The 103,700-nt window shown below is 34.8% G+C and overlaps 7 protein-coding genes, 4 long non-coding RNA genes and 2 pseudogenes across 15 annotated transcripts; 8 read left to right on the forward strand and 5 right to left on the reverse strand.

Moving 5' to 3' along the window:
- Window positions 1–7,271: 7,271 nt before the first annotated feature.
- LOC105960431 (auxin-responsive protein SAUR21) lies at window positions 7,272–7,837 on the reverse strand. Its single transcript, XM_012984604.2, has one exon. The coding sequence runs from the start codon at window positions 7,737–7,739 to the stop codon at window positions 7,473–7,475; it is 267 nt and encodes an 88-aa protein (XP_012840058.1). The 5' UTR covers window positions 7,740–7,837; the 3' UTR covers window positions 7,272–7,472.
- Window positions 7,838–8,233: 396 nt separating this feature from the next.
- LOC148770054 (auxin-responsive protein SAUR19 pseudogene) lies at window positions 8,234–9,054 on the forward strand (annotated as a pseudogene). The gene has a single exon (XR_016031542.1). The product of XR_016031542.1 is annotated as an auxin-responsive protein SAUR19 pseudogene (transcript).
- Window positions 9,055–13,140: 4,086 nt separating this feature from the next.
- Window positions 13,141–14,897, reverse strand: LOC148770055 (uncharacterized). The gene is made up of 2 exons (XM_088818964.1): window positions 14,772–14,897; window positions 13,141–13,752 (listed from the first exon to the last, which is right to left on the reverse strand). The coding sequence occupies exons 1-2, from the start codon at window positions 14,895–14,897 to the stop codon at window positions 13,141–13,143; spliced, it is 738 nt and encodes a 245-aa protein (XP_088675090.1).
- A 12,060-nt stretch (window positions 14,898–26,957) lies between these two features.
- LOC148770056 (uncharacterized) lies at window positions 26,958–27,574 on the forward strand. Its single transcript, XR_016031543.1, has 3 exons — window positions 26,958–27,070; window positions 27,166–27,341; window positions 27,459–27,574. It is a non-coding gene; the product is annotated as an uncharacterized LOC148770056 (long non-coding RNA).
- Window positions 27,575–28,222: 648 nt separating this feature from the next.
- Window positions 28,223–30,987, reverse strand: LOC148770057 (uncharacterized; annotated as a pseudogene).
- Window positions 30,988–34,875: 3,888 nt separating this feature from the next.
- Window positions 34,876–35,611, reverse strand: LOC148770058 (uncharacterized). The gene is made up of 2 exons (XR_016031544.1): window positions 35,548–35,611; window positions 34,876–35,464 (listed from the first exon to the last, which is right to left on the reverse strand). It is a non-coding gene; the product is annotated as an uncharacterized LOC148770058 (long non-coding RNA).
- A 19,083-nt stretch (window positions 35,612–54,694) lies between these two features.
- LOC148770059 (auxin-responsive protein SAUR21-like) lies at window positions 54,695–55,192 on the forward strand. Its single transcript, XM_088819801.1, has one exon. The coding sequence runs from the start codon at window positions 54,926–54,928 to the stop codon at window positions 55,190–55,192; it is 267 nt and encodes an 88-aa protein (XP_088675927.1). The 5' UTR covers window positions 54,695–54,925.
- Window positions 55,193–57,695: 2,503 nt separating this feature from the next.
- Window positions 57,696–58,311, forward strand: LOC105960432 (auxin-induced protein 15A). The gene has a single exon (XM_012984605.2). The coding sequence runs from the start codon at window positions 57,868–57,870 to the stop codon at window positions 58,132–58,134; it is 267 nt and encodes an 88-aa protein (XP_012840059.1). The 5' UTR covers window positions 57,696–57,867; the 3' UTR covers window positions 58,135–58,311.
- A 13,187-nt stretch (window positions 58,312–71,498) lies between these two features.
- Window positions 71,499–72,335, forward strand: LOC105960339 (17.3 kDa class I heat shock protein). The gene has a single exon (XM_012984499.2). It carries the CDS (start codon window positions 71,688–71,690, stop codon window positions 72,168–72,170), a length of 483 nt encoding a protein of 160 aa, XP_012839953.1. The 5' UTR covers window positions 71,499–71,687; the 3' UTR covers window positions 72,171–72,335.
- Window positions 72,336–74,878: 2,543 nt separating this feature from the next.
- LOC148770060 (uncharacterized) lies at window positions 74,879–75,506 on the forward strand. The gene is made up of 3 exons (XR_016031545.1): window positions 74,879–75,023; window positions 75,119–75,293; window positions 75,404–75,506. It is a non-coding gene; the product is annotated as an uncharacterized LOC148770060 (long non-coding RNA).
- A 3,282-nt stretch (window positions 75,507–78,788) lies between these two features.
- Window positions 78,789–80,579, reverse strand: LOC105960314 (uncharacterized). The gene is made up of 2 exons (XM_012984479.2): window positions 80,251–80,579; window positions 78,789–79,668 (listed from the first exon to the last, which is right to left on the reverse strand). Exons 1-2 carry the CDS (start codon window positions 80,577–80,579, stop codon window positions 78,789–78,791), a joined length of 1,209 nt encoding a protein of 402 aa, XP_012839933.2.
- Window positions 80,580–99,530: 18,951 nt separating this feature from the next.
- On the forward strand, window positions 99,531–100,475 carry LOC148770061 (uncharacterized). The gene is made up of 2 exons (XM_088819802.1): window positions 99,531–99,954; window positions 100,233–100,475. Exons 1-2 carry the CDS (start codon window positions 99,679–99,681, stop codon window positions 100,383–100,385), a joined length of 429 nt encoding a protein of 142 aa, XP_088675928.1. The 5' UTR covers window positions 99,531–99,678; the 3' UTR covers window positions 100,386–100,475.
- Window positions 100,476–100,662: 187 nt separating this feature from the next.
- On the forward strand, window positions 100,663–102,638 carry LOC105960341 (uncharacterized). Of its 4 annotated transcripts, none has more exons than XR_016031794.1 (5): window positions 100,663–100,871; window positions 101,718–101,797; window positions 101,915–102,007; window positions 102,279–102,331; window positions 102,413–102,638. It is a non-coding gene; the product is annotated as an uncharacterized LOC105960341 (long non-coding RNA). The 4 variants fall into 4 exon arrangements; XR_001173012.2 differs by having other exon boundaries at window positions 100,739–100,875; XR_001173010.2 differs by having other exon boundaries at window positions 100,739–100,875; window positions 102,427–102,638.
- The last annotated feature ends 1,062 nt before the right edge of the window (window positions 102,639–103,700 follow it).

A 103,700-nucleotide genomic window follows, 5' to 3' on the forward strand; every position in this document is an offset into this window, starting at 1 on the left:
CCGAGAGAAGGAAGACAAAGAAGTCGAACTGCCGGAACACCGTCGCCGAACCGCCGCCGCACGCGCCGCCCAAAGATTGCGCGCGAATCACACGCGCCGCAGTCCGTCACCGCTGCTTCTCCCGACTGCACGGGTTGGTTTCTGTGGAAGTTTGCATCAATTACGGATTAAAGTTCGCCTCACGCTTCAAGAGGTAACTTTCGGATCCGATTATATTAACTAGTATAAATTTAACATGATTAAAATATATGTTTATATATGCAATATGATTTTTCATGAATGATGTTATGAAATTGTTTATGCATGATTTGTGATTTACTTAGCGAATTAATTATATGCATGTTTGTCTATAATTTTTGTTGGAGGCATTAAGGTACGCAATTAATTGCTATTATCCAGTACGTGTTAAGATTAAATTTGTTTTTCATATAATATTTTTGTTTTCCGATGCGTACACATGCCTGATTCCCAACAATTTCAGAGGCGAAGTTCGAGGCATGGTACTAGGTTATCGAATTGGGGAGTGGCGGGGGAGGAGCCTCTGCGGCACCTCATCATTGTACTTGCAACGCCGTGGGATTTCGCTGATTTTACAGATATTTCATTTAGTTCTTTCCGACAGTGGAAAATAGGCGGTCTTGTCCCGACGCCTGGCAAATTAGAGTTGTTTTTTCTTTTGACGATTTCGGTGGTTTATAGTTTATTTCGATATTCTTCATAGTAGGTTTCGATAATATTGTAGTTGATTTCAATATATCGTAGTTGGTTTCGATGATTTTGTAGATGGTTTTGATGATTTTGTAGTTGGTTTTGACGATTTTGTAGTTGTTTTCGATAAATTGTAGAGGATTACTATAAATTGTAGCTTGTAGTTGGTTCCTAAAATTTGTAGTTGGATTGAGGTATTTTTATAGGCTTTTTTGTTATAAATTGTAGTCTGTATTAGAATTTTATAGTTGATTATTGTAATTTGTAGTTGACTATTGTAATTTGTAGCTGTTTACGATGTGGTAAATATCTCGGGAAAAAAAACGAATTTATTGAAAAAAAATTATTAAAAAAAAATAAATTTATTAAAAAGAAAAAATAGAAAATTGTATAAAATAAAACAATATATAGGTAGTGGGAAAGAGGGGTGGGCATTGGAATAATGTAAGAATAAAATAAGGTTATGAGAAGTTAGGGATGTATCTCAAATGCAAATAACAAAGTAGGTCTAGTTCTATTAAAAAAATAAGGGTAAATAGCATTAAACCACCTGAACTTTTTAAGTTTTTGCGGATTACCTCCTAAACAAATTTTTTTTGCACGAGTTCACCTGTACTCAATTAATTGTGTCACTTTGCCCTTTTTTGCCCGTTTCCAGGTCAAAATGACCGGTTATGAACCCATGTGCGCTGCACATGCGAAATCCAAGGCTATTTTTGCCTTTTCCATTTAAAAATCCCTAATTCCTTTAATTTTCTCTCAATTTTTCTCTTATCTCCATTATTTTTCTTCTTCAATTAGAAAGAAATGAATTCCCTCATTCGCAAAATATATTTGCATTTTCGTGCATTTCAAATTACGTTATCGAAAAAAAGAACACATGTAAAAGTCGTCCCTTTCGAGTTTCATCTTCCTTAATTCCCCTCTTTCTCTCTCTCTCTACAATCCCAAATCCGAACCCACAATGTCGTTGTTCAATGTGGAAGCTTATCAAAACGAAGATGGGGATGCATCAATTAACAGCAATGGAATCAAGATTTTTTACAGAACCTACAGCAAATGACCAGTCAAAGTTCGCTCTCGTTGCATTTCATCCACGCAAAAGCTGTCGAAAAACTCGTATAAGCATCGGTATTTTTTTAATAAATACGAGCAAAATATATTTGTATACGTGTAAGTAATTACCGGGATATACTTCGTTGTAGTCTTTGGTGAAATTGCAGTGCAGGTTCGGAAATTTGGCAACGTGAAAGAGTTTGTTGTTCTTGATAGCTTCTCTAAGTTTCTTCCACGTTTCGGCCATTAGATTGTGGCTGTATTCGAAGAAATTCTCGAGTTTGTTGTCATCACTTTTGCAGCAGCTAAGGGAAATGATTTCAAGAATGGTGGCTGCTCTGTTTTGCGCTTCTTTCGACACTCCGATTGTGCTGACTTCGATGGACTTCACCATTTTTCTAGCGACTGCTTCATCCTTAACAATCGCCCATCTTCACATAAAGAAAATAACACCATTTCTAGCTAATTGAAGAGGGAAAATAATGGAGATAAGAGAGAAATTGAGAGAAAATTAAAGGAATTATGGATTTTTAAATGGAAAAGACAAAAATAACCTTGGATTTCGCATGTGCAGCGCACATGGGTTCATAACCGGTCATTTTGACCTAGAAATGGGCAAAAGAGGGCAAAGTGGCACAATTAATTGAGTATAGGTGAACTCGTGCAAAAAAAAAAATTGTTCAGGAGGTGATCCGCAAAAACTTAAAATGTTTAGGTGGTTTAATGCTATTTACCCAAAAAATAATGAGGGGGTCTGGCTAATCGACCATATTTACATTGAGTGGATTTGGAAAAGTCGGACATGAAAATGAATTTAACCCTTGCGTTCACATTTCGATCTAGATGAAAGTGAAAGTTTCTATAATTAATTTTGCGATGCGAATGAATTGATTGAGCAATTATTTAAACGATGAATTTGATCAGGTCAAAGTTTTACTACAAATCAATCCATCCTTTAACTTTCATTTCAAATAAACCTAAAAAATATGAATTCTCGAAATAGTTCTACATATTTCTATTTGAGATAAGCCCAATCCATCCCCATCCCATTCCACCCGCCCACCGGGCCACTCCGACCCGGTTCGGTCTGGTCTGACCCGACCCGATTTTTTTCTATTAATCAATTTTTTTTGCAGCGGTGGTCTGGGTCGTCGGAACTTCGATTAGCTACGATTAGCTGACTTCAACACTAAAACAATCGGGTGTCAGCTAATGCTTAGTCAGCTAATCAAAACCCTATGTACCCGCCGCCGACAAACAGAGTTAAAAGAAAAAAAAAATGGTTGGATATCAGCTAATGCAAAGTCAGATAGTGCGAACACAACTAATGCATAGTCAGCTAATCAGAGTTCCAACGACGTCAGTTAATGTTGAAGTCAGCTAATACGGGGTCAGCTAATGCAAATCAACTAATCTGAGCTCTGACGACCCGCCACCGGAAAAAAAAGAAATTAACAAAAAAAGATAAAGTAAAAAAATTAGTATGTCAACTAATGTTGAAGTTAACTAATGTTGAGTCAAATAATCGGAGCTCCGACGACAAGTCACCAGAAAAAAAAATGATGTCAACTAATGTTTAAGTTAAACGACTAATATTGAGTCAGCTAATCGAATCTCTGACGACCCACCACTGGAAAAAAATAAAATAAAATAAAAAAATTAAATTAATTTTTTGGGTAAATTACAAACACCCCCCTGAGGTATGACCAAATTACAAAAACACCCCTCTTGTTTGGATAATTACAAATACCCCCCTCAACTCATCAAATTTAGTGGAATCTTCGAGATTATATGGAATATTATCACTTTTGTACCCGTTTTATCCCATTCAAACTCTACATTATGAAGCAAGATGACCATAATATGTGATTTTTAGCTTGTATATATCAGTTTGTGGTGCATCGAAAACTGTATTTTTGACACAAAGAGTACAAACTAGAGCTTATTTCACGGAATCTAGATGACTATGTTGAATTTGGCACCATAAAGGTAAGAAAAAATCATAGTTGAGGGGGTAGATGTAATTATCCAAACAAGAGGGGGGTTTTTGTAATTTAACCATACCTCAGGGGGGTATTTGTAATTTACCCTAATTTTTTTAATAAAATCAATAGATAAAAATAATAATAATCAAAATAAAATAAGCTAAAACAAACCCTAATTAGGGTTTGAATGGGTAAAAAGGATAAAAATGGCATAAAGTAATTATTTGGGTTTATATCAAATGCAACTTACAACAAATGAGTTTTACTCAAAAACTTAAAAATGCTTGGGCTCATGGTACATTATGTAAATCAGTGAGGGGCTATGGTAATCAAAACCATTTTTATTTAGGGGTTATATGACAAACACCCCTCATTCAATTTTCACAGAAATTCATTTTTTTAATTGATATTTGTTATAAACACAATTGTTTGGAATTATCCAAAATGCCCCTATTTAATATTACTAAAAAATACTATTTTATATTATTTTTTAAAATCCAATATTTTTTTTGGTAGATATGCAAATCTCCCTATTCCCCCCCCCCCCCCCCCCCCCCCCCAAAACCCCCCAATTATCTCCCTATCACGCTTGGTTTAAGTTTTACTATTTTTTTTTAATTTTTTAAATAGTTTTTTTTTAGGGTAAATAGCATTAAACCACCTGAACTTTTTCAGTTTTTGCACATCACCACCTGAAAAAAAAAATTTTTTGCAGTAGTTCATCTGTACTCAATTAATTATGTCACTTTGCCCATTTTTACCAGTTTGCAGGTCAAAATGACCGGTATTCGCCCCACGTGCGTTTCACATGACAAATACAAGGATATTCATGTCTTTTCCATTCCTAAAATACTCAGCTCTAATTCCCATTGACATTCACATATTCTCACACATTTCATTTCATCCACCCTTTATCAATTTTTAGGGAAAATGAAATCACAGTATTTCCAAAATCACAAAAATCACATGGTTGTTTGGTTCAGAAGAAAATGAAATCAAAGTAGTTCCAATTTCTTTAGTTCTATTTGGTTATCAGAATAAATGAGAAAATAAACTACTGTTGGATAATTTTTCATAAAATAATAAAACCAAAAAAAAAAAAGCACTTTCAGACCCATCCCCTACCAAAACCCACCCATATACCTATCCACTCAAAAACAGAAATTGAAACGGCGTCATATGCAGGGGATGGACTTGCCGTTAAATTCAAGTCATGAAGGGATGGATTTGCTGCCAAATTCAAGTGGTGAAGGGGCGGAATTGGGTGAAGCAGAGTGGGGATTGTGATTAGAGCAACGATAGGCTTATTACCTTCGTGTTTGCTTTCTCCGGTGCGACAGTGGTTGGGCTGGTGGTGGTTGTTGCAGCAGCCGCATGTTAATCCTTTTTTGGTTTCTCCTATGGAGTGAGGCTAGCGTCGTCGGGGGGCGGCGATTGGGAACTTACACCGGGGGTGGTTGGGCTGATGGTTGTTGCAGCAGCCACCGCCGTAGGCTAATCCTTTGTTGGTTCCTCCTGTGGAGTGAGGCGGCATCGACAGAGGGCGGCGATAGGTAACTATAGCACCGTCAAAGAAAAGAATAAGAAGAGAGGAAATACAATGTTCTTTGCGGAATAGAGAAATGAAGGGAATGGGAGAATGAGAGACAAATTAAAGAAATAAATGAGATAAAAAGAGAAAATTGCAGGGAAAATAATGGAGATAACAGGGAAATTGAGGGAAAATTGAAGTAATTAGGGTTTTTTACAAGGAAAAGACAACAATACCCTTGGATTTCGCATGTGCAACCCACGTGGGTTCAGAACCGGTCATTTTGACCTGAAAACCGGCAAAAAATGGCAAAGTGGTACAATTAATTGAGTACAGGTGAACTCGTGCAAAAAAAATTGTTCAGCTGGTGATCCGCAAAAACTTAAAAAGTTTAGGTGGTTTAATGCTATTTACCCTTTTTTTTTATATAAATTTAAAACAAAATTTGGTTTTTTTTTTAATTTCATTTTTTTAAATGGTTTATATTTAAAAAAAAATCGAAATCCACAACATGTATATCGAAAACCACTAAATTTATCGAAAACAACTATGAAATGAAAGTAAAAATTATTATCAAATAAGCATAATCCACATTAATATTAACGTAATCCACTCTATAATTAATGAAAACCACTCTGTAATTAATGAAAATTACTATGTAATTAACAATTTCATTAAAAAATTCACTAAAAACTTATCAATTAACAAAAACCACTTAATAATTAATGAAAATCACTCTGTAATTAACGAAAACCACTGTATAATTAATGAATTCCATTACGAAAATCCACCCTGTAATTAATGAAAACCACTTTGTAATGAAAATTTTGACTTCTTGATAAATGGGGACTCATTATCAGTAGCTTCTCAGGAGTTGCACAAAAACACGAGTTTGTTTGGCCTATCAATACATGTCGAATTTCATTCGTTTGTGAGAAGATTGGTTTATGTACTAATGGCGTTTCCCTAAATAGTCCCGCATGCTCCTGCCCCTCCGGTTTTAATCTCTGTTTTTTGACGCCACAACAATGGAGAAACTTGTGCATTTGAATTGTGTATTTGAATCTCTCTCTATTTTATTAATTGTGTATTTGAATCTCTGTTTTTTTCGACCCCACAACAATGGAGAAACTTGTGCGTGAAAATAATGGCAGTTGTGTGTGTGTGTTGTGCGTGTGTGTGTGTGGGCGCGAGAGAGAGACGTATATAATATATGGAAAATATATTATATATCTTTTAATTATAAATTAAATATATATTATTTCTTAGTTAGGGGTACAATGGTGATAATTAAGTGTTATTAATTAATAAAAGTTGTTTTGGATTTATCTTAAAAATGTAAAATAAAATTGGGCTCATTGTAATGATACTTGTGTAGTGAGGAGTTTTGTCAAATTATCTCTTTTAGTTATTATTCACAAGAAATTCAATAAGTGAAGGCAGCGGCCCCGCACATCTCATCATCGCTATTTATTTCTTTATCCTGAATGCAATGAGTTATGTTCTGCAATTTAACTAATGCAACATTTAATTCAGCTGAGTATTTTCTTGCTGGTGGTGTTATGAATAATGTGTTATGAATAATGTCCCTAACCCCACAAATGACAAATCATTCATTACATGTTGCTCAAAAATATATCTTCTGAATATTTTAGAGACAAAATCATGTGATTCTTCATGTGTTTCTGTTTCTCCGAGTTTGTCATAAACCATATGCCCATCTTCGCGAGGATTATCGCATTTACATGTTCATCTATATATACATGTTCACACAACACATTTCTAAACTCACAACCAACTTTCAATACTCAACTTCAGAGCTTAAACCGAACAGTGTTAAGGTCAAATATCTGACAACTAACATCAAGGACCACATTGAGACAAGTTTTCAAGTGCAAGGGTGAAATCAATATAATCGAGAGTAGAAAGAGGTAAAGTGATGCCAAGTCAAAGTACAAGAGGGAAAGTTGAATCTACCCGACATAAAATGCACATGTCAAAATGGCTTGGAGTAAACAAAAGATCTTTCATAAGTAATACCGTTAATCTATCTGTCCATGAGTACATCTTCTACCTGCTGACAAAGTATCTTCTTTGAGTACAAAAATAAAAAAATGAACAAAATCGTCCACAAACTAGCTAACAAACATTCTATTGCCCTAAGACCTAGTTTATGTATAACTGTATATATATCATGTTCGCCTCAAGCGAGATGTTACATCAACGAATAAATCTTCCCTGCAAGGAATAGTAAGGCCGCCCATTGGATGATGGTATCCAAATTCTTCTTCGGCTTGGCAAAGCAAATCTTGAAACGAAGGATGGTTTAAATATGACAATGGAATAACAAATCTCTTCTTTTCATTTTCTCCGATGTAAACAGCTAAATGCCCCTTTGGAACATCATTTGATCTTCTTTCGTTGGATAAAGATCGTTTCAGTATTTGGCGGATGGCCATTTTTGTATGATGTGAATCTTGGAGAAGTATTTGAAATAAGTGAGAGGTGAATAAGGAGGAGTTGCTGATGATGGTTGTAATCAAGAAATGATGTTTGTATATATAGGCTATAAACAAATGATGTATCCTGTATGAAAGTAAAAAAAAAAAAAACATAAGCATATGAAATCACATGGATTTGTCTTTAAAAAAACAAATTCATAATGCATGTTATTGGCCTAATAACAAATTCTTGTTATTAGGCCAATAAGATGAACCTATGAGATCATAAATATTGTATCCCACCAACTATGGCAACATGGCCCTAATTAAACCACCCTATAAGTTTTCTGTTGTAACTAATACATGTAAGCCTTACAAATTACATCATCTAATTAACTTATACTGCATTTAATTCGGTGGGTCTTATGAAATTTTCTTGCTGAAATGTTTTGAAGATTTTAGAGACAAAAGCATGTGATTCTTCATGTGATTTTGTTTGTCATAAATCATAACCATTTGTCCACTTCGTAACCACTCTATCCAGCTATGAGGAATATGGCATTTCAAGTTCATCTATATATATGTTTACACGACACATTTCTAAACTCACAACCAGCCTTCAAAACTCGATTTTCAAGATTTTCATCTGCTTCACTAAACTCCCATATATTTATTTGCTTTCATCTTCAGCCTCACCAAGATTTTCATCACTTCCAACAAAAATCAATGGCTATTCACAAAATTCTTAGACGGTCTTTATCGGCTGAAAAGAGATCAACTGAAGTTCCAAAGGGGCATTTGACTGTTTATGTTGGGGAGAGTGAAAAGAAGCGATTTGTCATTCCATTAACGTATTTGAATGATCCTTTGTTTCAAGAATTGCTATTCCAAACTGAAGAAGAATTCGGATTTCATCATCCGATGGGTGGCCTCACTATTCCTTGCAGTGAGGAGTCATTCATTGATCTCACGTCCCACTTGAGTAAACCGTAATATATAGACTAGGTTCTAGAGCAATAGATTTTTTGTTAGCTAGTTTCTTTACATATTTTCCTATTTGTATACACAAAAGATACTTTGTCGGATACAAAATGTATTCCAGGACAAATTAATGGTACTTACAAGTTTTATCATAAGCTCTTTTTTGAATTTCTTTTTTCAAAAAAATTATACCCTCTAACTTTTTGTTTGATGTTGGTCACACGCAGAAAAGTATGTTCAAAACGTAGATCATTTTGTACATGTAAATAAGGGAACTCGATCATTGGAATTTCATGAACCCCCAACAAATGAATCGGCTGAAGAGTTTGTAACTAGTGCCGATGCTTGTATTTTTATCCGGGCAAATAGTCTCAGATAATAATTTATAGCCGAGTTAATTGCAAATACCACCCCTGTGTAATCTATAATTGCGAAATACCGCCTGTAAAAAAAACTCTCTTATGCCCCTCTGTGTTAACATTTTCGAAGCACACTGCACCTTTTTTAATTTTAGGCTTTGACTAAATGTAAAAAGACTGAAATGTCCTAGGGTTTTTTTCATCAATTAGTACATAATAATTGACTCTAATTACACCAAATTTTATATTATAATTATCTAATTTTATATAAAATAAAATATAGGAGAAATATATTTGGAGAAAAGAGAGAATGATATCTCTTACGTATATTAATCATATATATAGTTACATGTAGGAAACCCTAACCTACTACACAAGGTAACCTAATATACAAGGAAACCTAATACACAAGGTAACCTAATAAATAAGAATAATAATAGATATACGTAATATATATAATAAAGATACGTAATATATATAAAGATACGCTAATACACCCCCGCAGTCGAAACGGGAAAGGAGAGGACGTGGAGACTGGAGACAAACTGTTGGAACAGTTGAGTAGGGAGTCCTTTCGTGAAGATATCGGCAAACTGGTAGGCGGATGGGACATGAAGGACTCGAACGTGCCCCAAAGCAACTTTGTCTCGGACAAAATGGATATCGATCTCCACATGTTTCGTACGAGAGTGTTGAATAGGATTGCTCGATAGGTAGACGGCACTGACATTGTCACAGTAGACAATAGTGGCTTTCGAAAGTGGGCAGAGCAACTCAGAAAGTAGGTTTCGTAACCAAGTCGTTTCGGCGACGGCATTTGCGACAGCTCAGTATTCGGCCTCCGCACTCGATCGAGAGGTAGTGACCTGTCGTTTGGAGGACCAAGAAATGAGGTTGTTGCCGAGGAAAACACAATAGCCCGATGTCGAACGACGAGTGTCAGGGCAGCCACCCCAATCGGCGTCGGAGTAAGCGATAAGGGAGAGGTCCGGATTGGGGGAGAGCTGAAGGCCGTGATCGAGAGTCCCACGAATGTAGCGAAGGATACGCTTAAGAGCAGCCATATGAGGTTCCCTCGGATCATGCATGAATAGACATATTTGTTGCACAGCATAGCAGATGTCAGGACGAGTAAACGTGAGGTATTGCAGTGCACCGGCAAGGCTGCGATAAAGAGTAGGGTCAGCAACGGGGGGTCCAGTGGTCGAGGACAACTTGCTCTTTGTGTCAGCCGGCGTAAGACAAGGGTTGCAGGAAGCCATGTGTGCACGCTCTAGGATCTTGTCGACGTACTTGCGTTGAGAGAGAAATAGCCCATTCGACGAGCGAGTGACTGAGATGCCGAGAAAGTAGTGAAGATCGCCAAGATCCTTCATTGCGAACTCTTGATTAAGTGCAGCGATGATGGAGCGGAGCAATTCAGGTGTGGAGGCCGTAAGTACAATGTCATCGACATACAACAGAAGGTAGGCGCATGAACTGTTGCGACAGTCGCGTGAACTGCTGCGACAGTCGCGTGAACTGTTGCGACAGTACACAAAGAGTGAAGTGTCGGACTTGCATTCTCTGAACCCCATGGTAGTAATGTGAGATGCAAAACGCTTGTACCAAGCACGTGGTGCCTGCTTGAGACCGTAGAGTGCTTTGTTGAGACGACACACGTGAGTGGGGCGAGATGGATCGACGAATCCGGGAGGTTGCTCGCAGTAGACAGTTTCAGAGAGATTGCCATGTAGGAAGGCATTTTTCACGTCAAGCTGGTGGATTGGCCATGATCGCGAGAGAGCAATACTGAGATTTGTTCGAACAGTGGCTGGTTTGACAACTGGGCTGAAAGTCTCGTCAAAGTCGATGCCAGCCTGCTGGTGAAACCCACGAACAACCCACCGTGCTTTGTATCGCTTGAGGGAGCCATCAGACTTGAGTTTCTGTTTATATATCCACTTACCAGAAATAACATTAGTGGACGGGGGGCGGGGCACAACATTCCAAGTATTGTTTTTAATTAAAGCAGTATATTCCTCAATCATGGCGTTTCGCCAGTTTTGGTCAAGAAGAGCTTGGCGATAGTTGGTGGGAATGGGAGAGGTAGAGGATGCAACGAGAGAGAAAGGGACTTTGGGTTTGTGGATGCCCACTTTACTACGAGTCACCATAGGGTGAGCAAAGGGAGGTGGGGGAGGTGGGGGAGTAGGAGAAGGAGATGTGGAAGTATGAGAAGGGGTTGTGAGGTGGTTGTGGTCGACAGGTGCTGCTGCAGGGGAAATAGGTGTTGGCTGTGTTATAGGACTGTTGGACGGACTGTTGGAACAGGGTGGTTCACTATTGGAACAGTTGGAGGAACTGTTGCAACAGTTAGACGAAGTCTGGGGGAGGAGGAACAGGGAGGGTGTGTTTTCGTCCAAGGCAGAAGGAGGAAGTGTGTTTTTGAGGGGAGTGGACTCAGCAAAAGGAAAGTTAGTTTCGTCGAAGATAACATGACGAGAAATTATGATTCGGCCAGTGGATCTATCAAGGCAACGATAGCCTTTGTGAGAGGAAGGATGACCGAGATAGACACAAGGAGTAGAACGGGGGGCGAATTTATGTGGTGTGGTGGCGGTGAGGTTGGGATAACAGAGACAGCCGAATACTCGAAGATGAGAGTATGTAGGTTTGATGAGGTAAAGAGCTTCGTGAGGGGTCCGGTTTTGTGTGGTTTTGGTAGGTAGGATATTGAGTAGGTGTGTGGCCATATGAAGGGCTTCGACCCAAAAAGTACGAGAAAGATGGGCTTGAAAGATGAGGGATCGAATCATGTTGGTTATAGTGCGGATCATTCGTTCTGCGTGTCCGTTTTGAGGGGAGGTGTGGGGACACGAAAAACGATTTAGGATGCCATGTTTAGTGAAGTAGTTTTGAAAATCCGCATTTTTTAATTCACGACCATTATCACTTTGTAAGGCTTTCAGGGGATGTTGGAATTGAGTTTTGAGAAGTGTATGAAAATTGACAAAGGTTGTAAAAACCTCAGATTTATTTCGAAGGGGAAAAGTCCATAAATAATGGGTAAAATCATCAACCAGCACAAGATAATATTTGAAACCCGTAAGACTAGAAACAGGAGAAGTCCATAAATCAGCATGAATAATTTGAAATGGAGCAACAGTAGTAGATTTTTGAGAAAAAAATGGTAGACGAAAATGCTTGCCTAATTGACAAGCATTACAAAGAGACTCCCTAGGGTCTTTATTATGGGAAAGAAAAGTGCTAGAAAATAAACGAGACATGACGTGTTTGCCGGGATGGCCTAGACGCCGGTGCCAAAGAGTGCGAGACGAAGGTGTTGCGACAGTGAGGAAAGCAGCGGGAGGTGAGGTGGGGGGAGGGACGCCAAATGGATATAGGTCACCGGAGCTATTGCACCTGAAAATCTCGACTCGACTCCGAAGATCCTTCACAGAAAAACCAAACGGATCAAATTCAACCGAACATGAGTTATCGCGGGTGAACTTTCGAACATATATAAGGTGTTTGACGATATTGGGTGTGACATAGACATTTGTGAGGCGGAAACGAGTGGTGGGAAGAATTGTGTGGCCTATGTGGGTTATGGGGAGGGTGGAACCATTACCGACGACGACATGTTTGGGGAATTTACTGCCAGGATTAAAAACAAAATTGAAATTACCTGAGTGTGGTGCCATATGAGAGGTCGCCCCGCTGTCCATGAACCACTGTGACTCGGTAGGCTGCTGAAGTGTCACCGTATTCAAACGGTGTGTGAGATCCACCACGTTGGCACTGTTGCAGGAACTGTTGCAACTGTTGATGGAACTGCTAGAAATGTGGCACGGTTGCTGCTGCGGATGAACCTGAGTGGGAGCCGAGTGACCGGTGTAGGGTTCAGGTGGTCCAGTAAAGTAGGCTTGAGCCGCTGGGTGGCCCGATGTATTTTGAGCAGATCCCAGAATTGACTGTTGTCGGTAAGGTGCGCGCCAAAGTTGAGATGCGCCATGAGCACTATGATAGCCGTAGTGCTGCATGGTGTGACGGCTAGTGCTGCGACCTCCGCGACGGTTGGATCGGCCACCCCCGCGCTAATAGCGCGAAGAACTACCTCCGCGGGAACTGTTGCAGGAACTGTTGCAACTGTTGGATGGACAGTTCGCATTGGAGGCGTAGAAAACAGCAGCTGCCTGCTCCGGTTCAGAAATTCTTGTTTCTTCCATCTGAAGGAGCGAACGAGTCTGTAGAAAGGTGGGAAGGGGATTTTGAAAGGAGATGAGATTGGCCACGGTCCCGTAATTTTTCGGAAGGCCGTGTAGGGTTTGTTGAACAAGTTGTTTGTCGGAGATTGGATTTCCGACATCGGCCAAGCTGTCCGCCGTGGTCTTGATTATTTGGCAATAATCGTGAATGGAGAGAGCGCCTTTCTTGAGAGACTTGAATTTTTCTTGAAGTTGAATGGCTCGATAGTCTTTGTTATCGGTGAAGAGAGAGGAGATGGCGTTCCATAGATCACTGGCGGTAGAGGTTTTTGAGAGAACCATGCTGGATAGATCGTCGGAGATGGTGCCGTAGATCCAAGATTGGAGGAGATAGTCGGCGCGCTGCCATTCGTCGGCGGGAATCGAATCCGGTCGGGGTTTTCCATGGAGAAGATCGGAGAGGCAGAAACGACCGACGGTAATCGTGAAAAAGTGGCTCCACTTTTGATAATTAGGATTTTTTAGATCTAGAGTAACGGGGATAAGGGATTTGATATTAGAGATGGCATGAGCAAGGTGAAAAGGATTGAGAGGGGCGGTGGAGGGAGAAGAAGATGAAGATTCGCCGGCCATGGAGAAGAAAGGGGTAGGGCGACGGCTATGCAGAAAAAGAGAAGAAGGGGTGGTGACGGCTAGGTTAACCTAGTGTCTGATACCATATAGGAGAAATATATTTGGAGAAAAGAGAGAATGATATCTCTTACGTATATTAATCATATATATAGTTACATGTAGGAAACCCTAACCTACTACACAAGGTAACCTAATATACAAGGAAACCTAATACACAAGGTAACCTAATAAATAAGAATAATAATAGATATACGTAATATATATAATAAAGATACGTAATATATATAAAGATACGCTAATATAAAATTATTTTGTAACTACAAAAAGTAAAAGTTATATAAAGAATTAAAATATATTGTAATATTAAAAGTTTTTATATGTGTTTGTAATGTTGTATTTTTCATTTTATATTAAAATAAGGGTAAATTACAAACACCCCCTGAGGTATGACCAAATTACAAAAACACCCCTCTTGTTTGGATAGTTACAAATACCCCCCTCAACTCATCAAATTTAGTGGAATCTTCGAGATTATATGGAATATTATCACTTTTGTACCCCTTTTATCCCATTCAAACTCTACATTATGAAGCAAGATGACCATAATATGTGATTTTTAGCTTGTATATATCAGTTTGTGGTGCATCGAAAACTGTATTTTTGACACAAAGAGTACAAACTAGAGCACATTTCACGGAATCTAGATGACTATGTTGAATTTGGCACCATAAAGGGAAGAAAAAATCATAGTTGAGGGGGGTAGATGTAATTATCCAAACAAGAGGGGGGTTTTTGTAATTTAACCATACCTCAGGGGGTATTTGTAATTTACCCATTAAAATAATGATATGAACAAAATTAATCAAAAGAAAAAAAAAAAATCACGCCTCCTTCTTGCACCACCGCAACCTTCTTCTCCAATCTCCAGTGAGGTAGGGTCGCCGCTCGGAGTAGCCTATGATGATTGGCCGATGATGGAAGGGGGAGTGTGCTTCCATGGAGGTGACATCCATGGCAGACGCAACAAAGTTGCAGGGGGTTGGGGTAAGTGTGGCGCAGGAACTAGGCGGTGTCGAGGGAGAGGAATTTGAAGGAGGGGTGAGCGGCGGTGATGCAAGACGGTGGTGGTGCCGAAGGAGAGAAATTTGAAGGAGTGGGTGGGTGTCGGTGGGGCCAGACGGCGGCGGTGAACTTTGGGGAAGAAGGTGTGAACTTTGGAAATTACAATTTGGTCCTATAAATTTAGGTTATTTATAATTAGATCAATCTGTTTTTTTGTTACTTTATGAAGGGGTATTTATGCCATTTTCTTCCAAAAAAATAGCGTGAACCGCACAACCGGCGAGCGAGACACACAATTTGCCTCCAGGGGTCTTAAGGTATCATTGACTTTGTTACCACAGGGGTATAAGTGATTTTTTTGTTGACAGGGGTTATTTGGAAATTAGAGATTACACAAGGGTGGTATTTGCAATTAACCCGACATTTCTTTAGTAGCTTGTAGAAATTTGAGATTTCCCTCCAACTTTTCTTCCAGCTTTAATGTGGTTCTTTTGTATTCAACCTCTTGAAGATGCTCTTAATTATTTACATGCGCAACTACGTTGTTGATCAAATTAAACTATTTGATGTTCGATTAGAGAACGAATGAAGCTTGAAACATGGATATTTTTAGTTTGATCTGTAGGATGAAGCTTGGGCCGAGCTCATGCTCGATTCATTTTAATTTCCATTGAATTATAAAGGTCGAATTTTGGTTGATTGAATAATGCTCATTCAAGATCTTCTAGATTGCTTATGACACAAGCTTACAAGCTTAATTCATAAAAGTGTAAAATACAATTTTCACCCTTGTACTTAGCCATTATCGCATTGACCCGCTATTATCTACAACCGTTAGCCATTCCTTTAGTAAAGTCTCATGTGGCACATTGGCTATTAGCTGTTGGAATTGATTGTACAATTTCGCCCTTCGTAATATAAATTTTTTTTACAAAAGTATAAAAATAGAAGAGTTCAAATAAACTCTATTTAATTTATGAGGTGCGGAGCTGGAGTGAGTTATATCTCGGGATTAGCTTTTGTCGTTTTGATTTTGTTAAACGTTTGGGTAATTCTCTAGCCTAGGGGTGGTTAACGAGCCGAGCCGGCTCGCGAACTCGAGCTCGGGTTTTTCGAGCTCGAGCTCGAGCTTACGAACTCGAGCTTCGGATGAGCTCGAGCTCGAGCCCAAATTTAGTTGTTCGACAGCTTGCGAGCCCAAATTTAGTTATTTCTAGTATTTAAATAGAAACAAAAATCTATATTACTTACACAATTCATAATAATATAAAATATTATAATAATAATAGAAAAATTAAAAAAAATATACAACTAGAGTTCATTATTTATTTTATAATTTTTTTATTTTCCTATAAATAAATTTTAATAAAAAAATTAATAATAAAAAAAATAAAATAAAAAAATTAAATGAGCCCGAGCTCGAGCTCGAGCAAAAAAAAAAATGGCTCGATGAGCTCGAGCTCGGCAACATGGACTCGAGCTCGAGCTCGAGCTCGGCTCGTTCCCACCCCTACTCTAGCCCATGCTTTTATTAAGCATTTCGTACCGATGTTTTTAGAACCAAACCGGCTATAGATCGGACGACCATTTGGGTCATGGGTTTATAGGGTCGAACCGGTTCAACCGGATTTTGATTTTTTTTTAATATGACATTATTTTATTAATTTTAATGTTTTAAAAATATTATTTTCTTATATTTTTAATCTCCCACTTATTATTTTAACTTTTATTTACCCCACCTCACTTTTTAGTATATTTTATTGCTTATACTCTATATTTTTCCATTTTTTATTCTTCAAATCCGGCAATCGGCCACCCCTATTCGATCACCCATGATTATATCCGACAATCCTTCGATCACTCATGACTAGATCCGACCACCCACTACTAAGTCTGTGAAGGTTCGCTCATATCTAGCCACAAATAACCAACTCAGCGGTGATTCGAGACATTTTGGCCGAAAATCTTGTTCCTTGTCTGACTCCTCGGTTCTTGAGTGTTACCAGGTCGAACCGGATTTTTGTCATTTAACCCCGATTTTAGATGTTAGACTGGACCGATTTATTGCCAGGTCACGGTCGAACCGGTCCGATCGGCCGGTTCGGTCCGGTTCTAACAACATTGATTTCGGCTATGCTTGTAACAATGTTCTAGCCTTCCGACTAGCTCCTTTGGCAAATATTGCCTAATAATATTGCCCATATTTTCATCAAAAAAAAAAAAATATTTGATTTATGGCGAATTTGACATAGACCCACAAATTCAAGTTTCACTCTAAATATGTCCACATTTTAACATTCATCTCAAATAAACCCATAAAAACATTAATTCCAACAATGACCTACATATTTCTATTTGAGATAAGGTCAACGCACCCCATCCCATCCTACATATGAATATTTGACTCACGTGGCCGGCTATCGCACGAATTGAGCGAACTGATCACACACACACACACACACACACACACATATATATATATATATATATATATATATATATATATATATATATATATATATATATATATATATATATATATGGAAAATTAAATAAAACCCCCTCATCTAGGAAAATGAGTTAAGGAAACACCCCTCACAAATATAATTAAAAAAACCGATCTAGGTAATTTTTAACACAATTGATATTTTCCTAATTCCAAAAACACCCTCACTTTTATTAAAGCCTTTTTTCACGTTTCTGCTCATATCAAACCCCTTTTTTTTGTGCTGATCACTGTGTCAACTGTGGCAACGGCGACCGACGTGGAGACGTGGCGGCGGCGACGGTGAGGGACATTGAAACAGACGAGGAAGTCAACTGCATATACGGCGACGGACATTGAAACATACGGTTTGATTTTTTCCTACTGATTTTCCAAAATAGTTTTTTGTCGATTTTGTTATGTGTTTTAGGGTTAATATGACCATGTTTGTTTCGATTTTTCGATTTTTTGTTGTTTTTGTTTGTTACGTATGTGTTTTCGCCCGTAGTGTGTTTGATGATCCGATGCTAAATTCCAGTCGTTTTTGTGCTAAAAGTTGATGTAAATAGAGCCTGTGGTTGTTCATCTATGTAATTATGTTAAACTGGTCCATTTTTGTAGTTGCTATGTGTAAACAGAGAGAGCTTGATCTATTTGCTATGTAATTACATAGTCATTTTAATATGCTCACAGTCGATTAATTTGTTTTTTAATGTACATATGTATGTCTCACACAAAATTTTGTTGAGGTTTGGATGCTTAATTGCAGTTAAAAGATGTTCGGAATCTTTGAATTTAGAAGAGCTGGTGGAATTTGTCATTCTAAATGGAAACAGTTGAAAAAATGTAATATTACGTTAACGTATATTCTTGTGGATTACGGCGAGTGTATTCTGTCGGACGATGATGACATGGTTTCAATGTTAGATATGATGAAGTTGTTGTCGTTAGAGCGTATTGAGGTTATTGTGAAAGAGAATAATCGTTTTCTGGTGGGCGCAAATCCTTTATGTGTTGACCATGCTCAATTACCCGTGATACAGTACAATAGGAGTGTGGTTGTGAATGAGATGAATGTTGAGGGAGTCGTTGACACTTTGGTTGGTAAGAAATTGTTGAGTGCTGAGTGTGTTCATTTGATTAAAGAGGTAGGACAAGTTTTTTTGGTTGGAGTTGATGAATTCAGAAAATGCTTGATTAAGTTTTCGGTTGAGATGGGATTTGAGTTTGCGCATATGGAGAACGAGTCATACAGAGTGACTGATGAGTGTAGATTTAAACATGAGGCTCGCTGTTCGTGGAGGATACATGCTTCTCTTTCTAAATTGAATGGTTTTTGTTACATTCGAAAGTACAAGAAAGAGCATCAATGCGGGATGTTTTTTGGTACTGTAAGTATGAGGAGAATGACGTTGTGTGTCTTAATTGATCTGATCGAGGTGATATGAGGGCAATGCCAGGTATTACGCCTCCTGAGGTTCAAAAACAGGTGAAGGAAAAATTTGGCGTTGAGATTAGTTATTTTGTTGCATGGAGATCTACTCATGCCGGTCGAAATAGGATATTCGGGGACCACAGCAGCTCGTGCGCATACCTGCCGCCATGTTTTGCTGAAGCTGAGAGGACCAACCCCGGAAGCATATTCAATTTGGATATTGATGAGTCCAAGCAAATTTTCCGCCGATGTTTTTTTGCCTTTGCAGCTTGCTTGGTAGGATTCAAGTCATGCCACCCCGTGGTTATGCTTGATGGACTTTTTTGAAGGATAAGCACAAGGGGATCCTGTTGAGTGCTGTTGGGAGAGATGGTGATGAAGGTAACTGTAAACATGCAATGTTAATGCACAATCGAATAGTTATATGCATAGTCGATTAATGTTTTATGTTTTTTTTCGTACGTCTGTTTCCTATTGCTTTTGAAATTTCAAGTGAAGAAACTTATTGTAACTGGTCTTGGTTTTTGAACCACTTTTGAGATGCTGCTGGGACTGACCGGTCGTTGATTTTTGTTTCGGATCGTAACCATGGGATTCTTGAATGAGTGAAGCAAATTTTTCCAGATGCTTTACACGGCTAGTATTGCAAACATTTGACTCGCAATTTACAACACAGGTTCAGGGGTGTTGCTCCAAACTTTCGTGACACGGTACAGACACAGTTTGCAAATTGTGCTTATGCAGTTACGAAGAAAGAATTTGCCCGCTACCTTGAGAAGTTGAGAGCTACTGGCGGCAAGAAAGTGTACAATTTTTTAGATGGTATTCCGAAGGAGAAGTGGGCAAATGCACATTTTGAGGGTCTGAGGTATGGTCAAATGACATCGAATTGGTGTGAGTCGTGGAATTCTCAGGTTGATGATGAACGGTACCTGCCTATTACTAGCTTGATTGACGGGATAAGAATGTTGTTGATGGAGCAACTTAGTGATCGACTGGGGGATGGCAATAGGTGGACAACTGTGCTGACCGAGTCCGTTGACAAAAAAATGCTACAGCTAGTTGATAAAGAGAGGACATGGGAACGTAAGAAGTCGTCGGAAACTGTGTATGAGGTTTTATTGAGGCCGGATACTATTGTGGATCTACGAGAGAGAGTGTGTTCGTGTAAGATTTGGCAAATCAACGGGCTTCCATGTGCACATGCTGTTGTTGTGATTTTCTTAGAATTAGGTGGTGGTTACGAATATATTGATAAATGGTTTCATATATAGATCAAATCTTGTCCAAAGTTATTCTGGTTCAGTTGTGCCGTTTGTTAGACAGGATAATGACATTGCAGATAGTGACATTGGGCCACCGGAGTATCATCCATCGCGTGGCAGGCCTAAACGGAAGAGGCTCCCTTTGAATGGGGAGTCTACATCTCGAAAAATGAGATACAGCCGTTGCAAAGAAGTTGGTAATCATAACAAGAAAATGTGCCGGAAATGAATTTATTATTCTTGAACCTTCACAATTTGATGATGTTTTTCCACAAAACACAGTGGGGTTTATTCTGTTATTGAACTACATAGTCGATAAGTGAAACAATACTAGTCGATTAATGAAACCATTATATGTGGTTCACAGTTTTATGATTTTTTTTAGCAAGCTTCTTGTTTCTTTTGAACTTGTTTTTATTGTGGTTTTATCCAATGGGATAAAATGTTTTTTATGTTTTCACTGCTACTAGATTTTTTTCACAAGGGACAAATGGTGTTAGCAAGGGACAATTTTATTTTGTCATTGAACTACGTAGTCGATTAGTGAAACCTAATAGTCGAATAGTGAACCATCATGTGGTTCAAAGTTTTACACAGTTTTATGATTTCTTTTTTAGCAGATTTTTTGGTTTGTGAACTTGTTTGTATTGTGTTTTAGTGGTATAAATGGGACAAAATGTTTTCAGTGCCACTGGATTTTTTTTGTGCTACTGGTTTTCAATATATTACATAGTCGAATAGTTAAACAAGGATAGTCGATTAAATGAATCCTACATGTTTCTGAATACAAGCAAGACTATTGGACAAATACTAGATTTTTTTTTTGACAATACATAAATTTCAATAAGCTCTCAAGCATTCCTTGTTGGTTTGGTGTAGTCCTTGTCTCTACCATACTTCAAGAATGTGTCCACTAGTTCCCCACGCAGCTTTGATATTTCTTTCTTCATATCCTTTGGTGTATCGAGTGGATGTTGTAAGAAAAGTTGCTTGATCAGGTACAAGACAAAGAGGCCACAGTCTCTTCCATTATTTTGTTACGGGGAGGATATCACGTCAACAATGGGCATGTCAAAGTTGACGTCTATGTTGTACTTTGCAGCTCACAATTTCATTGCTTCCTTCTGTCATAAACAACATGAAATTAGAGTTAATTGTACAATATCAATATTTTTTTTTGCTTTTTTATTTTGATGTTTTGCTAACCATGTCTAATGCGTCGATAAAATATTTGTCGGAACTGAAATCCAACTCATCATTCTTCATTCTCGGACGCAACGAGTTGTAGTAACTCCATGTTTCTTGTAGCCTGTCGAAAACAAGCAATGTGAAGTGGTTGGCCACCTTGCTTGGATTTGTATCTGAATGCAACGGGAATATAATGTATTTGTGATCGTCCAAATTCTGGGGTAGCTCGAACCTTCTGCCCGGTCTGTTTGGGTGCCTAATGTCATTCTGTGAAATAATATATACATAGATTAGTATTTTGTGCCCAAATATGATGTGATTTTTTTGATTAGTTTGCGCTTCAACTGTCTTACCAGAAACAGACATGGGAAAACAAGCTTTCCCCCCTCAAGTCAGGATGCGCTCCACGTTTGAACTTGCTGTTTGCTTGCTCAATCATCAAAATCTCACAGAAGGAGTCTAATGGTTTTTTTTCACGAAAACATAATACAGCAAATAAAATCATATTGCGTTTATCAGAATAATTATTTTTAAAATTACATACAATGTTGTAGATCATTTCATTCCTTATGATGGTGAACAAGTCTTCAATCTGCACAAATTTTTTGCCATCTGCACTCCTCCAGTACAGTTGTCTATACAAAAAACAAGTAGATATTAATCGACTATGGCTTATAAGTGATAGTCGATTAATATTCATATAACACAGTCGATTAGTACAAAGAGTTACTTACCCCATTTTATCTCCAAATGTGGTTGCTTATGAAATTGAGCAGTTGCTGGCCAGTCTCTGACATTTGCATGTAGGCATGTAGGTGAGACGGTGGATTTTTTTGATCGTGTGCGCCCAGCGACAACGGATTTGGGTTCAATTTCTTTCCTAAACTCGTTCACAGCGTCATCAAATTGATCGTCCTCTTCTTCAGCAGGGTTTTGCTCTGGTGGTCGAGACTGTAAGACAGTTGTGAGTTCGTTAATTATGTGTTCTTGGTCTTGAACTTTGCTCCAGAGTTTAGCCTCGTTCTGCTTGTACAATTCCACTGCAGTCATTAGATCAATCATCCTGAGGTCCATTTCATCCATGGGAGTTAGTGGCAACTACGAGAATTCTTCTTCATGGGTTGATTCTGGTCCCTTATATTTAGGACACTTATATTTTAAAAACTAGTTGGGTAAACTTTAAATATGTATACCTTGAATTACTTTGAAAAAAAATGATATTCAAATTAGACTTAAATATTAGATAATATAAATTGGTAACTACCATTACTATACCCTTCCGTACCAAACTTTTGGTATACCGAGTTCGGTATACCGAAGTTTTTGGTAGGGCAATGGTAATGGATTTCATAATATCGAAATTTCGTTAATGGTATTGATTCGAGCGGTTTGGTACGGTTGCCCTACCAAACCCACCCCTACCTAACTCAACTCCAATTTCATGATTTACACCTCAATTTAGTCCAATTTTACCAATCAACCAATTTTGACCCCAAACCGTCAGAGACCGTCGATCTCCTGCGTTGACTCTTTTTTTTGATTTTTTTTTTTGAACTTATTTTTTCTGATTTTTTTTCAGGCAGGTCAACCGTTGTTGCATGCTGGTCTCCGGCGTTGACTTTTTTTTTTCAAAACTTGTTTTTTCTTAAAATAATTATTTGAATAAATATTATTGTCTTGGCTGCTAAATTACTGTCTGCAACAGTAATTTAACTGCTTGAGACAGTAATATTACTATCTGAGACAGTAATTTTATTGTATTAATTAATTTTATCGTCTTGGCCTGCAATTTTGCTGTCTTCGACCGTAAGATTACTGTCTCCGACCGTAATATTACTGTCTAATTCAATAAAATTACTGTTTGGGACGGTAATATTAATAATATTGTTGTTCAGGAAAGTAATATTCATAATATTACTGTCCGGACAGTAATATTAGTGTTTAGGACAATAATGTTACAATTTTGGTATTCAATATTACTATCTCAGATAATAATTTTGTTGTTAACATAGTAATTTAGGGAGAAAAAAAAAATCAACACCGGGACCAGTTGACCGGTCGGAAAAAAATTTCAGGAAAAAAAAATAGTCAATGACGGAGAACTGCCCGGTCAACGTCGGAATCTGGCTGGAATAAAATTTCAAAAAAAAATATTTTCCGATTTTTTTTTTCAGAAAATAATGAAATTTTGGGTTAAAGAGTGATATACTTGTTCAAACACGTGGTCAATGTGTAATATTGATGAAATTAGAGTATAATGGATAGAACTGATAAAAAATATATTATGGAGGGTATTTTAGACATGGGAATGGGTTTATTTGCAAGACTGTTTTTTGTCTGGACTTATGTGCATTTAAGTTCCTTATTATTGGCCTATTTGTCATTCGCCCAATATTATGTGTTACCTTATTTTCGATAACAAGTCAATCAATTTCAATTTACAATTAAACATCTATAACATAATACAGTTGGGACCATCAAAATTCCATTAATTTAACGAAATATTAACTTATCGATAAATTAATATATATTAATTTTATACATTAATTAATAACTTATTAATTCATAAATTATTTTATTATTATTTTCAATAAATACATATTTTTTTTTAATTTTTTTACGCGTATATTATTCATTGTGTCATTACAATGCACTATAGAGCCCGTTTCACAAACATAAGCTCTTAAAGTAGCAATGGTATAGAACAATTTTCTGTTGACAAAAAACCAAGGTTGTAAAAAGCGGTAATCGGGTCGGAGGCGGCCAGAGACCGACTCACGATTAATCGGTGCAGCAGTGATTAATCGGTGATAAATCGAAAACAAATCGATTTTTAAAATTTAATACAATATAAATTTAATATAAATCGACTTCCCCAACGAAGTGGAAGAAGACATGATATTTCAGCCCGAAGATGAAAGTGAAATCGAGGAAACATTCGGCATTTGTTTATTAGGCTATTTTGCCGGTAAAACACCACGAAAAATGGCCATGGATTCACAGACGATTCTGCTATTTTCGAATTTCACCTCAATTAAAGGATTCGAAATGGGGTTTTAGGGATTGAATTTACGGGTTCATTGGGATATGGAGAGTTAGGGATTTTATAATAGAAATAGGGGAGGAGAATGACGTGTCGCTCCACATCACGTTTTGTCAACCAAGTAGGCACTGGGCGTTGTACAACTCGACATTTAACGGCCACATAGACGTCACGTGAGCCACGCGTGCTATTTCCGTCGAAGTTAGCTGCCGACATTAACGGCAGGACATAAAGTAATCAAAAGTGGCAAGTTTGAGGACATATTTCGTGGATCGAAATGTTTGAGGACATAAATCGTTTTAGTGGTAAAGTTTAGGGACATAAACTGTAATTTTCCCTATTATTTATAAATACTCAAAACATAGATAAAAAGATGTTTAGACATAGTTATATCTTCATAATGTATATATATCCTAATAACATAATAAAAATATAATTATAATAAGATCATAATACATAAACATCCTTATAAAATATAAATAAAAAGACATTTTTTTATAAATTTACCTACATTCCTTGCATACATCATTAGTTCTTTAAAAATAATAGTTAACATAAACAAGATAAAGCATAAACTCATATTTTTTTTATTAAAATCCCAACTTTTATTTTGAATTATAAATTAAAAAAAACAAGAAAACAAAAAAACAAAAAAAACTAATTTTTGACAGATTTTTGTCACCGAAGTTTGACCCGCCTTAAAGGTTTGACCGCCTCAGACCGCCCTCGGACCGCCTCAAACCGCCCCAAACCGCCCCAAACCGCCTCAAACCGCCCAAAACCGCTTCACAGGCAAAAAACCGATTTTTCAAACCTTTACACTAAAATCATAAAGGTTTTGGACCGCCTCCGCCTCGAAGACCGATTAATCGGCCGCCTCGACCGATTTTTAGAACACTGCAAAAAACACATTTTGGTCCCTCATGTTTCAATAATTTGACCATTTTGCTCACTTCCATCAATTTAGCATTAGTCCGTCAGTTACGGTAGTGATGGGCACATGTTTGATTCCGTTAGTTTTAATGGAAAATTGACGGAAATGACTAAAAGTGTTGAGTTTTTTAACCATGACTCCATGAGGGACCAAATGTGTTTTTTGTGAACATGGATGACTAAATGTGGAATGGGTGCAAACTTGAAGGATGAAAATTTTATTTTTTCCTTTAAATTATATTGTATTAAGCCTTCATAGATCTATAAAATATATACTGTACCATGTAATTTAAAAATTATTTTATGTATTATTAATTTATATATTATATGGGGCTTCTTAAAATTTTCGAATGTGTATTATCTTATATAAATTTAGCGAGTTATTAATTTAGCACGTCGTCGCAGAGTCGGGATCGGAAAATTTTATTATTTAAGCGAGGTTATTAATTTATTAGGTAATAATTTATCGAGGTTCTCTATAATCTTTACCATGATTCGAAATAAGTATAAAAAACTACAAAGTATGAATATTTTCATGTATTTTTCAGTACAACGTGGATAAAGAAATACTACTTTGTATGAGAAGTTATGATCCAAATAGTAATTGTTCAGCGTAGAAATTACACTCAATAAGTTTTCTTTGTGCGGATCTTTTTTATGTAGAGTAAATTATATTTTTTGCTTTAATTGATAACTTTTTGTTTAATAGGTGCAGGACGGGACTTAGGTGTGCATGAAGGAAAAAATAGCGAAAATAAAGGAAAAGCATTGGAATTAAGCAAATAAAATCAAATTGAAAGAAAGAATCCACAATAGTTTTGGCAGAGTTCACAATTTCAAGTATATCTCTCTAATTCACTAATCCGGACTTCAAATAAGTTGATTCCAACAACATTATAAAGCTATTCTCAAAGGTCTACAATCCACTTGTCCCATGCAATTTTCCAACATTCGGACTTTAACGTTATCCAAATCAAATAATTGATTCTGATGGGGAAAAGATGCGGAAATGGAGTCCTATTGGATTTTCACTATTTCCTTATCAAGAAAAACCTATAAATCAACAAGTCTCTATACCATAATGACGAATTTTACACCACAAACTGAGAAGACGACATACGAGCAAGGCATCGGCGTTACAAACTTTTGCCCTAGTTTTTATGTGCAACCGGAGTGCCTTTTCCGGTCATTTTGACCTGAAAATGATCCAGAGCTGGTAATGTGGCACTAATAATTGAGTTCAGGTGGGATCAAGGTTAATATTTTGGTTGAGGTGGTAATCCGCAAAAAAGGACAAAGTTTAGACGCTTTAATGTTATTTACCCTTTTAAAGGGAAAATTACAGTTTATGTCCCTAAACTATACCACTAAAATGATTTATATCCTCAAGCATTTCAATCTACGAAATATGTCCTCAAACTTGCCACTTTTGATCACTTTATGTTCTGCCGTTAACGTTGGCAGCTAACTTCGACGGAAATTGCATGCGTGGCTCACATGATGTCTATGTGGCCGTTAAATGTCGAGTTGTTCAACACCCAGTGCCTACTTGGCCGACGAAACGTGATGTGGAGCGACACGTCATTCTCCTCCCCTATTTCTATTGTAAAATCCCTAATTCTCCATATCCCCAATTAACCCGTAAATCCAAGCCCTTAAACCCCATTTCGAATCCTTCAATTGAGTTGAAATTCGAAAATAGCAGAATCGTCTTCTAAAGTTTTTGAATGTCCGAGTAGTTAAAGCGTCACAATTGCAAAACAATTTTCGATTTGGTAAGTTTCTTCAAAGTTGTTATCTTTGAACAATTTTCGATTTTGGCAATTAGTGTACTTGTAGTGTTGATTTCACCTCAATGTTTGCGATGTAGCATAAAATATGAGTAAAGGATCTAATTATGGCTGTCGGAGCTCATCCTCAACGAGCTCTGATGCTCATTCAACATTTTACACAATCAATTGTAAATGTGGATTTCGTTTCCCAGTGATTACGTCATGGACGCCAGACAATCCAGGGAGAAGATACCAAGCTTGCCCAAATTATGGGGTAAAATGATTTCCTTTTATTTGTTCATTACTGTATATTGGATTTTTTTATTTCAAGCTTGAACAAATTATGTGGTAAAATGCGTTCTTTTGATTCAAGTTTTGGGATTCGTTACAGAAATCAACCTACTGTGGTGTATTCAAGTGGTTGGATCCTGAAATATGTGGTAGATCCAAGATGATTATCCCCGAACTGCTTAGGAGAGTGAACAAACTAGATGGTGAATAGGCTTGATTCAAAGAGAAAGAAGAAATATTGAACCAAGTTGAAGGTGAAGTGGCTTGTTACAAAGAGAAAGAAGAAAAATTGAACAAGCTAGAAGGTGAACTTGCAAAGGAAAGAAGGATTATTCAGAAAAGAGCCAAGAAACTGGAGGGATTGATTGCAATGTACAATAAGAGGATGAAGTTGCAAGTTGGAGTCTTTATGGTCATACTTCTGTTCTTGAATTTGGTGAATTTGGTGAATTTGGTAGTTCTTGAATGATCAATTTTTAGTTGTTAGAAGTTCTTGTAATGGTGAATTTGGTAATTTTGTAATAATTCTTGAATTTGGTGAATTTGGTAGTGATTCTTGTATTGGTCATTTCATTTGCTAGCTATTATGTTGGTTGGCTTCCATCAAGTACCTTGTATGTATTCATCAATTATAGAACTTATATATACATAATTAAAAAAACAGAAGCTTATTCATTAACTTGAAATTCAAATAGAAATTCAAATATCAAACATTCAATAACTTAAAAGAGTGATCAAACATCTCATACAAACCAACTGTGTTCAAATCCAAACTAATCAAAACATCTCATACAAATCAAATGTGTTCAAATCCAAACAAATCAAACATGTCATACAAACCAACTGTATTCAAATCCAAACAAATCAAAACATCTCATACAAACCAACTATATTCAAATCCTAACAAACCATCAAACATTAAACAACCAAATATTCAACATTCAAACATTTAAACAAACATCAAACTAGCTAACAAACATACAAAATAACAAAAGTACAATCTTGTTCAAACTTGACCACTTCTTCATCTTGGAGTCTGACTTGGAAGATGTCTTGGAAATTGTGATGGATGTAGAGGCTGACTTAGAAGAACTTGCACCAATTCCAGAGTCTGAGTTTCCCTTAAGTTCATTGGTCACTGATGATGCTAAATTAAAAAACAGAAGCTTATTCATTAACTTGAAATTCAAATATCAAACATTCATTAACTTAAAAGAGTCATCAAACATCTCATACAAACCAACTGTGTTCAAATCCAAACTAATCAAAACATCTCATACAAATCAAATGTGTTCAAATCCAAACAAATCAAACATCTCATACAAGCCAACTGTATTCAAATCCAAACAAATCAAAACATCTCATACAAACCAACTGTGTTCAAATCCTAACAAACCATCAAACATTAAACAACCAAATATTCACCATTCAAACATTCAAACAAACATCAAACTAGCTAACAAACATACAAAATAACAAAAGTACAATCTTGTTCAAACTTGATCACTTCTTCATCTTAGAGGCTGACTTGGAAGATGCCTTGGAATTTGTGATGGATGCAGAGGCTCACTTAGAAGAACTTGCACCAATTCCAGAGCCTGAGTTTCCCTTTAAGTTCATTGGTCCTTTTACAATCATTGGAGCCTGGATTGTTGGAGAAGATTGACTTGGCTGTAATTAAAAAAAATATAAATTAATTTAATATTTATTAAAAAAACCTAATTATGAAAATATTAATTTAAATACCTTAAAGGATCCAATTATGTTCCTTCTGCCTGTTACTGTCATTTTCTTCTGAGGTCTTCTAAATTGCAACTTTGAACAAATAGCTTGCATAACTGAAATTTTATATATTATATACATTGAGATACTGAAATTAAAAAAAATAACACAATTATAAACCTGTAATTTTTCTTTATCTTTTGCAGTGTGAATTGGTGGTTGTGGTACTTGTGGAGTTGAAACTGAAGCTTGAGCTGAAGCTTCAACTTCATTCCTTTGGTTTCCTTGCTCAGCACTCATACCAGCACCCTTGCTCCCTTCTTGAACCTGTGAAAACTTCCTCTTTTTACATGTTTTAGAGTTGTGGTTTGCGCCTCCACATGTTCTGCACTTCTTTGATCTTTTAACTCCAACCAGCTTATGAGGATTTTTTGCAACACGTGGCTCATCTGCTTCTCTCCTCCTAATTCTTTGAGGCCTACCTACTTTTTCTGTGTAATTGGGTGGTAATGGAGGCTATATTGTACTGGCAGTCCACAATTCAGGTCCATTTAAAGGAAAGATAGGAGTTTCATAGCATTTCAGATAGGTCTCCACTTTGTAACAATTGTGCACATAAGATTCAAGATCTTCATTTCTGCACCAGATAGCAGAACATGCATGTTTACAAGGGATTCCAGTAAGATCCCATTTCCTACAGCTGCATCTCCTCTCTCTAACATCAACACTGTGTTGAGTTAAAGGTGCCATAATTTGGAAATTCCACTCATCTGACCTTATTGGAATGCACTCTCCAGCTTCTTTCATTGTCTTCACAAACACTTGCTTAATCTTAGGACAGATAGGACCATCCCACTTAAGTATTTTTTTTCTCTATTTATCTCAATTCTTGTCATCAAAAGGTTTCTAATGGATTCAAGCAAATAGATAATTGGTTTTTCTCTTCCATCCAGTATGAAGCTACTGAAACACACACACATATTATTCAACAAAATATCACACTTGGGGTAGGTAGTGAAATGAGACCTAGACCAGTTTTGTGGAGGTTTTTTGGCTAGCCAAATATATGCATTCTCATCTATTTCCTTAAACTCTTGCATTCTCCTCTGAAATTCCTCAACTCTAGTTGCCCTTGGTGCAGCCCATAATGCTGATTTAGGCCAATCCCATGAAACCATCCCTTTTAATGTTACTGTGAAGATGCCTCACACAGTACCTATTTTCAGCAGTTGGGAACAAGGTTTCAATGTCTGGAATCAAGCCCTTTTGCTTGTCAGACATGAAAGTCCATGTGTGTTCATTTTCACTAAAGTTGAGATCAATATTAAGCATATTCAAAAACCACATCCAGCTCTCCTTTATCTCACTCTCAACTATTGCATATGCAATTGGATAGATGTTATTGTTTGGATCTAATCCAACTGCAGTAAGCAACTGACTCCATGATTACCCTTTAACCAACATCCATCTACCCCAACCACTGGCCTGCAGCCATTCCTAAACCCAATTTTACATGCATTAAAACATATATAAAATCTTTTAAACCTATTTTCATCATTCAACTGCATTCTCCATGTAGAGCCAGGGTTACTCCTATCTAACTCTTGACAATAATCCCTTATTTTGCTAAACTGTTCCTCTAAAGTTCCCTGAATCAGTTTTAGAGCCTTTTGCTTTGCCCTATAGGCCTGTGATCTAGATACATTGGCCTTTAAGGTGGTACAGACTTCATTTATAAGTTCACTTGTGCCCAATTTTGGATTTTCTTTCAATTTTTTCACAAAAGTCTTCCCAATCCAACCTGATTTAATGCTTGTGTTGTTATAATTCCAAGAGCATTTGTTATGATTTGGATTATAGCTCTTAATTTGCCAAGCACCATCCCCCTACATTTTTCCCACATAGCAAAACCACTCACATCCATCGTTTTTACAAACCTTCTGAAATTTTATCACCATACCTCTCCTAATGCAATGACTCTCAATGGCAAATCTTAGCCTCATCCCTGCTACTGAAAATTAATCCTATTTTATGTTTGGATTCTTTTTTTCAGTCCTATTGAACTTAGGGTATTTCACTCCAACACTTTCTTCATCACTACCACCACTGACCAAGTCATCATCACTAGCAACAAGATTTTCCTCCCCTTCCTCATTATATAGCTTATCAAACATCCCACCACTTATGAATTCACTACCCTCATCTATCTTACCCTTGCCCTTGTCTAAACAACCAAACTCAGCTTCAGGATCAACATAAGCTTCAAATAGCTTATCATCATCCTCCATATCATACTCACACTCATAAAAAATTTCATCATCTTCACTGTCATCACCCTCATCACTTAACTCTACCCCAATTTCATCTATCCCAATTTCATCGTTTATGACAGATTCAGTACCCCCCTCTGAGTTATTAACATTTTCAATGAACATCTTAACTTCAAAGTTTGAAGGAATACAGTCAGCTATGCTAAGAACATCAACATCAGTTTCAATTGGCCTAAAACAATTCTCATGTTTTATCCAAATTGGTCAATATTCAAAAAATCAAAGCATTCTACATGCCCTCCTATATATGTTCTAGTTGGTTCATGCCTCATAATTCCACCATAAAAAATATTTATGCTAAAACATGTAGGTTCACCCATTTCAACTATGGTGTTTGAGGAAGCAAAAAAAAAAAAACAAACAAAAAAATTAGACAAAACAAAAATCACATTTTCACATAATTTAACAACATAGCTACAAAGTTAAGGATACTTACTGTAGTTTGGAGTCCACAGAAGGCCGGATTCACTCCTTATTGACATTTTCTTCTCCATAAATCACCCAAAGCAGCGTAGCTTCTGAGAAGGAAAAAAATCTTCAAATGTGAAAATGTTTGGATTTTTTTTGGGTTTATGACTTCGATTTTAGTATGGGTTAGAGCAAGAATGCAGATTGGATTGAAAATTTGGGAATGAGTTGAGGTGATTGAAATTGTGAAGTGTGGGAAAATAAGGGTTTATGGGTATGAAACGTGATTTGGGATTTGGGAGAATGAGTTAGAGAAAATATTTAATATTCAATATATTATTCCACGTCACATTTAACGGCCATATAGACTTCACGTGAGCCACGCGTGCAATTTCTGTTGAAGTTAGCTGCCGACGTTAATGACAGAACATAAAGTGATTAAAAGTGGCAAGTTTGGGGACATATTTCCCGGATTGAAATGTTTGGGGTCATAAATTGTTTTAGTGATAAAGTTTAGGGACATAAACTGTAATTTTCCCTAATATATAATATATATACGCTAATACACCCCCGCAGTCGAAACGGTAAAGGAGAGGACGTGGAGACTGGAGACAAACTGTTGAAACAGTTGAGTATGGAGTCCTTTCGTGAAGATATCGGCAAACTGGTAGGCGGAAGAGACGTGAAGAACTCGAACGTGTCCCAAAGCAACTTTGTCTAGGACAAAGTGGATATCGATCTCCACATGTTTCGTACGAGAGTGTTGAATAGGATTGTTGGATTGGTAGACGGCACTGACGTTTTCACAGTAGACAATGGTGGCTTTCGAAAGTGGGCAGAGCAACTCAGAAAGTAGGTTGCGTAACCAAGTCGTTTCGGCGACGGTGTTTGCGACAGCTCGATATTCAGCCTCCGCACTAGATCAAGAAGTAGTGACCTGTCGTTTGGAGGACTAAGAGATGAGGTTGTTGCCGAGGAAAATGCAATAGCCCGATGTCGAACGACGAGTGTCAAGACAGCCACCCCAATCAGCATCGGAGTAAGCGATAAGGGAAATGTTCGGATTGGGGGAGAGGAGAAGGCCGTGGTCGAGAGTGCCATGAATGTAGCGTAGGATACGCTTAAGAGCAGCCATATGAGGTTCCCTCGGATCATGCATGAATAGACATATTTGTTGCACAGCATAGCAAATGTCGGGACGAGTAAACGTGAGGTACTGTAGTATACCGGCAAGGCTATGATAAAGAGTAGGGTCAGCAAGGGGGGTCCAGTGGTCGAAGACAACTCGCTCTTTGCGTCGCCCGGCATAAGACAAGGGTTGCAGGAAGCCATGTGTGCACGCTCTAGTATCTCATCGGCGTACTTGCGTTGAGAGAGAAATAGCCCATTCGACGAGCGAGTAACTGAGATGCCGAGAAGGTAGTGAAGATCGCCAAGATCCTTCATTGCGAACTCTTGATTAAGGGCAACGATGATACAGTGGAGCAATTCAGGTGTGGAGGCCGAACTATTGCGACAGCACACAAAGAGTGAAGTGTCGGACTTGCATTCTCCGAAGCCCATGATGGTAATGTGAGAGGCAGAATAATTATACCAAGCACGGGGTGCCTGCTTGAGACTGTAGAGTGCTTTGTTGAGACAACACACGTGAGTGGGGCGAGATGGATCGACGAATCCGGGAGGTTGGTCGCAGTAGACAGTTTCAGAGAGATTGCCATGTAAGAAGGCATTTTTCACATCAAGCTGGTGGGTTGGCCATGATCGTGAGAGAGCAATACTGAGAACTGTTCGAACAGTTGCAGGTTTGACAACTGGGCTAAAGGTCTCGTCAAAGTCGATGCCAGCCTGCTGATGAAAACCGCGAACAACCCATCGTGCTTTGTATCGCTCAAGGGAGCCATCAGACTTGAGTTTCTGTTTGTATATCCACTTACCAGAAATAACATTAGTGAACGGGGGCCGGGGCACAACATTCCATGTATTGTTTTTAATTAAAGTAGTACATTCCTCAATCATGGTGTTTCGCCAATTTTGGTCAAGAAGAGCTTGGCGATAGTTGGTGGGAATGGAAGAGGTAGAGGACGCAACAAGAGAGACAGGGACTTTGGGTTTGTGGATGCCGGCTTTACTACGAGTTACCATAGGGTGAGCAGGGGGAGGTGGGGGAGGTCTGGGAGTATGGGAAGGAGATGTGGGAGTAGGAGAAGGGGTTGTGAGCTCGTCGTGGTCGAGAGTTGGTGATGTAGGTCAAACAGGTGTTGGTTGTGTTATAGGACTATTGGATGAACTGTTGGAACATGGTGGTTCACTGTTGGAACAGTTGGATGCACTGTTGCAATAGTTAGATGAAGTCTAAGGGAGGAGGAATAGGGAGGGTGTGTTTTCGTCCAAGGCAGAGGTAGGAAGTGTGTTTGTGGGGGGCTTTGACTCAGCAAAAGGAACACTACAAGAAATTTTGGTTTTAGTGACGATATTGTATGGTCGCTAAAAGTTAGAAAATGGTAGCTAAAACTTCTAGCGACCAAATTAAGCTTGGTCACCGGTGGTCACAACAGGGTAGTTACTAAAAGTACTCAGTGACAAGAAAATTAATTGGACGCTAAAAGATGAGATTTAGCGGCGAACTAATAATGGTCACTAAAAATATAATTATTAACGACCATTTTTTGACTCGCTAATGTAAATTTTATGGTGGCAATAATATTAACATGGTTGCTATAGCAACATATATAGTGGCCATATAATTTTGGTCGCTAAATGATATATACGTATAGTGACCATATTTTATTGTTGCTATAGCCTATAGGATATATATTTGGCCACCACATTTTTTGGTTGCTACATAATATACATATAGTGACCGTATATGTTGGTTGATAAATAATATATCTGTTGGTTGCTAAAATATATACATATAGTAACCATATTATTGGTTGCAATAGTTGTTACATGGTTTCGACAATTATTAAATTTACTGACCAATTCAGACCAATAATTAATTGGTTGCATTAATCATTAATGTTTATTTGTAACAGTGGTTGTAAAAAAAAATTAAAATAAAACTAAAGATTGCAAATTTACATATTACCAATCAAATGTGAATATTATAATTTCAATCTACCATACTCAATACAATAATAAATCAATCATTCCAAATAATAAGAAAGATTCCAATAATTATTTCATAATAAATTCCACTTCATAAATTGTTAAGCGACAACAAATATGACGTCCACGATAACGCGTTCTTTCACTTCATCAAATAGTCCAACCTGAAAAAGGGGAAAAAAAAATCAAATAGAAAATAAGAAATCATATGATAGAATCAATTTCAATCATTTGTCACTTAGTAGCACTCATAATTCAATAATGTATATGGGCTCTTGCATAAGTAGCTACTTACGTCGTCCAGTCCATGTGTTTAATGTGATGCATTGCCTGAGAATTATTAGTTAGGACGGAAATTGTAATTCATTTGTTCTACTTCGTATAATAATTGAAGAAGCTTAAAAAATAATTAATACGAAATATTGCATGAAATGGATCAGAACTTTGATTTCAGAAAACTCGCCTAGATTCCAATGCACAATATAGCTGAGCTTGCTCCTCCTGACTCCCTTCATCAATTGACCACCAACCTAGTTACCTGATATAAAGAATTTATCCACAATCAGTAGAAGTACAGAAATAATTTTGACAAACTTTATGGTTCATTTTTATATAACGTACATTCGGTATACCTGGATCTGGATCCACGACAAACAAATCTCGTATAATCGTGAGCAACATCCGGTAAGCGAATACTACTTTCTATGTCAGCTTCTTGCACTAACAAATTAAAAGAGAGAACAAAAATTGAACTGAATATATTTAAAAAAAATTGTAATGATGAGATCAACACATTACCAAATACTGACTCAATATCGTTCAACCAAGAAATTTACTTAACATACCCTCATATGATGTTATGTATAATTCCTGCACATCATAGCAAATAATATTTTCTCCTATTAAACAACAATAAATATATTACATAGAAAAAAAAAAAAATAACACTCTTGAACCTAAATATATGGTACCAAAGAACAAAATTCAATACATTGGACCGACCTTTTTGTGTAGAAGTTTCTTCCAATTGAAATCAATTTCTCATTCAATTCCCACAGTAATGTTTTGAGTAATGTTTTGCGTTCCCAATAGTAATACTTGATCAAAATAAAACGTGTCACATGAATTAGGTCAATAACTTGAATAAATAACTAACATAGTCTTTCTCAAATAACAAAGTCTTCTCACCTCGAATTAGCACCAAAAGCAACATCATAGACCAAAATTTTCTTAGGTAGACAACCACGAATGACACACCTGAAATAAGAATCCATTAGTTTCTTAAGCTTCACCTTCGACCACATTACTTTAAACTTGTTGCTCAATGTGCATAAGACAAATTTCAAATAACTAATGACTCAAATAACTAATGACACAGATAGATGCTAACTATGGACATTAAACTAGAAACCAACGTTATTTGTTGTCACATTTTCTTCAAAAAATCGTAGCAGACCGTACGCTTATCTAAATTGGGAAAACAATATACCAAATAAAAGTTCACAACTTTATCTACAATTGTGATGTGATACCAACCCCCAATTACTAAGATAACACATCAATAACAGTCCGAAAAGTTGAATACAGAAAACTGCCAGAATTGTTTTGGACAAACTTGTTTGCTGTCACAGTTTATTTGAAAAATCATAACAATATGTAGAGTTATCCAAATCGACCAAATAATATACCAAATCAAACCTCAAAACTCAATATACAAAACATCAGAAGACACATAGCCTAAATTATAACTCCAACATAACAAAAACAGCTCCGTATGAAGATTAGGCAAAACTGCCCTGTTTTTAGACAGATTCGCTGTCGTCTGATTCCGACCCCTAAAAGGCTATAACACGTGCTCGAATTGGAAACAAATAAACACTTTCTCACAGTTTTCGAGTCCTCTCCGAGTTTCGAGAAGGAATGATTCCCAAATTCACACTCCAGACCCTTCGATTTTGGCTCCGAAAACAGATGCGTAGCAGATTTTATTTCCCTTTCCGGCGAGCAGGCTGAATTTCATACCAAATTTCGGCGTGCAAATTTTTGTTCATTTTTTAAGATAATAAGCCATGATAAGTAGTGTTTTGCCCAATAGAACTTTTGACAAACACCTGGTGTGCACAATTACATCATAAGAAGAAAAGAAAAAAGGAAAAGGGAAAATGGAGGTGGGAATTGGGTTGGAGTTCGGAGAAGAGGGTTTGTTGTTAGTCATACCGTAACCTCCGCGATCGTTGAGCTTGGCCTGAACGATCATGGTTGAGATGAAGCGGGTGGCCTCATTCGCCTCCTCGAGATGGCGGCTGAGATCGGCAGGGGAGGTCACGAGACGGTTCTCCTCGAATTTCTTCCGGGCTTCGGCGGCGGACTCCCAGAGCATAATGGTGTCGCCGGCAAAAGTCTGACGTGTTGCTCTCAGCACCGCTCTGTATGCCCTGATCGACGAGATTCATTCTCGAAGGTCTCCAAACTATTATTTTTCCTTAAAACCCAAATCTGAAATTATCTTTTCAAATCCCCAATTCTTTTCCTGTAATCAAATCTTCCGAATCTCCTTTATTGAATTCGAAAATTTTCGAATAAGGGTAGGAAGTAGGGCTTGGGGAAATTGGGTGAAATAGGCGAATACTTTTGGGGAAAACAAAAGAGGTAAGATAAGAGGGATTTTGGTGCAAACATAATGAATAAATTAAGAGATAATTTTTTCTTGATTTTCTGCAATATTATGCGAGAATTGGTAGAGATCGAGAGAAAGAGAGCGGAGAGAGTAACAGATGTTTTGTGATGCAGAAACGAAAGAAAGATATGGCTGTATTTTTTCATTATTTGCATTTTCGCCCCCCATCTTTCTTTTATTTTCTTTTCATTTCTTGATTTGGTTAATAACTAAACTAGTGACCAAATCGATTTGATTTCCCAAGTAGATTCATAGTAACCAAATTCAAGTGGTTGTTAGCAACCCAATTAAATGGTTGTTAATAATTAAATTAAAGACTCGTAGCAACCGTAAAAAAAATTGATGTTAAATTGGTCACTATTGACACTAAGTTATAGTGACCATAAAAATTGTCGCTACAAACTTTAACTTTAGTTGCTACAAGATGTCTCACTATTAGTGACCACTTTTAGCTACCAAATGTTCGTTGGTCGCAACAAGATTTAACCCTTCCCACTTTTGCTACAAATTTATGTTTGGTCACTAAATATGAACATTCAGTGACCATTTAGTTATGGTCGCTGAGAATTTGGTCACTGAAACTAGTTTTTCTAGTAGTGGAAAGTGAGTTTCGTCGAAGGTAACATGACGAGATATTATGATTCGGCCAGTGGATCTATCAAGGCAACGATAGCCTTTGTGAGAGGAAGGGTGCCCGAGATAGACACAAGGAGTAGAACAGGGGGCGAGTTTATGTGGTGTGGTGGCGGTGAGGTTGGGATAGCAGAGACAGCCGAATACTCGAAGATGAGGGTATGTAGGTTTGATTAGGTAAAGAGCTTTGTGATGGGTCCGGTTTTGTGTGGTTTTGGTTGGTAAGATATTGAGTAGGTGGGTGGCCATATGAAGGGCTTCGACCCAATAAGTAGGAGGAAGATGAGCCTGAAAGATGAGGGATCCAATCATGTTGGTTATAGTGCGGATCATTCGTTCTGCGTGTTCGTTTTGAGGGGAGGTGTGGGGACACGAAAAACGATTTAGGATGCCGTGTTTAGTAAAGTAGTTTTGAAAATCCGCATTTTTTTAATTCACGACCATTATCACTTTGTAAGGCTTTGAGGGGGTGTTGGAATCGAGTTTTTAGAAGTGTATGAAAATTGACAAAGGTTGTAAAAACGTCAGATTTATTTCGAAGAGGAAAAGTCCATAAATAATGGGTAAAATCATCAACTAAGACAAGAGAGTATTTGAAACCCGTAAAACTAGAGACATGAGAAGTCCATAAATCAGCATGAATAATTTGAAATGGAGCAACAGTAGTAGATTTTTTAGAATAAAATGGTAGACGAAAATATTTGCCTAATTGACAGGCATTACAAAGAGACTCCCTAGGGTCTTTATTATGAGAAAGAAAAGTGCTAGAAAATAAACGGGACATGACGTGTTTGCCGGGATGGCGTAGACGCTGATGGCAAAGAGTTTGAGATGAAGGTGTGGAGACAGTGAGAAAAGCAGCTGGAGGTAAGGTGGGAGGAGGAACGCCAAATGGATATAGGTCACCGGAACTATTGCACCTGAAAATCTCGACTCGACTCCGAAGATCCTTCACAGAAAAACCAAAAGGGTCAAATTCAACCGAACATGAGTTATCGCGGATGAACTTTCGAACAGAGATAAGGTGCTTGATGATATTGGGTGTGACATAGACATTTGTGAGGCGGAAAGGAGTGGTGGGAAGATTTGTGTGGCCTATGTGGGTGATGGGGAGGGTGGAACCATTGCCGACGACGACATGTTTGGGGAAATTACTGCTAGGATTAAAAATAAAATTGAAATTACCTGAGTGTGGTGCCATACGAGAGGTCGCCCCGCTGTCCATAAACCACTGTGACTCCGTAGGCTGCTGAAGTTCACCGTATTCGAACGATTTGTGAGATCCACCACGTTGGGACTATTGTAGGAACTATTGCAATAGTTGATGGAACTGTTAGAGCTGTGGCATGGTTGCTGGTGCGGATGAGCCTGAGTAGGGGCCGAATAGCCCATGTAGGGTTCAGGTCGTCCAGTAAAGTAGGCTTGAGCCGCTGGAGTGGATGGGTGGCCCGATGTATTTGGAGTGGGTCCTAGAATTGACGGGAACGACTGTGGTCCGTAAGGTGCGCGCCAGGGTTGAGATGCGCTATGAGCACTATGGTAGCCGTAGTGCTGCATGGGGTGACGGTTAGTGCCGCGACCTCCCCGACGGTTGGATCGGCCACCCCCCCACTGATAACGCGAAGAACCACCTCCGCGGGAACTGTTGCAGAAACTATTGCAACTATTGGATGGACAGTTTGCGTTGGAGGCGTAGAAAATAGCAGCGGTCTGTTCTGGTTCAGCGAGTCTGGTTTCTTCCATCTGAAGAAGGGATCAAGTCCGTAGAAAAGTTGGAAGGGGATTCTGAAAGGAGATGAAATTGGCGATGGTCCCGTAATTTTTCGGAAGGCCGTGTAGGGTTTGTAGGACGAGTTGTTTGTAGAAGATTGGATTTCCGACATCAGCCAAGCTGTCCGCTGTGGTTTTGATTATTTGGAAATAATTGTGAATGGAGAGAGTGCCTTTCTTGAGGGACTTGAATTTTTCTTCAAGTTGAATGACCCAATAATCTTTATTATCAGTGAAGAGAGTAGAGATGGCGGTCCACAGATCACTGGCGGTGGAGGTTTTGGAGAGAACCATGCTGGACAAATCGTTGGAGATGGTGACGTAGATCCAAGATTGGAGAAGATAGTCGACGCGTTGTCATTCATCGGCTGAAATTGAATCAGGTCGGGTTTTCCATGGAGAAGATCGGAGAGGCAGAAACGACCGACGGTAATTGTGAAAAAATGGCTCCACTTTTGATAGTTGGGATTTTTCAGATCTAGGATAACGGGGATGAGAGATTTAATATTGGAGATGGCATAAGCAATGTGGAAAGGATTGAGAGGGGCGGTAGAAGAAAGAGCTTCGTCGCCGGCCATGGAGAAGAAGATAGGCGACAGTGGCTGAGAAGGGGGGAGAGGTGGTGACGGCTAGGTTAACCTAGGCTTTGATACCATATAGGAGAAATATAGTTGGAGAAAGAGAAAATTATGTCTCTCACGTATATTAATCATATATATAGTTCATGTAGAAAACCCTAACCTATTACACAAGGTAACTATAATAAATAATAATAATAATATATACGTGATATATAATATATAAACACTTGTAATTCCATTATCGTACTTAAACCATCCTCTGTTTCAAGATTTGTTTTTTCAGGCTGAAGAAGAATTCGGATTCCATCATTCAATGGGTGGAATCACTATTCCTTGCAGTGAAGATCTATTTATTGATTTAACATCTCGTTTGAGCAAAACATGATCGATATACATGTTTAGGAGGATCACAATTTTGTAAAATTGGTTTTTCTTGTTTGTTCTCCTTACTCGACAGACATGGTAGTTTATTAAGAAAAACAAATGTATAGAAGCACTGAATTAGAGGATATACCAAAATCTTTGAACCATTTTAAGATGCCAAAGTTTTGTGTGGTTTGAGTTGGAAATACTAATTGATCTATATGAACTCAACAGTATGTTCAAATGAATTATTTGTTCTTTGTTTAACATGTCTTACTTAGTCAAAATTTCCATACCATTTCTCAAGTTTAACCAAGTTCCATATATATTTCTGGGTGAAATACACTTTGCCCCTTCAACTATGAGATGTATCACACTTGCCCACTTCATGTATTCAATGTAACACTTATCCCTTTAACCCTTTTAAATGCTTAATACTTTTAATAACGAATATAAAAATATTTATACCCTTAATTAAATTAGTTAAACACATTTAATCATAGTAGGTACAATTTATAATAAATATATTTTTATATATAGTTAAAATAATAAAATAAACATATTTTTATTCCTAAATTAGGATAATATTCCAACTAAAATTTGAAATAAAACATGTTTTCACTAATTTTTTTTTCTTAAGTAAAATGTATCATAAATATATTTTCTTTTATTTATATGAAAATTAATTTAATTTTTATATTTTATTTCTTAAGAACATAAATTATCAACATTTTCGAACACAGTTATAATAAAATAAGAGTGGTGCTATTTCCACCTTCAAGTTATCTCAATTGACTACCATTTATGTAAAATATCATAAATACCCTTCAAATTTCTAATCCACCACCCTTCCTTATATTCGCTTAATCCTTCTCTGATTTTTTTTTTTTGCAATGAAAATTTATTACAAATATTTAAACATCCATATCAGATGATGACCAGCAGATTAAGTAACTTGTGTTAATGGATCATTTATTCAATTTTGCAGAACAAAAATTGTGAAATTTAAATTTTATATAGTTAGCTGACGGTTGATCCTTCCCAAAATTAATCCTAAAATGGCAAAACAAGATTATAATAATCTTCCGAATCAGTTTCTGGACAACTTGTGAATTTATACAAAATATGAGTGAGAGGAAGAAATGAGTAAAATAGAAAAAATATTAAATTTGTAGGTGCAATAATATATTTCGAGGGTGGAAATAGCACGTCTCTAAAATAATCATATTTCAAATGTTAGTATAAATATATATATATATATATATATATATATATATATATATATATATATATATATATATATATATATATATATATATATATATATATATATATATATATATATATATATATATATATATATACCCCTACATTTAAAAGCATGAATGTTTTTTTGTGATACATATTCTACCCTTATTAGTAAGTTATTATATATCTATGTATATTACATATTGTTATATACGTAAAAATATTATTTAAATTGTAATCAATACATCCAATTAATATATTGGCACCGTACTGCTCTCTCTCGATCTCTCTTTGTTTTTTTAATTTTTTGTTTTATTTTTTATTTAACACATAGACAAAAATAAAGGTTGGGAACTTTGTATTCCATTTATTGGAGAAATCAAATTCGACTAGTATCTATGGGTCATCAGAAAATGATATGTTTCTAGTAATCCGTAAAATATATTTAGTGGCGTGATTTAGTTTCATGATTTACATCTCAAACCTGTAGAATGTTCTTTTTTATTTGATATAAATTTATAACTTTTCTTTATCCAAATATGTAAATTAAATAAACATATTTAATAATAATGAAATTATATGAAAGTTTGATAACCCGTAAAATAAAACTACATTTGATTTAGTATGTATTCGTAATTTTTTTTATGAAAAAATATGATAAGATCAATGATACATTCATAAATGATATGCAAATGACAAAACGCATTAAAATGATATTATAAAAAACAATCACTGAAAATTTTGGTAGTAATATGTCTATTTTAAATTTTTAGCTTATAATTCTTTTGGCAATGAATGAATATGTTGCATTATTCTTATATCATACTCTTTGTTGCATATTGTTTTTTCTACATGTGATTTTATTTATTGCAATTTGTTGAATTTTTTTTTTTTGATATTCGTGATTTCGCTATAAAATTCCGAAAAGGAGTGAAAACATTGTGAAAATTTCCATTATGTCCGAATTTGAATCAAGAGATTATAAATTAATGCAATTTTTGAAATTTCCGAAATGCTTATAATATTATGATCATTGAAAACTCTTGAAATGTCATTCTAAAGAAAAGACATTGTTGAAATTTAATGTATAAAAATAATTACGGTAACAAAAAATGTCACTGAAAAACTCTATTATGAGTTTTATATAAAATACATTTTATTTAATAATTTAAGAAAATAAACTTCAACTTTCGATAAATTATAATATATGAAAAGATTATCATCTATATATAATATAAAAAGAGAATCTATGCCCTCAATGATTGACATGTGGCAAATGATGATGTTATTTGTCAAAATTGCTTAGTTGGAGTTCAATTGATTAGGTGGATTCTTCAATTGATTAGGTGGCATTTTTATTTATGGATGTTGTTAAGTTTTTTCCTATTTTACATTTACACAATCATTTAATAATTATCACATGTATATATATTATTTTCAAAGTTAATATTTTATAAATTCGAAATAAAAAAATCTTATTTATATTTTTAGTATTTCAAAATATATTTATTCAAATAAATTCATGAAACTCAATTGTTTTACGAATATTCAAATAATTTTCATTAAAAAAATATTTTTTTAAATACTAAAATATTAAAATAAAGGAATATGTTGTTGTTTTTTTTTTTTTTTTTTTTAATTTTCAATATTTTAGAATATTCGAATATCTATTCCATTAAAAATAATAATGAAAAAATGTTTTAGTTTTTAATAGAAGTATTTAATAAATAATCCACTATTTTTTTAAATAATTTTTATTATACACGGTGGATTAATTCTTAATGTAGTTGGTTGTATTTTGGAAAACATTATTTAATATATAATAATGCGGTCCGAACTATAGAACTACGGATTATGCAAAAAAAAATTATTAATTATTATTTCAATAAAATATCAAATCACCAATATAAAGGAATCTTTAATATTCCAAGATTCCATCATATCATCTTTGATTGATTTAATTTATATTTTAATTCAAAATTGAATGGTAAAAAATAAAAATCGTATCTTCATATTTAATGTTTTTATATTGCAAGATTTTTTTTCCACAAGTTATATTTTTTTTTTGGGTTGTTTCCTTTATTTGTTTGATTTGATTTCATTAACTAATATAAAAAATATTTTGAATTTTTAATTTTTCCATAGAATTAAGTTCATTTTCAATACTATATAAACCCCTCAATGTTCATTTCATTTTTTTCTACCACCATTCGATTACAAAGTGCACAATATTCGTATTATACACTATTACATTTTTTGTTTATCATTTCTTATAAATTATTATACGTATATATGCATAGTTTTATATTCATAATTATTTTTATATATACATATTAGTACTATTTGTATTTCTTTCTCTTGGGTTTTAATTTTAATATACTTTTTTTATTGTTTTCATGCAGTTTATTAAATAAAGTCGTGCGTACTTTATGATGATCAAAAACATTGTTTGCGCTCAGTCCAAACAATGTGTTCTTTGCAACGCGTATTTTGATCCTAATTTCGATCCATGTATGTGCGTCTCATGTAGGGAATCAATCAAAGTCGTTCCACGCTCTGGATCTTGCATTGTATGTGGGATGACTGAAACGGAAGATTTCAAATCTTTCTTCTGTTGTGGGTTATGCGATGAAGCTTTTATACATGAACGATGTATTCCTACAAATCAGTGTTGGACCAATGGATCCACATGGAGGTGTGATTCATGTGATTGGTTATTTAATATGTGTATGTACCAACCATTTGCAATTCAAGAGAATCTCAATATTGATGATGTTGAAGCGGTGGATAATGGCTCGATATGTTATTTTACAAAAATATTTACACATTATGATATGCACAAACTGGTACGTTATTTATAATATATATTTTTCTTATTCAAAAGATGCGTTTTAATGTGATTATACTTTTATTAACAATTTTCATTTTATTATGTTGTAGTACCTGCGCAAAACTTTCACCGAGACTGCTGGATTGGTTGCCAAGAAATATATCCATGTTGAATACGAAGAGGGTTCGTTGCATAATATATAAAGGGAGAATACACAATTGAAGTTTTGACATTTTCAATTTTGATCCCAAATTTTTTCATATCTTTTATTTGTGGACTTCTTTCCTTAATTATTAATTATTAAATTTTGTCTTATTTATTAATTTACCTTATTTCAAAAAACGATTTTTTATTACATGTTTTTCATTTCATTCAATATGCAAAAACGGATTATGGTAATAAGTTTATGGTAATCAAATAATCACTTTATTTTAATTATGGAAATTTTGTAAATGTCACACGATTTTAGTGATAATATATTCCTTATAGTTAATTAATATTTTCAATTATTAATATGAAAAAGGAAAGATAATCATTCATTGTAATTTTTCATCATACTAAATATAACTATTCATTAATCAATATATGATTTCATGTATTTTTTAAATTGTCTCATCCGATTAATCAATTTATAAAATATATATTAATAATATAAAACATTATGGATGACGTTTGAAGATGGAAAAACACCAATTCAATATTATGGAAAATATATTAATAAAATATTAAAACTCTCTTTAAAACTTGATCTCTCCTTAAATCTTCTCCTTAAAACATAATATATTATATAGATAATGGAAAAACGGCAATTCAATATTATGAAAATATATTAATAAAATATTGGAATATGTGCTTAAAACTTGATCTCTCCTTAAATATCTCCTTAAAACATAATATATTATATAATGTAAATGAACTAATATTTTTTGAACATAATTATTGTAATTTTTCTTTTCCACACGTTTTTAAGAGAGATATATTTCACGGGTGATGTTTTCCATTTACATATTTGAATTTTCTAAAATTTGATATGATATGTTTTTTCAATATCTTAAAATGCATGATTTTTCTTAATTTATGGTAACTCTACAAAATTATGATTCAAAGATTAATTCATTAGTATCACAATCGAATCTTTTAAATGACCAATTTATATTATTGCTATCATTAATTACTCTTTTCTTTTTTTTCATCTTTCATAAAACACTATAAAGAGCCCTTATGCTTCAACACAATCTCTCAAACTTTTTGTAACCCATTGTTGTTCCTTTAGTAGTATTATGTTTTTCATTTTTTACTCAGCATATGTGTGTAATTGTCACTCCTATACTATTGTTATTTTCGATTGATTGCTTTCAATTGGATAAATTCTTTCTAATCTATTAAATATTACATGTTTATTTTTTGCCAGATGAATATGATGTCAATCTGTGAAGATGAATATGATGTCAATCTATGAATCTGAGAAATTTACAAGAGGCCATTTATTGGTTTCAAGGGATTTGAATCATGTCGTTTGCTTACAGACTTAAATCATTTTATTGCGTTTGTATACTTTTCTGCACGTTCGTAATTACAGTATATAGTAAATATTATAAATTTTCTAATTATATGTTCTCCGTATATTAAATTATCATTTCTAATGTTTAGGATTGGAAATAGAGTTGCAAGAAGTCAAAAAACAATACAGTTGGTTGCACGTGGATTAAGAATGGACAATACACCAGCTATATTGGTGGACGAGGATTCTCAAACATTAAGAGATATTACATCGAACAGTGGATGTAACTATTTTTTTTTTTAAATCACACACGGTTGACGAAATAGGTTGTGCGTTGGCAAAAAACGAGACTTCACTGAGTGATGAAAAAATGATTTTTATTTACGGATTCTGAATATGTTTCCAACGACGACAAAAACGACGATTCAATTGATTATGATGGTATTAACGTTTCATACTCTTTAAAACAAAAAACCTTATTATTATATTGTTCATCCATATTATTCCAAATTCTTTTGTTTAGTTTGTTCGGTTTTTTTCTTTCTTTGTTTTAGTTTATTTATTTTGTTTGTTTAGTTCGTAATTTTTGGGTAATTATTGCTTCTTTTTTTTAGTATATATATTTTCTTCTAAGGTTTCATTCCGGCCTTTTTTCTCCCTTTCTACCGTTTTTCATCATCTGTTGTCAATTTCTTCTCGAGAAGTATGTATTGTATTTTTATAAAGATGCGTGGAAGATTAAATAAATAAAGTAATTTATAAAATTAAAATTTATTAAAATAATTAATTCGTAAATGAATCCAATAAAAAATAAAAATTTAGTTAATAATGCATTTTATTAACTAAATAATTCATTAAATACTTAATGGAATAATATTGAAATATATTACTTATATATATATATATACCATTTATTAAATTATTTATGACAATTTAAATATATTTCATTCCATTAATTGACATATTACTATTCCATTAATATCTGTATAATTTTCTAAGATTAAGTATCTAAAAAGGACAACTCAATACTACATTTTATTCCATTAATTGACATATTACCATTTTATTAATATGATTATGCATTAATAAAATAAATTAATGTAAAATTATAAAACAATATAATTACTATAATGAATTAGTGATGATATATTAGCACTCAACATTTCAATGTAGTTAAGTGAAACAAATCAAGAAAAAAAGACGAAAACAATAAGTTTCCAAAACAAAAAAACGACGTGTGGTCCAACTTTACACAAATTAAAAAATGAAATATATAAAATTTTAAATAGCGAAATTGCATATATAACCATATACTAAATGAACTTGATGAAACAATATTAGAAATAATTACAAACATATATAAAGAATAGAAAATTGTTAATTGCATATCATGTTTTAGATTTATCACTTCGATGATGGTCTTTTAAGGAATGAAAAAAATGAGTATTTTTTCTCGCACAATTCATATGAGATGCACGGAATTCTTTCTATTCTTTTGACGCAACCGATGTCGTCACACATAGCACATAGGTCGATGTTATCTATAATATCTATAAAAATAACATAAACAAACAACAAATAACATGTTAGACTAAATACATGTATATGTGTAAATAACCATTAGACACATTCATTATAGTTTAGAAAATAATATACATATTGTAAACTCTTAAATGGTTTGACACGTTTATTACCTCAAGATCAGTGATGACAATTCTTTATAAAAAACATAATACACGTTTGTTTGTTAGATGCACATTTATATTTTTTCATACACAACTTATTTTTTAGGCATGTAATTATGATTGATTTATCAAATATTTTGTTACAATTAAAATAGATTTTTTTCTATAATATACTACAAATTACTCATGTTATATGATATATTGTGATATATTATGGACCATGCATTATAGATTATATTTCCATATGTATTAAATATTGCCTTGGTATTGAATTGGGTGATATATATATATATATATATATATATATATATATATATATATATATATATATATATATATATATATATATATATATATATATATATAATCCTAAAGTTTTAGATTATATAAGTTCAATCTGTGTGTATATATATACACGTATATATCAAAAAAACTTATTCATAAAAACTTATTCATAATTCCAAAATTATTTAATAATTTTTGGAATAATGTTGAATTTTGGAATAACTTTGGCAGTAATTTATGGGTGACGTAATTTTGGATTTGTTTTTTTAATATATTTAGTATTTTATTTAATTACTATATTTAATTGGGGGTAATATATATATATATATATATATATATATATATATATATATATATATATATATATATATATATATATAGAGAGAGAGAGAGAGAGAGAGAGAGAGAGAGAGAGAGATGTATCTATATTTGATAATATATTATTTAAGGTGATTTGATTACTTATTCATTCTATTTGTTCCTTTTTAAATGTTGCCAATGATTTTCGTCAATATATACATATATATATATATATATATATATATATATATAGAGAGAGAGAGAGAGAGAGAGATGTATCTATATTTGATAATATATTATTAATTGGTATTTATTTATTACAGGGTAATTGGCACTTTGCACCCGTAAATTAGATGTCATTGGCACTTTGCACCCTTAAATTGAAACAATAGCATTTTGCACCCTCCAGTTACAATTTACTTGGCACTTTGCACCGTATTACACATTTTGACTAAAAAATCTGACTTACAACCGGTTTCATGGGTATCAAGAGGGGCAAATTTGTTTTTTTCTTATTTCTCACAAAACTATACATCATGTTCTTCTTTATTTATCCATTTTTTCAATTCAATCGTCCCCTTTTCTTCAGCTTTAGAGTTGTGTCGAGTTTCGAGCTTGGAAAAAACCATCATAACATATCAGAATAAAGAAAGTAAACTATGAATTTTGTATTTTCAAATTTATCAACAATAAAAAAAATAATAATAAAAAAAAATAAAAAAATAAAAAAATAAAAAAATAAAAAAAAGAAGAAAAATGGCGGCAATACACAAGGCATGGAAAAATAGAAAAATCCCATATTAAAGAATTGAGTATCTTCAGTTCTTTTGGATAGTAAGCTTTCAAGGTTTTCCTCTGTTAAGAAAATCAGAGGAGCTCAACACATTTTTGTTGGATGTTTTTTCAGAGCTACTGCAGTTTGTGATCCGGATTTGTTGAATAACATTGCCAATCCTAGTTTCTTTCAAGGGAGGGCCATTCTGGGGCCTACAAATGAGAGTGTTATATATGTAAACGATTATCTGTCAGTCACTTATTGAAGAAGAGGAAAAGGTTTACCTGCTGAGCTCTGACAGTCTGTGCATGGACGAAGCAGGTTCCGAGATTAATGCAGAAATTTATTCCACCGAATTTCTCAATACAATATCGTGCTCCGGTCTGCCGCCGCATGAGCTAAAATTAAAGAAAGGAGTTCCCGTCATGCTCATTAAGAATATCGATCAAGCAAGAGGTTTATGCAATGGAACTCGTCTCCAAGTTGAAAGACAGGGCATGCATGTAATTAGTTGCAAAGTATTATCCGGTAAGAATGTTGGCGACATGGTATTTATTCCTCGGATGACTTTGATACCTTCGAATTCCACATTGCCAGTTAAATTTCAAAGACGTCAGTATCCGGTGATTATATCATTTGCCATGACAATCAACAAAAGTCAAGGGCACACTCTCTCGCACGTTGGATTGTACCTTCCAAGGCCTGTTTTCAGTCACGGTCAATTGTACGTAGCGTTGTCTCGAGTGAAGAGTAGATATGGGATAAAGATTTTAATAAAGAGCGAATCCGGTGAGTTGTCCAGTGTTACTAGCAACGTCGTGTACAAAGAAGTATTCGAAAGAATATAAAGGTACACATTGACAAACATATATATTAGTTTTATTTATGTTTAACATTGTTTTTTTTCAATATACTCACACACACATATATATATATATATATATATATATATATATATATATATATATATATATATATATATATATATATATATATATAAATAAGTATTCTTTATCTACGTAACGTCTTTAACTTATATATTGAAAATGTGCAAAAATAACAACTTATTTGTCATCCTATCGTATATCTGATTGTAGTTTCATTGTATCCTTTAACAACAATCAGATTCATGTGCAAGACTGGTGCGATGCTTTGATTTCAGTATGGAAGTTACTTGCTACATTTTAACGTGGATGGTTTTTAGAATTTTGTCAGTTTATTCTATATGCAGAATTTTTATTGTCTGATTAAGATACGAATTTTTATTTTTTTGTTCGGTTGTATTCTTAGCATTGTCGACATAATTTTTCTTCGTCAATTTTATACATTAACTCATTTTAATGTTTTTAATTAATCCCCGTGCATCGCACGGGTGAGTTACTAGTACTTTTAATATAACATAATATAAATATTATTAACGGTATTACTAAATAATAATTCGTTTGAGTTTGTATTATTCTATTTTTCATATTTGTGGAATCTACATGATAAAAATTATATGAGAACTATATTAAAATTTGAAACTACTTTAGGTATCTAATGCTTGACTTAAAAAAAAATGATTTATTTTAAAATAAAGTTTTAGATGTATATGCTTATAATATATCTATGGAATGAAAAAAGCAGTTTTATACAAATTAAATTACATGGAAATTTCAATATGTAGAGAAAAATTCAATAAGAAGAAAATAAACTCTTGCGTTAGTATAAATAATCAATACTTCTTGTATGAATATTAAATATTCTTCCAAATCACATAACATTATAAAATTAATTAAACACGTGCAAGTCACGTGCTTTTTCTAGTATATATATATATATATATATATATATATATATATATATATATATATATATATATATATATATATATATATATATATATATATATTGGCAAAGAGGGACACGGCAAGGGACTTAATTAATGCACATTGGTCCACAAAAAAAAAAGTCTTTCAAATAAACTCATCACCATGTCTTTAGCCTAAAAGACCCTCCATAATATATTTTTTATCAATTCCATCCATTATACTCTAACTTCCTCAATATTACAAATTGACCCCGGATTTAAACAAATATATCACATTAACCCCCATTTTAATAATTTTTTGAAAAAATATTTTTTTTTTCAGAAAATAATTTTTTTTCTGAAAATTTTTTTGCCGTCCAGATCCCGGGGTTGACTTTTTTTTTCTTAACTTTTTTTTTTGAATTTTCTTTCCTTCCGGTCAACCGCTGTTATCCGTCGATCTCCGGCGTTGACTTCTTTTTTTTACCTTTTTTTTCACTTTGTTTTCCTTTTTGTTAGATAAATTATTTGAATTTATATTACTGTCTTGGCTGCTAAATTACTGTTTGGGACAATAATATTACGAATATTACTTTCCCGAACAATAATAATACTAAAATTGCTCTCCCAAACAGTAATATTATTGCATGAGACAGTAATATTACGGTCGGCGGCAGTTATATTACGGTCGAAGACAGCAAAATTGCAGGTCAAGACGATAAAATTAATTAATACAGTAAAATTACTGTCTCAAACAGTTAAATTACTGTTGGAGACAGTAATTTAGAAACCAAGACAATACTAATAATTAAAATAATTTATTTATAAGAAAAAACAAAATTTCAAAAAAACAAATTAAAAAAGTCAATTAATCGTTAAATTATTGTCCCTGACAGTTAAGTTACTGTTGGAGGCAGTAATTTAGCAACCAAGATAGTAATATTAATTAAAATAATTTTTTTAAGGTAAAAAAAAAGAGTCAATTAACAGTTTAATTATTGTCTCAAATAGTTAAATAACTACTGGAGACAGTAATTTATCAACCAAGACAGTAAATAAATTAAAATATTTTTTTAAAGGAAAAATGAAATTAAAAAAAAATATCAACGTCGGAGACCTGGAGACCCAGCGGTCAACGGCGGTTGACCTACCGGAATTTTTTTTAAAAGAACAAAAAAAAAAGTCTACACCGGTCTCCGGTGTTGGCGGGTCAAAATTGAAATTAGGTCAAAGTTGGTTAATTGGTGAAATTGGGCTAAATTTTGGGTGTAATTCATGAAATTGGAGTTGAATTGGATTTCAAGAAATTGAGGGTAATTTTGGTATATATAAACGGGGTGACTAAAACTAATACCAATTTTTTCTCACTTCAATACTAAAAAAATAAAAATTAGATAATAAATAAGAAATGACATAAATACTCTTAATGAAAATAAATACCATACAACCATTAAAAATCTCATTTTTCTATCTTACATACCAAGCACACAAAACCCATCAAACCCATCTTCTTCACAAATCCCTCAATCTCTTCTTTCTTCTTCTTCACAACAAACTCTTCTAAAAAATCTCAAAACTAAAGAAATTAAAACCTCACAAAACTTTCAAAATGGAGTCAAATGACGACAAAATGATAGTTTACGACAAGTAGAACACATTAAGGTAAGTATCGATGTCTTTTTGGAGCTTCGAATTCGATTTTGAAGTTTTTTTTTTTAACCCGCCGGCAATTTTCGACACATAAATGTCGAACTTTTCGTCAATTTTCGACACCAACATGTCGAAAAATATATTAAACAAAAAAAAAAATTCGACACATACTTGTCGAAGTTTCTCCAAATTTCGACCGGTATTTTCGACACATACATGTCAAAATTTCTCAAACTTTCGACATGTATGTGTCAAAATGTTGAGAAATTTTGACATGTATGTGTCGAAAATTGTCGTCAGGTTTCAAAAAAAAAAACTTCAAAATCGACTTCGAAGCTAAAAAAAGACATACATACCTTAATGGGTTCTCCTTCCATATACACTACCATATTATTGTCTTGTAACTCCATTTTATAAGTTTTGTGAGGTTTTGATTCTTTTGAATTTGGAGATTTTTTTGAGGATTTAAGAAGATGAAGAAGAAGATAGGGTTTAAGGGATTTGAATTTGTGGAGAAGAAGAGAGGATTTTTTTTTTCCCCTTGGTATTGAAATGAGGAATATAAAATTTGTTTGTATAAATTGTATTTTATTTGATGAAGGGCATTTTAGTACTTTGCTAATATATTTTTTTATTTATGGTTTTAAACTAAGAAAAAATTGTAAAATTAAAGTTCAACAAAAAATGGTTTTAAACTTGGTGGTACTGAAGTAGGAAAAATTTGGTATTAGTTTTAGTCGCCCCCATATATAAAAGGGTTTTTCTTATTTGCAAAATATGTTTGAATGGGATGAAAATATTTAAAACAAAAAAGTTGGGGCGACGACTATATGCAATCGCAAAAATTCCTTGAGGGAAGACCAAATCTAATTTTTCACCAAATGAATTACTAAAAGACTATTATAATCTTACTAAAATACAAAATCCACAATTACAAAATTCCACAACTTCCTTTGTGCAAGACCACACAAGCAAACCTATTTCATCTTCCTCACAAACCCATTTCACACAAATTCTTCAAAAAAAAAATCTTCATCTTTTCCAAAAATCATCAACACCCAAAACCATCAAATCTTACAAAAACATGCAAATGATAACATTATGAAGTCACGAGACATCAATATGGAGAATTCTATAGAAAAAGTAGAAAACAATCTATGAATGAATGTATTTTTATAGTTAGGTGATCGATTTTTAAGTTTTCAAAAAGAAACTTCGTGCAGTCAAAAATCGACATATACATGTCGATTTTTGTCTCAAAATTCGACATTTAGATGTTGATTGTTTAGCAAAAAAATCGACATCAACTCTAGATGTCGATTTTTGTAACAAAAATCGACATTTCACCAAAATCGACACCTACATGTCGGTTTTTCACCAAATATCAACATCTAGATTTTTTGCAAAAAAAATCGACATCTAAATGTCGATTTTGCACCAAAAAATCAACAGGTACAAGTCGAATTTTCTTCTTCTTCTTCTTCTTCTTCTTCTTTCTTCTTCTTCTTCTTCTTCTTCTTCTTCTTCTTCTTCTTCTTCTTCTTCTTCTTCTTCTTCTTCTTCTTCTCCTCCTCCTCCTCCTCCTCCTCCTCCTCCTCCTCCTCCTCCTCCTCCTCCTCTTTCTCCTTCTCCTTCTCCTTCTTCTTCCTCTTCTTCCTCTTCTTTATTATGATTTATTTTGAAAGACAAACGCATGAGATCACATCACATGCTTATGTTTTTTCTGAGTTTCATTTATTTAGATTTCTAAAGGATACATCATATCTTTATAGCCTATATATACAAACACCATTTCTTGATCACAACCATCAACAACAACTCCTCCTTTCTCAGCTCTCACTTAATTCAAATACTTCTCCAAGAGTTTTTTGTTTGTTTTACTTAAGCTAAGAGAGATTCACTTCATACAAAAATGGCCATCCGCCAAATACTGAAACGATCTTTATCCAACGAAAGAAGATCAAATGAAATTCCAAAGGGGCATTTAGCTGTTTACGTCGGAGAAAATGATAAGAATAGATTTGTTATTCCATTTTCATATTTAAACTATCCTTCGTTTCAAGAATTGCTATGCCAAGCCGAAGAAGAATTCGGATTCCGTCATCCAATGGGCGGTCTTACTATTCCTTGCACCAAGGATTTCTTCGTTGATCTAACATCTCGCTTGAGCAGAACATGATATATATATATATATATATATATATATATATATATATATATATATATATATATATATATATATATATATATATATAGACATAAACTAGGTCTTAGGGCAATTGAATGTTTGTTAGCTAGCTCGCGGACGATTTTGTTCGTTTTTCGTTTTTGTACACAAAGAAGATACTTTGTCAGTAGGTAGAAGATGTACTCCTGGACAGATAAATTAATGGTATTACTTATGAAGGATTTTTTCTTTACTCCGAACCATTTCTATATTATTGTCACTAAGAATTTGGTCGCTAAAACTAGATTTTCTTGTAGTGCATTTTATGTCAGAAGAATATTGTCAACAAAAATGCTTGTATCGAACTAGGGATATAACAAATTTCTTTAAGTTCCTCACTACACTAGTTTCATTAACCACCACCATAACCATCATCCCACCATTGCTCAAATTTCGCATTTCCGTTAATAGTTTTTGCAGCTTGATTGACGTCGCGCCCGCCTTTTCTGTAGGCGGCTGGTTATCTACATTCGGGATAGGCTCTTCATTGTAGTGTTGTAGTTGCAGTGTGGTGGTGGGTAGTTGCAGGCAGCGAAGCAGGTGCGGTGGAGCAGAAGGTGGATGCAGAGTTGTTAGGCGGTGAGGGTTGGTGGGATGTGTCATGGGAAGAAGATTATATTGAATTTATATTTTTTTTGTATTTTTTTTCTTTAAATTTAATGGACAAATTAATGCATTTCGCCCAAGTGAACAGACGAAAATGCCCTTCAAGTGAATGGATAAAAAAAATACCAGTGAAAAAAATGCCGGAAAGTGTCAACTGGGGCAAAGTCCAGCTAGCATAAAATTTTGAAGGGGGGAGTCTCATTTTTTAATTTGTAAGGGGAAAGTGCGAAAATTGGAAATTTTTAGAAGTCGAGGTGCATTTTTTCCTCTAAAATATTTATGATGTAGTGTATTTCATAAATTTTTACTAAGGGTATTAATGTTATTTTTATAATACGTCAAGTAATTTTAAATTTTAAATTATTTAATAAGGGTAAGCGTTACGTTTGATAGTTGATCAAGGGGCGGGCCTGTAGGTGCTACGTTTGATAGTTGATCAAAAGGAAATTAATTAACCCTCCAAAATGAGGCGTATGATGCTTGAATTGCAGCGAGCACACCATGTTTGCATAAAAAATATATATATATATATATATATATATATATATATATATATATATATATATATATATATATATAAAGTAAAAATAAAAAATAAAAATAAATAAATAAAAAAAAACCGAAAGAATAGTTTGCTATGTGCTCACTGGTACGTATTTTGCAATGAAATGATGCCCTTGTATATATATCTCTGGCTATAAATTATTATCTGAGATTATTTGCCCGGATAAAAATACAAGCATCAGCACTAGTTACAAACTCTTCAACCGATTCATTTGTTGGGGGTTCATGGAATTCTAATGATCGAGTTGCCTTCTTTACAAGTACAAAACGATCTACGTTTTGAACATACTTTTATGCGTGTGACCAATATCAAACAAAAAGTTAGAGGGTGTAAAATTTTTGAAAAAAGAAATTCAATAAAGAGCTTATGATAAAACTTGTAATTGCCATTAATTTGTCCGGGAATACATTTTGTATCCGACAAAGTATCTTGTGTGTATAAAAATAGGAAAATATGTAAAGAAACTAGCTAACAAAAATTCTATTGCTTTAGAACCTAGTCTATATATTATGTTTTACTCAAGTGGGAGGTGAGATCAATGAATGACTCCTCACTGCAAGGAATAGTGAGGCCACCCATCGGATGATGAAATCTGAATTCTTCTTCAGTTCGGCATAGCAATTCTTGAAACAAAGGATCGTTCAAATACGTTAATGGAATAACAAATCGCTTATTTTCACTCTCCCCGACATAATCAGCCAAATGCCCCTTTGGAACTTCTGTTGTCCTCTTTTCAGCCGATAAAGACCGTCTAAGAATTTTGTGAATAGCCATCGATTTTTGTTGGAAGAGATGAAAATCTTGGTGAGGCTGAAGATGAAAGCAAAGAAGTATACGAGAGTTTAGTGAAAATCTTGAAAATCGAGTTTTGAAAGCTGGTTGTGAGTTTAGAAATGTGTCGTGTAAACATATATATAGATGAACTTGTAAATGCCATATTCCTCATAGCTGGATAGAGTGGTTACGAAGTGGACAAATGGTATATGATTTATGACAAACAAAATCACATGAAGAATCACATGCTTTTGTCTCTAAAATCTTCAAAACATTTCAGCAAGAAAATTTCATAAGACCCACCGAATTAAATGCAGTATACGTTAGATGATGTGATATATGTGTAGGGACTGTAATTTGTAAGGCTTACATGCATTAGTTACAAGAGAAAACTTATAGGGTGGTTTAATTAGGGCCATGTTGCCATAGTTGGTGGGATACAATATTTATGATCTCATAAGTTCATGTTATTGGCCTAATAAATTCATTATGAATTTGTTTTTTTAAAGACAAATCCATGTGATTTCATATGCTTATGTTTTTTTCAATTTCATAGAGGATACATCATTTGTTTATAGCCTATATATACAAACATCATTTCTTGATTACAACCATCATCAACAACTCCTTACTCACCTCTCACTTATTTCAAATACTTCTCCAAGATTCACTTCATACAAAAATGGCCATCCGCCAAATACTGAAACGATCTTTATCCAACGAAAGAAGATCAAATAAAGTTCCAAAGGGTCATTTAGTTGTTTACGTCGGAGAAAATGAAAAGAAGAGATTTGTAATTCCATTGTCATATTTAAACCATCCTTTGTTTCAAGAATTGCTATGCCAAGCCGAAGAAGAATTCGGATACCATCATCCAATGGGCGGCCTTACTATTCCTTGCAGAGAGGATTTATTCATTGATGTAACATCTTGCTTGAGCAGAACATGATATATATACAGTTATGCATAAACTAGGTCTTAGGGCAATAGAATGTTTGTTAGCTAGTTCGTGGACGATTTTGTTCATTTTTTTTTTTCGTACACAAAGAAGATACTTTGTCAGCAGGTAGAAGATGTACTCATGGACATATAGATTAACGGTATTACTTATGAAAGATCTTTTGTTTACTCCGAGCCATTTTGACATGTGCATTTTATGTCGGGTAAATTCCATTTTCCCTCTTATACTTTGACTTGGCATCACTTTACCCCTTTCTACTCTCGATTGTATCGATTTGACCCCTGCACTTGAAAACTTGTCTTAATATGGCTCTCGATGTTAGTTGTCAGACATTTGACCTTAACACCTTTCGGTTTAAGCTCTGAAGTTGTGAATTGAAAGTTGGGTTGTGAGTTTAGAAATGTGTCGTGTGAATGCGTATAGATAGATGAACATGTAAATGCCATAGTCCTTGCGAAGAAGCCAAAGGGTATCTGGTTTATGACAAACTCGTAGAAACAAAAGCACATGAAGAATCACATGATTTTGTCTCTAAAATCTTCACAAGATATATTTTGGAGCAACATGTAATTAATGATTTGTCATCTGTGGGGTTAAGGACATTATTCATAACACCACCTGCAAGAAAATACTCAGCTGAATTAAATGCGGCATAAGTTCAATTGCAGAACATAACTTATAGCATTCAGGATAACGAAATAAATAGCGATGATGAGATGTGCGGGGCCGCGGCCTTCACTTCTTGAATTTCTTGTGAATACAAAATAAAAATGGGTTTAATTGAGATAGCCTCACTAACTTAGATAATGTACGATAAACCCACGTATTTTTATGTTTTTGAGTAAAATTCATTTATTGTAAGTTTCATTTGATATAAACCCAAATATTTAGTTTATACCATTTTCACCTTTTTTACTCATTCAAACCCTAATTAGGGGTTGTAATTATTTTTATCTATTGATTTTATTAAAAAAATATTTTATGTTTTTTTATTTTATTACATTTCTTTTTTATAGTGGTGGCCCGAGTCGTTGGAGCTCCGTTTACCTGACTCAACATTAGTTGACATATGACATCCCTTTTTTTTTTTGGCGGCGGGTCGTCGGACCTTTGGTTAGCTGACTCAATGGTAGTTAACTTCAACATTAGTTAACATTTGACATCACATTTTTTTTCTTTTAATTTTTTTTCTGGTGGGGGGTCGTCGGGGCTTCGATTAGCTAACTCTACATTAGTTGACATCGTTTTTTCTCTCTCTCTTTTTTTTTTTTTTTTTTTGTTTCGGCGGCTTGTCGTCGGAGCTCCGATTATTTGACTCAACATTAGTTAACTTCAACATTAGTTAACATACTATTTTTTTTTTCCGGCGGCGGATCGTTAGAGCTCAGATTAGTTGACTTCAACAGGAGGTCCAACTTTTTTTTTTTAAATTATTTTTTTCCGGCAACATGACGTCGTAACTCTGATTAGTTGAGTTCGCACTAGTTGACTATGCACTAGTTGAGTTCGCACTAGCTGACTTTGCATTAGTTGACATCCGACCATTTATTTTTTATTTTTTTCTTTTAACTCTTTGTCGGCGGCGGGTACTTAGGGCTCTGATTAACTGACTAAGCATTAGCAGACACCCGATTATTTTAGTGTTGAAATCAGCTAATCGTAGCTCCGACGATCAGCCATCGAAGGAAAAAAAAAAAAAAGGTTGAATGTCAAAGTTAACTAATGTTGAAGTTAACTAATGTTGAGTGCACTAATTAACTAGAGATCCGACGACACGCTGGCGAAAAAAATATATCAACTAATGTTAAAGTTAACTAATGTTGAAATTAACTAATGTAGAGTCCGCTAATCAGAGCTCCACCCGCCACCGAAAAAAAATTAAAAGAAAAAAAAAATAGAATGTCAATAGTCAACTAATGTTGAAGTTAACTAATGTTGAGTCAGCTAACCGGAGCTCCAACGAGCCAGACCACCGCCGTAAAAAAAAATTTAATTAAAAGAATAAAAATGAGGTCGGGTCAGACCAGACCGGACCGGGTCAAACCGACCCGGTGGGCGGGTGGGATGGGATGGTGATGGGTTGGAGCTGATGACCCTTCGAAAATTCATATTTTTGTGGATTTATTTGAAATGAAAGTTAAAGGATGAATTGATTTGTAGTAAAACTTTATTCTATGGACCTAGCTCAAATTTACCCTTTAAATATTGATCAATCAATTCATTCGCATCCAACCAACCCTCACTAGGAGAGTTGGTACATAGCATTTACTAATAGGGTAAAGGTCTAGGGTTCGAGTCCCCCCCTCCCCTACTTTCCCTTGTAATGGACTATAATTTACTCAAAAAAAAAAAAAAATTCATTCGCATCCCAAAATTAATTATAGAAACTTTGACTTTCATATAGATGGAAATGTGAACGCAAGGGTTAAATTCATTTTCATGTTCGACTTTTCCGAATTCACTCAATGTAAATATGTTCGATTAGCGAGACCCCCTCATATTGTTTAAATTGAAATACACCCATTTTATTATGTGTATTTGAGAGACATCCCTAACTTCTCATATCCCTATTTTACCCTTATATTATTCCAATGCCCACTCCTCTTTTCCACTACCTATATATTATCATTTTATTTTCTACATTTTTCTTTTTTTTTCTTTTTAATAAATTTATTTTTTTAATAAATTTGTTTTTTCCTTGGGAGATTTACCACATTGTAAACAGCTACAAATTACAATAATCAACTACAAAATTTCAATACGACTACAATTTATAACAAAAACGACTATAAAAATATCTCAATCCAACAACAAATTTTAGCAACCAACTACAAGTTACAATTTATAGTAATCCCCTACAATTTATCGAAAACAACTACAAAATCATCAAAACCAACACAAAATCATCAAGACCAACTACGAAATCATCGAAACCAACTACAATATATAGAAATCAACTAAAATATTATCGTAACCTACTATGAAAAATATCAAAATCAACTATGAATCACCGAAACCAACTAAAAAAACAACTCTAAGTTGCAAGGCGTCGGAAGACCACCCATTTTCCACTGTCGGAAACAACTAAATGAAATATCTGTTAAATAACCAAAATCCCACTGCGTTTCAAGTACAATGATGAGCCGCCGCAGATGCTCCTCCACCGTCACTCCCCAATTCGACAACCTCCTCCTGCTCCAATTACTAGTGCCATGCCTCGAACTCCGCCTCTGAAATCTCCTCGCCGTGCGGCCGCTCTCCGGTTGTTATGGAGGGCGATGAAATTGACGTGGGTGCGGCAGCTGCTGTTGAGGTTGGAGAGCGGATTGGCTGCGGCGACGAAATTCGCGGGGGCGTTTTGACCGAGGGAGAATGCTAGCTATGGAGAGAATGGACTTAGGGGAGGATTAATAGGGAAAGATTGCTTTGGATCTTGTTATTGTTGGTTGAAGATGAGGAGTAGTTCGTCTGGGTGTCGAAAAAGCAGCGGCTGGTGTCGTCGGAAATTACAAATTTTGGCGGAAGACAACCTGTCTCTCCATGTTCCTCAACGAATCCTCCAACTCTGTGTGGGTAAGAACTCGCGACGGCGAATTGGAGAGGCATGAGTGATTGTTGCGGTGGAAGATATCAGTCCACAAAGAGAGTGGTGGAAGATAAAAGAGATAAAGAGGAAAGAGAAGCATTGACGAAGGAGAGAAAGTGAAAAAGCGGTTGAGAAGTAAACATAGTGGGCATGTTTGGTTCTATTTCCAAAATGATTTTCCAGTTTTATACTATACATAAAACCGGGATTATGTTTGTTTGTGACTTTTCACTTGGAAATTCCTATTTTTCTTAAAACAATTTCCAATAGAAATACACTATTCATACTTTTCCCACTTTTCAAATCTATAATTATACCTACGAACCTATTTCTCTCTCCTCCATTTTTTCTCCCATCTCATCAATATTAATAATATTAATAATATTATTATTAATAATAATAATAATCACAATCATAATAATAATAATAATAATAATAATAATAATAATAATAATAATAATAATAATAATAATAATAATAATAATAATAATAATAATAATAATAATAATAATAATAATAATAATCACAATCATAATAATAATAATAATAATAATAATAATAATAATAATCATAATAATAATAATAATAATAATAATAATAATAATAATAATAATAATAATAATAATAATAATAATAATAATAATAATAATAATAATAATAATAATAATAATAATAATAATAATAATAATAATAATAATAATAATAATAATAATAATAATAATAATAATAATAATTATAATAATTATAATAATAATAATAATAATAATAATAATAATAATAATAATAATAATAATAATAATAATAATAATAATAATAATAATAATAATAATAATAATAATAATAATAATAATAATAATAATAATAATAATAATAATAATAATAATAATAATAATAATAATAATAATAATAATAATAATAATAATAATAATAATAATAATAATAATAATAATAATAATAATAATAATAATAATAATAATAATAATAATAATAATAATAATAATAATAATAATAATAATAATAATAATAATAATAATAATAATAATAATAATAATAATAATAATAATAATAATAATAATAATAATAATAATAATAATAATAATAATAATAATAATAATAATAATAATAATAATAATAATAATAATAATAATAATAATAATCATCATCATCACCATCATCCCCAATCATTATATTCTACTTTTGCACGTACTTTCGTAGAGAAAATTCCCACAACCAAACATATTCTCATTTCTACACCTACATAAAACTAAAAATACCACTTCATCCAAACATATTCTCATTTTCTACACGAAAACCAATACATCTACTTTTTCCATCATAAATTTTGAAAACTAGAAATTCCCATGGGAAACATAACCAAACATCCCCAGTGTTTCTAGGGTTAAACAAATTAAAAAGGGTAAAATTGGATTATAATAAATTAATGGAGGTATGTCACAATTCATAACATCATATGATAAGTTTGTCAAAATGAAAAAAAGAATTGGGCTAATATTGATAAATGGGGTTTGAGGGGTTCTCCCTCATTGTCTTGAATCAATATTGAATACTATTATTCTGGAAAACAAAATTTAAAATTTAGAATTTCCATATTTCGCATTTGGCAAAAGTAAAGCAAGTACAAGGGAGAAAAATTCTACTATCTTTGTAATTTCTGAAAAGTTAGAAGTATGTTTGAATATATTTTAAAATATTTTTATTATTTTCCTAATTAATTACATAATTTAATGGTCAATTGCAAATTGATAGTTGATAATAATATTAATACTAACATGCATAGACAATTGCATAACAAAATACAAATCTATGAGGCAATTATAATATAAAAAAGGGGAAAGTACAGTTTGCACCCCTGAACTATAGGGCTTGTCACAAACACCCCCTTAAACTACAAGTCGTACCAAAATAGTTATTAAAATTCACAAAACCGACATAGTTATATCATATATGGGAGAAAATTGTAATTTAGATCATCTATATTGGCCAATTCAGTGATTTAGTCCTTTTGGTTATGCTATTTCAAGTTTACATGCAATAACTTTGCAAATTTAGCAATTTTGGTCCTATTTTGCCAGAAATTTTAGTTTTAACAAACTCATTAAATTTGTTGAAGAATTTATAACTTTTAAAAGTCCATAAGCAAAATCCATCAAGTGCCACATCATGAAATGCAAAAATCAAGCAACATAAAACCAAAAAATCCTAAATTGCAATTTTATTGCATGTGAAATTGAAATATAATAACCTAATTATATACAGTATACACATTCAATAAAAATTACAAAAGTAAAATAACATAATCAAGAAACAAAGTATATTACCTCATTGAACCCGAAAGTCACATTCCTTAGCTCGGCGCCTTTAGTGTCGGTGATGCCAAGATTTCGGAGAGTTTGCACAAAGCCTACGGCCACATTAGGCACCATTCTCAGATCATCGGAGATCAAGAAAGAAGTTGTCTTAATCATGAAAACTCCAGCGGATCCATGAACAGCAGTTTCAGACTCATCTAAACAAACGCTTTTGTTCTTCGTTTTCCCACAAAGGCAAGTTACGGTAGTATCTCTTCGCATTGCTACCTTTGACCATCGGTGCGTACAATTCCAGTCCGGGCAAGAAAAGTACTTATTTATGTAAAAAAATACGTAAAAATAACCTGTTTATCACCAACTAGCATTTTTCCTCGTGCGATGCACATGGTATTATTTAAATAGTGAAAACAAAAACCAATTTAATACATAATAAGAAATTATAGTACACTAATATACTAAAATTTAATAATGTAATATTATTCATATTTTATATAACATTAGTTTTTTTTTAAATTTTACATATTAAGATTTATAATCCAAATAAATAGACTAAAATTTAGCAAATCGAATTTCTAGCTTTATCTCTTAATATTTTTTGAAAATTATAGTTCAAAAAATTAGTACAGAAAAAATATTAAAAATAAATATTTACATAAGTAGCAATAAGGTAGTATTCTTCACGGGTTAGTTTTAATTTTAATAATTGTTAAAAAATTAATTAGAAATTATTAGAGAAAAAATATTAAAAATAAATAATTACAGAAATACCATTAGGGTTTTTTAGGGTTGCCTAACGTTTCTTTCTTTTATATATTAGATAAGATACCATTAGAGTTTTTTAGGGTTGACTAGCGTTTCTTTCTTTATTATATAAGATATCAAATATTGATATGAGTTAAGCATAAAATTATAACTCAAACCATAAAATAAGAGGGAACATAAATCATAGTCATCTAATAAATCAAAACTCAAAAGTTCACATTTAATTTGAACTCATACATCTTACTAATTAAAAAAAAAAAAAAAAAAAGTCTCGCATCCAAAGCAAATATTTAAAATAAGTCTCACATCAAAATTAAATATTGAAAGTAAATAGTAAATGCATAAAAGACACTATCATCTTCATATGTCACTCTTCCTCATACTCATCTCCAATTCCAATTTCTCTTTTTTTCTTTTTAGAAAAAGGCGTATGTTGTACTTTTTTTAAAGAAAAAGATTCTTCTGTTGTCTTTTTTTTTTGGGGCATTAAAACGACGCCGTTTTGGCCTCCTTATTTTTCTGAATTAATTAAAAACGCGTCTGTGCGGCCAAAAAACCAATTTTTAGCCGGTTTCCGGGTTTCCGGTCAAAAAACCAGTTTTTGACATTTTGACCGATTTTTTGTAATTTTCGGTTTTATAGGGCTAACCGGACCGGACAAGGCACCGGTTCGCGGTCGAACCGGCCGGTCCGGTCCGGGTTTCAAACATTGATTCTTGTTCCTTTTTTTCCCACTATTCATAAACAGATTCTTAACCTAGGTACCGATGCTTTCGCGCCTTCCAGAAAAAGTTGCTACTGTTATTCCAGTCTTGCTCATTAATATTTTCATTTTTTCCAACTCTTTGCTCCAAACCAGTACAACCATTTATGATCCGTGGGTGACCTGAAATTAAGAAGCAAATATCCAACAGAAAAATGAATCGAAACACAATAATCAACATGAGAAATGCGCTTAATCAGGGGCGAACCCAAGGTATGCCTTGGAGGGGCCTCCGCCCCTGCAGAATATTTTTTTTTTACCTTTTTTTTATTAAATTTTTAATATTTTATGTTATTTATCTACTAATTTATACCATTTAGCCCCCCCAAACTTCAAATTTAGTTTCATTTTAGTCCAAAAAAAAATTCTAGCCCCCCACACAAGACTCCCTGGGTCCGCCCCTGCGCTTAATATAATGTAAAAAACTGGCAGACATAATAATGGCTTATAGGAGTGGACGGAAAAGGGTCTGAAATGTGAAGTTGAAAGCAAAAATGGTTGGTGAGCACTTGAATTGAGGGCCTGAAAATTCACTTGTCATTGGTTTCTCAACATAAGTTACAATTGTTGATTGTGTCGACATCTTAATAAATTATTATTTGTGTTGACAAACCTGCAAGAAAAACAAATATATTTAAAGAGCTTGAAATCTCAACAGAAGGAACAAATTATTGGTGTGGCGTCTTCGTATCCATTGTAACCTTGGTTCGTGATTTACTGATCATTGGGTCAAGGTTCGACAAACTTGTTTCTTTGGGGGATCTTGGGGTTCCAAAACCATATATTGTTATTGGATTTCGTCACATGTCAGCGTAGTTCATATCACTTGGGTGGTTAGCGGCGGCTAGGGTTTTTGGTAGGAGGCGATTGGGGTGAGAGGTCATTGGCGGTTTGGTCTAAAATTCTTAGCATTTTGAAGCTATGACCTCCAAAAGAAAGAGCTCGACGAGAGGAATCCAACGGTAGTTAAACCATCGAATTTCGACCACCGGAGAGAGATATGACTCCGGGAAGCAACTTTGCCGGTTGGAGATCTATGGGGGCCGGATTTTAATATGAGAGTTGAGAGAGGAAGAGAGAGACGACTGTGAGTGGCAGGGTTTAAAAATGATTTTAAAAAGGCATTTTAAGTACATCAGGGTGGGCTAGGGGGGTCTATCAAATTAATTTCAAAATGAAGGAGTAGGTACAAGGATGTAATTAGTTAGGTGATTAGTTATATATCAATGTAATGTATATCTCAGCGCAAATTTGGGGCCGGTCGGATCAATCAAATGAGCTGATTGCATCGACAAACGCGTCGGTCGCGTCTAATAGTGGCTGAAACTAAGCTAAACGACCTCTTTTCACTGCGAGCGAAGAGTCAATGGGGCTTTGCCCAACTGACATGCCGACGGCGCCTGAAAGAGCTTCGCTTTCATATGCAGATCGCCTCGAAACTCATCCGAGTCAAAAGTTATCAACGCTTTAAGCCACTACGGCACAAGTTTTTCAACATAAAACCAAACTACGTGCATAGACTTAAGGGTGCGATCATACCAGCACTAATGCACCGGATCCCATCAGACCTCCGAAGTTAAGCGTACTAAATAAGGGAGGTCTCTAAAATAATCGCTACAATATATATGGATAATTAGCTAGAACCCCCTTATTTGAAATTTATATAGATGGGGTCCATTTTATTAGTTGATTATAGCTATAAGTCACTTGATCAATAAATATAATATAAATTAAATTAAATTATTTTTCTATTGACATTAATACCTTTAATTATTATTTATATTAAGATAGTTAGTTATGGAAAATATGAATAAAATCTCACATTTCACTTTCTATTTAACTCCTCTCTCTTTCCTCTCCCTCACGTCTCTCTCTGATTTAACTCCTATCTCTCTCTCCTCTCAATCACGTCTTTCTCTCTCTCTCTCTCCTTTTTTTTTCTTTTTTTTTCTTTTCTAGTTTAGTAGCCTCACGGCTCTCTCACTCTAAGTTGTGTCAAGTTACAACAACAAATTGCAAAATACAATTACCAATATACAAACTGCAATTTATAACAACATAAATAAATAGCAAAATAAATATAATACGGAACCACCTACCATACGTCAAAAATATTATTTTACAAATATCTTTTCACAACAACACAGTATGAAACTAATGATAATTTGCTCAAACATCAGAGGTGCAAGTTTATTCTTCCTTGAACAATATAAAATATTTTCAAAATATAAGATATGAAATAAAAGATGATATAAAAAACCAACAAACCATTTTTATTTAGGAATAAATCAATACATTAAATACAAAATATTGTAAGATACAAATCAATAGATACAAGCAGTGTTGCAGTATAGTCGATGAAAAAACTGCAATCTATCATAACTGATTATGGCTGGGGTGATGTCATAACGAACATAGTCTCGACGTCCAACTGAATTCATAACTTCCAAACGTCATCGAGGATCTTTTAGAACATGATCGTGTCAGTAGCATCAACCTCTAATGAATCTCTTGTTTGTTTTCTTCTGACCTATAGTTGCAACGACGGTAAAATGCAAGTTCAACCAAAAAAGCTTCCAATTATAATATGCACACATTTTCATCAATGCATATTTACAATATCAAAACGCATCATAGAATCCCTATAGAAAAATACAATGTTCGAAGTTGCAAAAACGAGATGCAAAAAATACAATTACTATTGCAATATGCAATACATAATGAAACGGTAAAATACAAAAGAAAAAAAAAAAAGCTACACACACATTAATTTTAATACGAGTTTACAAAGAGAACCAAAAAATATTTCAAACATTTCTTAGTTATTCCCAAAGAAGAAGAAAAAACTAATATTAATTTGCAATAACGAGCTGCAAATTAAAATATGCAGAACTGCCAAAGTGAAAATGAAAACCGTCTAAAGGGACAACATCAACAAACTTCACGTTGCAGACAACAACATAAAAAATATAAACTACAACAACATCAACAAAATAGTGGCAACAACAACCAAATAAAAGTATGCAAATAACCATATCCAAATGTAATTGTCAACAGTAAACTGCAAAATGCAAACGATACAATGACAATAAGTTATTTTCAACAAGTATTTTGTTATGATAGATGAAACCATTTGTTACGACACCAAACTGCAAATATTACAGTTAAGTGCAACTTATACTATGATAACAACAAAGTCGAAATGAAATATAATATAAAAGCAAAATATGCATCATATAAGTAAAATCCAAAACAAAAAGCAAAGTGCAAAATATACTATGCTAAAAACAAAAAAAAAAATCCAAACAAAAACCGATAAAATGTTGCAATCGACATAAAAAAATTATGTAATAAAAAACAACAAAATCAAAAGCAAGAAACCAATGATTTTCACATAAAACAAATATGGTAATTGGGGTCGAAGAATCAATATCAACATCTTTGGATCCATTGACCAAAATGTTCATGACAATTCGTGCATAAATCGCCGTTAAAAACATAAAAGAACAGACATAGAAGAGCAAATCACCTGAACTTTTTCCATCTTTAATCATTGTCTCTGTTTTTTTTTTTTTTTTTTTTTTGAAATTTACATCTACGAGAATAACGATTAGAAAAATCAATTTCACGATTTTTTCTAGGATTACAGTATTTGTTTCGCATAAAAAGGGAGAAAATTTTTTGTTTCTAGGAGAGATTCAACGATCGAGATAATCACGACCCTATTTTTGCTAGATGGGTTCAGGGAGAATAAATTCGCTATTTATTGATTTAAGAATAAAAATTTCCTATTTTATTTAAGGGTATATTGGCCATAATTAATTGGAGGAGTAAACTGCAAAAACTACCCCTGTGTAATCTCGAAATAGCAAAAACCCCCCTGTGATAAATAAACTAGCAAAAACCTCCCCTGTGAAATTATTTAAATAGCAAAAACCCCCCTATGGAACTATTTGAGAGTTGACTTGATATAAAAAGACACAAATACCCCTGGAGTCTTGCAATTAATAAATTCTTATATTTTATAAATATTTTAATTATTTTATTTAAAAAATAATCAATTTCGTTGTTTACTATTTTTTTTAATTTCTAAACAAACAAATTAAAAAGAATAAATATGCATATAATATGTATATATATAAATACATTTTGAGGGACAATTTTGTCATTTCAAGTCTAAAAAATCAGCTAGGGGGGATTCTGCCTTTGACTAAATTCACAGGGGGGTTTTTGCTAGTTTATTTATCACGGGGGGGTTTTCGCTATTTTAAGATAACACAGGGGTAGTATTTGCAGTTTACTCTTAATTGTAGGGATTCTAATAAAATTGGACTTATAACTTGAGTTAATACCTGTAGAATCTATTAATGGGAGCCTATAGAAAATTACCCCCGATATATAATACTACAAAATAAATGAAGTGGAAAAAACCCCGAAATGAATTCATAACTATGGTTAAAGGTGATGCAGATGGATTGTAGTAAGTGTTAGAGAATATTGAGAATATTATATTATAGAACTCTTGTAATATTAGGATTCTAGTATGATTCGGTTACCTAGATTAGTTAGGATTTAGTTACCTAGTCAAACTCTATTACCTTGCAATATTTCTCTATATATATTCCATGTAATCAACCCATAACACAATGGGGGTTTCTATTCTACGTATTATTATTTCTCTTCTTCTTCTATTCTATTCTTCCTATATGGTATCAGAGCACCAGGTTTAGGTTTTTTTAACCTAGCCGCCTTCCTTCTCCATGGCGGTGAAACCTAGCCGTCTTTCTTCTCCATGGCGGTGACCACCCAATTTTCTCCCTCCCCCGGTGGTGGTACTCTAATATTTATCTTTTTCTTTTCTATCTTCTATGAACACCACCCAAATTTTCTCCCTCCCCCGGTGGTTCTCTATCTTTTTCTTCTTCTTCTCCATGGTTCTCTATTTTTTTCTTATTCCTCTTCTTCTTCTTCTTCTTCTACATGGCCTATGGCCTAAAACCTAGCCGATGCCTCTCTTCTTCTCCATGGCCGGCGACCACCAAACCAATTTTCTCCCTCCCCGGTGGTGGTAACTTATATTATTTTCCGACATCTTCTTCTTCTTAGTCGGTTAATCTAATTTCTCTCTCTTTAATCTCTATCTTTCTTTTGATTATTTTCCCCCATCTCTCATATCTTCTCTCTCTCGATTCACAAAAAGAAAAAAAAAAAAAAAATCTCCCCCATCTCATATCTTCTCTCTCTCTCTCTCGATTAAAAAAAAAAAAAAAAAAAAATTCTCTCCATATTATTATTATTATATTTTTTTATCAATTGGACAGATATTTCCACAGAGGAATTCTGTAGCGATGTGTTTCGCGGTTTCTGTCCAGTCTTCACGCTTGAAGTTTCCAAGTCTTCACGTTTGAAGTTTCCAGTCTCCACGTTTGAAGTTTATTCGTTTTGAAGTTTATTCGTTCCGACTGCGGGAGCGTGCTAGCAAGTTTATGTCCAGTCTTCACTTTTGGAGTATATTCGTTCCGACTGCGGGAGCGTGTTAGCAAGTGATTGTCCAGTCTTCACGTTCGTCACGTTTCGACTGCGGGGGCGTGTTAGAGAATATTGAGAATATTATATTATAGAACTCTTGTAATATTAGGATTCTAGTATGATTCGGTTACCTAGATTAGTTAGGATTTAGTTACCTAGTCAAACTCTATTACCTTGCAATATTTCTCTATATATATTCCATGTAATCAACCCATAACACAATGGGGGTTTCTATTCTACGTATTATTATTTCTCTTCTTCTTCTATTCTATTCTTCCTATAGTAAGATTGGGCTACAAAAGTTTCTTCAGTTATGAGCCCAAAATATAAAGTTAAGGCCCAAGCAAAGAACAATTAAGTATTTTCTAGAACATGTTCGAAATCGGTTTGGCTCTTGAAATTTCAAGAATTTGCAGGAATCGTCTGATCATCCATATAAATTCGCGTGCTCCTTCAACCAAATCCCATCGAAAGTTAGAAACTGAGTTATCTGCTATTTCAAACTATCAAATTCTTCATCAACAACCAAATCAACAAGTTCATCATCCATCCAGCATTATTTTTTTAAGAAATGTCTTTGATTCCGAGCTTCTTTGGCAATGGCCGCCGGAGCAACGTCTTCGATCCATTTTCATTGGATATTTGGGATCCATTTGAGGGCTTCCCATTCTCCTCCGCCGTTTCCGATCTCCCTATCTCCTCCGGAGAAACAACCGCGGTGGCAAACGCTAGGATCGACTGGAAAGAGACGCCGGAGGCACACTTGTTTAAAGTGGATGTTCCCGGATTGAAGAAGGAAGAAGTGAAGGTTGAGGTTGAAGATGGGAATATTCTTCAGATAAGCGGAGAGAGAAACAAAGAGAAAGAGGAGAAGAACGACAAGTGGCACCGTGTCGAGAGGAGCTCCGGCAAGTTCATCCGCAGATTCAGGCTGCCGGAGAATGCAAAATTGGAGAGGGTGAAGGCGGCTATGGAGAATGGAGTGCTGACTGTCACTGTGCCGAAAGAGGAGGTGAAGAAGCCTGAGGTCAAGTCCATTCACATCTCTGGTTAATTATGTTTTAATTTTGTATTTCAGCAAGTTTTTTGGTTTGTCCGGCTGTGGTATATTTTGGGAGTGTATTTCTTTTTGGTTTTGTGGCAAGTGAAACATCACTATGTAGTATGTACAATAGAATAAAGCCGAACTGGTAAATGAGAAATTACATGTTGCTTTTCAGTACATAACTTTTGATCATTTCTATATTTTAAACTCTTGTATCAATCAGTATTTCCTTTAGATCTAAAACATTGGACAAATTATGGCCTGAACTTAAATTAAATTATGAAAAAAATAAATTAAATTATGAAAAAAAAAATGGGGCAAATACTGATAAATCCCTAAACCCAAACATAAAGTGCGGGTCAGTTCCCAACAACATATTTTAAGCGTATTGGACCCTAAATCAAACATAAATATGCACTTAACACCCTAATTGGTGTGCAAAGACCGAAAAGCCCTTCACTTTATTTTGAAATTACCTGCAAATTCTGACACAACTTTTCACCTACTTTTCACGCGCCGGTTGAGAATCACGCTCCATACCTTTCAACTATCCGTTGTCATTCAATTTTCGAACCATTTCCTCAACGGTTTCGGACAGTTTTTGTTCGTGCAAGCGATTCTTCAGATTCTGCAAAAAACAAACTGTATGTTCTCATATTGAATGATTTTGAACATTTCCAGTAGTGGGTAGTATCCAACGGCGAGATTGGGGTTTTCTGAAATAAAAAAATCGAACAACCGGTTCCAATAAAATGTTGTTTTCTTGTTTATGCTTGCAAAAATTGTTCATTTTCTGTGGAATTGCATGATTTTGAACACTTTCGCTCTTGGGTATCATTCGTCTGAAATATTAGTATTTTCCCAAATCACTTTTTGTCATAACAAGGGTTTGATTTTGGGCATTAGATGTGTTTAAATAATACAAGTCTTACTACACAACGGTAGTGCTATTGTAGTTAGAAGGTATAAAAAAAGGTAATGGCAGTTCTTCTGATGTAATTAAATAGTATATGTCGTATTGCCCAATAATATAAGTACTGTAGGTGTATGGTATTGATACAATATAGTGACGGTATAATTACAATACCTACATAGTACCATTGTTATCTTACAATTGTATTTTTTCTGATTATTGTTTTTCCTTTATAATCGTAATACACTTGCAGATGATTACGCCCAACAAGCATGCAGGTGCTCTCCTAGCGCCTTCAAAGAACAAATGGACATAATTAAACCTATGATGACGGCCAGACACTATGCTGCATTGGAGGAAAATCCTTTCGGGCATTTCTTAAACATGCCTAAGATATACCATAGTTTCTTAAAGGTGTCTGTTCTGTTGAAGAAGACATACAACGTGGAGACACGTACGTTCTGGTTTGGAGGTAAAACTATCCCTGTCGTCTTTGATCCTAGTGAGTTCTGTATCATGATGGGACTACAGTTTAAGGGGATACCCATCGATAAAAACCTGGAAATAGAAACTCCTTTCATTAGACGTGTTTTTCGGGGTAAATTGACCCAAGTAAAGCGTCATCAAATTGCTGAAAAATTGGAAGAGTATGCTGTTAGGACCGACCAACAATCAATTGAGGATTTTTGTAGGTTGTACATTATTTTCGCTTGCAATACTTTCTTATTGCCAAAGGGCAACTTTCAACTGCCGAGGTACGTTTATCCACATGTTGACGAATTGGAGCGCGTAGGAGATTTTGCGTGGGGAAAGTTGGTGTATGATGTGCTCATTGAAAATATTGAGGCACACTTGGCTGGGGCAGGAGGGTATTTTGATGGTTGCACCATTGGGTTGTTGGCATGGGTGAGTGAAAGGATCACTTCTTTGGGATTCGCAATAAGCGTTTTCGAATACCCAAGATTTTTTCGATGGTCCGACTCTAAAATACCAGCCGATGAACGTCAGGCTAAACATCTTTTTAGAGAACTCACACCAGACAAGGTAACAATTTTGATTTATGCATTTTCATTGTGTTATTTGCTTACGTAATAAACTAATGTACAATTTGTCTATATGTTTATTAGGTGATATCATTCTCCGTGCACAAAGAAGAGAGAAAGTTTTTGGTTTCACCTGTGAAAGAACTATCTGGTCCTATTGTTGCAGCTTTGGAGGTCGGTGGAAAAGTCGAAATCAGGCGTGTAAGTGAAGAGTACTATTAATGAGATGGACATGTCCCATTTGTAAACCAACGTGATGTTGTTTTATTACATTAATCATTGTTTATTTTATGTGAACTGCAGCAGCATTTTGGAAATGCACAACAAGTGAAGAGGAAGAATGTGAGATTGGAATAGACAGAGGGGAAGAAGAAGAGAAGAAGAGCTCTTATTTTTGAAGAGGAATAGGAGGAAGAGGAAGAGGAAGAGGAGCAAGATGAAGGGAAAAAGGAAGTGGATGAGGCAGATAAATTTTTTAATGCTGTTGAAGAACTTGGAGATGAGGAAAAAAAGAGAAAGAAGGAGAACAACAAGAAGAAGAAGAAGAAGAAGAAGAAGAAGAAGAAGAAGAAGAAGAAGAAGAAACCTTGATAAAAGTACTGAACATGGAGAGGGAGAGAAGGTCGAAGGCAAGAGAAGACAATCGAAGAAGAAAGAGTCGAGGACAAGAAAACAGCGTAGTCTCTGCTAAACTGCCCACAACAGTAATTATGCCTTATAATTTAATAATAAGTATTATTATTATTATTATTATTGTTATTACTATTATCACTAATGATTCCTTTGGATATAGGTTGTCGTAGATAATTCTACGTACCAGGGGAGAACAGACTATGTATGTCGAGATGAGCTTACTGATGTAGAGAGGGCAGTACTGGATGGGTACCTCGTTGATGTTGATTTGAGGTAAAATCACTAACTTACTGAACATTTGGTATATAATAACTTCTTATGTAGTATCGGGGTACTAAACAAATAGTGCATGTTTATTTCTATTGTAGTGCAATTGTGATCGAAAGAGGCCCAAACGTATTGACTGGAAAGCATATGTGCGATCTTTTGTTTGATCAGCATCTGAGTGGGGAGCACATCGATATATACATGAGCCTGTTAAATTCCGAAGCGATCATGGATGAACATGGGCATGAGATTGATTATCTCGAGACCCCTGCCCAGGTATAAACTGGTTTAACAAATATGTTGCATTCTGTGTATACTGGTTTAACAAATATGTTGCATTCTGTGTATACTGGTTTATCTTATATTTTTTTTATTATGTTTCGTAGTATGAGATACTGGCACGAGATCGAATGGACTTCAGAAAGATGGGTGATACAGAGTTGGATACCTTTTTAAAGAGCTTAACATATTTTAGATCTACCGTAGTTGAGAAGCTTGGAATAGCACGTCTCTACAGCAAAAAATATGTTCTGATACCTATAAATCCAAAGATCACTGGTTCTTGCTTGTATTGGACCCAAACAAAAAAGTTTTTCGGCATTGGAACTCCCTAGCCCATTCTCCGACGAGCCCAGGAATTGCAAATTATATCGTAAGTCCTTAAATCGATGATTACTTCTTTAATTTATATATTGGGGAATGTGGTATATGTTTTATTAATCCATAGTTTGGGTACTGTGATTGAACGGTACTGCAATATGGTAATGAAAATACATGTATACTAATATAATAGTATATTTTTGTAGGCGAGTTATTATAGCAGGGTGATTGAAAATAAAACCGTGTTGGATATACCTTCACATGTCGAATGGGTAGAAGGATGCAGACAACAAGAAGGGAATGATGAATGCGGGATTTTTGTCTGCATGTGGGCATATTGCCATGCTAGAGATGACGCTGAGACTTGGAAAAAGGCGAAAACTTGCTTGATCAAAAAACTCCGTCCAAAACTAGCACTTGTCTTCTTAAAGCACCAAGGCGTGGATAGAGGACAGTAGATGCTGATGCTTTGAACATGTTTTGAACAATTTTTAAAATTATTTTTGATTATTTTTTATTATTTTTGAACAATCTGTTTTATGGGTGTTTTTGGGTTGTGATTGTCATGAACAAGTACTTTTAGATTAGTGTTTGCGTGCGATGATGGTTTTAAAACTTGTCCCCTTTTTGTGGTGTTGTGACACCTATTTTGAATAGTGTAAGTGTTTTGCAAATTGGTTTTTAATACTCTGTTAGTTTCTTGTCGATGCGTATAACCTACCCCATCTATACCATTACCTAAAATGAGGAATACCATAATGTTGATGACTTGAATTGCTCAAATTTGTTTTGCACATTTGTGATCCATAAGTTTGGGAAAGACATTAAATATGTTTTAAATTAAGGTTGTAAGGTTTTTTCAGGTTAGTTTTAACTTTGGGGTTCAAAATGGAAAGAATATATCGAATTCCTTACAAGATACACTACTAATGTGCAATGCTTCTATGTATAAGTGATTGTTTTCATCACAAGTGACCACATTCAACAACTATTAACTCCCAAGTTGTTTCAATTCTTGTAAATGAGTCACAAAATGAATAAATGAGGGATGAGATGGTTTTCGATGGTTTTATTGACCCCAAATGATACTATAACAAGGGTACTATTAGTAAAGTACATCAGTACTATATCGTTGGCAAACAGATACAAAACAACGGTTCCGTCCATCCATATACACGCCACCGATTATACTAGTCGTTAGACCAATCAACACCATAATATTGATGGCTTGAATTGCTCGATATTGTTTTATACATTTGTGATACATAAGTGTGGGAAAGACATATAATATGTTTTAAATTAAGGTTGTAAGGTTTTTTCAGGTTAGTTTTGACTTTGGCGTCCGAAAAGGAACAAATGTATCGAATTCCTTACAAGATACACTACTAATGTACAAGGCTTCTATGTATAAGTGATTGTTTTCATCACAAGTGACCATATTCAATACCTATCAACTCCCAAGTTGTCTCAATTCTTGTAAATGAGTCACAAAATGAATAAATGAGGGATGAGATGGTTTTCTATGGTCGTGTTGACCCCAAATGGTACTATAACAAGGGTACCATTAGTACAGTACATAAGGACTATATCGTGGGAACTATAATACGTAGATATTGTACGATCCATGCGTGAGTTGTGAATATGATATACAGAACACTAGAAGAACAATAACTATCACTATATTGTATGAGTACATTTCTTACGAACAACAACAATTGATTCATCGATAGAGTTAATTTATTTGTAAGTACCCAAAGTACTTACACATTGACATTACAATACGATTAACGAGCTACAATACACGACACTAACTTTTAACTTGTATTGTTACGGTGATTAGTTAAGAAACAATACATAGGTTTGACAAATCATGTAAACTGCAAATATTACTAGGTTTAACACTATCAAACTTTGAATTACTCCCGCTTCATCTCTGGAATTCTTCACTTTACTTTCGCGATGAACTTGGTTCGTTGATCCACTCGTAGCTTCACTTTCTTCATATCGAGAATAGTTGTGGGAGAAAGTTTGCCCAATTTCAAATGGCTCACACCAATGAGAATAGCCATGGTCTGGGCAACAATAAAATAGCCTCCATGGATTCAAACTTGTCTCCGAGACCATGATTATTGTTTTTTTCCCACAATCATGACGCTTGCAGTTATCTTTTTTATATTTTAAGCTACTCTTTTGAGAGTTGCTACTGGAAGAAGCCATGAATGAGAAGCAAATGAACATAATTACGTGCTTTTTATAAGTTCTGACGACAAAAATAACGGCTATATTATTGTAACGGTCATAAAATTCAAATCGATTCACTTATTATTTTTCTGTGAACCATATTATGTTGTACGTTATACTATATCAACGTAACAACAATACCATTGTAACTAAAACAGTGCGCTCTATTGTAACTAAAACAGTCATATCATATTACATACAAATGGATAAATAGTACGAAGTACATGTCAACAAAGTACAAACAACATAAAAAGAAAGTAGAAACAGAGTAGTGCTACGGGACTGGTTGTTTGCACGTACGGCGATTATGTCCAGGTTTACCACACCGTGCACACTTCATAACACGGGTTTCGACTTGCGATGGAATTCTTTTCGTCCTTCTACGGCCTGGTTGAGCTTTCGATGCAGGCGTGGATTAATAAATACATCTTCCGGGCCATGATTTGTTTGTGCATTGTACAAATCAAATTCCTCATCAAATGAAGGAATTGGATTAATTGTGTACTTGTATACTTCTTTGTACAAATCAACCCGGAAGCAAGGATCAACAAATTCAAATACCGAATATCCTTTCGACTCAATACCTGCACATGCATGTTTGCACGAAAGTTTATCCAACTGCCAAGATTTGCAAGTACATGTCCTAGTCTCTAAATCAACACCATACAACTTATCCTCTTCATACACCTCATAACGCGTACCACTGGATCTGGTATATTTTAATAAGCGAGAGGCCGTATAGTTGATTAATAATCTCTTTTCAACTCTTGGACACACTGTACCAGCCATGACTAAAGAATCTTCCCGTCGATTACCTATCATCTTCATTATTTTGATTCGTATCATATCAATCATGGATGGAACTGGCAAGGATCGTTCATCTTTAACCCAACCATTCCAACATTCAACTTGGTTACTGTTCATTATTCCCTATCTATCCCCAGAAAAGTATGCATTGGCCCAACGATTGGGATCAGAGTCTCGGATAAATGATTCCGCACGAGGCATTGATTGAACTATATGAGATATATGTTCCTCAAACTCTTGCCGAGTAGGAGCAATTGCAGCCTTATGTAGAACACTCACCCAATATGCTTTGTTGTGCAATGGATACGATCTTAGAACCTTTGTTCTAAAGTTATCCTCCAAATGTCGCAAACAATAAGCATGGTTGCTACCAGGAAATACCAGTGGAATGGCTTTAATAAGCCCCGAATGACGATCAGAGAAAATTGTGTAATTTTTCAATAAACCCCCATTGTGATAAACAAGAATCTCTTTCAGCTTATTACAAAACCACTCCCAATTCCTATCATTCTCGGCATCAACAATTGCATAGGCCAATGTGTATAACTCATCATTTGGATCTTTGGACACAGCAGAAAGTAAGCAACCTTTGTATTTATTTTTAATATGAGTCCCATCCAAACATATCATTTGCCTACACCCACGGTGGAAACCCAAAATAGAATTTCCAAAACTAATAAAGATCCGAAGAAACTTTTGAGTTTGAGGGTCAATCTCATAATCGACACAACTACCAGGGTTATTCTGTTTCAGTGCACGACAATAACGTCTCAGTTTATCATAACAGCTCGACTCATCCCCATGAATGTCATACATTGCTTTCTCCTTACCTCTCCACGCCGTATAGTACTTAAGCTCCACACCGTACTTTCTTTGGACCTCATTCAAAATAGCAATTGGTTTGTAACCTGGCTCATCTCTCAATTTTTGTTTCATAAGTTGCGAAATCCACGTAGCATCGGCTTTGGGATGACCCCTTGTACGAAGAGTAGCATCACCACAACTGTGCTCAAGAATACATTTGCGAATGCCAAATAACTTGTCTAATTTATGAACTGATGCATAAACCCTCCATTTGCAATTTTCAACAATGCCTACGGCTATGATCTTTTGTTGATCATTTTTCTTGTACTTAAAGGTTCGATTGTTAGCAATGCAGTAATTTTTTAACATAAACCTAAAATCATTAGCATCTTTGAAAATTTGATTCACCTCGCGTATGCAATGTCTCCATGCATCAATTGAATCTCCAACCGGATTGTACTCAATTTGCAACGGACTGTTGGAACTAACAGACTCACTGGAAAATGCAAAAACAATGAAACAAATTGGATTATTACAGTGAACTACAAATAAATTGTAACAATTGAAATAAGTACTTTGAGTGGAATGCTTGCATACGAGAACTCAATTTATAAGATACTTGATATACAATCATTCCATACTATTAGTAGCCTTATATGATACTACGAGCTTAGTTATTCTACACTATCACTGTAGTAACACGATACTATGTAGTATTATATTCTATGCTATGATCACATAAACAAATTGAAAATGCATACAAAACAGAATGGCTGCATACCCGTTGCTGGGGGTCCTCCTTCTACGCCCATCAAGTTCATCAGTGCGGCTCACCATAATGTCGACTACACTCATGTGCATTACCAAATGCAATGTAACCATATTCACCATGTCTTCGTCAGAAGTCAGTGTGACAAACATTCTTTCACGGGGAGCCAAGTATTGGAGCACCAATTTGTCGGGATGTATATCGTTCCACTTCACTAAGATAGATTCATAGATTTCCTTTAAAGTCGAATCATTCTTAATGGAAATGATGTGCAGATAATCACTGTACCGACAACTTCCAATAATACCGGCGATGGGGTTTGATTCACCATTTGCTGCCATTGTGGGAAATTACAGTTTTTTTTCGCGGTCGGAAAACAAAAAGTAGTAACAGAGAATATGAGGAAAGGAAGAGGAGAGAGAAACATAAGAGAAAAAATGGAAGAAAAAGGAGAGAGGAGAGAGAGTGTAGAAGAAATAGAAGAAAGATGAGAGATGAGAGAGAGTGTAGAAGAAATAGAAGAAAAAGGAGAGAGGAAAGAGGAGAGAGGAGAGAGAGTGTATAAAGTGAAAAAAAGTGGGGTCAGGGACTGAACTGCATGTTTATGTTTGCTGTAGGGACTGACCCGCTAGTAAAACATTACTGGGGACTGACCCGTATGTTTGTTTTTGAGTTGGGAATTTATCTGTACTTGTCCCAAAAAAAACCTTCTTGTTTAAATAATTACAACCTCTCCCAGTTAACTATTGTCTTACGAAAACTCCCTCATTTAATAAGTCATAAAGATGGACGTGTAAACAATAGATAGTTGATGAGAGTGATTGTAATTACCCAAACATGAGAAATTTTTAAAATTTAATTTTATCTTATGAGTGATTGTAATTACCCAAACATGAGAAATTTTTAAAATTTAATGTTATCTTATGGCTGACTGTAATTTGGCCTTATTTTATGAGTGAATGTGCACAAAATTGTTGTATGTAACAACCAATCAAACACAAGATTTAACAAATGATGAAATGAGATTAACCAAACCATCAAATACTAAATAAGAAGAACCACATTCACACAAACATCAATCTTCTCCTCAAGACACAAAACTCTCCGCCGCATTTCTCCACCTTCTCTTCCCAAACAATCACTATCTAAATTCGAGTCGTTTTGGTAGACGGCGAGGGAATTGTTAGAGCTGATGTTCCTTTTAGGAGGGCAGAATCGAAGTATAATGTTGAACAAGTATGTGTAATCGTTGAGTTCTATGGCAGCGAACTCAATGAAGCCATTTATAGTGATCCTGTTACCGTAAAAAAATATGCTAGACGTGCTCAATTGGGTGAAATTTTTGAATTAGATCGTTCGACTTTGAAATCCGATGGTGTTTTTCGTAGCAGTCCAAGGGGATGGTTTACTGTTGGTGGTAATACCTACACCCAAGTGCACATATCGTACAAGTAATAAAGTGGATTTTTAAGTTCAAGTATCGATCCCACAGATAATATTTAATTATTTAATCCTAGACGCTAAATTCTACCAATTGCTATCAAGCCCACCCTACACAGTCGAAAGATGAATAATAAACTAAATTAAAGTAAAGCAATTAAAACAAATTAAAAAGGCAAAAACAAGAAAGAAATTTAGACGAAGATTTAATCAAAGTAAACAAGCCTAGGATTTTATTCTTCTCCCTATGTAATTATTACTCCCCCAATTCCTTCAATTATGCAAGTAATTAACTCAGATTATTAACATGAGATGCTAAATTAATCATAACTCGCTTCCGCGTGTATTACGATTCTAATACTCTAGATTCAATTAATGTATTCCTACGCAATTAATTATAGAACACATCATTAAGCACAAATCTCAATAATGGCTATTTAAGAGATTAACTATATTCCTATGTTAATACCACAAAGGATCTTCTACCACAGTTCTAATTATTAACTCGATCTTCCGATTCATGCGATTAACAATAACATAAAAGCACATAAGATGATCAAATTCATGCACTTAATAAAACAAGTAGAAGAAATAATCCGGAATTAAAACTTACATAAGATCATAGAATTGCGTTCATAAATCCCACATAGGGTTCGGATAAAATTCTAGAAATAAAGACTTAGCTACTCGTGATTCTTATGATAAAGAAAAAAAAATTAAATAAGAAAAAAGTACACTTGAGTCTTCGTTGATCTTCGTTTCTCGCGTTTTGTGGTGTATAAATTCCGTTCCTTATGGTGTAGAGACTTGTTGCTTTTATAGGCTTTTCTTGATAAGGAAGTAGTGGAAACCTAATAGGAATCAATTTTCGCCACTTTTCCCCATGAGGATTTGTTCTTCGATTTCCGCCATGTTGGAGCCCGATGTTTGGAATGTTGCGTGAATAAAAATTGTAGCCAATGCCGCCAAAATCAGCTGATTTGGAGTTCGTATGAGAGAGATATGCTCGAAATGGTGGACACTGCCAAAGCTGTTGCGAGATTCCTTCTTCCTATTTGATTTATTTCCTTATTTGCAACTTTTTCCTTTCTTTTTGATCTTTCTTTCTTCATGGACACATAATTCTCGTTTTAACCTATAAAACACAAAATCAATCAATTAAAGCACAAATATAATTAAATCTAAACAAAAGATCCACTTAAAGTAAACATATTGAGAGTAAAATCTACACTCAACATTTACTTTTGGGCATACTTCCTTTGTTTTGCCCTTCTTCTTCAGACATATTTGGCAAGGTGCTAGAACCTTGTTCAGAGATGTTTTTGCTGGTATTGACCCAGATTTAGACGCTCAAGTAGAGTTTGGAGCAGCCTCTTCAATCTCACCTCTCTCCATCCAACATTTCTCCAATTTAATCCCAGTTTTCCAAACACCATACACATACCTCGAATCCACCATTTGATCGCCGAAAAAGGCGACCAAATTATCGGTACTCTTTCGCAAATACTCTTCAGCATGGGAGGACTGTTCCCATTGTGTTTCCGCGCGAACCATGGTCCCAATAATTCATGTTTTAATATTATCATATTTAAGTAGAAAAATTTAGAAATATTTATTTAAAGCGTACTTTTGATTAAATTAAATTATTATCTATCTATACTATCTATAAAAGGATGAATATAATTGGGGTTTCTTCCATTTTTTTATATACAAAAATGCCCCTAGGTGATTAAGTTAGTAAAAACAATTTAATTAAATAAAAAAATTAACACATCTATACGTAGAGGTAAATCTACAAATGAATAGGTACATGAATGTTTAAGTAACCGATTCAAATAATGGGTTAAAGAATTTGAGGAGTTTGGGAGAATGAATACTAAAATCGACCATTTGACTACCTTTTTGCTACTATAAAATGCATTATATTTAGAGTGGAAAGAAGGGCAATTCTCCACTTTCACATTTTGGTGTACTAACAGAAACATGTTTCTCCATTTTGTTTCTACAAGTTCTTCGGTCAACGGTTGGCAACTATATTTGGCAAGTACAAGGAGCTATGTGTGATCTCTTTTATCTGTTTTGTAGATTTATCATTCATTTTTTATTTGCTTTTCAATTTTTTGTTGCAAATTCGAAAAAATTGTCGTAAGTCACTACAAATTTCTTAGCATTGAAATAAAATGGCAACTTCTGTACAAGAGATTAAACTTATTTGCTTGATGTGTATCGAGAGTTGGATGTCGGGCTTTTCAGGTTTAGGAATTGGTTTTGTTCTACGGTGTTTAATATCGAATTTCCTAGAAATGATATTTTGTTTTTTTAGGGTGAGTGGATTTTCCGGTTTAGGTAGTTGTTTTGTTCAGCAGTGTTTCATAACATAGAATTTTATAGAAATGATATTTTTTTCTTCTTATTTAGGTTGAAATTTTATTTACAAATTCGATGAACTTCAAAGAAACTTTTATTTAATAACACTTTAGAGAATAACGACTAAACGATAAAAATAATGTATATTTAGAATCATTTAGAAAATTACTTTGTCTGAGGATAAATTTTCACCATATTGTTCAAGCATAATTCGATTTCAAAAGAAAAAATAAGAATTCAACTTATGATTCAAAAAGTTGTATTCTCATAATAAAATAAATGAATAAAGAGAATATGGTATAATATATTAATATTAGTCATCTACTTGATAAAGGAAGCCTTTGAGAAACAGAAAATAAAGTATTATATGAAATTTCGATGACATTTAATATGTGCATTTAATTTAAACTTGAGTATCATAAAATGGCAATATCATCACTTAATTATTGATAAAAAAATTAGCACAAAGCTAAGAAAATTACACCACTACGTGAGATATTATGCGTATTTTTTTAGTTGAAAGTAAAAAAAATACATAACATACATTATTAATAGTAAAACAAGTAGCAGCTACAACTTACATGATACAATTTTTTTTTTAGTAAAATTATTGAAACGGTGAGAGTACCTCACTTATATGGAGTATAATTTATGCAAATTATCTATCTTTAAGATTAAAGAAAAGGTAAGGTGTCCAATTTACAACAACTAGTACTACACCCGTGCGATGCACGGGGTAATCATTTTAAAAACAAATATTTAATAATAAAGAGTTTATAAATATAGCAAGATCAATTGTTGATATGTAATACAAAAAAGTAGTAAATATTAAAAAAAAAAAAAAAAAAAAAGTAATGATATATCTCTGTTCAAACTTTGAATTCGATACAAACAATCAGGTTTTTTATACCAATAACTCTAAACGCGTGTAACGACTCCAATGCATTGCAGTTGACCTGCATATTTTGTGCAATAATCATATGAAAGAAGTAAAACGTTAACAAAACAATACCAATATAAATGTTTAATAATATAAAATAATTTTAAGAAATTACTTTTTTGAGCAAGTTTGTAGTACAAATTCAATTACGCTACGAATGAGCAATAACAAAACATATAACTAATATAAAATAAAGGTTGTTATTTTCTACCGTATAAATTTTTATATAGGAGTAATGGTTATTTCTATGCTACACCTGGTGAAAACTAACCGGGTGATTTTTTACCGTTGATCTACACATACCAATGTGGGTGTGGGTGTGTTTGGGTGTATATGAATGGAAAAGATCTAACCGGTGTAGCATAGAATAGACCTAGGAGTACCTTCATATACGCTGAAAAACTTCATTGTATACAACATTATTCATTGGGAATCTCAATTGCCGCATCACCATCATTGACCTCGTCAACATCGCCATTACCGATTCTCAATATCCACTCCACAAACACTTTTATTTCGTCCGCATTGACGGAAGGGAATGGCAACTGAAGTCTATTGTTTTTGTTCAACATCATAACCTTATATTGTCTCCACAACGGTGATGAATTAATTGTAGGATGAACAATGTCTTGTCTCGATGCTTTCAACAGAACTGGTAGAATTTGCCGAAAGTCCCCTCCAAGAACTACAACCTTGCCTCCGAATGGCATATCTGAATCAAGTATCGATTTCATTGTATTGTCAAGTGCTTCGAAACAGTACTTGTGCATCATCGGTGTCTCTTCCCATATGATTAGTTTTGATCTAGACAATAATACCACATGTGGATTTTGTTGTTTGATGCTACACGTGGAGCTCTCATGTACAATTATTGGCAGTCCAAATCTCGAATGTGCAATTCCACCGGAGAGTAAAAGCGAAGCAATGCCACTGGAAACAACGTTTATTACTATTCGCCTCTTGAACGGATAGCATCGGATAAAATTAATACTAATCTAATATTACCATTACCATTACCGTCCATTACCTTTACCGTTACCGTTACCATTACCATAACAAATATTACTACTAATCTAATGATATTATTACTATTAGTAATACTAATGCTACTGATAATCCTAGTATGCTAATGCCATTGTCAATGTCAATGCTAATACTAATCATAATCCTAATTCTAATGCTGATTTGAATACGTTAATGCTAATGTTAATCCTAATATGCTAATGTTAATCTTAATCCTAGTATTTCAATGCTAATAAACTAATAATAATTCTAATTCTAATGCTAATCATAACCCTAACACTAATTCTAATGCTCATTCTAACCCAAATCACAATCCTAATATTAATCATAATCATAATCTTAATCATAATCATAATAGAATCCTAATGATAATGTTAATCTCAATCTTAATAATAATCCTAATCCTAATAATAATACTAATCATAGTTCTAATCCTAATAGAAATTCACATATGCTAATGCTAACGCTAATCTTAATACGAATTCTAATATGGTAATATTAACGCTAATGCTAATATTGATCATAATTCTAATCAAAATGCTAATACTAATATACTAATAGTAATTTTAATCATAATGTTAATCCTAATACTAATAGTAATCCTAATATGCTAATGTTAATTCTAATCCTAATGCTAATGATAATTCTAATATACTAATGCAAATGCAAACGCTAAGGTTAATATGCTAATGTTGATCGTAATTCTAATTCTCCTGCTACTGCTAATGCTTAATAAACATAATCCTAATGCTGATGTTAATGCTAATCCTAATGCTAACACTAATGGTAATTCTAATTCTAATATACTGATGCTAATGCAAACGCTAAGGTTAATATGCTAGTGTTAATCATAATTTTAATTCTCCTGCTACTGCTAATGCTTAATAAACATAATCCTAATGCTGATGTTAATCCAAATATGCTAATGCTAATGTTAATGTTATACTAATGTAGATGAACAAAATATGCTAATTCTAATGCTAATTTTAATTCTAATACTAATCTTAATTCTAATGCTAATCTTAATCTTAATTATAATCCAAATACTGATGTTAATATTAAAATCCTAATCGTAATTATAAAGCTAATACTAATTCTAATTCTAATACTAATTATAATCTTAATCTTATAATCCTAATCCTAATCCTAATCCTAATAGAAATACTAATACTAACACGCATTCTAATTTTAATCGTAATCATAATTCTAATACTAATACTAATCTTAGTCCTAGTACTAATCCTAATATGTTAATGATTACTCTAATATGCTAATGTTGATCCTGTTGGGTTTCGGGCACGCGTACGCAGCGGAAAACAAAAATTTTATGCGAATTAAACAACTTTAAAACACATAAGCACATGCCCGATAATTAAATCAATTAATTGCGTACCTTTGCGCTTCCAGCGAAATTAAAAACAACATACATTGCGTACCTTTGCGCTTCCAGCGAAATTAAAACAACATACATGCTTAATTACTTAATCGAAATTAAATCAATTAGCACGCTCGCGTTTAAATCAAATAATCATGCTCGCAATAATAAAACCAATTTCATGTAGTCACATAAAATCATACAAGTTTCTTATTAAAACGAACATGCATATATTAATTTAAACGTAACCGAATCGAATGACAATTGATTCGAAACATTACCTCTTGAAGCGTGAGGTAGGCGCACTAAGCAAAGCTAGATTCCCACGGAAACCAATCCGTGCAATCCGGGGCAGCAACGGCGATGATCCGAGCTACGGCAGCGCATGTGATTCACGCGCAGAGAAGATGGCTAGCTGCTCTTCCCACTCCTATTGATCCAACCTGTTTGCTGATCTGAAATTATAGCCTTGCTCCGACTTCAGTATCTCCATGCTTATTTTCTGGATGAACAATTCCTTCTAGAAGATGGTAGATTTATGAGTCGTGAAGCTGCTGTCAAAATTTCACGTCCATCGGATGACCGGTTGATTTATGGCGAATTTTCTCGCTGGGCAGCCCAGAAAATCCGAGAGCAGTTTTTCGGAATTGCCTTTTCGCATCTTCGCATCTTCGATCTTCCTCCTCTTGGATTTCACCTCGTATACTTCGATCTACTAAACACGTGGCACTAGACACGTAATAGTCAGAATAACGGAAGAAAAGAAAGAAGGAAAGGAATACCGAAAGAGATCGGCCAACGGGTGGCTGATTCCGGCGAATTTCCGGCGACGACGCGGTGGTGGTGGCCGTGGGAGAGGGTGGCTGATCGAGAGAGGCAGCGGCTAGGGTTATGAACGTGTGTTCTCTTAGTTGTGTGTGTGCAAGACCTATAAATCAAGTATTTATATGTCTTGCATAAAACCCTAACGGGCTTAAGTTGGACCGGGCCCAACAGCTTAAGTTCGTTAGTTCTCTTACTTGCTCATCTCTCTCAATTCGATGATCGGAAAACTGTAACGATTACATTTTCGGAATCATTATAATGTCCTCGTCATTACGAGTGCCAACTCTCGATTTCCAACTTTCCAAAAGTGGAAACCCTAATTCAGTGCACTTTCTAAATTTGGAAACTTCCCGATTTAGAAGGTTCACTAATACGTTCGCCTATTCTTTTCCTTTTCTTATTCTCATTCATAATTCCAAATTACGAATGTTGGACCCAATCATATTGACTTCCAATCATGCAAAGATAAACATATTTTACCTTTGACCGTTTATTCAAAGATCTCATGTGCACGAGCAGTGTGACCCTCGATGGTTCAGGTGTAAGCTAGCCGTGGGCCCACAACCCTTTGTGGTCAAAACTCGTCCCCTTAGAGTTACGATTAAGATGAAACTCATTTCACCTTAATCACCCAACGAATCAAGATTGGCGTCTAGCAACTACACGTCATGATTCCCTAGATACAAATGAAGTGCCTGCAAGAACCTTCAGATATAGTTAACGTACAGTACGGTCCCTTCGATTCATATGTCCCGATCGAACTAGAGGCATTGGTTCATCGAGACCTCTTTATATGTTCGATGACGGTGCGATCGTTCCAAGTGTTGTAATCGTCACGTGCATGACTTAGAGAATCGAATTCTCTAATCATCACTTAGTCAGCTCTGGCCAGAGACTTAGAATGATTACAAACTATCAGAACACACAGGACATCCAAGACTATTCTAGCGATCGAATCCCCGACTACAATGCACAGACCTCCCACTAGATTTCGGACTGCACGAACACTGGCCCTTGGGATGGTCCTCGGTGGAACTCAGGGACAGGTCACGATACAGCTGGTCCTCTAGTGAAGTCACGGTGATGTCTAGGTCATAAGGACTAATGGTGTACAACTATACCATAGATATCTCTACTCGATTATTGGGAACCACTTAGAGATTTCTAGGGTGAGGGAGTTCAGTGAACTCGTCAACTTACGAGCACCCACTTATGCATGCCGATATCACAATACCGTTTACTGATGAGATGCAGTACACATACACTAAGTGCTAGTCTCTAATGGGAAAGGCCGATATCCTCATTGGTGGCGTAACCCTTCGACTAGGAACACGTTTAACAGTTATAATACTTAAGCAAATATCTCACGATCCTAACGATCAATTACTAGTACTTGTAATAACTGTAAGGACTATATCTATGCTTGTGACAAAGGGACAAAGATATAGAATGCCAAGGTCTTTTATCATTAATACGAATAAAGGTTCGTTTATTACCATAATAAATACGAAAGACCACAGCCACATGTTGGCTTGTTGGTCACCTACTCTAACAATCTCCCACTTGACCTAAAGCCAACTACCCACGAATCGCAATCCCATCGACTCTCGATGTTTCTCGTGGATCGATTTCGGTAAAGGCTTCGTAAAGGGGTTTGCAACGTACTCTTTCGAGGTGACTCATTCTACTTTAACTTCACCTCTATCAATGATCTCTCGGATCACATGATACTTTCTCAGAATATGCTTCGACTTCTGATGAGAACGTGTCTCCTTAGCTTGCGCCACGGCTCCGGTGTTATCACAGTACAACGGTACTGGATCACTAGCATCAGGAATGACACCCAACTCTTGGATGAATTTCCTTATCCAAGTCCCTTCTTTTGCAGCTTCAGATGCTGCAATGTATTCCGCTTCGGTAGTGGAATCGGCCGTCGTGCTTTGCTTGGAACTCTTCCAACACACGGCACCACCTTAAGCGTGAATATAAATCCAGAATTCGACTTTGAGTCGTCCACGTCCGATTGAAAACTAGAGTCGGTAAAACCCTCTAATTTCAATTCGGCACCTCCATAGACCAAAAATATATCCTTAGTCCTTCGCAAGTACTTGAGGATATCTTTCACGGCTTTCCAGTGAGCCGGGCCGGGGTTAGACTGATATCTGCTTGTGACACTCACAGCATACGCAATATCGGGTCTCGTACATAGAATGCCATACATTATGCTTCATATGGCAGAAGCATAGGGCGTCCTTTTCATCTCCTCGACTTCACTAGGTGTTTGCGGACACATAGATTTCGAGAGACGAACCCCATGGGACATTGGCAAGAATCCCTTCTTGGATTCTTCCATGCTAAACCGTTTCATAACGGTGTCTATGTACAGGCTTTGGGATAAACCAAGCATCTTTCTCGCTCTATCTCTATGGATGCGTATTCCTAATACATAAGATGCTTCTCCCAAATCCTTCATTGAGAAACGTGTGGACAACCATGCTTTCGTTTGTTGCAGCATTCCTACGTCATTCCCAATGAGTAGAATGTCGTCAACGTAAAGCACTAAAAATATCACTGCCCTCCCACTAACCTTCTTGTATACACAAGGTTCCTCCGGATTCTTCTCAAAATCAAACTCTTTGATAGTTGAGTCGAACCTAATGTTCCAACTTCGGGATGCTTGTTTCAATCCATAAATGGATCGCTGGAGTTTGCAAACTTTTTGCTCACTTCTAGAAGATATGAAGCCTTCCGGCTGCGCCATATAAATTTCTTCCTCAATATCTCCATTAAGGAAAGCGGTCTTCACATCCATTTGCCATATCTCGTAGTCGTACCACGCAGCTATGGCCAGCAAAATCCTAATGGACTTCAGCATCGCGACTGGCGAAAAGGTTTCCTCATAGTCAACACCTTGCCTTTGAGTGTATCCTTTCGCTACCAATCTAGCTTTATAGGTCGATACCTTTCCATCCACTCCAATTTTCTTCTTATAGATCCACTTGCAGCCTATAGGAACAATTCCCTTAGGTGGATCTACCAAGGTCCATACCTTGTTGGAGTACATGGAGTCCATTTCGGATTTCATGGCAGTTAGCCAATGTCCCATGTCCGCATCCGATACGGCCTCATTGTATGTTCTTGGATCTTGTCCAAGATCAACATGATCTTCATCATTCGAGGAGGAATAACCTATCCGGCATTTTCCGAACTCTTTCGGATCTACGTACCGTAGGTTCAGGAGGTATATTAGTGTATTGTTGTATTGGTTCGATTACTTGTTCTTGCGCTTGAACTTCACTTTGTGGTCTTTGAACTACTTCAAGTTCTATCGTGCTGCTTTTCTATCCCATTGAATCTTCGGGATACCCCACAAAATAGCACAAGTCGGATTTACTATCCAACTTATCTCCCACTAATCGCTTCACATAAGCGGGAAAACCCCATATCCTAATATGTTTGTAGTTGGGTTTCCGGGAATGCCAAAGTTCTTTATCATTAATATCTCACTACGTTTTGCTGAATTTCGCCTTAGGGGCCCCCACTACCTTCACCCACTTCGAACTTGTTGTTTTGAAAGGGAACTCTTTCCTTTCTCTTCTTTTGGGGAGAACTATTCTTTGCAGAAGTAACAGCAATGAGAACAGACTTCTCTTTCTTAATGGTGGACTCGAAACTGACCAACATGTTCATTAACTAATCCAAGGGAGGATCTAGTTTGTTCATGTTGAAGTTCACTATGAACGATTCATAGGAACTAGGGAGAGATAACATGATCAAATCCAACGAGAGCTCGGCTGGGAGGGTGACATCAAGATTCACTAGCTTTTCAAGGAGAGTGATCATTTTGAGACAGTGCTCGTGGACCGAAGTCCCTTCTCGCAGTCTTGCCGTGATCAACTCCTTTGTAGCAGCGTACCTCGATGCCCTAATATTCTCACTATACATGCTATCGAGATGAGCCTTTATATCGAAAGCATGCATGTGAGACTCATATTTCCTCGCAAGCGCGGGCTCCATGGCGGCTATCATATAGCACCTAGCATGTGTGTCATCTTTCTTCCAAGCTTCATAAGTTTCCTTTTCAGCATCAGTCGCTGTGGCAGGTATAGTGGCGGGAAGTCTCTCGTTCAAAACATAGAGACGCCCCTCAACGGTTAGCACAAGCTTAAGACTACGCAACCAATCTAGGTAATTAGGGCCATTGAGTTTATTGTCGAGGATTGACATTATGGGATTCATAGACATGATTATTTGAGACATATAGAGAAGAGGATTATTAGAGATTCGCGTTAAATGATTGTTACAATTAAATGTTTGGACTTGTGTTATTTAATTGTTCTCCCACTAATTTTATCGAGTTCCACTTCCCTCTAGTAGACAAACGAGAAAACTGATTTTTCTTAATGGGCTTTAGGTCCAATAGACAAATATAACCCGTAGTTAATCTAGCCCGATTATATTTGCCCAAAGGTAGATCACAATCAATCATATCCACAATATGACCCTAAATTAATTTTCCTCACACTTGATAATGACCTAAGTTAATCTCGCGAATATCAAAATCGTCGTGTGTCAAGTCTAACCTACCAATCAAAGATGCTCATAGAACTTGATTATGCCAAACTAATGCAGTCCCTAGTTAATCTAGCCGACCACGTTAATTCAACATAACCCCTTTCTATGGCTACCTTCATCGCTATGTCAATTGAATTACAGCTTACTCTACCATAGCACTCCCCGCTAACACGGCTTACTGCACTATAGTAAAGGGCTACACATAATCCAACCGTTGGCAGAAGGAAAGAAATAACTCAACAGATTGGGTTTTTCTTTATAGCTTGAAATGATTCTTAATTAAATTAAGAATGAGGGATTTTTATTAAAATGTTTTATCTCATCAGAAGGTTTGGATTGGTCTATGTGATTCCTACATCTATGTTCTCTAAAGGTATATGGAAGCGCATATTGTCCTAAGAGGAACATACGACCTAATTTCATAATTAATTACATTAATTAATTATCGAGTTTTTCAAAATAATTATAGAACCTCAACTAGCATAAATCATTCAAATAATGTTGAGGTACTACTAATTAAGTTGAATCATAATCAAAATTATGAATGTGTTCTATTAATTGAAATCAATTTAACAATTTAAATTAATTAATTAATCTAACACCTATTTACTAAAATAGATGATTGTCGATCCAATTATCTAATTGGGATTAATTGAAAATAATTTTCCGAAAATTAAAATCAATTTGTTTTAAGTTTAATTTTAGAAATCTGAAATAAATTTTTTTTTTTTTTTTCAGTGAACCGGTTCGGCCGACCGGTCTGACCGGTTCGGACCGAAACGGTCCGGTTCTGCCCGGTCCAATTGACCCAAATCAGTGGGCCGGGTCAGTCGGACCGAGAACCGGTCTGACCGACCCGAATCCACTTGGATTCGGTCGATTGGATCGTGCACAACCATCGAACCGGCCGGTTCGACCGGTTCGATCCAAATAATTAAAAACCGACGTTTAAAAAATAATTTCAGATCCGTTTTTCCAATTTCAAACAATTTTAAAGCTGGAAAAATTCTAAACAATATTTCAAAAATATTTTAAACTTACGAAAACTCCCAATTACATAATACAACAATCACTACTTCAATAAATCGAACATGCATAAAATCATAGCATATTAAAACGAACGCAATTAATTGCGCAACGAGCTCTGATACCACTGTTGGGTTTCGGGCACGCGTACGCAGCGGAAAACAAAAATTTTATGCGAATTAAACAACTTTAAAACACATAAGCACATGCCCGATAATTAAATCAATTAATTGCGTACCTTTGCGCTTCCAGCGAAATTAAAAACAACATACATTGCGTACCTTTGCGCTTCCAGCGAAATTAAAACAACATACATGCTTAATTACTTAATCGAAATTAAATCAATTAGCACGCTCGCGTTTAAATCAAATAATCATGCTCGCAATAATAAAACCAATTTCATGTAGTCACATAAAATCATACAAGTTTCTTATTAAAACGAACATGCATATATTAATTTAAACGTAACCGAATCGAATGACAATTGATTCGAAACATTACCTCTTGAAGCGTGAGGTAGGCGCACTAAGCAAAGCTAGATTCCCACGGAAACCAATCCGTGTAATCCGGGGCAGCAACGGCGATGATCCGAGCTACGGCAGCGCATGTGATTCACGCGCAGAGAAGATGGCTAGCTGCTCTTCCCACTCCTATTGATCCAACCTGTTTGCTGATCTGAAATTACAGCCTTGCTCCGACTTCAGTATCTCCATGCGTATTTCCTGGATGAACAATTTCTTCTAGACGATGGTAGATTTTTGAGTCGTGAAGATGCTGTCAAAATTTCACGTCCATCGGATGATCGGTTGATTTATGGTGAATTTTCTCGCTGGGCAGCGCAGAAAATCCGAGAGCAGTTTTTCGGAATTGCCTTCTCGCATCTTCGATTCTTCGATCTCCCTCCTCTTGGATTTCACCTCGTATACTTCGATCTACTAAACACGTGGCACTAGACACGTAATAGTCAGAATAACGGAAGAAAAGAAAGAAGGAAAGGAATACCGAAAGAGATCGGCCAACGGGTGGCTGATTCCGACGAATTTCCGGCGACGACGCGGTGGTGGTGGCCGTGGGAGAGGGTGGCTGATCGAGAGAGGCAGCGGCTAGGGTTATGAACGTGTGTTCTCTTAGTTGTGTGTGTGCAAGACCTATAAATCAAGTATTTATATGTCTTGCATAAAACCCTAACGGGCTTAAGTTGGACCGGGCCCAACAGCTTAAGTTCGTTAGTTCTCTTACTTGCTCATCTCTCTCAATTCGATGATCGGAAAACTGTAACGATTACATTTTCCATTTTCGGAATCATTATAATGTCCTCGTCATTACGAGTGCCAACTCTCGATTTCCAACTTTCCAAAAGTGGAAACCCTAATTCAGTGCACTTTCTAAATTTGGAAACTTCCCGATTTAGAAGGTTCACTAATACGTTCGCCTATTCTTTTCCTTTTCTTATTCTCATTCATAATTCCAAATTACGAATGTTGGACCCAATCATATTGACTTCCAATCATGCAAAGATAAACATATTTTACCTTTGACCGTTTATTCAAAGATCTCATGTGCACGAGCAGTGTGACCCTCGATGGTTCAGGTGTAAGCTAGCCGTGGGTCCACAACCCTTTGTGGTCAAAACTCGTCCCCTTAGAGTTACGATTAAGATGAAACTCATTTCACCTTAATCACCCAACGAATCAAGATTGGCGTCTAGCAACTACGCGTCATGATTCCCTAGATACAAATGAAGTGCCTGCAAGAACCTTCAGATATAGTTAACGTACAGTACGGTCCCTTCGATTCATATGTCCCGATCGAACTAGAGGCATTGGTTCATCGAGACCTCTTTATATGTTCGATGACGGTGCGATCGTTCCAAGTGTTGTAATCGTCACGTGCATGACTTAGAGAATCGAATTCTCTAATCATCACTTAGTCAGCTCTGGCCAGAGACTTAGAATGATTACAAACTATCAGAACACACAGGACATCCAAGACTATTCTAGCGATCGAATCCCCGACTACAATGCACAGACCTCCCACTAGATTTCGGACTGCACGAACACTGGCCCTTGGGATGGTCCTCGGTGGAACTCAGGGACAGGTCACGATACAGCTGGTCCTCTAGTGAAGTCACGGTGATGTCTAGGTCATAAGGACTAATGGTGTACAACTATACCATAGATATCTCTACTCGATTATTGGGAACCACTTAGAGATTTCTAGGGTGAGGGAGTTCAGTGAACTCGTCAACTTACGAGCACCCACTTATGCATGCCGATATCACAATACCGTTTACTGATGAGATGCAGTACACATACACTAAGTGCTAGTCTCTAATGGGAAAGGCCGATATCCTCATTGGTGGCGTAACCCTTCGACTAGGAACACGTTTAACAGTTATAATACTTAAGCAAATATCTCACGATCCTAACGATCAATTACTAGTACTTGTAATAACTGTAAGGACTATATCTATGCTTGTGACAAAGGGACAAAGATATAGAATGCCAAGGTCTTTTATCATTAATACGAATAAAGGTTCGTTTATTACCATAATAAATACGAAAGACCACAGCCACATGTTGGCTTGTTGGTCACCTACTCTAACAGATCCTAATATGTTAATGCTAATATTCTGATGTTAATTGTAATACTACTACTAATCACAATGATAATAATAATAATCCAAATATGCTAATGAAGATATTAATGCTAGTGTTAATCCTAATCCTAATGCTAATTTTGATCCTTATTCTAGTCATAACCGTAATCGTAATCCTAATGCTAATGTTAATTATAATACTAAACTTAATACTAATCATATACTAATATTAATTATAATCCTAACACAAATAGTAACACTAACACCAACTCTAATACTAACACTAACACTACTATTACTGACACTATGACTAACTAATACTAATTTTAATCCTAATACTAATACTAATTTTAATACTAATATTAATACTAATATTAATACTAATACTAATACTAATACTAATACTAATACTAATACTAATACTAATACTAATACTAATACTAATACTAATACTAATACTAATACTAATACTAATACTAATACTAATACTAATACTAATACTAATACTAATACTAATACTAATACTAATATTAAGGCCCCGTTTGGTAGCCAAGATAAGCCATGAAACTAAATAGTTGGACTTAGTTTGATGTTTGGTATCCTCAATAAATTGTCGGGTCGACCCACCAAAATTATATAATCATGGCTTATCTTGCCTTATCTTGGGTTATCTTGTCTTATAATGAGTTTTTTTTTTTTTGTTGGACGTTTCAAGCTCCAATAAAATAGTTGGGTTTCATTAGGTTATTTAATCTTATATTGGCTAATCTTATCTTGCCAACCAAACGGTGCCTAATAGCTTACACTAATACTAATACTAATACTAATACTAATAATAATACTAATAATAATAATAATACTAATATTAATATTAAGACTAATTCTAATACTAATATTTAATGCTAATACTAATAGCTAATACTAATACTAATACTAATACTAATACTAATACTAATACTAATACTAATACTAATATTAATACTAATACTAAGGCCCCGTTTGGTTGGCAAGATAAGATTAGCCAAGATAAGATAAAATAATCTAATGAGACCTAATTATTTTGTTGGAGCTTGAAACGTCCAACAAAAAAAAACTCATTAGAAGGCAAGATAAGCCAAGATAAGGCAAGATAAACCATGATTATATAATTTTGGCGGGTCGACCCGGGAATTTATTGAGAATACCAAACATCAAATTAAGTCCAACTATTTAATTAATCATGGCTTATCTTATATTACTATTACTATTACTATTGCTCATGCCATTACCACTACAAGAAAACAGGGCTTCACCGACGAACATTCAGCGACCAAATAAGTTGTCGCTATTTATTGACAAATTATCGACCAATTTGTGACAGATTACAATTTATTTGCGAGGGATTCTGATTTGGTTGGAGACTAGTCGCTGATTAGCGACGCATTTACGTTTCATTGCTAAATCGTCACTGATGTTGCAACGCAATCAAAAGACGTTACTAATCAGATGCTAATTTTGCGACGCAATCACATTGAATCGATAAATAGTCACTATTTTTGTGACGAATATCATTTTCGTCGGACAATCGTCGCTGTTTCTTCGATGGATATATTTTTTGTCGGAACTGCGTCACTAATTGGCGACGAATTTCATTTACGTCGGAAATTTGTCACTACATTTGGGACGAATAACCTTTTCGTCGGAACTACGTCACTGATTTGCGACAACTTTCAATTCGTCGGTAATTTATCACTCTATTTTGCGACAAATTTATTTTTGTTTTTAATTTGTCACTAATTGTATGACGAATTTGATTAAATAATTCTTAAAGAGCTGAATGTGTATACTTTTGTATTTCTAATATTAGGGCTCGGCAAAAATTATCAAATACCGATTACCACGGTATACCTACCACAAATTACCGAATAAATACCGAACTATCGGTTACCACTACATTTGGTACGGTATCGGTACCGTACCATTGTCTTACGGTACGGTAGCGGTATTGTATCTTCAATACCATAGTAATACCGTACCGTACCGCAACTTTGTATTTTTAAAATTAGTTAATATATTTTTCCTTCTATATTGTTAAATAAAAAAAATATAGTCAACAAATATTATAAAAAAAATAAAAAACAAAAGAATAACGATATGATACATCCTATATATATTATTTTACATAATGATAATTTTTTTATTATCTTCATATATTCATGCAAACTCAATATTTAGCTCTCGTTAAAGCTTTGTTTATGTCACGTACTTCTTTAGTTTCAAAGTCCAATTAATCTTTTATTGGTGGAGTACTTTTTGCCATAATTTTCTTCTCCCTTTCTTTTCCCCCGAGTTCCTAGCCTTTTGATTCATTTGCATTATTGCAATTTTTTTTATTTCTCTCACTTAAACCATGAAACTTTTTTGCTCATTATAAGTTTCTACAATTTTTCTATAGATATCTTAGTAAGCATTAGTTAATAAAAACAACATATGCTACTACGGTCGTATAATGTATATTCATGTAGATTGCTTGATTACCACATTCATTTGCTTATTTTTTTGTATTTATGCATTTATTTAGTATTCATCTTAATTATGGTATCATCCAAGTTCATCAAAAAATGATGTACGGTAGATTACCACGTACCGATCATACCGTACCGAAACTAACGGTATACCGAATAACGGTATACCGCAATTGTTGGTACGGTAACGGTATAGAATTTTTCTATACCGAAAGATACGGTAGGTACACGGTATTGAACAAAATGTTCGGTAACCGTACCGAAACCACCCCTATCTAATATTATAAAAGTTAGTAAATACGCAATATATTTATTAAATGTAAAATAACAAATTTCAATAACACCCCCCTATAATTCCTTGCAGTTATTTTCATTCCCTCTACACTAATTCTTTTTAGAGTTAACTGCGAAAAATCCCCTAAACTTTGGACGTTTTTGCGCTTTACCCCCTGAACGGAAAAAAGTTGCACGAGCATACCTGAACTTGTTAAATTGTTGCACCGATGATTAAAAAATCCATTTATAGCAAAATTCCTGCCTGAATTGCACACGTGCAACTCACACGTGAAAATGAAGGGGCAATTTCGTCAATTCACAAGACTTTCAGATAAAAGAATAAAAAGAAAAATTGAATTTTGTTTTTTGGGGGTAAAGGAAAAAAAATGAAAGCGGGTCAAAATAACCCGGAAAAATTCATCTGGGATTCGATGAGGAGTACATCGGTGGTGGGGCAGCTTCTTCACAAGGTAAAGCTCTGCCCAAGCTAATGGTGTGGCTGATTCTGTTCGTTTCCGCCACGTATGTTGTGTACGCATTGAAGCTGGTTTCCACCTCCCACACGGCCGCCGCCGCCTGCGGCGGCGAGGACTTATTCTCCAATCGCCACCCACAAACCGTCCGCCTTGCCGAACCGACGGCCGGAAACTTATTCTCGAGAAAATGCATTCAGAGGTACCCTGGTTTGTACGGCTCCGATGATAGAATGCAGGCTTGTATGGCTGAACTCGGTGTCCCACTCACTAAGGAACTCGGTTTTCACCAGGTCAGACTTCTCGCCTTAATTTCTTTATTTTTTTAATTGAATTTTTTTCTTTTCTGTATCCTATTTAGTGGGGTTTCTGTTTTCATTTGGGATTTAGCATTTATGCGTGTGTGTGTGTGTGTGTGTGTGTGTGTTTTTCCCGAAATCACTACGAAAAAGGGGAAGAATTTCTACACTTGAAAGCTGTGACCAAATTATTATGAATTTTCGATATGAATTCATTGGAGATTAGGGATTTTTCATTTTGAATTTTTAGTAATTTTATATGATAATTTCAGATGGTGGTGCGGCGGCGGTGGAGAGAGATGGTGGTGCGGCGGCGATGGAGAGAGATGGTGGCGCGGCGGCAGTGGAGAGAGATGGTGCGGCGGCGGTGGAGAGAGATGGTGGTGCGGCGGCGCTGGAGAGAGATGGTGGTGCGGCGGCGGTGAAGAGAGATGGTGGTGGCGGTGGTGTGAAAAATCTTCCCCTCTTTTGCAGCAAGAGGGACACGAAGAAGATGGGTGGGCTTTTTTTCTTTTTCTTTTTTTATTCTTCCTTTTTCTTTTTTTTTCTTTTTCTGTTCTCCTTTTTTTTTATTCTTTTATCTGAAAGTCTTGTGAATTGACGAAATTGCCCCTTCATTTTCACGTGTGAGTTGCACGTGTGCAATTCAGGCAGGAATTTTGCTATAAATGGATTTTTTAATCATCGGTGCAACAATTTAACAAGTTCAGGTATGCTCGTGCAACTTTTTTCCGTTCGTTTAGGGGATTTTTTGCAGTTAACCCTTCTTTTTATGTCTTCTCCGTACCCCCCCCTCTTATTCTCTATATCTCGCTCTCACTCCCTCTATCTCGTGACGGTTCTGGATCTCGTCAAGTCTCACCGAAAGAGGGGTGGTACCACATTATTGCCCGCTCAGTCGCCATCTACAAGTAGGTAATTTTTGCAGAGCATCTTCTTGGGTAATTTCATTCTACAGTGCGCAATTGTCAAAATTAGGTCTGAGTTACGGGTGTGAAACTATGAATAGGTAGTATTCGCTTAGGTTATAATGTGATTTCTGAGATTTCTTTCTAGATATATTTTTTTTCTGCGGATCCATTTAAACTTTTCTTTTTGTTAATTGTGTTTTTAAATTTTCAAAGACGTGCTTGAATATTTGGGTTGGGGTTTCAGAATTTAGTATAAATTTATTTCTTACTTATATTTAAATTGAACAAAGAAAAAAAGGACTTGGTTATTAGAAGGAATTCATTGCCCTAGGTTTCTTTATAAGGGTTGAATATTGTAGCAGACTATCGGAATTCATTGTACTATATGCCGGAGATCCTTATATGTGTATACGTATGCTTACGAAGGATAATAAATTAAGGCTGATAGTGTAATATTGCTTGAATTTTTTTGAAAACAATATAATATAAGTTTCTGAAAACAATAATAATTGATGCCATCTACGAGTGTGCTTATGTGTGTGAAGCAATATAATAATAGTTTTGAAAGATGATGATAATGCAAAAAATGATTTTGTCCCAACTTTAGTGGTATCAAAAGTTGGTCATGGTGAGCAGGAACAGGTGATTTAAATAAGTCTAGAGGTAATTTCTTTGCTCTTCGTTTTTGTGTATATTTGCGGTAAGTTCCACGAAATATCCGTAACATATGCTGCTTGCCTTTCTGACTTCTTATTAGTTTAGTCTTTTAGTTATTCATGGAGTCCCATTATTCTCATCAGAATGGTCTCTTCAAATTGAGTTTAAGAAATGTTTGTTAAAATATAGGTTTTCTCGGTATATTTTTCGAAGCCTCTGCCTCTAATATCAGCATACAAACTAGTTATACATTTATTTCTTCAAATCAGGTAATTTGCTGATCTTGGTTATCTAAGTTGTGTGTACTTCTAACTATATATGTATGTTATTTTTCCTACTATTAAACTCTACCTATTAGAAATCTTACTTCATATGTATTTTTTCAGTTATTGGACATATTATTGGCTAAGCTTTTGGCTCGCAAGCACAAAGTACTTGAGTACTTTCGGTTCTTGATATGACATTTGAGTAATAGTAAGGTACTGAAGAATTATTATTTGGTTCTATAAGTGCAAGTCATAAATTTGTATTTCTTAATGATAACTGTTGTATGATTTCATCTATTTATTTTTTTCTAGTGTAGTATTGAAACATGCAGGTAGTATTTTTACCATGATAAAGGTTTGTTGCTTTTTAAACAATGGTTATTAGGGACTTTGTGAAACTGTATAGATTTAGTTCCATTTTATGTTAGTATTTGCATAATGTCTTGTTTTCTTGTTTTAACAGAATTCTTGTTTGAAATTTCAGATGAAGTTCAAGGATTTGGTTCTCTGTTGTTCAAGTGTTCACCAACTAAGAAGGTGAGCAAAATTCATTAGATTGTTGTTGCATTTGATTACTCCTTTTGACCGTTTAAAATCGTAAGAATAATGTTACTATAGTTTTTGTGATGCAGATTATGGGAATCGACACCGCGCTTGAAAAATTCCAAACTCTTGGAGATGATGACATTTTGAAGGCATCGTGTAAAGGTTCTAGAATATGATTTGTTTAGAGAATGGTGGATAAATTATTGAGATGGCATATGTACATGGATATTGTTTTACATTTTGATTTTGAACTTTTTGTGAATACTGGGAAATGATTTATCAAATAATTAGTGATTTATAATATTTACATTATTTATGCTTGACAAGTCTATACATGAATTCAAATAGTGTGAATGGATAATAAATTTCATTGCTGAAATTAGTTGGTGGATCACCGACGAACTGAATTTTTATTACCACATTGGCAGCAAGTGATTACTGACACAAAACAGTTTGTCAATAAAATTACTGATGGAATTTGTTAGCGGGATGTCCGTTGGTAAATTACTGACCAAAATACATAAGTAGTCGGTAAAAATTACCGATGAATATACTGACAATAATATTCCGTTGCTAAATTGAACTTTACCGACTGAAAAGAGATCACGTTTGTATCCAATTTTGCGACGGAAATTTATCATATTACTGACGGGAATTACGTTGCTATATTTCCGACCGAATAAATGCGTCATTAAAATTTAGCGGCGGGGTTTATACCGACCGATTTTTTCTGTTGGTATATCCGTCAGTGAGTCAATTTAGCGACCGATTTCTTCGAATCACCGACATAATACTAATCATAATACTAATCCTAATGTTAACTCTAATCCTAACTATTATAAATGATTAAAAATATGTACATATTCAAATTATGCAAACAATGACATTACAATAAACTTTTGATTATGAAGAAATTGTATCTTAAAAACAAATCATAATAGTGTCATTATGCCGTAAAGAGTGATAATATAGTTGCAACTTCAATGGTAGGTATTAAAATGAGACATCTAAACCCTTAATTGATGTTTGAAATAATACTTTGGTATTTCGAAAAAACTTAAATGCTCCAACCCGTAGGAATCAAATAAATTATTTTATTTTTAAAAATGTATCAAACATAAGTTAATAGATATATTTGGTCCCTATTCTATATGAATTTGGTAGAAACTTTATTCTTTCCACGATGAAATTGCAGATCCTAATTTTCTAGGAAAATTTGATACTTGGTTTTTTTGGGTGCATTTTTGCACCTCTAGGAGATGAAGTATAAAAAAAACTACCCCTTTAGTGCTTTCGTTGGAGAAAAAAAATTATGTTTTGGGAATTAAAATGGAAGTTTTGATAAATATAAGAATACTGA

The sequence above is a fragment of the Erythranthe guttata genome, chromosome 6 (genome assembly GCF_056151865.1).
Source record: "Erythranthe guttata isolate IM_541 chromosome 6, IM_541, whole genome shotgun sequence".
Lineage (NCBI taxonomy): Eukaryota > Viridiplantae > Streptophyta > Magnoliopsida > Lamiales > Phrymaceae > Erythranthe > Erythranthe guttata.

Bases quoted from the DNA above. Each gene is read 5' to 3' on its own strand.
- LOC105960431 (XM_012984604.2), bottom strand. From the start codon at position 7,739: ATGGCCATCCGCCAAATACTGAAACGATCTTTATCCAACGAAAGAAGA.
- LOC148770055 (XM_088818964.1), bottom strand. From the start codon at position 14,897: ATGGATGTCACCTCCATGGAAGCACACTCCCCCTTCCATCATCGGCCA. The intron at 13,753-14,771 runs GCGTGATTTTTT...AATTATCAAAAG, and splicing joins TGCGGTGGTGCAAGAAGGAG to TGGAGCCACTTTTTCACGAT.
- LOC148770059 (XM_088819801.1), top strand. From the start codon at position 54,926: ATGGCCATCCGCCAAATACTGAAACGATCTTTATCCAACGAAAGAAGA.
- LOC105960432 (XM_012984605.2), top strand. From the start codon at position 57,868: ATGGCCATCCGCCAAATACTGAAACGATCTTTATCCAACGAAAGAAGA.
- LOC105960339 (XM_012984499.2), top strand. From the start codon at position 71,688: ATGTCTTTGATTCCGAGCTTCTTTGGCAATGGCCGCCGGAGCAACGTC.
- LOC105960314 (XM_012984479.2), bottom strand. From the start codon at position 80,579: ATGGCAGCAAATGGTGAATCAAACCCCATCGCCGGTATTATTGGAAGT. The intron at 79,669-80,250 runs GTATGCAGCCAT...TCTTGAGCACAG, and splicing joins AGGAGGACCCCCAGCAACGG to TTGTGGTGATGCTACTCTTC.
- LOC148770061 (XM_088819802.1), top strand. From the start codon at position 99,679: ATGGTGTGGCTGATTCTGTTCGTTTCCGCCACGTATGTTGTGTACGCA. The intron at 99,955-100,232 runs GTCAGACTTCTC...TGATAATTTCAG, and splicing joins AGGAACTCGGTTTTCACCAG to ATGGTGGTGCGGCGGCGGTG.